Raw genomic sequence first — 119,087 nt, 5'->3', positions numbered from 1 at the left:
CCAGACAAGCTTTTTTCCGGATGCCCCAAACAATCGGAAAGGGGATTCATCAGAGAAAATGACTTTACCCCAATCCTCAGCAGTCCAATCCCTGTACCTTTTGCAGAATATCAGTCTGTCCCAGATGTTTTTCCTGGCTTCTTTGCTGCCCTTCTTGACACCAGACCATCCTCTAAAAGTCTTCACCTCACTGTGCGTGCAGATGCACTCACACCTGCCTGCTGCCATTCCTGAGCAAGCTCTGCACTGGTGGTGCCCCGATCCCGCAGCTGAATCAATTTTAGGAGACGGTCCTGCCGGTTGCTGGACTTTCTTGGGCGCCCTGAAGCCTTCTTCACAACAATTGAACCGCTCTCCTTGAAGCTCTTGATGGTCCGATAAATGGTTGATTTAGGTGCAATCTTACTGGCAGAAATATCCTTGCCTGTGAAGCCCTTTTTGTGCAACGCAATGATGACGGCACGTGTTTCTTGCAGGTAACCATAGTTGTCAAAGGAAGAACAATTATTCCAAGCGCCACCCTCCTTTTGAAGCTTCCAGTTTGTTATTCGAACTCAATCAGCATGACAGAGTGATCTCCAGCCTTGTCCTCGTCAACACTCAAACCTGTGTTAACGAGAGAATCACTGACATGATGTCAGCTGGTCCTTTTGTAGCAAGGCTGAAATGCAGTGGACATGTTTTTTGGGATTCAGTTCATTTGCATGGCAAAGAGGGACTTTGCAATTAATTGCAATTCATCTGATCTTTTTTCATAACATTCTGGAGTATATGCAAATTGTCATCATACAAACTGAGGCAGTAGACTTTGTGGAAATTAATATTTGTGTCATTATCAAAACTTTTGGCCACGACTGTAGAAGCGTTGATCTTTTTTTTTTTTTTACAGATTTTTCCAGATGGCTCCAAGCACCCATATAGTTGACGTACAGGAGCGAGCGTTTACATTCCTGAACTTGATGTGGAGATAGATAGGCCTATGTTGAAGACTAACAGATTAACTGTCTGTATACTCAGTTCAACTGTTGACAATAGTAGCTGCCCTCCAGTGAGTGGAGGACGCTCAACCTGTCAGAATAGTAGGATGCTCAGATTCCCTGTCTGTATTGAATAGAATCTAATAGGAGTGACCTACTATTGGAGGCATTCATTTTATTATGGAGAATTAGTATTATGGAGTATTAGTGAGATTCTGCTGGGTCCCAGCCCACTTGGGAGTGGGTGTAACAGATGTCCAGCGAAGACTGGTCTCGGCACCAGCGTAACAGATGTGATCGTACTTCACATGATCACGAAATAACTGAATGAGCAGGGAGTTAATGTGACCATTACAATAAGAGCATGCTAGCTAACTCCATCTTACAGCAATAACATGCAAAAGCACATCCAACAAAGCCCAATATCTAACAGCTATCATACACAACATACTGTATATATATCAAATCAATTCAAATTGTAGTTGCCACATGCACCGAATACAACAGGTGTAGACCTTACAGTGAAATGCTTAGTTACAAGCCTTTAACCAACAATGCGGTTTAAAGAAAAATACGTGTTAAGAAAGTATTTACAAAAATAAACTGAAGTAAAAAAGAAATAACAGAGCAACAGTAACATAACTGTTACGAGGCTATATACAGGGGGTGCCGGTACAGAGTTGATGTGTGGGTGCACAGGTTAGTCGAGGTAATTTATGTAATATGTACATGTAGGTAAAGTGACTATGCATAGCTAATAAACAGGGGGGTTGAATGCGCCTCTTCACTGCTGACGTTGAGACTGGTGTTTTGCGGGTACTATTTAATGAAGTTGCCAGTTGAGGAATTGCGAGGTGTCTGTTTCTCAAACTAGACACTCTAATGTACTTGTCCTCTTGTTCAGTTGTGCACTGGGGCCTCCCACTCGTCTTTCTATTCTGGTTAGAGCCAGTTTGCGCTGTTCTGTGAAGGGAGTAGTACACAGTGTTGTATGACTTCTTCAGTTTCTTGGCAATTTCTCACATGGAATAGCCTTCATTTCTCAGAACAAGAATAGACTAACGAGTTTCAGAAGAAAGTTCTTTGTTTCTAGTCATTTTGAGCCTTTAATCGAACTCACACCCACACGAGGTAAAATGGCACTGGAAGAAATGGCAGCAGTTTTACGGGCGCCCAACCAATTATGCTATTATGTGTTTTTTTTGCAACTTATTTTGTACATAATGTTTCTGCAAACGTATCTTACGGCAAAAAAGAGCTACTAGATATCAGGACAGCGATCACTCACCTCGGATTAGACTAGGATTTTCTTCTTCAACAAGCAAGACGCACAGAACATTCTCCAAACGTCCGACAGGGCCAACATCCCCGTTATTTGCAAGAGGAAGAAACGGGGGACACAGAGCGGGATGCCTCGTGAGGCCCCGCAGAAGGCGAGAGGGAAAGCTGTTGTTACCGTCAATATTACTCTCCAACGTGCAATCATTGGACAATAAATTAGACGAGGTACGATCACGAATATCCTACCAACGGGACATCAAAAACTGAAATATCCTATATTTCAAGGAATTGTGGCTGAATGACGACATGGATATTCAGCTAGCGGGATATACGCTGCACCGGCAAGATAGACGAGGTGGGGCGGACTGTGCATATTTGTAAACAGCTGGTGCACAAAATCTGAGGATGTCTCTAGATTTTTCCCATCAGAGGGAAAAAAATTCTAGATCACCTGTGCTCCATACACAGAGGCGCGTACAAAGCTCTCCCTCGCCCTCCATTTGGTAAGTCCAACCACAACTCTATCCTCCTGATTCCTGCTTACAAGCAAATATTAAAGCAGGAAGCACCAGTGACTCAGTCTATAAAAAAAGTGGTCAGATGAAGCAGATGCTAAACTACAGGACTGTTTTGCTATCACAGACTCGAATATGTTCCGGGATTCTTCCGATGGCATTGAGGAGTACACCACATCAGTCACTGGCTTTATCAATAAGTGCATCAAGGACATCGTCCCCACAGTGACTGTACGTACATACCCCAACCAGAAGCCATAGATTACAGGCAACATTCACACTGAGCTAATGGGCAGAGCTGCCGCTTTCAAGGTTCGGGACTCTAACCAGGAAGCTTACAAGAAATCCTGCTATGCCCTGCGACGAACCATCAAACAGGCAAAGCGTCAATACAGGGCTAAGATTGAATCATACTACTCCGGCTCCGACGCTCGTCTTATGTGGCAGGGCTTGCAAACAATTACAGACTACAAAGGGAAGCACAGTTCCGTACTGCATGGTGACACAAGACTACCAGACAAGCTACATCACTTCTATGCTCCCTTCGAGGCAAGCACACGGAGGCATGCATGAACATCAGTTTTTCCGGACGACTGTGTGATCACGATCTCCGTAGCCGACGTGAGTAAGACCTTTAAAAAGGTCAACATATACAAGGCTGCAGGGCCAGTTGGATTCCCGGGACTTGTGCTCCGGGCATGTGCTGACCAACTGGCATGTGTCTTCACTGACATTTTCAACATGTTCCTGATTGAGTCTGTAATACCAACATGTTTCAAGCAGACCACCATAGTCCCTGTGCCCAAGAACACAAAGGCAACCTGCCTAAATGACTTCAGACCCGTAGCACTCATGTCCGTAGCCATGAAGTGCTTTGAAAGGCTGGTAATGGCTCACATCAACACCATTATGCCAGAAACCCTGGACCCACTCCAATTTTCATACCGCCCTTACAGATCCATAGATGATGCAATCTCTATTGCACTCCACTCTACCCTTTCCCACCTGGACAAAAGGAACACTTATGTGAGAATGCTATTCATTGACTACAGCTCAGCGTTCAACACCATAGTACCCTCAAAGCTCATCACTAAGCTAAGGATCCTGGGACTAAACACCTCCCTCTGCAACTGGATCCTGGAATTTCTGACGGGCCGCCCCCAGGTGGTGAAGGTAGGTAGCAACACATCTGCCACACTGATCCTGAACACTGGAGCCCCCCCCCCAGGGGTGCGTGCTCAGGCCCCTCCTGTACTCCCTGTTCACCCACGACTGCATGGCCAGACACGACTCCAACACCATCATTACGTTTGCAGACAACACAACAGTGGTAGGTCTGATCACCGACAACGACGAGACAGCCTATAGGGAGGAGGTCAGAGACCTGGCCGGGTGGTGCCAGAATAACAACCTATCCCTCAACATAACCAAGACTAAGGAGATGATTGTGGACTACAGGGAAAGGAGGACCGAGTACGCCCCCATTCTCATCGACAGGGCTGTAGTGGAGCAGGTTGAGAGCTTCAAATTCCTTGGTGTCCACATCACCAACAAACTAGAATGGTCCAAACACACCAAGACAGTCGTGAAGAGGGCACGACAAAGCCTATTCCCCTTCAGGAAATGAAAAAGATTTGGCATGGGTCCTCAGATCCTCAAAAGGTTCTACAGCTGCAACATCGAGAGCATCCTGACTGGTTGCATCACTGCCTGGTACAGCAATTGTAAACGCAAGGCACTACAGAGGTTAGTGCGTACAGCCCAGTACATCACTGGGGCTAAGCTGCCAGCCATCCAGGACCTCTACACCAGGCGGTGTCATACCCTGATGAAGACAGCTTGGCTGTCAAAACGTTGGATATTACATTTTTGCATCTGAGCTCCTAGAGTGTGCGGCTGTATTTTATTTTCAAGGTGTCAGAGGAAGGCCCTAAAAATTGTCAAAGACCCCAGCCACCCCATTCATAGACTGTTCTCTCTACTAACGCATGGCAAATGGTACCAGAGTGCCAAGCCTCGGACAAAAAGGCTTCTCAACAGTTTTTTACCCCCAAGCCATAAGACTCCTGAACAGGTAATCAAATGGTGACCCAGCCTATTTGCATTTGATTAGCTAACACAACGTGCCATTGGAACACAGCAGTGACGGTTGCTGATAATGGGCCTCTGTACGCCTATGTAGATATTCAATTAATAATCAGCCGTTTCCAGCTACAATAGTCATTAACAATATGAACAACGTCTACACTGTATTTCTGATCAATTTGATGTGGTTTTAATGGACAAAAAACTTGCTTTTCTTTCAAAAACAAGGACATTTCTATATATATATATATATATATATATATACTGCTCAAAAAAATAAAGGGAACACTTAAACAACACAATGTAACTCCAAGTGTGTAATTGTGTGTGATTGACTTGTAGTTACATTGTGTTGTTTAAGTGTTCCCTTTATTTTTTTGACCAGTGTATAAAACGAAGCAAGATTCAAGACTTTTCAGCTAAAATGATTATATTGAATTCTTGCCATCAACAAAATGTTGAATATTTGGGCCATAAAATCATCGAAGCTCTGCAGATTTTGTTGTGAGGATGCATAATCAATAGACCATTTATTTTTGTATTGCTCTCAAGGTAGCCTGTTTCTGGTCTCAGGTTCAGGAAAGGCTGAAAATGCATAACATTGATCTAAAATTGACCCTAGAAATAGGGGGTCTGCGGTTTGGGTAATGGAATCATTTTAATCCTTTGGAGAGGGGGGGACTGTGGGAGGGGTTTCGGATGGTTGAGGGACAGCTCTTGGGGAACTGTTGGGGGATCTTGGAGGGTTCAAGTCTCCGTTTTTGGACTGGGAGATCTGTCGAAGTGCCCTTGAGCAGGGTGTGATTACAAAGTTATGTCCTGAATGTGACCAGTTTATTTTGGATGCAATGTTCAGACATTCACAGAAGTAGCGACAGCATACACAATCATCCAAACGGAAAAAGTAGGCTACATTAGTCCCAGCGTTAACTGAGGAAAGATAGACGTGACAGAAGCGGTCATATTTAGATAACTCTCGGCTGGCAGAAACCACAATATGAATTAGCTAATAGCAATTACTGTTTATAATTATTCACATCTCGGGTGAGCGCAACATTGATCTCAATAATTGAGTAAAACACTTTCTAGAAATCGAAAGTAATCCGACGAGGGGTACTTTCTACGCACCACCATGTTTGTTTTTTCGTATCAACCAAAGATAAGAGTAGACAAGATGAATCTGGTCTGTTCGCAGTATTAATGTTAAAAGGGGTGTGTCATCTACAATCATTCACTTCCCTTCATTCACTTCCGGAAGTTTACTCGAAATATGAGTGAACCAATCTTTCACCTTATTATACCATCCTTGGTCTGACAGCCGTTTACGTGACACCCAGAATGCGTTGTTTATTGTCAACAAACATGGCGCAACACATAGCTGGAAAATAGCTCGACATTAAAGGGAACACTTAAAGTACAACCTTCAAATAAGTATTTTACGCACATCATAGCTGTCCATTACAATCTATGCAGTAATCGGAATGAATTATTTGTCATCAGTACTTGAAAACATTAAAAAAAAAAAAAAAATGTGACAAATTAAATTTGATTTGACATCAGATTTCAAATAGCCTAATTACGCCAGCAAAATTGGTATTATTTCACTTACCAATTTTGCTGGCGTAATTAGGCTATTTGAAATCAAATCAAATGTAAGGCAAGTCAGTTACGAACAAAATCTTATTTACAATGACGCCCTAGGAACAGTGGGTTAACTGCCTTGTTCAGGAGGCAGAACAACAGATTTTTACATTGTCAGCTCGGGGATTCGATCAGGCAACCTTTACAGTTACTGGCCTAACGCTCTAACCACTAAGCTACCTGTCGCCCCACATGCATAGAATACAACAGGTGTACACCTTACCGTGAAATGCTTACATGCAAGCTTTTAACCAACAATGCAGTTCAAGAAATAGAGTTAATAAAATATTTACTAAATAAACTAAAGTAAAAACATGTAGTCAATCAATACGTAACACAAGAAATGTACATAACAATAACGAGGCTATATACAGGGGGTACCGGTACCGAGTCAATGTGCGGGGGTACAGGTTAATCAAGGTCATTTGTAAAGTGACTGTGCATAGATAATAAACAGCGAGTAGCAGCAGTGGGGGGGATTGAACCTGTTAAGGAGCCTTTTGGTACTAGACTTGGCGCTCCGGTACCGCTTGCCGTGTGGTAGCAGATTGAACAGTCCATGACTTGGATGACTGGAGTCTTTGACAATTTTTTGGGCCTTCTTCTGACACCTCCGAGTATATAGGTCCTGGATGTCAGGAAGCTTGGCCCCAGTGATGTGCTGGGCTGTACGCACTAACCTCTGCGCCTTCCGGTCAGATGCTGAGCAGTTGCCATACCAGGCGGTAATGCAACCGGTCATGATGCTCTCGATGGTGCAGCTGTAGAACTTTTGAAGTATCTGGGGACCCATCACAATTCTTTTCAGTCTCCTGAGGGGAAAAGGTGTTGTCGTGCCCTCTTCACATCTATCTTGGTGTGTTTGGACCATGATAGTTAGTTGGTGATGTGGACACCAAGGAACTTGAAACTCTCGACCCACTCCACTTCAGCCTTGTTGATGTTAATGGGGGTGTTACAGATACAGGTATCCTGTGTGTATTTCTTTACTCTCCTTCTCCCCTACTCACAGGTGGCAATCATCATTCCCTAATCGGTCGCCAATCAGTCGCTAATCAGAAGAGACACCTGCTCCTTTTCCCTTACCCAATCACATCCCCTTTCCCTTGGTTTAAAAGTATCCCAATCAGTTCTTTCTGGAGATCTCTCTTTTGTTTTTGCACCTACATGTCACATTGTCTGTGATCATTGTATTGTTATGGTGTATGGCTGTTTGTTGGTGGGAAAAGGGGATAACCAGACAAGTTGCCCATGGGCCTACATTACCCGTAGGAAAACAGTGTCTAAATACCCTAGATAGAACTGGGTGGACCACCCACTGTATTTTTGGTTAGTTAGCTGTTCTTAAAGCAGGCTAGACTAGCTTAGGGGTTTGTTTGGATATTTTATTATTTCTTTCCTTGGGTCCAGCTCGGCCCCTTTTTTTCCCACACCCCACTGTGTGTTTGAAATAAACCTGAAGTGTTTGACAGATTTATGTTGTCTGTGGCTTTTCGTTCTCACGGTTACTTTTTTACTGGTATGATTTGCATGAGATATGTTACGGGTCTTGTTTCCATCCCCCCTAGACTGCAGGGCAAAAGGTGTTCGTAACAGGGGGCCTGTTCGGCCCTCCTTTTCCTTTAGTCCACGATTAGCTTCTTTGTCTTGCTCACATTGAAGGAGATGTTGTCCTGGCACCACACTGCCAGGTCTCGGACCTCCTCTCTAAAGCTGTCTCATCATTGTCGGTGATCAGGCCTACCACTGTTGTCAACAAACTTAATGATGGTGTGAACAGGGAGTACAGGAGGGGGCTAAGCACTACCCCTGAGGGGTCCCAGTGTTGAGAATCAGTGTGGCAGATGTGTGGTTGCCTACCCTTACCACCTGGGGGCGGCCCATCAGGAAGTCCATTTATCCAGTTGCAGAGGGAGGTGTTTAGTCCCAGGGTCCTTAGCTTAGTGATGAGCTTTGTGGGCACTATGGTGTTTAACGCTGAGCTGTAGTCAATGAACAGCATTCTCACACAGGTGTTCCTTTTGTCCAGGTGGGAAAGGGAAGTGTGGAGTGCGATTGAAATGAGGTAAAACAGATTTAAGTTTGCCTTCATTAAAGTCCCCGACCACTAGGACCGCCGCTTCTGGATGAGCATTTTCTTGTTTGCTTATGGCCTTATACAGCTCGTTGAGTGTGGTCTTAGTGCCAGCATCGGTTTGTGGTGGTAAATTGATGACTACGAATAATATAGATGTGAACTCTCTTGGTAGATAGTGTGGTCTACAGCTTATGAGGTATTCTACCTTGGGCGAGCAATATCTCGAGACTTCTTTGATATTATACATCGCGCCCCAGCAGTTATTGACAAATAGACACACACCCTCGCCCCTCGTCTTACCAGACGTAGCTGCTTTGTCCTGCCGAAAAACGGAGATAGCCAGCCAACTCTGTCGTCGTTCAGCCAAGTCTCAGTGAAACACAAGATATTAGTTTCTAATGTCCCGTTGGTAGGATAGTCTTAATCGTAGATTGTCCAGTTTGTTTTCCAATGATTGCACGTTGGCCAATAATACAGAGGGTAGTGGTGGTTTACTCACTCACCGACTAATTCTCACAAGGCACCCAGACCTCCGCCCCCGGCATTTCCGTCTTTTCTTCACATGAATGACAGGGATTTGGGCCTTGTCTTGACAAAGCAGTATATCCTTTGCATCGGACTCATTAAAGAAAAAATCTTTGTCTAGTTTGAGGTGAGTAATCGCTGCTCTGATGTCCAGAAGCTCTTTTTGGTCATAAGAGAGACAAACAAAATAGCAGTTGGTTAGGAGCCTATAAAATTGTAGCCATCCCCTCCAGCGCCATTAGCGGTTCAATGTATCTTTGAAAATAAATTTCAAGTTCAATGAGGGCTATGCTTTACTGGACAGTGTTGAATATAGGCTAAGTCATAAAATGAGAATAGGTTATAATGAAATGCCCCTTGACAAAAACAATCAAATGTTGTCATGTTAGTATTGTGCTCACGCTGCTAGGCAAAAACAGTAGATCTTGCCTATGTAGATTAAGATGATGGAAAGGTTTTGTAAATCAGCTTCAACCACCTGAAGATTGATATTCATTATTATTTTTTTTAAATATGGGGTAATTTGTAGAATGGGAAATATAGATCAGAGATGGGCGGTTAACTACCTCTAGGCAGGTCCTATTTGTGACTGACCAGCTAAAATCGGTCTTATGTCGCAAATTTTGAAATAGTTTACATTTTTTTTTTTTTACATTGTATAAAAGCTGAGACTCAGAGCTACAAAATGGTATATCATACACTGCATTTTTTAGGAGCAATGGGAAAGTTGATAAACTCACTTTTGAGAAAAGGGCCTTTGAAAGTTGTTACATACTGGAGAGCTCCCATTCAGCATTGTTCACACCCTCTTAAACCAGCCCCACCCATCTCTTTAAGGATTCACATGTGAGGTCATGTGCTAAACAGTGTGTAGTAAAGATTAAGACTAAAAGTAGTAGTAGCCTACAATGAGGAACAATTCCATATAAACAGTGTCCAGATAAAAATGTTCTAAATATTAGATGATACGTTCCCAGACACACTTGTCTAAATTGATGGGTCATGTGAAATAAATGCTATAACCCCCAGCCACATCTAGTGGTGGAAAAAGTACTAAATTGTCATACTTGAGTAAAAGTATAAATAACTTTAAATGCCTCATAAAACCAGACGGCGCAATTGTATTTTTATATTGACGGATAGCCAGCGGCACACTCCAACAATTTACAAACTAAGCATTTGTGTTTAGTGAGTCTGCCAGATCAGATGCAGTAGGGATAATCTCTTGATAAGTGTATGAATTGGACAATTTTCTTTTCCTTCCTTTCCTTCATTTTGGGTGTCAAGGAAAATGTATGGAGTAAAAAGTACATTATTTTCTTTACGAATGTAGTGAAGTAAATTTGCCAAATATAAATGGTAATGTACAGATACTACTTAAGTAGTACTTTGAAGTATTTTTACACCACTGCCCAAATGCCTTCACACCAGTACATTAGCATACTTTATATACTGTTACACATATCACATAAGTTAAGGCCATGCAAACTGAGTTGAAACCTGCGTGAGGTGCACATGTACAGTACATAAACAGATTCATGCGCCATATTTGTGGTGGACACGTGATACGGTCACATATTTTTGTGGTATGTCAAGTCATGTTACGACCACACTTATCAATATTTTGCTAAGTCTTGCTAAGTGACTGGTCTCTACAGAAGGTGTACACGGTACAGCCAAATGGTTACTTGCAATATCAGAAATAGATATATTGTCAATATACATAAAATATACAGTATGTACAAGAACAATATCAATAACGATATCAGTGATAGACGAGAGTTAGCAGCAGGATAAAAAAAATTGTAGCAGCAATGTACGGCGTGTGTTGAGAGTCATTTGAATAGAGGTAGTGCTGATGACTGGTCCATCCGAACCACGCATGAACAAAGGAATCTATATTCAGAGAGCCTATTTCTGTCCTGCCCTTGACTTTGGTGCAGGGCATGTGATGTCCATAGCCTCTTCATCGCAAAACTCCCTGATCTTCTCAAAAAGATAAGTTTGTCTAGCTGTATCCAGTCCAGGTGGTGCTTGTACAGGCAGACCATCTATGGGAGGAAGAATGTCAGCGTTGGAAACCTGGTCCCAACTGAGCGCTCCAACCAAACGCTCCTTGGCGACAACACCAGACTCCAGAGCATCGAAGCTGTAAAACAGGAAATAAAAAATATTAGAAGACATTACAACCTTGCACAACATCAATGCACCTCCCAATTTTAGATAATAAGAATAACCTCATACAATGCAATGAAAATGATATTCACCTGAAGAGCTGGTACTGCTTGATCTGTGGCAGTGGCCTGAAGTATGGAGTCGTACGAAGTCAGGTGTTATTGCCAGCCATAGCTTTCCACCAGTACCATCCTCCAGTCCAATCAGCTGTGGGATGTTGACCCGTCACAGTGCTGGTGTTGTGAAGGACAGCAATCTTAGACAGTGTTCACTCTGGTCTTTCTGAAGCGCTGCTTGATGAGGTCGAAGCAACAGTCGGGGGCAAACTTGGTGTGGCCTGTGATCAGGAAGTGAAGGTCCAGACCGGGGTGGAGCTAGTGCATGGTCCACCAGGCACAATACCAGAGCACAAACTTGTTCTTGTTTTGGCCACTGCAGTTATCACAATTCAGGTCCACACGTGTTTCCTCAACTCTGTAGTTGGTGAAACAATGGTGCATGTAGTTGATGACTGTACTGCTGCCTTTGCTGGATGACATGCATTCATCAATCAAGTAGTTGACTTGTTGTGGTATTCCTTCACAGCAGACACCAAACAAGCCACACTTGCGAAGAGTTAAAAAGTAGATTGGACCTGGCTGCATAGGGTCAGAAGGATAGTGCACCTGCAAAAAACAAAAGAACATTAAGACAAATTGCAATGAATTGTCTCACCCCTGTCATTGTCTTTACACATTGAAATGTATTTGCCTGCCTCCCATATTATATATTTATTATCTGTTTTTTGGTGTATATCTATGTCCTTAATCAGTATAAAGGAGGACATGTTGCTTACTTGTTGAGCAAAATTAAAGATGCAATGCATCCTGATGTCTTTGCTTCCTGGTTCAGTAGGGGCCCACTGAGACAACTGCAGGTCTTGACAGCTGGTCTTGCAGTCAGCAACCACCTTCTGGTAGACAGGCCACTCACTCTGAACAAGCAGGAGATGTTGCTCTTGCTTCTTCAGCTTGGCTGACTTAACAGCTTCTGGCAGATTTGATAGTTGTTCCTCTGGCACTGCCAGCACAGGTCTGCCCTCGGTTTAGTGCTTGAGATGTGGGGCAGCAATTTTCTACACAGATTCCTGAAGGAAGACAGCCCGACTACACGTACCTCTGGAAAACAGACAAAATGTGAGATCAATAAAAGTAGTGCTAATCATGTTGGAGGTCAATTAAATAATCAAAATGTGTTTATGCTTTACATACCAAGTGTTGTCATCGATGATTGATGAAGTTCACCACTCGCAGCAAGTCCTCATGCTTCAGGTGTAACCAGCAAGCGTTACCTTGGAGTCTTTTGTTTAGACATGTAATATTAGCTAGCTAAAAAAAATGAACAAAAATCCCAATCCATAGAGTAACGTTAGCAAGCCAGCCATCTAACCTCCGCTAACGTTAGCTAGTTTACAGCATGCTTTAACTTGGACTCTTTTGTTATTAAGCCATGTAACGTTTTTACCTAAATCAGGGATTTCCTCATCGTCTGATTCATTTTCAAAGTCAGAGAGAGTTAGCATGGCACGATCGTCCTCCAGAAAGTAGTCCATCACAACTTTTTCCCACTGAAATGTGTTGATAGCGCCTGATAAATTCAGGGCAGAAATGTTATTGAGAGCAGTAGTAACATATTTGCAGTTCTCCATGGCTAATGTTATACAGTATCTTTCGAGAGACACAAGTGCAACACCGCAGACCAATCCAAACTCCTCTCTCCGCATGTCCAGCCCACTCATTATCTCAGCCAATCATGGCTAGCTGGAAGGTTCCTGCTTTCATTGTGGCTAAACCAACTAGGCTCGTAATTTAGCCATTTTATTTGTATTTACAGATTATATACAAAATTGATATTAAGGCACATGAAAGTTCACATGTTCGAGTAGGCATTTATGCTAAAAAACGCATATTGATAAAAACATATTGTTTATGTCCAAAAGGCTCTCCTGTGAAGTCGTGACTTGCGACATATGCCTAGTTTCCTGAATTGGGTCACATTTTAGAGGGATAGTTCAGCCAAATTAGTAATATGTTGGTTTCTTGTAGACAAGGAGAGACTGAAATCCATCCTATGGCTACAGTATCATTAATATTAGCATGTTCTAATGAAAGAACAATCTAATTCAATGTCCCCCAGTTAGCATACTATAAAGCACATGCCCAAATAATCTCAAGGTAACTTCAAACCAAGTCATCGGGTTTTGAGTGTGTATTCAATTTTAAAATAATCGTGACTACACCCCCCGGCTAAGGGTGGTGTCAATCACATTCCCAATAGAAAATATCACTCCAAACTACGGGATCTTCAAAAGTTAGCAGCACTGATGATTGATTTACACACTCCAGTACAGTAGGTGGCGACATGCACCCCCAACCAACCGCCATATTGAAGTAGAAGTAGAATTCCGCGCACGTGATCCGCGAATAACACAAGTCTGCCAGGACTAGCAGTCATGGCGCTATACTGCAGATAATGCCGACTTTTCTTGTTGACCAATGACGTAAGAAATCGCCACGGATTTGCTTATTGAAGGGGTGCAGTCAATTTAAACGCAATTTTCTTGGTTTGGTGAACATCTAAAGAAGTAATCAGGTAATTTGAATAATTGAAAAATATCGAAAAAGCATTGTCAGAGTCATAGCTAGCTAGATAATGTAACCAGCATCCATTGCTGACATGTGTTGACAGTAACTCCTTGATTAGCTGTTATACCAATGGCCTAACAAAGTGGCTGTAAAACTTGAAGAATTTGGTATCAAAGACAAACATTAAAGGCGCGCTCTGTATTAGCGCAATATACTTTATGTAGCCTAACTCTACCCTTACTCCTTAAGGTCCAAAGACCTTGTACGTTAGACGTGGACTGGCTCTGGCAGCCAAATACTTCATATAAACGTAAATCGATTCTTTCAATTGCGATACGGTTCTAGAAACAACGTCATAGGCGGTGCATGAGTCAAGTTTGGGGGAGTACATTTTCACCATAAAAATAAAGCATTCCATGTATCATCGCATTTGCTGACTTATGTAAAAGAGCCTACTATTCGTAATGTGATGAATAGATTGGATCGTCATGATTTAGGCTAATAATATAACTCAATCACTGTTAGCTCTGTTGGTTCCTACAAAAGCACAAAACATGTACATTCTAGCCATCTTTGAAAAGCAAGTCAGGTAAAGAGCTTTTTTGTCTTAAAGGGGCAGTGTTAAACATTTATGCCAATTTTGCTAGCTAGCTTGCAGTTGCTAGCTAATTTGTCCTGGGATATAAACGTTGAGTTATTTTACCTGAAATACACAAGGTCCTCTACTCCGACAATTAATCCACACATAAAACAGTCAACCAAATCGTTTCTAGTCATCTCTTCTCCTTCAGGCTCTTTCTTCTCTGGACTTTATATGGCGATTGGCGTCTAACTTTCATAAAGGGGTATTACCACGATCGACCGACCTCCGTTCATCTTCCAATCATGCACGTGCCATCTCCTCATTGGTTATCTGCTTCTATAAACCAATGAGGAGATGGGAGAGGCAGGACTTGCACCGCGTTCAGCGTCACAAATAGAACTGACTTCTATTTTAGCACTTGGAAACGCAGACGCTCGTTGGCGAGCGCGAGCAGTGTGGGTGCAATGATTGACTAACATGTATGTGTACATTTATTTTGCAACGCTCACTCACGCGACGTGAGCGGTGTGGTCAGGGTCCTCAGCTTCTAAACTTGGTTCTTTCCCATGCAAAGCTAACTTCGCTTACCTTGCTGTAATCACTACTGCCCTTGTGTGTATCTTTGCCATTCAATCACAAACATCAAACTACACCCCCAAGACAACTTGGGGCCTTTCTTAATGAACATGGATGAAAAATGAGGCCAAATCAGGGAGTGCAGTCGCCCTAACAAAACTTGCCTGGCCAGAAGAGATACTATGGTCTATAGGCGCTAAAGATAGTAGCGTCGATAAATGGGTTACATGCATATGGACTCTCCGTCATATTTATACTCCAACATTTTGGATGTCAGATACAATGTTTAATATGAGGGAACAGTATAGAACAGTGTTTCCCAACCCTGGTCCTTGAGTTGCCCCAACAGTACACATTTGTATTGTAACCCTGGACAAGCACACCTGATTCAACTTGTCAACTAATCGTCAAGCCCTCAATGAGTTGAAGTTCTTTTTTTTTTTTATAAGTATTTGGACAAATTCACTTCGTGTATTAAAAGTTTAGTATTTTGTCTCCTATTCTTAGCATGCAATGACGACATCAAGCTTGTGACTACAAACTTGTTGGATGCATTTACAGTTTGTTTTAATTGCTTCGGATTATGTTTTGCTCAATGAGAACTGAATGGTAAATAATGTATTATCATTTTGGAGTCACTTTTATTGTAAATAAGAATAGAAGATACTTCGGAACACTTCTACATTAATTTGGATGCTACCACAGTGGTAACCTTAGGATTTTCTTCAGCAGCAGTGTCAAAGTTGGCGTGGGGGGTGGTGGGCATAGCTAATGGCATAGTCTCCGACCAAAATTTGAGGCCCCCTCTTGGCCGCAGAGGCAAAATGTTGCTGTTTTAAAGTTAATTTCCTTCAATTCAACACATTTTGCATGCTTTTAAATTGTCAGAAAAAAAAAAAAAAAAAATATATATATATATATATATATATACACACACAGTGCATTTGTGAAGTATTCAGACCCCTTCACTTGTTCCACCTTTTATGTAACAGCCTTATTCTAAAATGGATTAAATTGTTTTTCCCCCCCCTCATCAATCTACACACATTTTTGCAAATGTATTAGAAATAAAAAAACATATCACATTTACATAAGTATTCAGACTAGGGATGAACTGTATATCGGTGAACATATCGGAAGCTTCCGATATTAGCTAAAAATGCCAACATTGTTATCGGCCTGATGTCTAGTTTAACGCCGACGTTAAAAACTGATGTCAAAGATAGCGTGCATACCTATATAACGTAGGTACATTACGTAATGACGGCACGTAAAATTTTGCATTACACACGTGCAACACAGCATTCCAAACCTAGCCCACACAATGTTGACTGCACGATCCACACAGCAGACAAGTCGAGCAGTCATTTGAAAGAGTAAGAATTTCAGCGAGACAACTCAAAGGCGAAATCCATTAAAGCCAAGATAATGGAATTCATTGGCCTTGACAATCAACCATTCTCTGTCGTGGGTGATGTTGACTTTCGCTGACTGGTCGAACACCGGTACACACTACCAAGTGAGCTATTTTTCAGATGTTTCCCTACCGGAGTTACACTGTAATAGCGTCACTGCTATTAGCTTTTTGACATACATACTATGGAACGCTGTTTGGGTCTTTGCGTGTCAAAATGGATATAGTAGCACTGTCGACAGCTGTACAAAAAGGTCTGCAAACACTGGCCACGAACGATGTGTTTACAATACGGCGTTGGTAATAAAGCATAATTTGTTTGACCGCAACTTCTGGGGTAGCTAGATTTAGCTCGGTACCTAGCTAGCACCATTACAACCAGCCTGAAAACGGTGACCAGTAGAAACTGCAGTCATTTTCATTATTCTTAGAAATGATTTAGGAGTCCTTGTAAGTATTAGCTAGGTTGCCACTTGTTGTTCGCCTATTGAAATGAAACTTCAGTTCCTGAAAATAAATAGCTAGCCAGCTACTTAACCCTGCTGCCCAAAACTAACATTATAAGCAGCCAGCTAGCTTGGTCTGGCTAGTTAGACTCGACCGGACAGGGTTATGTGTTGTGAATCTACCACAAAGATTAGGCATAATAGTGGAATTTGCGGTTTGCCTTCAAAATTAAAGTATGTCATTGACAGTGATGCAAATGAATACAAATAGTAGAATTATGCCATACTTTTATTTTGAAGGCTACCCCCAAAGTCCACTATTGTGGCTAATCCTTATTGTGGCTAGCTTCACACAGATGGGTCCGACCACCATTAATCAAATAAGAACTGTCTTATAAATTAGGGTTATTTTAATGACACCTAGCTATATAGCTACTGAAACAGATTATGTTGTGTATTTGACGCATGTCGTCAAACATACACAAAGACCCAAACGGCGTTCCATAGAAATCCTGGTTGAGAATGAAATGACTGAACAATGAAACAGTACAGCAAATAAGTGAAAGAAATTGGTTTTGATTTATGTTTTACTGGTAATGGGGACATATGTAAATGCCAACAAAATAACTTATTTACAATGACAGCCCGGACGACGCTGGGCCAATTGTGTGCCGCCGTAAGGGACTCCCAATCACGGCCAAATGTGATACAGCCTGGTTTCGAACCAGGGACTGTAGTGACACCTCTTCCAGACGCGTCCGTCTCTGTGTGTGTGTGTGTGTTAACTATTTAACTGTACTAGAATGCTTAAACGGCCGCAAAAAAATTTAATATCGGTGATCGGTATCGGGTTTTTTTTGCAAGGAAAATGTCATATTGGTGCATTACTAATTCAGACCCTTTACTCAGTACTTTGTTGAAGCACCTTTGGCAGTGATTACAACCTCGTCTTCTTTGGGTATGACGCTACAAGCTTGGCACACCTGTATTTGGGGAGTTTCTCTCATTCTTCTCTGCAGATCCTCTCAAGCTCTGTCAGGTTGATTGGGCAGCGTCACTGCACAGCTATTTTCAGGTCTCTCCAGAGATGTTCGATCGGGTTCAAATCCGGGCTCTGGCTGGGCCACTCAAGGACTTCTGAGATGTGTCCCGAAGCCAGTCCTGCGTTGTCTTTGCTGTATGCTAAGGGTCGTTGTCCTATTGGAAGGTGAACATTCGCCCCAGTCTGAGGTCCTGAGCGCTCTGGAGCAGGTTTTCATCAAGGATCTCTGTACTTTGCTCCGTTCATCTTTCTCTCGATCCTGACTAGTCTCTCAGTCCCTGCCGCTGAAAAACAACCCCACAGCATGATGCTGCCACCACTATGCTTCACTGTAGGGATGGTGCCAGGTTTCCTCCAGACGTGACACTTGGCATTCAGGCCAAAGAGTTGAATCTTGGTTTCATCAGACCACAGAATCTTGTTTCTCATGGTCTGAAAGTCCTTTTGGTGCCTTTTGGCAAACTCCAAGTGGGCTGTCAGGTGCCTTTTTTACTGAGGAGTGGCTTCTGTCTGGTCACTCTACCATAAAGGCCTGATTGGTGGAGTGTGCAGAGATGGTTGCCTTTCTGGTAGGTTCTTCCATCTCCACAGAGAAACTCTGGAGCTCTGTCAGAGTGACCATCAGTTTCTTGTTCACCTCCCTGACCAAGGCCTTTCTCTCCTGATTGCTCAGTTTGCCTGGGTGGTTCCAAACTTCTTCCACTTATAAATTATGGCGGCCACTGTGTTCTTGGTGACCTTCGATGCTGCAGATGTTTTTTTTATACCCTTCCCCTGATTTGTGCCTCGACAAAATCCTGTCTCGGAGCTCTACAGACAATTCCTTCGACCTCAGATGTTGTTCCACTTTTATTAAGGGGCCCAATGTGTGCCATGAAAATGCACCCCACACCACCACCACCAGCCTGCAACGTTGACACACAACATGATGGATGCATGTATTGTGGTTTCTGCCATACCCTTGTCATCCCATCAGTGTAAAACAGCAGGATCCAGGCTTCCTCAGTCCAGGCAATGTTTTGGTTTTCATTCCTTAGCCCACTACAACCGCAGTTTCAGCAAAAAAAAAGAAAGAAGTGGAACTCTTTGGCTGCCATACCCCATTTGTGTCAAGGTACGATGAGTTGTGCATTCTTTTATGGATCTTTGGGCACCAATGTTGTCCTGGACTGTCAGTTGACTAACTAGCCCATCTGTTGCTCTGCACAAGTCAGCCTCCTTTGTCCTTTTTCATCAGTGAACTGTTTTACGACCACTGGTCTTGATTGATTTTACAGGTGACATCAATAATGGATCATAGCTTTATCCTGATCAGTCAGTCACGGAAAGAGTTTTGTTTTGTACACTGTGTACATCATTGGTTTTGCCAAGGGCCGAGAAGATTCTTAGTTTGAGCTAGTTTCCTGCAATCCTACACATTTGCCATGAGGTTGAGAGAAAATTTGCAGTTTTTCTTTAGAGCCAAATTTCCTGAAATTCTATATCTGAGTGACTAAAATATAATAACAAAATCAATGAGGCCTCATGCCATGACATTTTGGGAATTTTAGATTCTCCCTGACATTCTCTAGTTTTTTTTATTTTGGTGATTGTAGGTTCTCAAAGATCTTATTGAAAAATAATTAGCTCCAATATATTTTCTACTTTATATTTGGTTTGAGTCGTTTAAGTTTACACTGAATGTGTTACCATCCGAGTGGCCTGCCACTGTTAAATGAATATAGGGGAAACAATGTACCATGATTATGGATAATTATGAATGAATCCAGAATAATGATGAATGACAAAGTAAGAGGAACAATGATCATACCCCCTAAAACATTGTGACCTCCACTCTTTTTGGCAATGGTGAGAGGATAGCAGTTTTGGAGGCGCATGATCTTCAGATAAAATCGCCTGATATGAAACATTTGATCTCAAATCCAAAATGCTGGAATATAGAGCCAAATCGACACATTTTTAGCTTAACTATCCACTTAAATGCAGAGGGGAGTATAGGTGTTCTTATGAAGACTTCTTGAATAAAGGTGTGTGGATAGTTGTCATCTGTTTTTAGCTTTTCAAATAAATTCTTTCTAATTGCGTTGTCCAGGATGGCTGAGCCAGGCTCAAGCAACCCCGGTGGCCCTTCTCACACTCCGGCAACGCCCGGAGGGAGTGGCAGGGGTTTGGTGATGGGACGCCGGCTACCAGCTACTATCTCCCCTGGCCGTCTCCCTTCCATGCGCTCCAGAGACCTCACCCTGGGAGGTGTGAAAAAGGTAGGCTCAGTGAATTGTATACCGTGTTTAATGGTCTCACCAGAACTTTTGTATTTGTTTAACGAAGTAAATCTTGACTCCCATGTTTTATCTTTCAGAAAACTTTCACCCCTAACATTATTGGCCGCAAAGCTAAAGAAGAGTAAGTTCAGTTGTTCAGTCTGTGACGATATATGAAGCTCTTTCATTGTCCTTGGTGGAACAAGAAATTGCCAAGAAACTGAAGATGTCGTACAACGCTGTGTACTACTCCCTTCACAAAACAGTGCAAACTGGCCCTAACCAGAATAGAAAGAGGAGTGGGAGGCCCCGGTGCACAACTGAGCAAGAGGACATGTACATTATGACTCTGGGATGCTGGCCTTCTAGGCAGAATTCCTTTGCGCAGTGTCTGTTCTTTTGCCCATCTGAATCTCTTCTTTTTATTGGCTAGTCAGAGATATGGCTTTTTCTTTGCAACTCTGCCTCGAAGGCCAGAATTCCGAAGTCGCCTCTTCACTGTTGACGTTGACTGGTGTTTTGCGGGTACTATTTAATGATGCTGCCAGTTGAGAACTTGAGGCGTCTTTCTCAAACTAAACACTAATGTACTTGTCCTCTATCTCAGTTGGGCACCGGGGCCTCCCACTCTTTCTATTCTGGTTAGAGACAGTTTGCGCTGTTCTGTGAAGGGAGTAGTACATCAAAATCCAGAAAATCACATTGTAGGATTTTTTAATGAATTGATTTGCAAATTATGGTGAACAATAAGTTTTTGGTCACCTACAAACAAGCAATATTTCTGGCTCTCACAGACCTGTAACTTCTTCTTTAAGAGTCTCCTCTGTCCTCCACTCGTTACCTGTATTAATGGCACTTGTTTGAATTTGTTATCCGTATAAAAGACACCTGTCCACAACCTCAAACAGTCACACTCCAAACTCCACTATGGCCAAGACCAAAGAGCTGTCAAAGGACACCAGAAACAAAATTGTAGACCTGCACCAGGCTGGGAAGACTGAGTCTGCAATAGGTAAGCAGCTTGGTTTGAAGAAATCAACTGTGGGAGCAATTATTAGGAAATGGAAGACATACAAGACCACTGATAATCTCCCTCGATCTGGGGCTCCACGCAAGATCTCACCCCGTGGGGTCAACATGATCACAAGAACGGTGAGCAAAAATCCCAGAACCACATGGGGGGGACCTAGTGAATGACCTGCTGGGACCAAAGTAACAAAGCCTACCATCAGTAACACGCTACGCCGCCAGGGACTCAAATCCTGCAGTGCCTGACGTGTCCCCCTGCTTAAGCAAGTACATGTCCAGGCCCGTCTGACGTTTGATAGAGAGCATTTGGATGATCCAGAAGAAGATTGGGAGAATGTCATATGGTCAGATGAAACCAAAATATAACTTTTTGGTAAAAACTCAACTCGTCGTGTTTGGAGGACAAAGAATGCTGAGTTGCATCCAAAGAACACCATACCTACTGTGAAGCATGGGGGTGGAAACATCATGCTTTGGAGCTGTTTTTCTGCAAAGGGACCAGGACGACTGATCCGTGTAAAGAAAAGAATGAATGGGGCCATGTATCGTGAGGTTTTGAGTGAAAACCTCCTTCCATCAGCAAGGGCATTGAAGATGAAACGTGGCTGGGTCTTTCAGCATGGCAATGATCCCAAACACACCGCCAGGGCAACAAAGGAGTGGCTTCGTAAGAACTATTTCAAGGTCCTGGAGTGGCCTAGCCATTCTCCAGATCTCAACCCCATAGAAAATCATTGGAGGGAGTTGAAAGTCCGTGTTGCCCAGCAACAGCCCCAAAACATCACTGCTCTAGAGGAGATCTGCATGGAGGAATGGGCCAAAATACCAACAAGTGTGTGAAAACCTTGTGAAGACTTACAGAAAACATTTGACCTCTGTCATTGCCAACAAAGGGTATATAACAAAGTATTGAGATAAACTTTTGTTATTGACCAAATACTTATTTTCCACCATAATTTGCAAATTAATTCATTGTAGGATTTTTAATGTGATTTTCTGGTTCTCATTTTGTCTGTCATAGTTGAAGTGTACTACCTATGATGAAAATTACAGGCCTCATCTTTTTAAGTGGGAGAACTTGCACAATTGGTGGCTGACTAAATACTTTTTTGCCCCACTGTAATTGCAAAAGGGTTTTCTAATGATCAATTAACCTTTTTTAAATTATAAACTTGGATTAGGTAACACAATGTGCCATTTGAACACAGGAGTGATGGTTGCTGATAATGGGCCTCTGTACACCTATGTAGATATTCCATGTAAAAATCTGGCATTTACAGCTGCAATAGTAATTTAAAATATGAACAATGTCTACACTGTATTTCTGTTACTTTAATGGAATTTGTAATAGCTTTTCTTTCAAAAACAAGGACTTTTCTAAGTTACCCCAAACTTTTGAACGGTAGTATGTGTGTGTGTATATATATACAGTTGAAGTCAGAAGTTTACATACACCTTAGCCAAATACATTTAAACTCAGTTTTTCACAATTCCTGACATTTAATCCTAGTAAAAATTCCCTGTCTTAGGTCAGTTAGGATCACCACTTTATTTTAATAATATGAAATATCAGAATAATAGTGTAGAGAATTATTTCTTTCAGCTTTTATTTCTTTCATCACATTCCCAGTCGGTCAGGAGTTTACATACACTCAATTAGTATTTGGTAGCATTGCGTTTAAATTGTGTAACTTATGTCAAATATTTTGGGTAGCCTTCCACAAGCTTCCCACAATAAGTTGGGTGAATTTTGGTTCATTCCTCCTGACAGAGCTGGTGTAACTGAGTCAGGTTTGTAGGCCTCCCTGCTTGCACACGCTTTTTCAGTTCTGCCCACAAATTTGCTATAGGATTGAGGTCAGGGCTTTTTGCTGGCCACTCCAATGCCTTGACTTTGTTGTCCTTAAGCCATTTTGCCACAACTTTGGAAGTATGCTTGGGGTCATTGTCCATTTGGAAGACCCATTTGCTTCAATATATCTACATAATTGTTCTTCTACATGATGTCATCTATTTTGTGAAGTGCACCAGTCCCTCCGGCAGCAAAGCACCCCAAAAACATGATGCTGCCACCACCGTGCTTCATGGTTGGAATGGTGTTCTTCGGCTTGCAAGCCTCCCCCTTTTTCCTCCAAACATAATGATGGTCATTATGGCCAAACAGTTCTATTTTTGTTTCATCAGACCAGAGGACATTTCTCCAAAAAGTACAATATTTGTCCCCATGTGTAGTTGCAAACCGCAGTCTGGCTTTTTTATGGCAGTTTTGGAGCAGTGGCTTCTTCCTTGCTGAGCGGCCTTTCAGGTTCTGTCAATATAGGACTCGTTTTACTGTAGATACTTTTGTACCCGTTTCCTCCAGCATCTTCACAAGGGCCTTTGCTGTTGTTCTGGGATTGATTTGTACTTTTCGCACCAAATTACCTTAATCTCTAGGAGACAGAACATGTCTCCATGCCTGAGCGGTATGACGGCTGCGTGGACCCATGGTGTTTATACTTGCGTACTATTGTTTGTACAGATGAACGTGCTACTTTCAGGTGTTTGGAAAATGCTCCCAACCATGAACCAGACTTGTGGAGGTCTACCATTTTTTTTTCTGAGGTCTTTGCTGATTTCTTTTGATTTTCCCATGATGTCAAGCAAAGAGGCACTGCATTTGAAGGTAGGCCTTGAAATACATCCACAGGTACACCTCCAATTGTCTCAAATGATGTCAATTAGCCTATCAGAAGCTTCTAAAGCAATGACATAATTTTCTGGAATTTTCCAAGCTGTTTAAAGACACACTAAGTTGAGTGCATGTAAACGTCTGACCCACTGGAACAGTGAATTATAAGTGAAATAATCTGTCTGTAAACAATTGTTGGAAAAATGACTTGTCATTCACAAAGTGGATGTCCTAACCAACTTGCCAAAACTATAGTTTGTTAACAAGAAATTTGTGGAGTGGTTGAAAAATGAGTTTTAATGACTCCAACCTAAGTGTATGTAAACTTCTGACTTCAAGTGTATGTATATACACACACATACAGACACAGATCTCAAGATGAATGCGCTAGCTGTAGGTCTGCTAAGTGACAAAAATTGAAATACAGTGCATGATTCTGAAATTTTTCCATCACATACTGGATTTTAGGAATATGTCATATGTTGAGAGTTTGACTTTCGTCTACAATAGGCAGAAGGTTGAGGGTGGACAAAGGAGGGAGAGGAGGGAGAACGATCGGGGTCGTGAGCGAGGTGGTAGGGGCGGTCGGGGCCGGGGACGTCCAGAGGTCATCCAGTCCCACTCTATCTTTGAGCAGGGGCCTGCAGAGATGATGATTAAGAAAAGAGGTATGACCGGGTCATTCATTCAGCTGGGATTCCATTACATGTTATATGGTGTAATATTTTGTGTAGACCATATTGATGTATTGTGATTTGTGTTTCAACCCATGAGTTTCTTCCTGTGCTCCAATCAGGTGGCTATGAAGGTGAGAGAGATGCACCAAGTGTGGGTCCCTCACCCATCATCAACATCAAGAAGGAGAAGAGGGAGACCGAGGAAGAGACCAAAGAAATTTTGCGCGCTCTGGAACGAGACAATGTGAGTCCTCCATGTACTTATGTCTCAACATGCTGTCTGCCTGTGCATTTATTCCTTGCCCACTTACTTAAAAATAATTGTCAACTAATTTCCACCAGTTCCTGGATGACCCTCACCTAAGGAGTGATGTAAGGAGCTGTCCTGTCCAGCTGCCCCTGGCTGTGTCAGGGTGGGGATTCAAGGAGGAAAGTGATGTGACAGCCTCCTCCAAACCAGACAAGACTGAAGAGGATAGTGAGGCCATGGATGGCACAAATGCAGTCAAAGGTAACAATAATACATGTCAGTTAAAATGAAACAATATGGCAAAACAATGGGCTCCAACTGTCTAGCCATGTGTCTCCCTCCCTCTTCAGTGAAACAGGAGCCAGAAGATGCGCTAGAGATAAAGAAGATGGAACCCACTTTCAGACCACCACCTCTCCCTGAGCCTGAAGTTTTATCTGAGCTGCTGGAGAGCTGGAGTCAGACCAAAGAAGAGGAGCTGTTCTTTATTCAGCTTCCTGACTCCCTACCAGGGCAGCCGCCCACCCAAGAGGTCAGGCCAGTGAAGACAGAGATGCAGTCAGAGGATGGACAGTCCATGCTTTTGAAAACGGAATCTCAAGTAGGTATTTAAATATGTGGTTCAGAGAGCAAGACTACTGTGTATACGATCAGTTTCCATGTCTGTCCTCTGTGGAATAGGAGGAGCAGCAGGAGGAAAACAGTTGTCATCTGAGGGACCTGCAGGAGGGTCTGGTTGGACGGCTGTTGGTGCGGAAGTCTGGTCGGGTTCAGCTCATACTGGGGCATGTCACACTAGATGTGGCTCTGGGAACCTCGTGTGCTTTCCTCCAGGTCAGAGAGAACAACCTTTTGGCTTCTCATAGTTGATTAAAATCATATGATGCACACCAGATGATCAGTATCAGGATGATGTCACTGGAAATACTTATCTTCCATCTTTTTTACTACAAAACATAGAAACCTGCCGTTTTCATGTTGATGTTGGGGGTGGTGCTGATGTTCTTTCAACATGATGTTGAAAGAAGTTGAATTTCCCTTTAAATCTTCACTTGTAGTTGTACAGTATGTAAACATATACATATTATTTTATGTTTGCCTTGTATGTCATTGTCTGACAAGCCCTATTTCTCCCCCCCCCCCTCTAATTACATTAGGAGCTGGTGTCAGTTGGAACAGGAGAGGGCCGGACTGGTGACTTGTCAGTGCTGGGACACATCAAACACAAATTGGTCTGCTCGCCAGACTTTGAAGCCCTGTTGGAGAACAGAGTGTGACGAACCATTAGGCAATTTCTACACTACAGTGGGGACCTAATCCAGAAAGACACACAGACCATGCAGTCCTGTATCAGGTCTATAAGGACAGTAGTACCACAAGCAGACAACACCCAGCTTTTTTCAGGTGTCCAATGTGGTTAATTGGTCCTGGAAAGTCGCAGAATGTGTAATAGAAAGTCAGAGCTCCTACCACTACTTTGTAAGAATAGACAGCTTGTTTACGGAACATTGTATTTATTTTTCTCTCTGCAGAAAGTGATAGGAGAATATATTTTGAGATGTGTTCTAAAAAATATGTGCTAAGTGACTCCAATAAATGGAAGGTACAGTATTCTCTTCATGAATGTGCCAAATGTCCTATTCCAGTGTTATAAGCAGATCATACTATCAGGTCTATGCTTGTGAGGGATAAGTGGGAAAAGTAATATTGCCCCTGTAGTATCCTGTAAACGCATACCTAAATTACTGGATGTAAGATGACATTTTACTTGGATGTAAGATGAATAAAAAGAACAAAGAAAAGTTCCTGTGTGCTTTATGTATTCTTCAGACCCCTTGACTTTTTCCATATTTTACATTACAGCCTTATACTAAAATGGATTAATCCAAAATGTTCATCAAATCTACACACCCCATAATAAAAATAGCAAATTTATTAAAAATAATTTAATTAAAAATAAACATACCTTATTTACATAAGTATTCAGACCCTTTGCTATGAGACTTGAAATTGAGCTCAGGTTCATCCTGTTTCCATTGATCATCCTTGATGTTTCTACAACTTGATTGGAGTCCACCTGTGGTAAATTCAATTGATTGGACATGATTTGGAAAGACACACACCTGTCCATAAGATCCCACAGTTGACAGTGCATGTCAGAACAAAAACCAAGCCATGAGGTCGAAGGAATTGTCTGTCGAGCTCAGAGACAGGATTGTGTCGAGGCACAAATCTGGGGAAGGGTACCTGCAGCATGGAAGGTCCCCAAGAACACAGTGGCATCTATCATTCTTGGGGACCTTCCATGCCATCATTCTTAAATGGAAGAAGCCACCAAGACTCTTCCTAGAGCTGGCCGCCCAGCCAAACTGAGCATTCAGGGGAGAAGGGCCTTGGTCAGGGAGGTGACCAAGAACCTGATGGTCACTCTGATAGAGCTCCGGAGTTCCTCTGTGGAGATGGGTGAACCTTCCAGAAGGACAACCATCTCTGCAGTACTCCACCAATCAGGCCTTTATGGTGGAGTGGCCAGACGGAAGCCACTACTCAGTAAAAGGCACATGACGGCCTGCTTGGAGTTTGCCAAAACGCACCTAAAAGACTCAGATGATGAGAAACAAGATTCTGTGGTCTGATGAAACCAAGATTGAACTCTTTGGCCTGAATGCCAAGCGTCACATCTGGAGGAAACCAGGCACTGCTCATCACCTGGCAATACCATACTTACAGTGAAGCAGGGTGGTGGCAGCATCATGCTGTGCGAATATTTTTCAGGGACTGGGAGACTAGTCAGGATCGAGGGAAAGATGAACGGAGCAAAGTACAGAGAGAGATCCTTGATGAAAACCTCCTCCAGAGGACTCAGGACCTCAGACTGGGGCTACACTCACATTAACATCTGCTAACCATGTGTATGTGACAAATACAATTTGATTTGAGGTTCACCTTCCAACAGGACAGCGGCCATAAGCACACAGCCAAGACAACGCAGTAGTGTCTTCGGGACAAACCTCAATGTCCTTGAGTGGCCCAGCTAGAGCCCGGACTTGAACCCGATCAAACATCTCTGGAGAGACCTGAAAATAGCTGTGCAGAAACGCTCCCCATCCAACCTGACAGAGCTTGAGAGGATCTGCAGAGAAGAATGGGAGACATTCCCCATATACAGGTGTGCCAAGCTTGTAGTGTCATACCCAAGAAGTCTCGAAGTTGTAATCACTGGCAAAGGTGCTTCAACAAAGTACTGAATAAAGGGTCTGAATACTTATGTAAATGTGATATATCAGTTTGATTTTTTTTATACTTTTGCAAAAATGTAAAAAAAAACGGGTTACTTTGGCATTATGGGGTATTGTGTGTAGATTGAGAGAGGGGGAAAAAACATTTAATCAATTTTAAAGTAAGGCTGTAATGTAACAAAGTGAAAAAAGTCAAGGGGTCTGAATACTTTCTGAATGCACTGTAGGTTGGTCATCTAGGTTTGTACCTGTAGACTTTCCATCACCATGGAGAAAAACGATGCACGATATAGTAATTGAGTACATTGAGACATCAAATCAATTTATATAGCCCTTCTTACATCAGCTGATATCTCAGAGTGCTGTCCCAGCCTAAAAGCCCAAACAGCAAGCAATGCAGGTGTAGAAGCACGGTGGCTAGGAAAAACTCCCTAGAAAGGCCAAAACCTAGGAATAAACCTAGAGAGGAACCAGGCTATGAGGGGTGGCCAGTCCTCTTCTGGCTGTGCCGGGTGGCACATAAATGACCAGCATGGTCAAATAATAATAATCACAGTAGTTGTTGAGGGTGCAGCAAGTCAGCACCTCAGGAGTAAATGTCAGTTGGCTTTTCATAGCCGATCATTAAGAGTATCTCTACCCCTCCTGCTGTCTCTAGAGAGTTGAAATCAGCAGGTCTGGGACAGGTAGCACGTCCGGTGAACAGGTCAGGGTTCCATAGCTGCAGGCAGAACAGTTGAAACTGGAGCAGCAGCACGGCCAGGTGGACTGGGGACAGCAAGGAGTCATCATGCCAGGTAGTCCTGAGGCATGGTCCTAGGGCTCAGGTCCTCCGAGAGAGAGAAAGAAAGAGAGAATTAGAGAGAGCATACTTAAATTCACGCAGGACACCGGATAAGACAGAAGTACTCCAGATATAACAGACTGACCCTAGCCCCCCGACACATAAACTACTGCAGCATAAATACTGGAAGCTGTGGCCCCATCCTATGATACCCACGGACAGGGCCAAACAGGCAGGATATAACCCCACCCATTTTGCCAAAGCACAGCCCCCACACCACTAGAGGGATATCTATCAAGTGCTTTGTGAAGTAGCTCAGTTAGTAGAGCATGGTGCTTGCGATACTAGGGTTGTGTTTTTCAATTCCCATGGGGGACCATTATGGAAAAATGTGTGCACTCAACGCTGTGAATAAGAGTGACTACTAAAATGAAACAGGAATGAATAGACAATTTCAGTTTCACATAGAAATAAGTTGCATTTGCAAAGTATTTCAAGAAACTGGAAAACATATCAATCAAGCAAGTATTTATATATTTCACAAGTATTATCAGACTCAAATGTCAAATCCTGGCAAACACTCAAATACATTTAGTTTAAAAAAAAATATTCAGAAAAGTTGTGCACTGGGCCCAGACCAATATAGGCATCATCGGCATTGCAAAGAAGTTGCAGCACTCCCACCCCCAAACTACTTCCCGCGGCTATTTGGTTAGCTCTTGTGCTATGTGGTAACCTCTCGTCTTCCATAAAAAGTCGCTGTAACATATGACCATGTGGGAACACTAACTGTATCAAGGCGTATATCAATTTAACCTTTTGTATTTTAGAAAATGATTTCTCTCTGATATGAAAGATCATTATGCTTCCAAAACCGTACCGTAATGTTAAATTTGAGAATCGAGGCTCTTAACAAATCTCCCCCATACTGAAGACGCCTTCGTCCAATGACTCTCCTGTGTAATGTAATGGAACTCAGTCATCATCAATGTTTGGATCACTTGTTATTCTTGATACATTTTTAGTGTAAACCATATATTTTCAACTGTAAATCATGATGTGAGATTATGATTTATATTGAGTCTAGCGTGGATTACTTTAACTAACTAAATCAGATGTATGATTGCCCTCAATATTGGACCTACTGTTACGCGTTGCAAATGTATCTTTTGTGGTCAGTACCCAGCCAAGCTTCAGTGTTTCCACGTCCCACCACCAGGTGTCAGTTTAGAGACACGGAGGGAGGGTGTTTTTGTTCTTGCTGATAAACACGAGACACCAAAACCAACGAGATTATCGCAGGAACATCTGATGCGCAGCATCATAGTTCGTCCAGAAATACTTTCATCACGTTGCATCCACGCAACTATCCGATAGCCACCGGGTGGAGACAACAATGTGAGAGGTCCGACACAAAGCCCGATACAAAGACGGCTAACATCGATGCTGATCGGACAACCTTGGGTACCAGTGAGTACATTCATGTAACTAAACACGTTTCAGTTAATTGTTAGTATCGTATCAACGTCGTCTTCCATGATAGAAAGCTAACGTTAGCTAGCTAGCACTCAAAACCCGACAGTTTAATATTAGCCTAGCTTGCCAGCTAGTAGTGTGATGTTGATATATGGGGATGGATGCATGAATCGTGACACATTACTGTAGCTAGCAACTCTGTAAAATCTTAAAGCCTATCTGTTACTAATGACATCACTTTTTTGTTAAATGTACCTGCATCATTTTATCGATTATCATACGGTACAATAGCAGCCCCCTCTATTTCTACACCCCAAATAATGTAATTATACTGTAAATAGCCAGCCAGCCTAGCTAGCTATATAGCTTTCATGGCTAGTTATAACACCAGAAACGGCTGGTTAGTTGTACGTTAGTCTAATTTGATCTGGCTGTGTAATACACAATTAATTGGTATGTAACTACACCCTGAAACGAATACCTGTAAAATCGTGTAAATATTCATACAAGCCATAATGTTAAATACAATTACATTTAAACGTACTATATCGGTTGTCTGTGCGGTCTGTCCGAAGGTTCAAACAATATCCAAAGGAAAGTAAACTTTTAGACAGCATATGTAAATAGGTATATGGTATATGGTTCGGTTAGGCACTGAGGTAAGAATTTGTTTTATATTTGGATATTCGGTAACGTAACTCTCTCTTCGACAGCTATTTGAACCAAGCATGACAATGAACATTTTATATTCGGAATCGGGGGAGGATGGAGAACAATCAACACATTTTTTTTATGTCCATAATTTAAAAAAAAACCGATTTCAAACTTTATTAAAGGTGCACTATGCAGAAATCGCTCCGCCATTACCTGGTCGCTAGAATTCTAATAGTTTGCCCAATTTCAGTTTGTGTCGAAACAAGCAAGTATAGTGTAGATTATCACTGTACCATTTAAACCACTGTGAAATATATTTTCCATAAACAAAAATATTTTATTTTCAGCTGTTTGAATCTAGTGTATAAAACTGGAAGTAGAAGAGCAAAAACAAAACTTAAGAACAGGAAGCATAGAACAGCGCACATAGAACAGATCTACCACTTATTATGCTTGCTTTCAATGATTGACTAATCTACAACACATTCCTATATGAATTTGGTCGTATTGCCCAAAGATGTACATATGGCAGTTTTCATTATTATAATTTTTTTTCCAAAAAGTGTAGATAGTTCTCCATCCTCCTCTGATTTAAAATATACTATTTTCATTGTTATGGAATGCTTGGTTCAATTGTCATTGACCAAATATACAATATAAAACACATTTTACCTAGGTGCAGAATCAAACTGTATAGATAGATAGAGTGCCTTCAGAAAGTATTCACACTTAGTTACTGTGTTTTGCATTTGTAGGGCATTACACACGATACCCCATAGTGTGGTGGAATTTTGTTTTTCGAAATTTGTACAAATTAAGATGAAATGTCTTGAGTCAATAACCTTTCGACCCCTTTGTTTATGGCAAGCCTAAATATAATCAGGATTAAAAATGTGCTTAACAATTCACATAATACACTATATATACAAAAGTATGTGGATTCGGCTATTTCAGCCACACCTGTTGCTGACAGGTGTATAAAATCGAGCACACAGCCATGCAATCTCCATAGACTAACATTGGCAGTAGAATGTCCTTACTGAAGAGCTCAGTGACTTTCAACGTGACACCGCAAGTGCTGTTATTGTGACGTGGAAACGTATAGGAGCAACAATGGCACAGCTGCGAAGTGGTAGGCCACACAAGCTCACAGAATGGGACCACCGAGTATTGAAGTGCATAGCATGTAAAAAATAGTCTGTCCTCGGTTGCAACACTCACTACTGAGTTCCAAACTGCCTTTGGAAGCAACATCAAGAACAGTTCGTCGGGAGCATCATGAAATGGGTTTCCATGGCCAAGCAGTCGCACACAAGCCTAAAATCACCATGTGCAATACCAAGCATAAGCCGGAGTGGTGTAAAGCTTTCCGCCATTGGACTCTGGAGCAGTGGAAACTTGTTCTCTGGAGCGATGAATCACGCTTCACCATCTAGCAGTCTGACAGACAAATCTGGGTTTGGTGGATTCCAGGAGAGCGCTTCCTGCTCCAATGCATAGTGGCAACTGTAAAGTTTGGCGGAGGAGAAATAATGGTCTGGGGCTGTTTTTCATTGTTCAGGCTAGGCCCTTTAGTTCCAGTGAAGGGAAATGTTAATGCTACAGCATACAATGGCATTCTAGACTATTCTGTGCTTCCAACTTTGTGGAAACAGTTTGAGGAAAGCCCTTTTCTGTTTCAGCATGACAATGCCCTAGTGCACAAAGTGAGTTCCATACAGAAATGATTTGTCGAGATCAGTGTGGAAGAACTTGACTGGCCTGCACAGAGCCCTGACCTCAACCCCATCAAACACCTTTGGGATGAATTGGGACGCCGACTGGGAGCCAGGCCTAATCGCCCAACATCAGTGCCCGACCTCATTAATGCTCTTGTGGCTGAATGGTAGCAAGTCCCTGCAGCAATGTTCCAACATCTAGTGGAAAGCCTTTCCCAGAAGAGTGGAGGCTGTTATAGCAGCAAAGGGGGACCAACTCCATATTAATGACCATGATTTTGGAATGAGATGTTCAATGACCAGGTTTCCACATACTTTTGGTCATGTAGTGTATGTTGGATGGACTCACTCTTTGTGCATTAATAGTGTTTAACATGATTTTTGAATGACTACCTCATCTCTGCAGCCCACACATACAATTATCTGTAAGGTCCCTCAGTCGAGCAGTGAATTTCAAACACAGATTCAACCACAAAGATCATGGAAGTTTTCCAAGGCCTCACAAATAAGAGCACCTGTTGGTAGATGGGTCAAAAACAAATACACATTGACTATCCTTTTGAGCATGGTGAAGTTATTAATTATAATTTGGATGGTGTATCAATACACCCAGTAATACAAAGAAACAGGGGACCTTCCTAACAGTTGCTGGAGAGGAAGGAAACCGCTCAGGGTTTTCACCACGAGGTCAATGGTGACTTTAAAACAGTTACAGAGTTGAATGGCTATGATAGGAGAAAACTGCAGATGGTTACCCCACAATACTGACCTAAATGACAGAATGAAAAGAAAAAAGCCTGTACAGCAGGGGTTCCCAAACGTTTTTGGCTCACGATCCAATTTTGACATCTGAAAATTCTTGAGACCCCAACTATGTGAAAAAAATTATGTAGCCTAGTTATCAGCCAATGTTAACTTTTTTTATTTGGGGCTATGGCAGTCAATTAAAAAACATTCTGACCATATTTCTGATTGCAAATTAGTCAGACATAAGATACATTATCTCACCAACACTAATGAGATGGGTGTGCTTGATGCATGTCGAGTCGGAGATTCTGAAAGTCAGGGGGCGTGGTCGACAGTGCGCACCTCACCCAACTTGGATCGATATTTGGTTTTAATGCAGCACTGAATCTAGCTTCCCACAGATATGAGCTGGCGAAGGGTACCAAGAGTTTTATGGTGCTTTCAAAACAAATGGCAACTTGGAAAAATACAAGGTGAAATCATGACGTCAGTGATCTTCAGGTCGGAAAGTCTGAGCTCTAAAGTCGTGTCCAAAAGTTTTGAGAATGACACAAATATTAATTTTCACAAAGTCTGCTGCTTCAGTGTCTAGATATATTTGTCAGATGTTACTATGGAATACTGAAGTATAATTACAAGCATTTCATAAGTGTTAAAGGCTTTTATGCAAAGAGTCAATATTTGCATTGTTGACCTCTGCAATCCGCCCTGGCATGAGGTCAATTAACTTCTGGGGCAACAATGCTTGGAGTTTGTCAGAATTTGTGGATTTTTGTTCACCCGCCTCTTGAGGATTGACCACAAGTTCTCAATGGGATTAAGGTCTGGGGAGTTTCCTGGCGATGGACCCAAAATATCAATGTTTTGTTCCCCGAGCCACTTAGTTATCACTTTTGCCTTATGGCAAGGTGCTCCATCATGCTGGAATGTTGTTGTCCATCATTGTTCTTCACCAAACTGTTCCTGGATGGTTGGGAGAAGTTGCTCTCGGAGGATGTGTGTTGGTACCATTGCTTATTCATTAGGCAAAATTGTGAGTGAGCCCACTCCCTTGGCTGAGAAGCAACCCCACACGTGAATGGTCTCAGGATGCTCTACTGTTGGCATGACACAGGACTGACGGTAGCGCTCACTAGAGGTTGACCGTTTATGATTTTTCAATGGCGATACCGATTATTGGAGGACCAAAAAAGCCAATACCGATTAATCAGCCAATTTTTTAATTTATTTATTTGTAATAATGACAATTACAACAATACTGAATGAACACTTGTTTTAACTTAATATAATACATCAATAAAATCAATTTAGCCTCAAAAATGTGAAACGTATTCAGTTTGGTTTAAATAATGCAAAAACAAAGTGTTGGAGAAGAAAGTAAAAGTGCAATATGTGCTGTGTAAAAAAGCTAACGTTTAATTTCCTTGCTCAGAACATGAGAACATATGAAAGCTGGTGGTTCCTTTTAACACAAGTCTTCAATATTCCCAGGTAAGACGTTTTAGGTTGTAGTTATTATAGGAATTAAAGGACTATTTCTCTCTATAAGATTTGTATTTCATATTCTCATAGGCACTTTACTATTGCCAGTGTAACGGTATAGCTTCCGTCCCTCTCCTCGCCCCTACCTGGGCTCGAACCAGGAACACATCGACAACAGCCACCCTCGAAGCAGCGTTACCCATGCAGAGCAAGGGGAACAACTACTCCAAGTCTCAGAACGTGTGACGTTTGAAACGCTATTAGCGCGCACCCCGCTAACTAGCTAGCCATTTCACATCAGTTACACCAACCTAATCTTCAGGAGTTCATAGGCTTGAAGTCATAAACAGCTCAATGCTTGAAGCACAGCAAAGAGCTGCTGGCAAAACGCACGAAAGTGCTGTTTGAATGAATGCTTACGAGACTGCTGGTGCCGAAATTACACAATTTCCCTAGTTATAAGAAATTCATTTTAGCAGGCAATATTAACTAAATATGCGGGTTTAAAAATATATACTTGTCTATTGATTTTAAAGAAAGGCATTGATGTTTATGGTTAGGTACATTGGTGCAACGACAGTGCTTTTTTTGCAAATGCGCTTGTTAAATCATCACCCGTTTGTCGAAGTAGGCTGTGATTCAATGAGAAATTAACAGGCACCGCATCAAATATATGCAACGCAGGATACGCTAGATAAACTAGTAATATCATCAACCATGTGTAGTTAACTAGGGATTATGTTAAGATTGATTGTTTTTTATAAGATAAGTTTAATGCTAGCTAGCAACTTACTTTGGCTTCTTGCTGCCCTCGCATAACAGGTAGTCAGCCTGCCACGCAGGCTCCTTGTGGAGTGCAATGTAAGGCAGGTGGTTAGAGCGTTGGACTAGTAACCGGAAGGTTGCAAAAACTAATCCCCGAGCTGACAAGGTAAAAATCTGTCGTTCTGCTCCTGAACAAGGCAGTTAACCCACCGTTCCTAGGCCGTCATTGAAAATAAGAATGTGTTCTTAACTGACTTGCCTCGTTAAATAAAGGCGTAAAAAATCGGCAAATCGGTGTCCAAAAATACAGATTACCGATTGTTATGAAAACCTGAAATCGGCCCTAATTAATCGGCCATTCCGATTAATCGGTCGACCTCTAGCGCTCACCTTGTCTTCTCCGGACAAGCTTTTTTCCGAATGCCCCAAACAATTGGAAAGGGGATTCATCAGAGAAAATGACTTTACCCCAGTCCTCAACAGTCCAATTCCTGTACCTTTTTGCAGAATATCAGTCTGTCCCTGATGTTTTTCCTGGAGAGAAGTGCCCTTCTTGACACCAGGCCATCCTCCAAACCATCCTCCTCATTGTGCGTGCTGATGCACTCACACCTGCCTGCTGCCATTCCTGAGCAAGCTCTGTACTGTTGGTACCCCGATCCCGCAGCTGAATCAACTTTAGGAAATGATCTTGGCGTTTGCTGGACTTTCTTGGGCGCCCTGAAGCCTTCTTCACAACAATTGAACCGCTCTCCTTGAAGCTCTTGATGATCCGATAAATGGTTGATTTAGGTGCAATCTTACTGGCAGCAATATCCTTGCCTGTGAAGCCCTTTTTGTGCAAAGCAATGATGACGGCATGTGTTTCCTTGCAGGTAACCATGGTTGACAGAGGAATAACAATGATTCCAAGCACCACCCTCCTTTTGAAGCTTCCAGTCTGTTATTCGAACTCAATCAGCATGACAGAGTGATCTCCAGCCTTGTCCTTGTCAACACTCACACCTGTGTTAACGAGAGACTCACTGACATGATGTCAGCTGGTCCTTTTGTGGCAGGGCTGAAATGCAGTGAAAATGTTTTTTGGGGATTCAGTTCATTTGCATGGCAAAGAGGGAGTTTGCAATTAATTGCAATTCATCTGTTCACTCTTCATAACATTCTGGAGTATATGCAATTTTCCATCATTCAAACTGAGGCAGCAGACTTTGTGGAAATTAATATTCTCAATATTCTCAAAACTTTTGGTCACGACTGTAGAATGAGTCCTGTGTTTCCGAGTTGGAATTCCGAGTTTGATGACTGTTCAAAAATAACCCATTACTTATGTCAATAAGTTTCTTCTGTTTTTTAAATTTTTAATACATTTTCAAAAATTTCTAAAATACTTTTTGCTTTGTCATTATGGGGTATTGTGTGTAGATTGATGAGGAAAACAAATAATTTAATACATTTTAGAATACGGCTGTATTGTAACAAAATGTGGAAAACGTCAAGAGGTCTGAATACTTTCCTTATGCACTGTTTTAAGATGCAGAAGAAATGAAAACAGCATCATTGTCATCAACATTGTTGCTTGTGCTGCATTGACCATGCAGACTGAATGCAAGTGTCTCATGGTCAAGCATCAACAAATGCGCTCCTTGAGTGATGAGGCGCGGCTAGGTCTGTGTGGAAAGCGGCATGAAGAGGGAGAGCGGAGAGAGATGACTCAGATAGCTGAGTAAACTATAAAAACAGACGTTACACACGGTGTATCACATTTAACAATCCAAACATTCAAATACCGTTATAGAAGGTAAAGTAAAAACCCCAACCGTTCTGTGCATCAATACTGGTTTACCGTAAAATACGGTATACCACCTAACCCTAGGCCAAGGTCCGGAGCCTGCTGGTTTTCTGTTCTACCTAATAATTAATTGCACACACCTGGTGTCCCAGGTCTAAATCAGTCACTGATTAGATGGGAACGATGGAATGGAACTGGCTTTGAAGTGCAGAGTTGAGTTGAAGGCCTAATACCTTTGGGACACCTGGGAGTTTTCAATGGTTGCAACCAGAGTCCTTTGCCTTTGTTAACAAACAGAGTAGACTAACCTTCCGTTTTTGTTTAAATTTCTTTCAGGTGCATGGGATGCTCAACTGAAGAGGCTTGCTACTTTTGGATCATTTCAACACAATATTCTCAATCCCTTTCAGGCTCCAAAAACAAAGACTTATGTTCTATTGTTGACACATTTGAAACATATTTAAAAAAAATATTTTTTTTAGAGTAGTGCAGGATGGAATTATTATTTTTTGTTGAGTTCTTCTCAGTTTTACATTGTCGACCAATGCACCACATTAAGTTTGAATGATAGGAAGCTAAAGAAAATAACTTGACTGGAAGGCCCAGTTGCTGTAACATATTTCTAAAGCTGGGTGAGGCAGTAGCAAGATGCTGTCCTCTACAGCCATGGATTCACTGGCTAGTTGGAGGAGGAGTCTGGTCCCTCAGACGTCTTAATGAAGGCCGTGTTCTGGCTGAGAACTGAGACCAAGGTCCTAAAAGGCTAACAAGTGAGGCACTGTCCTCTCCTGCTGTTGACTTGCCTTTATATTCTGTGTAGTAGGATCCCCACACTTCCCCCTAAAGCCTCAAGATGGGCCTGTTCTTAGACTTCAACCCCTTTGATAACCTGCTGTGCATTCTCCTGGGCATCTCCTTCACGGTGTGGTTCACCCTACTGCTGGTCTTCATCATCGTGCCTGCCATCTTTGGAGTGTCCTTTGGCATTCGACAGCTCTACATGAAAACACTACTGAAGATCTTTGAGGTGAGTGTGAACCACTTGAGTGTTTGCACGGGTTCATTGATGTTATCAGTTTCTGGTCAGAGAGGACATCACATCTGACATTTGCACATGTATGATTAATATGAATGATCACTAATGGATGCTAGGCATATACATTTCACACAACATTTATGACTGAATTAGACTTGAGTGGAGTGCATGGATTATGCTCACCGTGCAGTGATGTGGCAGTTCCCCGTGTGAACGTGCACTTGACCTAAACTGGGGCTTAGGAATGGGAATGCAGTTTTGTGTAGGTCATGCGCTTCCTCCCCATCTCCAATCCCTCACCTCCTACATCAAAGCTCCATTGTGTGAGTTCAGTTCAGGTCTGTATTTTCACTGTGCTCCATTTCCTTCCCATGAAGTCTTGCCAAACCCTTATGTTGTCACAGGGAGGCTGAGGCAGAACATGTGGTGTACACTTTATATAATGAGTGTGTAATAGCACACAAGAATAATCAATGACTCAACAATGTCATGCTTGTCAATATAATGGGCTACTGCCAAAAGAGTAAGGTTTTGATATCGATTCGTACGAAACCTTCCGTACATATTTCCCATTGTACAAGTGTTCAGAAAGTGACTTTTTGGACCTGAATGCCAAAACATTTGAGAGATAAAGATGCTCAAAGTCTACCATTAGACATGTCTAAATCACTGGAAAATATAAACTATTTATATTTATATTAGAGGTCGACCGATTAATCAGAATGGCCGATTAATTAGGGCCGATTTCAAGTTTTCATAACAATCGGAAATCGGTATTTTTGGGCACCGATTTGACGATTTAAATTTTTTATTTTATTTTTTATATACCTTTATTTAACTAGGCAAGTCAGTTAGAACACATTCTTATTTTCAATGACGGCCTAGGAACGGTGGGTTAACTGCCTTGTTCAGGGGCAGAACGACAGATTTTCACCGTGTCAGCTCGGGGGATCCAATCTTGCAACCTTACAGTTAACTAGTCCAACGCAATAACGACCTGGCTCTCTCGTTGCACTCCACAAGGAGACTGACTGCCTGTTACACAAATGCAGTAAGCCAAGATAAGTTGCTAGCTAGCATTAAACTTATCTTATAAAAAACAATCAATCATAATCACTAGTTAAAGGCATAGAGTCAAAAAGTGATTGAATTCAAATGGACTTACCCGTTTTAAATTCTTATGTCAATCTCAATGTGACTCATATTTAAAAAGAATAGTGCCGAGACTGGAGCACAAAATATGGTCATAGGAAACCTTCTCTAGCCCATGTTTACATAAATCCAATTATTTTTAACTTTAGCAGTACATCTAAGAAGAATCAAGTTAGCTACCTAGATAATGTTTAGCTAGTGATAGTGATCAAAGATGATCTATATGCTGACAATATACTGACCACTCTAACAATGGGAATAAATGTCCACAAAAGCGGAAGGCAGGCGGGATCAGGCGAGACATTCTAGATGTTCGATCGGGTTCAAGTCCGGGCTCTGGTGAGCAGTACACTTGTAAAAAAAGATTATAGAAAACACTTTTTTCATCACCTTCTGCTTCGAACTCTTGCAGATGATTTATTTGTACACGCATTAGCTAAATGTAGCTTGCAAGACAAGAACACAGCTAGCTAAACAGTCTAACATGTAACATTAGCATATCAAACAAGAACGTTTACACCTCATACAAATATAAAAGTATAGTTTCAGCTTATTAAAATGACCTTAAAACAAATTACTGTATGAATGTTGGGCTCAACGAAACAACTGTTTACACTGCCCTGCTTTGAGGCGGGCAACTGTCGGGTGATTGTTGTGTGCAACCTCCGGAGGTAGCGTTCAAGATGTGAGAAATACGCACGTTAAAATTGCAGTAATGTCTCTCGACAATCGATACCTCTCGAGAATCTCTAAAAAATGATCCTTAATTCTTGTCAATGAAAATAGACCCTTAGGCATGAAGTTTACTTTGTAGGATCTGTGCTTCTGACCCTACTTGATCAACCATTCTGGCCTTGTTTAGCCTACTGATGGGTTAAAAAGCGTCTCTCAATATGATGAATCTGAAGTTTCAATGGTTGGTGGGAGCCTAGCTGCCTGGTCACATCTCACTAGTGAGCCCTTGCTAAAACTGAACTAGAGCTGAAACCAGAGAAGGTTATCACCCTCTTTCTTCCTTTCCTTTCTTAAGTGTCGAAAGTAAGCCTGTCAGCAGTTTCCAGCGAACCCCTTTGAGAGTGAATTCTAGTGCCAAAAATAAATGGTCCGGAGGGAGATGGCAGGGGATTGATATATGAGAGCTTTTCAGCTCGCAGTAGTGCCTAGTCTAGTCAACCAGCATTTGTATGGTAGAAGTAAAGGGTTAAAATGACAGATTGTTGGAAACTAGGCTATTGTATGACAGGTTATACTTCACTTGGTTTCTGCAAATACAAGACCTTGGTATTGCTTCAATGATTAAAGTCTCCAACATGTGGAAATCACATCTTGTGCTGCTGGTAACTTGAGTCACGAATGTAACCTCATAACTGGTATATGTGCATGTAGCAGCCTATGTGTGAGCTGGGCTCTGGGAATCGTCTTGCTATCCAGGGAAGGATCTCCCAACTGGCAGCCAGCGGGTGGTTTTATTTGCCCCCCCCAAAAAAAAACATTTATTTTATTATTATAATTTTTGGGGGACATAAAAGACTTTTAAACACCAGGAAATCAGCTCCAAATGATTTTAATTTAAGAAATCTATTCCCAAGTATTCCCACACATAATAGAGAGACACATGATCGTATACAAATGTAAGCAAGGTTTGAAAATATTATTTATGTTTGGGCTTCTTGCGGTCAATTTGTAGTCTACAAATGATTTATAATTAAGTTCCGGCCCCTCGACCATCCTCTCCAGAAAAAATTGTCCCGTGGCTGAATCCAGTTGATGATCTCTGATCTAGGGTATGGACAGGAACATTCTCTCCATGCTTAGGATATCAGATCTCATGCAGAGAAGGGTAATATTGCAAAGATATACCTGACTCTCTTGTATACCAGACTGATGACATAGCACTTTCTGTTCAGCAAGATTACATCGACTGCATAGTAAAGAATGGACAAGGGAGCTTGGAACTCAATCTAGCCTATGCAGTGAGTATGTAGAGGTATCAAACACCAGCAATGTTTTTGCATAATCCTAATCATGTGCTACCACACGCCTCTGCCGTAATTGATGTGTTGGCCTTGCTTTTCCTTGTTCCAGTTTACTGACTCAACAGGATTGCTATGCTCCTCCTTTACTAGCCTACACCCAAACATACACATTGGTGTCCCTATAAGCTGCCCTTTAGTCTTATGATTCACATGTCATGGTATTTTGATGTCAGTAAGGATTTTGTTGTAAACAACTGTAAAATCTCCCGTCGGTGAACAGTGTTCTTTCAAAAGGCATAACGGTCAGTTTCAGTTTCTAAAGAGAACTGTGTCCGTCTGTAGCGCTGTTGACATTGGCCTTGCACCACGTAGTAGCAAAGATGCTTCGCCTCTACCTCTGTTGAAATGATCTTCTCCACAGGTGGTCAGTCTAGTAAATGTCCAGTCCTGTCAGAGGAATGTTGTGCAGCAGTTGATCAGATGAACCGCACCTACTGGCAAGGCCAGTTTCATGGTAAAGCCTTTTAGAATGTGAACACTTTCTTTTCTTAGCATTTTTGTTAGCTAGGTGCTCTAAGCTACTTCCATTAGCCATTTGGCTCTCAGAACTGTATTGGAGTATCGTGGATGTATAAGATGGATGCTTGGGCAGATTGGAATGTTCTGGCAGCAGAATTCTGCTCTGTTGTCTGTCTGTCTTTGTGAACATCAGGATCTTATAATGATGTAATAATGTGTTGTGTGAACTTGCTCAGTGCCTGGGGTTGAGTGAAGGTTGAGAACAGCAGATCCCCTCCCACTTCATCCTTCCTGTTCTGCCTGTTATTGCCAAGGCATGGGGAACACTCTGTTCTTTTCCAGCCTCTTACTAGATTAGTATTTGTCTAAGTGTGCACATACAGATACAATTTTCACATCTGCAGTGCGTTCATCTTAGGTGACTTCTTTGAGGCCTACATAAAACAAACAACTACTATGTGAATGCATTTAAAAATGGAAAATAAAATATTACAATCTAATCATTCTAATGATTTCTGTGGAGACAGACTTCCCTCACAATATCTGTCTGCCTTGGAATTGTAACACCGGCTAATATCAATAACTTATCATCATAGTAGCGTTAACAGATTTGATGTTCTACTGTTTCAGTTTCTGAAATATAGGCCAATTGAAAATGGCACTTGTTGAGATAATGTCTTTATGAACTCAAGTGTTGTGGATAAAAGACCATGGACATATCTATATAGACCTAGCTGTCATTTTATTATCTAATCTGACAAACCGACATCATTTCTGTAATAAGGCATGAAGCTGTTTGTCATTTTATGACATTTTATTTGGTCAGTCTATTGTTTAGAATTTGATTATTGTCTGAATGAGCCAGAAAGTTTTTTTCTCTGCAAAATGCAAGCTAACATCTGTCTACTTTAAATGACTCTGCTTGTAGTGGGCCACACATAGGATTGAAAGAGGAGCCAAGGACAACAACCATCTCTTGTACAAGCCTTACTCTAATGGTGAGTGACGGGCTCTGTGTATGAGTGTGTCGTTGTTGTTAATGAGAGTGTCTGATGGGTAAATTGGTAGTGGTTAACCATTTCCCATGTCTCCGCGGTGCATTTCAGCCATCATCGCCAAGGAGCCCACCTCCCTGGAGGAGGAGATAAAGGAGATCCGGCGCAGTGGCAGTAACCGGGACCTGGACCATGCCTCCGAGTTTGAGATGTCCGACATCTTCTACTTCTGCCGGCAAGGAGTTGAGAGCATCATGGACGACGAGGTGACCAAGAGGTTTTCTGCTGAGGAGCTGGAGTCATGGAACCTGCTGACCCGTAGCAACTACAACTTCCAGCACATCAGTCTGAGGCTGACGGTCCTGTGGGGGCTGGGGGTGGTGATCCGCTACGGCTTCCTTCTGCCTCTCAGGTAAGACCGGGTTAAGGTTAGGGGAAGGGATCAGATGTGGCGCTGGTTGGTACAGTAATAACACTCTGTTTTCTGACATGTGTAAACAAAGATGGACAGGCTGACCTCAGAAACCTCTCCTTGTTTCTCCTAGAGAACATATGACACACTCTTATTATATCATGGGAATTCATTGTGTTTTTTACATTGGATAAAAGTAGAGACTCGGAGCTAGAAAATGGTATGTCATACACTACAGTTGAGGAACAATGGGAAAGTAATTTTGCTTTGAAAGTTGGTAAACTTGTAACCTCACTTTTGAGAAAATGGCCCTTGAATGTTTTGGTACCTACAGGAGAGCTCCTCTTTGTCTACACCCATTCAGCATCGTTCACACCCTCTTAAACACTTTAGCCCCACCCATCTCTTTAAGGATTCACATATGAGGCTATGTACTAAACAACCAAAGACTTCAAGACACCTAGGTTGGTTTATACTACGGGTGTGTTCAAAAAATCTGGAGTGCCAGTGTGCTCTGGGCTTTGATGTCGGATTCGCCGTTTGTAAATTCTGAGCATTTCGCTCTTGGAGCGAACACTGGATGCTCTTGATGAAAAATAGGGTTGATCCGAGCGTTCTGACCTAACAGCAACAGTCAAGCATTCAAGCTAACTGGCTAACGTTGGCTAGCTTGCTAGATACTTCTAGACACAAATGAGAGAACAGCTCACTCTGACCATTTTACTCGCCCTAGCAGAGCTTTTTAGGCTGTTTTTATGTTATCCGTTATCCGTTGGTGACTGCAACTGTGCTGCTGGCAACAATTTAATTACGCTTGTTTAAAAAAGAAAGTACCCCTTTTTCTCCACAATTTCGTGGTATCGAGTTGGCAGTTAAAGTCTTGTCTCATCGACAATCGTACAGACTCGGGAGAGGCTTGAGAGCTGTGCTTTCCCTGAAACGCAACCCAACACATGAATGGCGCAAGCTACACTGCTACTTGACACAATGCCCACTTAACCCGGAAGCCAGCCGCACCAATGTGTCGGATGAAACAACGTACACATGGCGACCGTGTCAGAGTGCACTGCGCCCGGCCCGCCACAGAAGTTGCTCGTGCGCGATGGGACAAGGAAATCCATGCTGGCCAAACCCTCCCCCAACTCGGATGACACTGGGCCAAATTCACACCGCCTCATGGGTCTCCCAGTCGCGACACAGCCCGGGATTGAACCCGTAGACCGCTGCGCCACTCGGGAGGCTTGCCTGGTGGTTTTAATTAAAGTCATTGATTGGGGAGAGTCCTACCTGCCGCCCCATGGGTCTCCCAGTTGTGACAGAGCCTGGACTCGAACCCAGAATCTCTAGTGGCACAGCCTTAGACCACTGCGCCACTCGGGAGGCCCCCTAATTACGCTTTTTTTCCAAGGTTTACTGACACAGGCCATATTCAACCGGTATTGAGCATTTGTACATGTGTCAGATATTCTGCGCTCTGGCACACTCAGACTAGAGTGCTCTGAAATCTGAGTAGATAGCTAGAACGAATTTACCAGCTACGTCTATCGACAGTTGTCGCAGTGACATCATAAACATTCTATTGAAATAGTTACTTGCATAATGGAGTCTTTTTAGCTGACTAGCTAAACAATGAACCATAATTCCAACTCATAACGTTACTACCCTGCATGAATATGCAGGTAGCTAACCAACCAGATTCAATGTTAGCTAGCTAACATTAGACTAGAACTAGCAATGCAAATGGCTCTGCGATAAGAATAATATTACTAAACAGATCATACAAGTAACGTTAGCTAGCTAAACAGCCAGCTAACATTAGCTAGCTAGCTAACAGTACATTTTGACTTGAAATGAAAACGACTTTCTGACAAAATTAGAAACGTGTAATATCAGAAAATGGAGCTAGCTAGACTCTCTTACCCGTATACATGGATGGACGCTTCCCCCTCTGTCACGGATGCCATGGTTGCCCTTAGTTTGAAGATGTAATCCGGAGACAGGTGTTTTATACAACAGCCTTCTGGGTGTTCTCTTTTCGACTCTGTCTGCATATTTGCAATCAAACGCCAGAATTATGTCCATTTCCTTAGCTATCATACTCTAATTCCATTGATTTCCAAACTCGGTCTTCCAGAAAGTGGAGAGCAAAACGTATGCAGTTCTACTATCTTTCAAAAAAACCAGCTCATATTATAAACAGAAGCGTGCTACATGGGAGACCAATCCAAACTAATCTCTCGGCATGACCAGACCACTCATTATCTCAGCCAATCATGGCTAGCGGTAATGTTGCTGTCTTTTTCCATGGCTAAACAAGCTAGGCTCGTAATTTAACCATTTTATTATTATTTACAGATGGCATACAAGTTTGTTATTAAGGCACATGAAAGTTCACATGTTCCAGAAGGCATTTCTGCCATTCCGTTCAAATTGTGCTCCTGTGATGTAGTGACGCGCGACATGCCTAGTTTCCTGAAACTAGTCACATTTACCTAAATTTTCAGACCCTTTGCTATGAGATTCGAAATTGAGCTCACGTGCATCCTGTTGCCATTTATCATCCTTGAGATGTTTCTACAACTTGATTAGGGCCCACCTGTGGTAAATTCAATTGATTGGACATGATTTGGAAAGGCTGACACCTATCTATGTCAGGTCCCACAGTTGGCAGTGCATGTCAGAACAAAAACAAAGCCATGAGGTTGAAGGAATTGTATGTAGAGCTCCAAGACAGGATTGTGTTCGAGACACAAATCTGAGGAAGGGTACCAAAACATTTCTGCAGCATTGAACGTCCCCAAAAACACAGTGGCCTCCATCATTCTTAAATTGAAAAAGTTTGGAACCACCAAGACTCTTCCTAGAGCTGGCCGCTCGGCCAAACTGCGCAATCGGGGGAGAAGGGCCTTGGTCAGGGATTTGACCAAGAACCCGATGGTCACTCTGACAGAGCTCCAGAGTTCCTCTGTGGAGATGGGAGAGCCTTCCAGAAGAACAACCATCTCTGCAGCACTCCACAAATCAGGTGAGGGAAAGATGAATGGCGCAAAGTACAGAGAGATCCTTGATGAAAACCGTCTCCAGAGGACTCAGGACCTCAGACTGGGGGTGAAGGTTCACCTTCCAACAGGACCCTAAGCACACAGCCAAGACAATGCAGGAATGGCTTTGGGACAAGTCTCTGAATGTCCATGTGTGGCCCAGCCAGAGCCCGGACTTGAACTCGATCAGACATCTCTGGAGAGACCTGAAAATAGCTGTGCAGAGCTTGCGAGGATCTGCAGAAAAGAATGGGAGAAACACCCCAAATACAGGTATGCCAAGCTTGTAGCGTCAAGAAGACTCAAGGCGGTAGTCACTGCCAAAGGTGCTTCAACAAAGTACTGAGTAAAATGTCTGAATACTTATGTAAATGTGATCGTTCAGTTTTTTTTTATGTGTTAAATTGTCTAAACCAGTTATTGCTTTGTCATCATGGGATGTGTAGATTGATGAGGGGGAAAAAAACAATTTAATCTATTTCAGAATAAGGCTGTAACGTAACAAAATGTGCAAGAAGTCAAGGGGAATGAATACTTTCTGAATGCACTGTATGTACGTTTTCACTGCGTTCAGCTGAGAGGAAGCCATCACTTTCCATTAAGTATGGAGATATCTCCCCCAGGGCCAGGAGTGAGAGAGTTCGCTGGGCAGACAAAAGGGCAGTGACCCAGGACTAAACCAGTCTGGCCTGAGTCCAATCACCCATGAGCCAGCCAGGCCACCATTGTAGACCCAGACACACAGTCTCCCTCTCTATAGGCTACTAATAAGCCCCTGCTGCACACAGAGACTGAGCTGATGCACTTGGCCTCGCTGTCCCATGCTTGCAGTTGCAAGAAGTGAACATAGAGAGAAAAATCACTTTCCCATAAACAGCTGTTTTATATGAAAAACAATAAGCAACTTTCATTCTGATTGTATTTGTTTCAGATACAGCCACTTAGGGTTTGTTCTCATTGCTGAGAATTAAGAAGAATTTTGATTGGTAGCGATTCTCAAGAGACATGTAAACTTCGGTATTTCTCACATCTCTAACACTACTTCTAGAGGTCTCATCCAACAGTTGACCCGCTGTAAGCAGGGAAGTGTTAACAGAATTGTCTCGTTAAGACCAACATTTATACAGAACAAATACTAATAGCAGAGCAATGTTTTTGAAACAGCAGAAATGTATAGACATTTTCATTATATCTGAGACTTGTTTTATTGAGTTTTCACCTGAATCTGCACTAACAGCCTCTTACATTCTAAAAATGTTGCTGTATCTGTAAGAAATGGGAAGCACAACTGTGTTTTTCCCCACTTGGCTGCTCCAGGAAAGAAGTATGCAGCAAGATGCTGATCACCAGGGGTATTATCACTGTTTTCAAATCAAAATCAACGTTTATTTGTCGCGTACACAGATTTGCGGATTTTATCACAGGTGCAGCGAAATGCTTATGTTTCTAGCTCCAACAGTGCAGTAATATCTAGCAATACAATAGCAATACACACATTCTCCAAAAAGTAAACAAAAAAATAATGATTATGAAATATCAGAACAAGCAATGTCAGAGTCCGGAATATAAATGTATATATAAATGGTGTGTATAGACAGTATATGAATAGAAAAGGTGTGTACAGCAATAGTTATGTAAGATGAGACATGACACTAGAATAAAGTATATACATATAAAGTGGGCAAAACAGTAGGTAAACATTGCCAAAGTGATCCGTGTTCAATGTCTCTATATACGTACAGGGGGCAGCAGTCTCTTAAGGTGCAGGGCAGAGTACCGGGTGGTATCCGGCTAGTGATGCCTTTTCAACAGTCTGATTGCCTGGATATAGAAGCTGTTTTTCAGTCTCTGGCCCTTTTGTTGTACCTGCCCTGTCTCCATCTGGTAGATAGTAGCATGGTGAACAGGCCATTGCTCGGGTGGCTGAGGTCCTTGTTGATCTTCTTGGACGTCCTATGACACTGGGTGCTGTAGATGTCCTGGAGGCAGCGTGCCACCGATGATGTGTTGGGAGAGCCATGCGGTTGCGGGTGGTGGAGTTGCCCTGCAAGGCAGTGATGTAGCCCCTGGCACCACTCTGCCAAGGCACTAACCTCCTCCCTGTAGGCTGTCTCGTCATTGTTGGCTATTAGACCTACCACTGTTGTGTCGTCAGCAAACTTGATGATGGAGTTGGAGTCGTGCGTTGTCACCCAGTCATCAGTGAACAGGGAGTACAGGAGGGAGCTGAGCGCACACTCCTGGGGGGCACCCGTGTTGGTATTCCTCTTGTCAAGGGTGGGATAGGGCAATTTTGCATTTACCTTATGGAATTACTTCCATATTGATAGCATTAAGCCTTGTTTGTTTGAATGTAACTTTAATACACTGAAACTGTACTTTTATATTCATATGAGGGGGGTAGATGTTCAATATGCTAACGTTACTTGCTAGCATAGCTAGCTAGCAGTGTTATTGTCTTGCAAGCTACATTTAGCTAATGCGTGTATAAACGAGAAAATAAACCCTTTAATTGTCTGCATATGCTTGTGAATTGTTGCATTATTCAAGAGCGTAATATGGTTTGGTTGCATTATTCAAGAGTGTAGCTAATATGTTTTAGAGCAGTTGCTCACGTAGTTTAATAATTTGTAAGCTTAGTGGCTACTGTAATGCTGATAATTACGGTACATTTGGAGCTGCAGAGCAAGAATGTCACATTGCCAGACACAATGAAAAGTAAGGCAAAGATGTAATGTAAGATATAGATGTAAATGTACGTCAATGAGAATAGCCTCTAACTATAGCCTAGTAGGCTACAGTTTGTCCCATATGAAAAGTGTTCAGATTGCATTGCAAAGTATCTGATTATAGTATCAAGTATTTTATGGCTTGACCATTGCCATGGAATTCCTGGTGATATCTCATAGGTGCCTCTTGTTGTTCCCACGGTAGTTTGTAAGTTTAGTCATTTTCATCTCACTGTCGTCATTTTGTGGTGAATCTCTAGAAAAATGTAGCTTTAGGCTAAGTAGCTTTGTCTAATGACTAATTACATAGCTTTTCATTCAAGCCCCCTAAAAGCATGCCCAACAGCTGTCATCTGGCTGTGGAGTGGGAAGAGGTAAAGGTGTCCTTTTACTTCTTTAGGACATCAGGGGTGAGTTCAGATTGTAATCTGGTTTATGCGTGGGGGGCAGGTAGGACTCTCCCCAATCAGTGACTTTAATTAAAACCACCAGGCAAGCCTCCCGAGTGGCGCAACGGTCTAAAGCACTGCATCGCAGTGCTTGAGGCGTCAATACAGACCCGGGTTCGATCCTGGGCTGTGTCGCAGCTGGTCGCGACCAGGAGACCCATGAGGCGGTGCACAATTGTCCCAGTGTTGTCCGGGTTAGGGGAGGATTTGGCCGGCCGGGATGTCCTTGTCCCATCACGCTCTAGCGACTCCTGTGGCGGGCTGGGTGCATGCATGCTGACACAATGGCCAGTTGTATGGTGTTTCCTCCTACACATTGGTGGGTTAAGCGAGCTGTGTGTCAAGAAGCAGTGCGGCTTGGCAGGGTCGTGTTTCGGAGGACGCATGGCTCTCGATCATCTCCTCTCCCAAGTCTGTACAGGAGTTGCAGCGATGGGACAAGACTGTAGCTACCAATTGGGGAGAAAAAGGGGTAAAGAAAATAAATCAACACCAGGCAGTGAGCCCCTACAACCACTTTAGGTCAGTGTTCTGAGTCTGTTAACCTCGATCACCTCCTGCTTACACACCTTTCCTCACATGCGATATGGAGCTAATGAGCTCTGCTAAATCCATATCTGCACCTTCTCCTCCAGCCCAGCCGTGTGTAGTTGGGATTCACCTGGATTAGACTTGTTGCCTGCCTGCCAGCTTTACCACACATGGCCATATGGGCACAGGATAACATGGTTCTTATTAATGAGAGTAGGCTTCACTTGGGTAATCAATACATTTATGTGTATCCAGAGAGAAAATCCGTGTCCAATTGACAGCTACCGTTAGTAAGAGGGTAAATCCATTTGAATTCAAACACTTTTTGACAGCACCCTTTTTGATATGAACGAACCCTTCAATACATATTTTTACATTGTATTTACAAGTGCTCAGAAAAGTGACCTTTTGGACCTGAATGTCAGACTATTCAATAAATAAAGGTGCTCAAAGTTGACCTATTTTGCATTCCCCAAATAATATGCATATCTTATATTCTTGGCATGAGTAGCAGGAAGTTGAAATTGGGCACGCTATTTATCCAAAAGTGAAAATGCTGCCCCCTATCCTTAAGAAGTTTTAAACAACATGGTCATTACTAGGGATGCACGATATATCGGTGAACATATCGGAATCTGGTTTAACGGCGATGTTAAAAACTGATGTCAAAGCTACCGTGCATACCTATGTAACGTAGGTATGTGACGTAATGACGCCACGTAAAATTTTGCGCTGCACGTACAACACAGCATTCCTAACCTAGCCCACACAATGTCTGCTATGTGGATCGAGCAGTCAACAAGTCGAGCAGTCATTTGAAAGAGTAAGAAAATTTCAGCGAGACAACTCAAAGGAGAAATCCATTAAAGCCAAGATAATGGAATTCATTGCCCTTGATAATCAACCATCCTCTGTCGTGGGTGATGTTGGCTTTCGCCGACTGGTCGAACACCGGTACACACTACCAAGTGCGCTATTTTTCAGATGTTGCCCTACCGGAGTTGCACAGTAATACCGTCACTGCTATTAGCTTCACGACATACATACTATGGAACGCTGTTTGGGTCTTTGCGTGTCAAAAAAGATACAGTAGCACTGTCAAAGCTGTTCAAAAAAGTCTGCAAACACCAGCCATGAACGATGTGTTTACAATACGGCGTTGGTGATAAAGCATAATTTGTTTGACCGCAACTTCTGGGGTAGCTAGATTTAGCTCGGTACCTAGCTAGCACCATTACAACCAGCCTGAAAACAGTGACCAGTAGAAACTGCAGTCATTTTCATTATTCTTAGCAATGATTTAGGAATCTTTGTAAGTATTAGCTAGGTTGCCACTTGTTGTTCGCCTATTGAAATTGAACTTCAGTTCCTGAAAATAAATAGCTAGCCAGCTACTTAACCCTGTTGCCCAGAGCTAACATTATAAGCAGCCAGCTAGCTTCATCTGGCTTGTGAGGCTCGACCAGACCGGGTTATGTTCAGTAGCTATAGTTGACTTTGCGGTTAGCCTTCGAAATTAAAGTATGTCATTGACAGTGATGCAAATGAATACAAATAGTAGAATTATGCCATATTTTTATTTTGAAGGCTAACCTCAAAGTCAACTATTGTGGCTAATCCTTTTTGTGGCTAGCTTCACACAGATGGGTCCGACCACCATTAATCAAATAAGAGCTGTCTTATAAATTAGTGTTATTTTAGATGACACCTAGCTATATAGCTAGCTAGCTAACTATAGCTACTGAAACAGATTGTCGTTTTGCTATGTTTTTGCTGAAGAACATTGTTTGCATCCATGAGCTAGCTAGCTTTTTTTATGACCAGCACTGTAGGTGCGCGAGACAACTTTACCAGCATCATAGCATATGTATCGATGAATTGTTGTGACATATGAAATACGAGTGATAGTGTAATCAATGGCTGATCCATGCAGACTGGCAGCTCTGGCAGCTCCATGCAGACTGGCAGCTCTGGCTGCTCCATGCGGCAGCGCTGGAGAGGAGAAAGGCTCTGGCAGCGCTAAACAGGCGGGAGACTCCGGCAGCGCTGGAGAGGAGGAAGGCTCTGATAGCGCTAGACAGGCGGGAGACTCTGGCAGCGCTAAACAGGCGGGAGACTCCGACAGCGCTGGAGAGGAGAAAGGCTCTGGCAGCGCTGAACAGGCGAGGCGCACTGAAGGCCTGGTGCGTGGTGCTGGCACTGGTGGTACTGGGCCGAGGACACGCACAGGAAGCCTGGTGCGGGGAGCTGCCACCGGAGGACTGGTGTGTGAAGGTGGCACAGGATGGACCGGACCGTGAAGGTGTACTGGAGAGCCTGAGAGCAGGGCTGGCACAGGACGTGCAAGGCTAGGTAGGTACACAGGAGGCCTAGTGCGTGAGGCTGGCACAATCTTCACCAGCCGACTAACACGCACCTCAGGACGAGTATGGAGTGCTGACCCAGGTGCCATCAAATCCCCGACATGCTCCGTCGGGCGAATATCGTACCTAAAGCACCAACCTAGCAACTCCCTCATAACTCTCTCCTCCACTTTCCCCATTAACTCCTTCACAGTCTCTGCTTCACTCACCTCCAACACCAGCTCTGGTTCTGGTCTCCTCCTTGGCTCCTCACGATAAACAGGGGGAGTTGGCTCAGGTCTGAACCCTGACTCTGCCACACTCTCCCTGAGCCCCCCCCCCAATACATTTTTGGGGCTGACTCTCGGGCTTCCATCCGCGTCGCCGTGCTTGTCTCTTCGACTCCATTCTTCTATAACCCTCTTCGCACTGCTCCAGCGAATCCCAGGCGGGCTCCGGCACTCTCTCTGGGTCGACCGCCCACCTGTCTATTTCCTCCCAAGTCGTATATTCCAAACTTTGTTTCTCCTGCTGCCGCTGCCTGTCACCACGCTGCTTGGTCCTGTTGTGGTGGGTGATTCTGTTACGGTTTTCTTCCGTCGAAGGAGAGTCGGACCAAAATGCAGCGTGGTTAATAATATACATCTTTAATGAAGACGAACAATACAAAACAAGAAACGGAACGAAAAACCTATACAGCCTATCTGGTGAACATAAACACAGAGACAGAAACAATCACCCACGAAACACTCAAAGAATATGGCTGCCTAAATATGGTTCCCAATCAGAGACAACGAGAATCACCTGCCTCTGATTGAGAACCGCCTTAGGCAACCATAGACTTTGCTAGAACACCCCACTAAGCCACAATCCCAAAGCCTACGAAAAACCCCCATACAAAAACACAACACCAAATAAACCCATGTCACACCCTGGCCTGACCAAATAAATAAAGAAAACACAAAATACTAAGACCAGGGCGTGACACTCCCAATCATGGCCGGTTGTGATACAGCCTGAATTCGAACCAGGGACTGTTGTTACGCCAAAAAAAAAGTCACTTTCTGAACACTTCTTCCATGGGCAAACTTGTACGGAAAGTTTTGTTTAAATCAAAAGGGATGCAGTCAAAAAGTGATTGCATTCAAGAGTGAAAGCACTGCCAGCTGTCGGTTTAGAAACCTTGAATAGGCCTATACTCTGTATGTTCTCTGATATGCACAGACGTCTATGATTAGACTGGGTTGTAATGGGCTGTGTTTGACTGGAGCTCTGTGTGTGTTCTCTGACAGGGTAACTCTTGCCTTCACCGGGGTGGGTCTTCTGGTCGTACTCACCTCCATCATCGGGTTTCTTCCAAATGGGAGGTAAGACAGGATTTCTCATAATTGTAACACTTTCCTTATTACCTGAGTAGTAACATTGTAATTAGGGTAGGAACAACATAGTAAGTGTTGAGACTCAGGCCCTGTTTTCTGTGTTTTTCCTGAAGGATGAAGAACTTCCTCAGTGAGCAAGTGCATCTGATGTGTTACCGTATCTGTGTTAGAGCTCTCACTGCCATCATCACCTACCACGACAGGTAAGCAGCAGAAACGACACTCAACACACAGAATATTCATGCAAAACACATAGAAAGCATTATTAGGAACGACATGCACTATATACCTTTGTTGAAAGATGAACACTACTGGTCTGTGTACTATAGCCCACATCAATAAATCAGTTTGAATTCTTGAGCAATGAGTGGAGTAGTCTCTGAGAGCCAGTAGCAATCTACATTAATGTCCACTGTGCTGAGCAGAGTCCACTTAGGTGAAGTTCAAAAGCCTGTAGCCACGACCGCCCGGCGCCCACACACACAAAGCAAGGGCTGCTCCAACAAGGCCATATCATTCCATTTAGGTCTGGGGTAGAGTACCCTTAGAGGCATCCAGCACAAACTGCTGCCCTGGACATTACCAGGCTAGGTGTCACCAAAGGGACAGGGGCAGAGAAACATGCAAATCTATCATTCTTCAGGCATTAACACCCACAGTGTGATAGTCTGTGCTGTGGGAGAACAGTCCAGGCACAGCTAAGCAGGAAGTAGTACTGGAAGTTAATTGGACTAATTATATTTACCCAGACTACACTAACACCACTCTACCCTAGACAGTTTATGCTACAGTGGACATTTCCTTTGACATGATGCAGGCAGTTTTCTGTCAGGTTCAAATGTCATCTGATAATGAATTTGTATTGATCCTCAGTTGTTGTGGTGCGAGGCAATGCCATACACTGCCCCCTGACCTGTCTTGATGTGTTGATTTGAATAACTGCCGTAGAGCACCGCCTTTACAAAACCACTACTCACATGTTTGTTTGACAAAGCCCTTACTGGCCAATGCTGTTTCAAATGAGATAAGGTAAAGAAGAATATTTGAGGAAATGTTGCAAAAAGGGAAACGTCTCTATCGAATTAAAAAAATACAGTCCTTGTCATCCCCAGAGAGGGAACTTGTCATATGAACTTGTCAAGATACCCTTTGTTTTGCAGTTTAAAAAATGAAAAAAAGAATATGAGCCGTCATAGTCGGGAGTGTAATTAAACAATAGGCCTAGTCATTCAAATAACCCGTTAAGTCCAAGACCAGAAGGGTTAAGATAATCTCTGTCTGTGAAATTGTCCTTCAGAGCAAATGTTTTGAAAGACTTATCCATTAGGATGAAAATAACTGATCATAAACTAAAGACGTTTACTACTAATAATAATAGACGTTTCTTTATAGGAATGTGGTGTATTCAGTATGAATTATGTCCTGTAGTGCTGGGCCTGTTACACCATGTGCCTCTCTAGTCTGGGTGGGGCTAAAAATACAGAAGTGGTGTAAGATGGGCTCTCTCTTTTGGTAACACGATCAGCAACATTATCTCTTCGGAATTTGGGCTCCTACCAGAGTCCAGCATGCTCAGGGGGTCTGGCTTTGAACTCCAACATCATTAGCCTCCTCCCACTTTCATGTTAATTAGGGAGAGGTGAAGGAGAGGGCGCTGAGTTTCTCCCTCAAACCCATTAGGACTATATTTTCCATCATCTACTGAGTTGTTAGGCTCTAGCTTACACTGGAATAGTAATTTCCTGATACTCACTTGTCCCCTGACACTCATCCTGTCCCTCTCTGTCTCTCTCTCGATCCTCCCAGTGAAAACAAGCCCAAGAATGGAGGGATCTGTGTGGCCAACCACACCTCACCCATTGATGTCATCATCCTGGCAAGCGATGGCTGCTATGCAATGGTAAGGCCCAACACCCATGATAAATGGCACACCAGTCAAACACAAGGCTACCTACTACAGCACTGAATTACAGAATGATATGTGTCATATTTAGAAAGTTATTGGTGTGCTACTACCATAAAACAAACTTTTAGACAGCTGAAGCAAGCACTCCAATTCTGTGAGATCTGAGACCTGTATCATCAGATGTTTGTTAAACCACACCTGTATGTGTGTCTGTTTGTGTTCCAGGTTGGGCAAATCCATGGAGGTTTGATGGGCGTGATCCAGAAGTCTATGGTGAAAGCCTGCCCACATATTTGGTTTGAACGCTCTGAAGTCAAAGACCGACATCTAGTGGCCAAAAGGTAGTAATGCATATGTGCACTTTGTTTAATGCTTTTTAGCTGGAAGTCTCTCAGCTGTAGTCTGGCTGATACTAAACTCAAAGTCCTTTTGACTTCAGAGTCTGGGGAGGCTGTTTAAAGTTGACGGCACGATGCGTTGATAATGAAGCTGTGCTTTTACTGGTTGGTTCTCCTTTGTGTCTTTCTCACTTAAACACAAACATGTACAACCACACACAACTGTTGGATTTTCAAATCCAAATAACCCCCCAGGAAATAATTGTTTTGTTGAAAGAACCAATCAAAGCTTGCTTTTATTTCTAAGTGAATATTGCACCAACAAACCAATCTCCTGACCAGACAAGTGGGGCACAACACTCCCACTCCACATGGGTCGTGTCAGCCAGACTAACTCAGCTATACCTTAGCAGAGACATTTAAAGAACTTAAATGGATAATTGACAACTTTCAATTAAAGGTTACTGTGACCAAGATGTTTTGATTAGACTTCATATGGGGATTAGTGTTTGTGTATTGATAAAGCTAGTCAAACTGGATTGAATCAATGTACTGTAAACGTACAAAAATATATTGTTGCAGATTGAGTGATCATGTAGAAGACAAAACTAAACTGCCTATTCTCATTTTCCCTGAAGGTGAGTAGTTTTAGTTTTTTTCCTTAGTTACTGCTTTGAACATTACTACAGTAGTTTATATTACTGGGTTTTTACTGTTACTCTTACCTTAATATAATTTCCTATCCCCATTTGTAAACACTAACCTTTTCCCCATAGGCACCTGCATCAACAACACGTCAGTAATGATGTTCAAAAAGGGCAGCTTTGAGATTGGCTCCACAGTCTACCCTGTGGCCATCAAGGTGAGAGAGTGTGTGTGTGTGTGTGTGTGTGTGTGTGTGTGTGTGTGTGTGTGTGTGTGTGTGTGTGTGTGTGTGTGTGTGTGTGTGTGCGCGTGTCAGTAGGGCTGTGGCGGTCACAACATTTTGTCAGACGGTTATTGTCAAGCAAATAACTGTTGGTCGCACTGTAATTGATTGTTAATTAACATAAACACATTTAGCATCTCCTGGCTTCCACACAAGCCACTGATGCAGACCTTTGGAACGTCTTCATTTGAAAAAGTATTAAACCATGTAACATAGCCTACACCTTCACAATAAATCCATTATTTATTGTAGGCAGGTCTAAAGAAGCATGATATGAAGAACATGTCGTGTATTTCATAACAGAATAGCATACGCTGAGTTGTCCTTATGTTAGGTCCTGATCTGGCTATGTCAAATGGCTGTGGGTTACATTAGTTAATTTAGCAGACAAGATTTGTTTAGAATTCCGTGGCATTATTTTATAGTATGAAGAATACAATTTAACAAAGCTGAATAAAATAGAAAGGATATTTTCTACAAACAATTTGAGGGATTGCGCACGTGTTAAGCGGTTAACAAAGAAATACGTACTCCTATCTGCTTAATTTAGAGTTATAAATCTAACGTTAGTTGTTCTACAAACGTTGGCCTATATGTTTAGATTTTTAATACATTTTAAGGCTGCATGATGGATGACTCTAATGATGATTTGAAATAAATAGCTTGAAAAGAATGAGCTCTGCTTTGTTTTTTGCGCCGGCTGTACACACTACATAAATCACTCATTCCCAATTTGACAAGCACTTGATAATGCCCAGAATTTTAGGGTGGCATCCCCTTTGTGTGGCCGTAATGCATCCTAAAAACATCCATGCCTTTTGCGGCCAGCGGCCGTTGTGCGCTTCTCCCTGACTGCTGAGCTCTCTGAATCACCTCTAACTCACATGGCTCTCCATCACATGATCGGGTCTTTCTCACAGGCTACAAGTGAAGACAGACACATCGGGGATGCAACTGCGCCCGTCCTTATCCAATTCCAAGGTGCATATTGAAGATATTGGAAGAACTATCCACATTTACTTTTCGTCAGCCAACAAGATGAGTAGGCCTAACGAACAGCAAAAGCACTAGCCTATATCAATATACTATCCCCCATAGTACAAAAATCGATGCAACAGATCAGAATATTTAGCTTAAAATGTTGATAAACTATTAGGCTATTTCTTCACATTATAAGCGCAGCAATACGCACACAGCAGTAGGCTAAAAGCACAAATGTCCCATTAGCGGAAAACATTATCAAAGTGACCGCAAATGCAATTATTCATGTAATGCTTTTATTATAAAAGTAAATTTTTATGGTGAAAATTATCTTTCCCAAACTTGAAACTCATGTATGCCAGTTAGACTCTATGCCTGTTGTAAAGCAGATTAATGTGCTCAATTTTAAGAAGTTATTTGGCCACTTTATTTGTGATACAAACCTTATCAAAACATATAGGCCTATGGGCTAGGCTACATGAGGTGTGTGTCTGATTCGAAAAAGTCACGCAAAAAAAGGCATTATTTCTTATGCTGTGAATAATTCACGAGTGAGAATATATAATTCACAAGTGATAGGCTAATATTGTCACTCATCAGACTATTCTTGATTTAGTCTTGTCTTTACATATACTAAATAATATACAGTGGGGCAAAAAAGTATTTAGTCAGCCACCAATTGTGCAAGTTCTCCCACTTAAAAAGATGAGAGAGGCCTGTAATTTCCATCATAGGTACACTTCAACTATGACAGACAAAATGAGACAAAAAAGTCCAGAAATCACATTGTAGGATTTTTAATGAATTTATTTGCAAATTATGGTGGAAAATAAGTATTTGGTCAATAACAAAAGTTTCTCAATACTTTGTTATATACCCTTTGTTGGCAATGACAGAGGTCAAACGTTTTCTGTATGTCTTCACAAGGTTTTCACACACTGTTGCTGGTATTTTGGCCCATTCCTCCATGCAGATCTCCTCTAGAGCAGTGATGTTTTGGGGCTGTTGCTGGGCAACACGGACTTTCAACTCCCTCCAAAGATTTTCTATGGGGTTGAGATCTGGAGACTGGCTAGGCCACTCCAGGACCTTGAAATGCTTCTTACAAAGCCACTCCTTCGTTGCCCGGGCGGTGTGTTTGGGATCATTGTCATGCTGAAAGACCCAGCCACGTTTCATCTTCAATGCCCTTGCTGATGGAAGGAGGTTTTCACTCAAAATCTCACGATACATGGCCCCATTCATTCTTTCCTTTACACGGATCAGTCGTCCTGGTCCCTTTGCAGAAAAACAGCCCCAAAGCATGATGTTTCCACCCCCATGCTTCACAGTAGGTATGGTGTTCTTTGGATGCAACTCAGCATTCTTTGTCCTTCAAACACGACGAGTTGAGTTTTTACCAAAAAGTTATATTTTGGTTTCATCTGACCATATGACATTCTCCCAATCTTCTTCTGGATCATCCAAATGCTCTCTAGCAAACTTCAGACGGGCCTGAACATGTACTGGCTTAAGCAGGGGGACACATCTGGCACTGCAAGATTTGAGTCCCTGGCGGCGTAGTGTGTTACTGATGGTAGGCTTTGTTACTTTGGTCCCAGCTCTCTGCAGGTCATTCACTAGGTCCCCCCGTGTGGTTCTGGGATTTTTGCTCACCGTTCTTGTGATCATTTTGACCCCACGGGGTGAGATCTTGCATGGAGCCCCAGATCGAGGGAGATTATCAGTGGTCTTGTATGTCTTCCATTTCCTAATAATTGCTCCCACAGTTGATTTCTTCAAACCAAGCTGCTTACCTATTGCAGATTCAATCTTCCCAGCCTGGTGCAGGTCTACAATTTTGTTTCTGGTGTCCTTTGACAGCTCTTTGGCCTTGGCCATAGTGGAGTTTGGAGTGTGACTGTTTGAGGTTGTGGACAGGTGTCCTTTATACTGATAACAAGTTCAAACAGGTGCCATTAATACAGGTAACGAGTGGAGGACAGAGGAGCCTCTTAAAGAAGAAGTTACAGGTCTGTGAGAGCCAGATATATTGCTTGTTTGTAGGTGACCAAATACCTATTTTCCACCATAATTTGCAAATAAATTCATTAAAAATCCTACAATGTGATTTTCTGGATTTTTTTCTCTCATTTCGTCTGTCATAGTTGAAGTGTACCTATGATGAAAATTACAGGCCTCTCTCATCTTTTTAAGTTGGAGAACTTGCACAATTGGTGGCTGACTAAATACTTTTTTTGCCCCACTGTATGTGTGAAATTTGTTGTGATTTAGAATAGACCATTATCATATATCGCAACAGAGGCGGCGGGAAAAAAATACATGTCATCTATGCACTCAAATAGAGAATGGAGGACGCTTTTCCCTTGGTTCATTTTCATGCCAGCCAGGTAGGCTATACTCCTGTTGTAAATATAAGCAATGTGCTTAATATTAGGAAAGTTGAGAAATAGATATAGTAGGCCTAGCCTATACAAAGCTAATGAGTGCTGAGTACCAGGCAGTTAGCAAGTTTGGTAGGCTACTAATGACCAGCAGCAGCATCAGAGCTTGGAGAAGCCTAATTACCTTGGCTAAACGGTCACATGGAATTTGACTGCCTTAATGAGTCGTGACCGCCGGTGTGGCGGTAATACGGTCACCGCAACAGCCTTATGTATGTGTGTGCGCATGTGTGCGTGTACGTGTGCGGTGTGTTTCCCCTCTGTCTTCCAGTATTAATCAGTATTACGTTCCTGTCCCCAACAGTACGACCCCCGCTTTGGAGATGCCTTCTGGAACAGCAGCCAGTTTGGGATGGTCAACTACCTGCTAAGGATGATGAGCAGCTGGGCCATTGTGTGCAGCGTGTGGTACCTGCCACCCATGACCAGAGAGGTTAGTTTGGGAAAAAATGCACCTTTTTATTTTAAATTCTATTTTTCTCAGAAATATCACTGACAGGTTGGAGGATAGCTGTGACATTGATTAAACACCCTAACAGGCTGACCACACCACTCGCGTCGTAAATTTAGGAATCTATGTTTTTCAGTTATTGCACCCACACTGCTCGCGCGCATCAACGAGCATCTGCGTTGCCAAATCCTGCCTCTCCCATCTCCTCATTGGTTTATAGAAGCAGGTACCCACGTGCCATCTCCTCATTGGTTATACCCACGTGGGTGATTGAATGACGAACTGTGTTGCCGGTCAGTGTAGTAATACTATGAAAGTTTAGATGCCAATCACCAGATAAGTTCAAAGATGAAAAAGCCTGGAAGGAGGAGAGATGACTAGAAACGATTTGGTTGACTGTTTTATGTGTGGATTAACTGTCGGGGTAGAGGACCTTGTGCATTTCAGGTAAAATAACAACTCAATGTTTATATCCCAGAACAAATTAGCTAGCAACAGCAAGCTAGCTAAATAGGACAAATTAGCTAGCAAGTGCAATTTAACTACCTAAATTGCCATAAATGTTTAATGCTTTTCGACCTGTCCCCAAATTAATGTAATTGGTTCAGAGTTCGTTTTGATATTTTAACCTGCGTGTTGTGATCGCGTTTGGTGTAGGGGGACAAAATAAATTGATGCACGATGGCGCAACGCGCAGCCGGTTTGGGTTCCGTGTAAGAGCTTATGTTTTTTCCTGGCCATTGTGCATTGTTTGATGGCAGTTAAATGACATTTTATTAGCACGCTCTAGCCCCGGTGAAGTTAAAACCGTCAATATTTTAGAAGGTGTAGTCAAGCTAACCTCCCTGAAGTTACCTGTTTTGTGTGGTTAATATTAGTACCATTGCACAGCCTCTCATTTCAATCCACCAGTGTTACTAATATTGAATGGATGCATATGATGCACTCCTTTATTTGACCTCATCTTGGCATGATTTACCTAGGACATGCTCAAGTCACCCAGAGTTTGCATTTCTGATGCAAATAAATCCTGGTTTGAGTCGGTTTTCAAATCAGCATTCACCTCCTTTAATATTTAAGGTTGAGATGGCCTCTCCCAGCTCCCACCCCTGATTTGTGATTCAAATGTGATTCAAAGCAGTATTTCGAGAGGCTCGTATGGCTGCCTCCTTTAGACATGCAGGCTTATACACTTGCTGGTTTGTCTCATGTTGGGTTGCCTTTCAATGTTATTTGTCACATACACCTAATACAACAGGTTTAGACCTTACCTTGAAATGCTAACTTACAAGCCCTTAACCAATAATGCAGTTCAGGAAATAGAGTTAAGATAATAATGTAAATATTACAGGTGGCCATTTGATTAATTGTTCAGCAGTCTTATGGTTTGGGGGTAGAAGCTAATAAGGAGCCTTTTGGACCTAGACTTGGCGCTCCGGTACCACTTGCCGTGCGGTAGCAGAGAGAGCACTCTGACTTAGGTGACTGTCTTTTGGGGCCTTCCTCTGACACCGCCTAGTATATAGGTCCTGGGTGGCAGGAAGCTTGGCCCCAGTGATGTACTGGGCCGTACGCACTATCCTCTGCAGTACCTTACGGTCAGATGCCGAGCAGTTGCCAGACCAGGAAGTGATGCAAACAGTCAGGATACTCTTGATGGTGCAGCTGTAGAACATTTTGAGGATCTGGGGACCCATCTTTTCAGTCTCCTGAGGGGGAAAAAGTGTTGTTGTGCCCTCTTCAGGACTGTCTTGGTGTGTTTGGACCATGATAGTTTGTTAGTGATGTGGACACCAAAGAACTTGAAACTCTCGACCCGCTCCACTACAGCCCTGTCAATGTGAATGGGTGCGTGTTCGGTCCTCCTTTTCCTGTAGTCCACGATCAGCTCCTTTGTCTTGTTCACTTTGAGGGAAAGGTTGTACATTAAGGCTGATTGCACAACCAGAGCTTGACAAAGCCATTTGTGCCAGGATTGTGGATGTGCACTTAATGTATGTGACTTGGTGTAAGGAATTTAGATAATGATTTTAGAGTCTTTTGAGCCGGGTGTGGATGTGAACTTGGTCAGGCCTCGCTCATGAAAAACAGGAAAGGGTTGTGTACAACCACCCACTTCTAAAACATGGTGTTCAGAGGCAGGGGTTGGCCAGCTTTGGGGCTCTGGCCATTGACTGATCGACCATACCATCTTGATATAGAAAGCAGGAGGGAAGTTTGGGAAGTTTTCCTTTCTCTAAATGTCAGAGTGAAAGGAACTCAGTGGGCTAGGATCCAACTGGTCCTCAGAGGTGTCATGCCCTTTGATCAAATGTTCCACCTGCTGTTTGAACTAGTACTTAGAGCAGGCTTTTGGAGCAGCCTCCAGTCTCTCTGTCACCAGGGGATCCTAGTTACACAGCATCACACAGAATCAGATCAATCCATATTTAGAGATTATTCTCTTTCCTCTGATGCATGGCCCATGAAATGCATTGTGCTTTATTCAATATCCCAGTTTATCAAACTGTACTTGATACTGCACTACATGCCAATTTACCCCATTAGTGGCTGTAGCCAATAGAAAGGATTTATACAATATGTGCAATAAGACCCTTTCCAGGACATGTCTGATGCTCTGATGGGCAAGCCCCCTTTGTGTGTCGAACTGGTCTTCATCTATGATCTTTGTTTTCCTTTCTGAACAGGAAGGAGAGGATGCAGTCCAGTTTGCCAATCGGGTTAAAGCAGCTATCGCCAGGCAAGGAGGGCTGGTGGACTTGCTATGGTGAGTAACCCATAGCAAACATCTGAGAACGTATGTTCACATGGGTTATACAGTGCCTTTGCGAAGGTATTCACCCCCTTGGCATTTTTCCTATTTTGTTGCCTTACAACCTGGAATTAAAATAGATTTTTGGGGGGGGGTTGTATCATTTGATTTACATAACATGCCTACCACTTTGAAAATGCAAAATATGTTTTTTTGTGAAACAAAAAAACTGAAAACTTGACCTCGCTTAACTATTCACCCCCCCAAAGTCAATACTTTGTAGAGACACCTTTTGCAGCAATTACAGCTGCAAGTCTCTTGGGGGTATGTCTCTATAAGCTTGGCACATCTAGCCACTGGGATTTTTGCCCATTCTTCAAGGCAAAACTGCTCAAGCTCCTTCAAGTTGGATGGGTTCCTACTGGTGTACAGCAATCTTTAAGTCATACCACAGCTTCTCAGTTGGATTGAGGTCTGGGCTTTGACTAGGCCATTCGAAGACATTTAAATGCTTAAACCACTCAAGTGTTTCTTTAGCAGTATGCTTAGGGTCATTGTCCTGCTGGAAGGTGAACCTCCATCCCAGTCTCAAATCTCTGGAAGACTGAGACAGGTTTCCCTCAAGAATTTCTCTATTTAGCGCCATCCATCATTCCTTAAATTCTGACCAGTTTTCCAGTCCCTGACGAGGAATAACATCCCCACAGAATGATGCTGCCACCACCATGCTTCACTGTGGGGATGGTGTTCTCAGGGTATTGAGAGGGTGTTGGGGTTTGTGCCAGACATAGTGTTGTGACACTTAGATTGCACACAGGTGGACTTTATTTAATTAATTATGTGACTTCTGAAGGTAATTGGTTGCACCAGATCTTATTTAGGGGCTTCATAGCAAAGGGGTTGAATACATATGCACGCACCACTTTTCCATTTAAAAAATATATATTTTTAAACAAGTTTTGCTTTTCATTTCACTTCACCAATTTGGACTATTTTGTGTATGTCCATAACATGAAATCCAAATAAAAATCAATTTAAATTACAGGCTGTATTGCAACAAAATAGGAAAAACGCCAAGGGCGGTGAATACTTTTGCAAGGCACTGTACATATCAGGTCTGTATCATTGTTAAACCCAGCTCAGTTTTGCTCTAATGTATCACCCTGTGGGCATCACAGAATACTGTGTAATGCAGGGTTTCCCAAAATAACACTGTAAAAACACCAGCAAATCACCCCAGCGATTTGAATTTTGGAAATCTTTTCCAAATTATTCCCACATATAATGGAGAGATTTGAAATGAAATTATTATGTTTTTGTCAAATATTATATCTGTTTTGGCTTCTTGTGGTCAATTTGCAGTCTACAAATTATTTGTAATTATGTTCCGGATCCCCTTACCCCTTACTCAAGAAACAATCGTCCTTGGCTAAATCTAGTGGATGATCCCTGGTGTAATGGATTTGTGAATTATGTTGTTGTTTCTTTGTAGGGATGGAGGTTTAAAGCGAGGGAAGGTAAAAGACACCTTCAAAGAGGAGCAACAAAAGTTATACAGCAAAATGCTAGTGGGAACCCAAGAGGACCGCAGTCGTTCTTGAAGACAAATGCAAGGAGTTTAAGATGATCAAGACCCACTTGGGGACCACCGAATGGACAGTAAAGGAGTTTTTGACTTGGAATACTCCCACCCTCATGTCAGGAATATTTCACTTGGCTTTCTCAGTCACTGCCTCAGCTTGGCATTTCAAGTTCTCATTGCTGTTACAGCCCATTCTGGGCCTTGTCTCTGTTTCTAATGAACTGGCCTCTACTGTACCAGTGTGTCATGAAACTGCTCACTAAGATGGTTTGTTGTCTTCCCTGATGGTGACAAAACTGTCTTTTGAGTGACTATTGTATGTATGTCCTTCATTGAGTTAATGTATATGTCTTGTTCTTATCATTTCTCTTTTTTTGTTTTATTATTGTTAATAGTAATAATGACAGTTATTATCATAATTGTTCTTTAAGTTACAAGAGATATGTGTGGAGATGTACTGTAGCAATGCAACATAGAGAAGTACTGTCAAGTTTGTACTGAAGGGGAAAACTGTGACCATGTTGGGAAATGCATGAATGGCTTGTTCCCAACTCGACCAAGATGGTGAGGTGCCACGTAAATATGTTTCTAATACTTTTTTATTGTTTGTTTTTTTTAGATGAAAAAAGACTTTTGTTTTAAAGGTCCAATGCAGCTGTTTTAATCTCAATATCAAATCATTTCTGGGTAGCAATTAAGTACCTTACTGTGATTGTTTTCAATTAAAATGGTCAAAAAGAAACCAGGAAAGCTTCTTAGCAAAGAGCAATTTCTCAAGCAAGAATTTTGCTAGGACTGCCTGGGAGTGGTGAGTGAAAAACAGAAAACTGCCTGTTATTGGCAGAGAGGGCTAGAACTATGATTTATTGGTTTATTAACTGATTTACCTCCTAGTGATGTCACCAGGCAGGCCAAGACTCCATCCTACCAAAACTTCAGGCGGTCTTTTGAAACAGCTTACACTAAAAGGGCATTATTATCATTGTCACAATTTCACAGTATTATTCCCACATAATGTGGAAATATATATAGAACACAGGAAAATCACATTTGACTGCACTGGGCCTTTAAGCATTGTATTCATGTGTAAAATATGGGAGTTGTGTTAAAGTGGAGCTTGTTTTTGTTTTCTTTGTTTCTGTTGTGAAGAATATACATTCTCAGTGACTGGTGGGGGTTGTTGAAATGTACTCAACTTTTGTCACATCTAAACTAGCCTACTTTATCTCAATTAACACTTACTTCTGCCTCCCACCCTTATCTACCGTGAAGCTACTTTCTGAGCTATGTAAAGACTGAGGCCTCTGCCATCGACACCTCACAATAGCTGTGGTTTAAGCAGCATTGTGTGCTTTTAATTTGTTTACTTACTAATTATTTGTTATAACATGGTTAAAACGTGATATCATAGTGGGCCATGGATGTGAAAAGTATGCCTTGTTCCCTAGCTGCTCTATTAATACTTCCATGAAGGCTTCTCATCATCTACTGTGGGAATTCTCATGCCAAATGCACTCCAGAAAGTGAGGGGGCCTGAAGGAGAAAATGAAAGTACAGCTGCAGAGTTAGACTGATTCCCTGTGCGGCTGCAGTGCAAGCCTAGTGGAAATCCCTGGCCATCGCCTTCCTCAAACTCCTGTTTGGTTCTCTCATCCCTTTATACATTGCTGTACCAAGGGTATAGACGTTTAGATCAAAATCTGTCCAATGTTGACCAATAAAAATCCAAGGATGAAGATATCAAAGTTGTGCAAGTTTCATTGATGTAAAATGAGATGCTAAGAGTTCTGTCGATGCTAAGAGCTCTGTCAATGCTAAGAGCTCTGTCAATGCTAAGAGCTCTGTCAATGCTAAGAGCTCTGTCAATGCTAGCCATTCTTTTCAGTACTCCTCATTAGTATACAAAACACACTTGGCTTGTTGAAAAGAGTGGCCTTAGTGACCTCTGGAACTCATAAGAAGAAGGATTCCATCAGCATTCAAAGCATGAAGCTTGCATTCAGGTAAGGAAGATTGCCAGTTGTTGCTTAGTTGACCTTACTGTTTATCCTGTACCAGGTTCCTTTCAATATTTTGTTGGCTACTTGACCACTTTTGCTTGGTGTGTTATTGATGGGATATTTGGTGTTCCTTCATATAGTATGTTCAACGAGACCCTTTCCAGAACATGTCTAATACTCCGGGAGCCAAGTCCCCTTTTGTGTGTGGTCTTCATCTATGATCCGTGTCTTCCTTTCTAAGCAGGAAGGAGATGATGCAGTCCAGTTTGGCAATCATGTGTTACATGAAAACACACTTGGATAGGCATGTTGAAAAGAGTAGCCTTTGTGACATCTGGAACCCCTAAGAATCAGCATTCCATCAGCATTCAAACCATGAAGTTGGCATTCCATTATGAAACTTTGCCAGCATTGGGCCTGCTGGCCGGGTGAGGCTGTGCTGCTTTAATGATGGTTGATTGGGTTGAATAAATACTTTTTTTGTGGGAATCTGAATGGTTGATAGGGTTGTGCTAATCCTTGGCTTACTGAGCAATATTCTGTGCCCAGTTGTCCACTGCGGGAAGAATGCCTACCTACTGTTAATTAACCTTCCTTTTGAGGGTGATATATTCTATATCAATCCAATATCTGACCATGCACTCAGGGACGTGTTGTCCAGCCAGGACTCCTTTTTGCCAGGGTAAATTATTGCCTGTGATTTTACTGAGTACCCAGCCTGCATCCCAACAGTGAGGAACTGCCTCAGTAGCCTTTCAGGGGGAATTTCCCTTTTAGGTGGCTTTGTTTACACTGCTGATGGACAGGGCAACATAATGCTCTGCCAGGCTTCAATTGGATTTATTGACACGGCTGGACAAAGCACACAATATGCAGAGGAGCAATAGGAAGCAGTGTGCAAACCTCAACGGTTGGTTGTGTAAACCATGACATGTTTTAGCAAATCGCCACAAGCACTATTAAGGGTCCTGGGCCTCTGCCCCCTTTCTGTGCTCTGCTCGGAGCTATCTTTACTCTTTCTATGCAGATTCAGACCGAGGCTAGTTCAAGACCAAAATAATGCAACCCCCCTTGGAAGCACATTACATGGTAAGGACAGTGGGGGGCATATCATTAGGCAGAAGAGGCAATTGTCTCAGACCTTGCATCATCATGGGAACTGGGCATAATAAAAATATAATAAAAATATATTTTTTCCTAATATCTCAGCAGCAGCTAAATATGCAAGAAGCTTCAAAGTTGCAAAGGAAATGGGGAGGGAGGGGGGTTTTGCCTGGCCGCTGTACCCAGGTTAATGAGGCCACATTGTTGACACAAAAGGCCCCCAAAAAGTCAATGAATCCATACAGCCGAATAGTAATTCATAATAGACCAATTATTTATTTATTTCATATTAATATTAATATAATCCAAGTTTTTCTCATAACAGTAGAAACAAGTAATAATAAATGTATATTTCATTTTAACAGAAAAATGACCTAATGCATTTAGTAAAAAGAACGGTGCTGCTGATAATACTGCCATCGTCATCGGGGCAGAGGACATGTACAGTGGGTATAGAAAGTCACCACCCCCTTTCAAAATGTTCACCTTTTGATGACTGAAATGAAGGAGCTTCAGGCCTTTATGGCAAAGTCTGGTCAATGTGTTCATGTGACAACAATATCACATGCTCTCCACAAATCTGGCCTCTATGTGAGGGTGGTAAGAAAAAAAACACTCCTCAAAAAAAGCCACTTCAGGTCTCATTTGAGCTTTGCCAAAAAGCACATTGTAAATTCTGAGGCTAAGTGGCAAAAAGGTGCTGTGATCAGATGAGAACAAAATGTAACTTTTTGGCGTGAACGCAAAACGATATGTCTGGCAAAAACCCAATACATCTTTCCAGTCAAAGAACACAATTCCTACAGTAAAGCACGGCGGTGGGAGCATCCTGTTGTGGGGGTGTTTCTCTTCAGCAGGGACTGGAGCACTTGTCAGGATAGAAGGGAAAATGGACAGTGAAAAATACTGACATATTCTTAAGGAGAACCTGCAGACCTCTACAAGGAATTTGAAAATGGTTCTCGTTTCAACATGACAAGGACCCAAAGCACACCGCCAAAGCAACCATACAGTGGCTGACGGACAAGAAGGTGAATGTCCTTGAGTGGCCTAGTTCGAGCCTCGACCTAAATCTCATCGAGAATCTGGGGAATGACTTGAAGAGTGCAGTCCATGAGCTGTCAACATGCAATTTGACTGAGCTTGAACAATTCTGCAAGGAAGAATGGGCCAATATTGCATGTCTGTAATTCAAGCAAAAGGTGGTTCCAACAAGTATTAACTCAGGGGGGTGTTCACTTATCCAAATAGGGTATTTTACTGTTTTAATATGAAGTTTTTAAAAACTAGGATATTGTGGGTTACTGTGTGTAAATAAAGCTGAGAAAAGTCTGATTTGATGTGTTTTCATTTCTGGCTGTAAGGCAACAGAAGGTGAACATTTTGAAAGGGGGTGGAGACTTTCTATACCCACTGTACATGTAGCCCATGTTTCCGATGCTGTCTGGCACAGCAACCGATACATTGGCTACATATATGTAGTGAGACAGAGGTTTGCTGTTTCGCTCGCTCGGATGCTTTCTCTGGTGAGATAGTTGGCTGTTGGGATGCTGGAATTATTTTGGATGAATGTGTGAAGATAACCTACTGTTTGAAGTAATTTGTTTGACACAAGTGAAAACATCATGACTGTGTCATTGAAAGGTATTACATTTTTACAGTTAAATTGCATCTTTACTATAAAATAAGGTCTGACCTGATTGTTCAACAGCTCACCATAATAAGTGGTCTGTAGTTTGTCCTGTTATCAAGTAACAGAGTAGGCTGTGAGGTCAGTGAAAAGCTGAATGTGGAGTCAGAATTATGATCTTCACAATATCAGTGTATCTCTAAAAATGTGGATGTTCTAGTGCAGCACTGTCAATGTAGTGTCTGCTCAAAGATCATAGCATAAGTGTAAAAAAAATATATTTATATCTTGTCAAGCATGGTGACAGACAGTGGGTGCAGGTTACGAATAAAGGATGGTGAGATGTTACGAATAAAGGATGGTGAGATGGGGTCAATCCAATTAAATCACACAGCTCTGCTCTTTTGTTTCCAAATGAGTCAACCAGTTATGTTTTACAACAGCAGTGTCAGAGCTTGATGGAGTAGTTAATCAGAACTGTGCTTGGTCTTTTATCTTGTGGTCTTTGAACATTTTGCGTAGAGCAAACTGTTGCCAGCCCACTGACAATAACAGATTGAACATGATACACAATCTCTATAAATGAATAGGCTACGTGTTTTTTTTAATGTAGTTTGTTTTATTATTTGTGAAGTAGCCTACTATCTGGTATTTGACAGGCTAACAGCTTTCAGGTCCAACCATTCATAATCATTCCCCCCAGTCTCAGACGAGTCACAGACGTGGGCTATAATTAGAAGGTATAACCTCTAGTTGGCTACACTAGCCATAGATTGTATATAAATGCTACTAGCCTATATATTTCGGTGTTTGGATGTTTTTAGGTCTGGATTAGGCGTCTGTGGTTTTTCATAGTAAAAGGTAGGCTTATTTGTCAAATAGAAATACCGGTATAAAAGAAACTGAGCGCGGTGGGAGGAGCTCCGGAGTTCATGACACAACATTGACAACAATATCTGGTCGCGCGGGGCAGGACGAACTGTTCTGGCTCAAGCAGCACATGCACCGTTCCAGGTTTAAATCGGTTAAGAACCTAGTTACCATGAAGAGATATACAAATCCTTTCCTGCCTGCTCTGCCATTTCTTAGCAGATATGGGAGATAACTCCTTCCCAAGGATACAGAATCAAGACAGCGAACGACACCAGCCATCAACAAAAAGCGGGCAACAGAAGAGCAGAAATAAATTATCAGGATTAATTAATTATACGACCGACTCTTTAAAGGCAGATTATAGCGACCTATACAATACACCACCATAATCAGTAAACTGTTTGTAGCTAACACACGTACAACATTTTACCATCGCGTGTACAAGAGTTCTTCCTGCAGACTATTTCTGGAATTCGATCGTAATCATGGAAACGTACACTGACGTTCTACTTGTCACCGCAAATGTTGGGTCATTATTCGACAATGTAAGTATTAACACCATTTCACCTAACGATATCCTATTTTAAGTCACGTTGAATGGTGATTCAAAACGTCCAAGTGGAACAGCGAGATTCCTATGTAAGCAGTTACTACACCTGCCAGAGAACACCAGAACCGTTGCAAGACCAAACTCTACTACCTGTAACATTGTAGTTAACTACATTCGAATAGAGACCAGTTCAACTCCCACAGGCTGGCATCGGGCACGCAATCCAATATTTAATTTGATTATTATAGACCCTATAAAATAATATATATATTTTTTACATTAAGCTACTTCTTTAGACTATTAAATGTAATCATGACAACCATGATTTCTGTAGCCTAAATGCTTTCTTCTCAAACTTTGAAGTAAATTGTTTAATGTTATTGTGGCTTCTGACGACACATTGTTTTCACTCCGATGGGCCTATACAACTGAAAGTCCTCTGTCTATAGTTATACTCACCCCGTATTTATCGTGAGCTGTTGCGGCATGATTTTTGATGCGCGTTCGTGTTCTCACATCATATTGACAGATTCGCGGAGAGAATCTACCTATCAAGCAACAACGGGTCCCAGTTCAAATCAAACAGGAAATTGATGGCGTGCATCAACGACACGTTTGAAGTTATTGCCGCGAAAGTGCAGTGCGCAACTTTTTATCATTCACTGAGCTCCCGCTCGGCTACTGCAGAAACAAGTGATTTGACATCATTTGTAGCCTAGGCTACATTGTTGGCAATTTGATGTGTATGCCTATATTGTTTCAATACTGTGGGCCTAACACCTGTTATTAGTTACTACGGGTTAACAACATATATCAATACAATGCTGGTACCACAGTAGGCCTTACTACATAAGTATTTTACACATGATGACTGAAATAGGCCATGCTCATGGTCAGCATGGAATTGTCCATATTTGGGTGTAATTTTAAATAGGCTACACAATAAAAACTCACATTATGCACAGTAGCCTAAAGCAGGGTTTCCCAAACTTGGTCCTGGGGCTGGCCCGCTTGTTTACATGGTCGGACAGCGTTCCTGTGTAGATTAAATTACAGCAGAGCCAGCACAAGATATGACTTGGAAAATGTACCTCAATCCATGGATCAGAAATGCGTTGTACTCAGAATTATCCCATGATTCCAGTTGAAGATTAAACAACTGGTAGTTTTTCCAGGAAACTGGCCTTTTGGTCCTCATGCTAGGTAGCAGAAGCCTTTAAAAAAAAAAAGTTTTTATATTTTTTTTAAATTTCAAATCAATACATAAAGCACATGAGGGAACACAAGCATACATAGATTACAAACAATAGACAATCGAGCTAGGGGGTACAATATCACATTACAATTACACAAGGACCTTAAGGGACATGCATAAACTTACAATTCTAACAGCTTTTTTGTTAGTAGAGCATTTAACCGTCTTAAAATACAGTTCAATTTCTTTTTGTTAGGGTACGAAAATGTGGTTTTCTGTTTGTAAATTTACATTAGTGTATATGAAATTTGGCCAAAAGAATAATTAAATTAATTACATAAAATTTATTCCGCTTATTTCTATTGTATGTAAAGAATCCAAACAGTACATCTCTCCACAATAGTGTAAAATCTTCATAAATGTGTTCAATTATAAACCTACTGATGTCTTGCCACAGTTTTCTTACATGCATACAATGCCAAAAAAGATGCACAACTTTTTCTGGGTGGTCATTACAAAAGGAGCAATTTGAGTTGATGTTTTCCTTAAACTTCTTCATATAGTGGTTGGCAGGATAATATTTATGAATAATTTTAAAGGAAACTTCCTTAATTTTGTTAACAAGTAGGTACAGTGACTTGCGAAAGTATTCAGCCCCCTTGAACTTTGCGACCTTTTGCCACATTTCAGGCTTCAAACATAAAGATATAAAACTGTATTTTTTTGTGAAGAATCAACAACAAGTGGGACACAATCATGAAGTGGAACGACATTTATTGGATATTTCAAACTTTTTTAACAAATCAAAAACGGAAAAATTGGGCGTGCAAAATTATTCAGCCCCCTTAAGTTAATACTTTGTAGCACCACCTTTTGCTGCGATTACAGCTGTAAGTCGCTTGGGGTATGTCTCTATCAGTTTTGCACATCGAGAGACTGACATTTTTTCCCCATTCCTCCTTGCAAAACAGCTCGAGCTCAGTGAGGTTGGATGGAGAGCATTTGTGAACAGCAGTTTTCAGTTCTTTCCACAGATTCTCGATTGGATTCAGGTCTGGACTTTGACTTGGCCATTCTAACACCTGGATATGTTTATTTTTGAACCATTCCATTGTAGATTTTGCTTTATGTTTTGGATCATTGTCTTGTTGGAAGACAAATCTCCGTCCCAGTCTCAGGTCTTTTGCAGACTCCATCAGGTTTTCTTCCAGAATGGTCCTGTATTTGGCTCCATCCATCTTCCCATCAATTTTAACCATCTTCCCTGTCCATGCTGAAGAAAAGCAGGCCCAAACCATGATGCTGCCACCACCATGTTTGACAGTGGGGATGGTGTGTTCAGCGTGATGAGCTGTGTTGCTTTTATGCTAAACATAACGTTTTGCATTGTTGCCAAAAAGTCCAATTTTGGTTTCATCTGACCAGAGCACCTTCTTCCACATGTTTGGTGTGTCTCCCAGGTGGCTTGTGGCAAACTTTAAACAACACTTTTTATGGATATCTTTAAGAAATGGCTTTCTTCTTGCCACTCTTCCATAAAGGCCAGATTTGTGCAATATACGACTGATTGTTGTCCTATGGGCAGAGTCTCCCACCTCAGCTGTAGATCTCTGCAGTTCATCCAGAGTGATCATGGGCCTCTTGGCTGCATCTCTGATCAGTCTTCTCCTTGTATGAGCTGAAAGTTTAGAGGGACGGCCAGGTCTTTGCAGTGGTCTGATACTCCTTCCATTTCAATATTATCGCTTGCACAGTGCTCCTTGGGATGTTTAAAGCTTGGGAAATCTTTTTGTATCCAAATCCGGCTTTAAACTTCTTCACAACAGTATCTCGGACCTGCCTGGTGTGTTCCTTGTTCTTCATGATGCTCTCTGCGCTTTTAACGGACTTCTGAGACTATCACAGTGCAGGTGCATTTATACGGAGACTTGATTACACACAGGTGGATTGTATTTATCATCATTAGTCATTTAGGTCAACATTGGATCATTCAGAGATCCTCACTGAACTTCTGGAGAGAGTTTGCTGCACTGAAAGTAAAGGAGCTGAATAATTTTGCACGCCCAATTTTTCAGTTTTTATTTTGTTAAAAAAGTTTGAAATATCCAATAAATGTCGTTCCACTTCATGATTGTGTCCCACTTGTTGTTGATTCTTCACAAAAAAATACAGTTTTATATCTTTATGTTTGAAGCCTGAAATGAGGCAAAAGGTCGCAAAGTTCAAGGGGGCCGAATACTTTCGCAAGGCACTGTATGTGTGTGGCAACATCCAAACTTTTTCCCAACAGATATTATCAATAAATCCATTCCAATAAGGCATGACATAAGGTATAGATACAACATCCTGCTGAAACAAGGATCGTATCGCTCTGTTGTTGAATGGACCAAAAGAGAAACAAATCTTTCCTACTGATGAGTCAACAGGGTCTACAGAAGGTAGGCTCTGAGGGTCAGCTCTTGACATGTTCCTGAATAACATAGCAACACCTGAGGGAATGGCATCTAAAACAATTGCAAAATCTTTAGGTGTTACAGGGACCTTGTAAAGTGATAAGAATTCTTTATAACTGAGTAAAAGACCCTCTGCATTTACCAGTTGGCTCACCAATAGGATATTATTTCGGAACCAATATTCTAAAAACAGAGAGGTATTTTTATACAATATATCCCGATTATTCCATATATCATATCTGTGTGGAGAAAAATTGTGTTTATAAATTAAGGACCATGACAAGAAAACCTGCCAATGAAAAGCAGAAAGTTTCACTGGAACTTTGTCAATATTATAATTGCAAAACAACATGAAGTTAAGGCCACCAAAAGTAGAGAAGACATGATGAGGAATAAAATTCCAGATAGAAGTGGGTCTTCTTAGGAATTGTTTTATGCAATTGATCTTAAAATTATTATTTAAAGTATAGTAAGCCTCTAATTTAGTAAGCCTCTAGACTTCTGATCCTTTGTAACAGTTATGCCTAAATATGTAAGTTCTTCTTTTACTGGGATACCATAATATGAAGGTGTCACACAATCTTTGACAGCTATGAGTTCACATTTCTTAATGTTAAGATATAGACCAGACGCTTTGGAAAAGGATTGTATCACATTGATCGATATGGGAATTTGGTTAGCGTCTTTCAGAAAAAGTGTAGTATCGTCAGCCTAGATCTAATAAAGGCTCCTTCTGCTTTTAATTTATATATATTATCCAGTTTATTTTGTAACTCAATTAGTTCCATCTTCTCCTCCCCCAAGAGGTCAGCTGGGGACCTCTGAGAAAGGGAAGTTATCTTAATGATCACCTTTTCCTCCTCAGCTCTTCAGGTCTCAGCAAGATTACTACCATATTTTCTAAGATATTTGGACACCTCAAATTTAAAGAGCTCCCAGTTCTTGCAATAAGATTTTTCTTCACAAGCCTTTTCCCAAAAGTGTGAGAGCAGATCTTTAACCTCAAATGTAACTATATCATTATTTAATAATGAGCTATTTAGCTTCCAGTAGGATGCTCTACCAAGGTTCGTATCAGGGGTAAATATTTTGATATCAATGTAATATGGTCTGTGAGGGGAGTAGTACAAATATTTGTAGTAACACACTCACTATCAATACATTTGGATATAAGCCAAAAATCTATTCTGGATTGTCTGGAGCCTGTTTTGTTACTCCAAGTGAATGATCTGTCGGCCGGAAACCTCTCTCTCTCCATATATCAGTAAGATCAAACTTTTCCATAAAAAGTATTAAACCCAAATTCTGATTGGTTGGCCTACCTGGGGGCCATCTATCAGTTGAATTATCTATTGTAATGTTAAAGTCCCCTCCTATCAATAATAATGAATTGGGAAATTTAGATGACCAATGAAGTATATGTTTCTCTATAGATTCAAGCAACTCATCATTCTCATGTTTGGTGTTGTACCCGTAGAAGTTTACAGTAATGAGTGTAATGTCATTGTAACTGATCACAAGACAAATAAAGTGACCAAAGGGGTCACATTCCGAGTGTAGAATATTACCACCAAAGGTATTTTTCATTGAAGTGACACCAGCAGAGCGTTCAGATCCATGGGAAAGCCAAATATCGTTGCCCCACTGTGACCTCCAGAAGTTGGCATCAGCCAAAATTGAGTGAGACTTGAAAAAAGCAAAAATCTGTTCGAAATTGTTTAGCAAATAAAAATAAGGCTTTACGCTTCACACTGTTTCGTTACCCCCTAGCATTAAGAGATAATATAGACAAAGACAAAACAGCAAAGATTATATAAAAGTATAAACTGTAGTAGGATGAGTCAAAGACGTAGGAGCAGTGAACGTAAACGATAAGGAACCGAGATCTGCACCAATTAAGTCAATTTAAAGTGAAAATAGCTTATTCCATAACCTTTGAAATTCAACTCAACTGGAAATTATGTTCAAGACCAAACCAAGGGTTCTTGTAGTAAGAGAGACTAAAAACCCTCTTTAGTGTAATCAGGAACTATTCTGAGAAATAAAACAACAAATAATAATTTAAATAAAAGGGTACCTACTATTTTAAGTACATATGAAAACTCATCATAAAATAATTGAATAACAAAATGTTTTACATATAAACGTTCCTAAGACCTTTTTTGGAAATAGGTATTAATAACTAAATAGAACAATAACCGTGTAAAGTCAGAGCAGACCTGTATGCCATTTAAAACAGTATCTTGGTTACTGTATACATAAAACATAAATTCAGCAGAAGCCACAGCAGGCATTTTGGAATGCATTTGTCATCCCTGGATTGAGATACGTTTTCCGAGCTACATCTGGCGCCTGCTCCATGGTGTGTTAATCTACACAGGAATGCTTGTTGGATCTGCTGGCTACCTAAAGCAATTACCTCATAGCCCTAGACAACATTGTGCATTTACTTATTTCATTTCATTCCGAGGAAGTCCTTGTCTGGCTGTGAGGCTGAAACCTTTTGCACAAAATACAAGTCAGCTTGTTTTCTTTGAACTAATTGTCATTTTTCCATGAAATCTGCTCAAATATTTGAAGAGGCAAAGTATTGTGAGTTGAGATCATGGAGACGGTTGCCTTGATATAGTCATGTGTGTATGTGGTAATAACAGGACGAAATCAATAACATATGAGTAGACCTACTTTAAGTGGTTGTGATGTGATGAGAAATGCAAACACCAGTGCATTAGTTTTGTATTGTGGTGTCTGGGAAATCGGGGCTTAGCTGTCATTGTGACTGAGGGGGAGGAGGGTTACACTAATGGAAATTTGGCTCAGGACTATGTTTCCGGTTTCCCTATCTGGCCCAGTTGAAAACATGTCAGATCCCATTGTGGGTTCAAGAGATCTGTAAACAGATGATTATCTTCCCAGGGGTTTCTTCATGCTTTTCTTATATGGCCGCCTAATACGTTTAAACGAACCCTTCCAAACATGGAGAAAAGGTTATGCCTCACATTTCATGGCCTTTAGTCTCACCAGAGACTAGTAATCTTGTAGGCATATTTACACAAGAAAGATGGAAATCCAGGTTTTTTTATTAAAAGGCTATACTTCTAGATAAAATCAAATCAAATTTTATTGGTCAGATGTTATTGTGGGTGTAGCGAAATGCTTGTGCTTCTAGTTATGACGGTGCAGCAATATCTAACAAGTTATGTCTAACAACTTCACAACATATGCCCAATACACACACATCTAAGTAAGGAATTGAATTAAGAATATATAAATATATAGACCAGCAATGTCAGTGACATAGACCAATATACAGTAGAATAGTATAGAATACAGTATATACAGTTTAAGTCTGAAGTTTACATACACTTAGGTTGGAGTCATTAAAACTAGTTTTTCAATCACTCCACAAATTTCTTGTTAACAAACTATAGTTTTGGCAAGTCGGTTAGGACATCTACTTTGTGCATGACACAAGTCATTTTTCCAACAATTGTTTTCAGACAGATTATTTCACTTATAATTCACTGTATCACAATTCCAGTGGGTCAGAAGTTTACATACACTAAGTTGACTGTGCCTTTTAAACAGCTTGGGAAATTTCAGAAAATTGTCATGGCTTTAGAAGCTTCTGATAGGCTAATTGATATAATTTGAGTCAATTGGAGGTGTACCTGTGGATGTATTTCAAGGCCTGCCTTCAAACTCAGTGCCTCTTTGCTTGACATCATGGGAAAATCAAAAGAAATCAGCCAAGATCTCAGAAAACAAATCGTAGACCTCCACAAGTCTGGTTCATCCTTGGGAGCAATTTCCAAATGCCATGTTCATCTGTACAAACAATAGTACAAAAGGATAAACACCATGAGACCACGCAGCCGCCATACCGCTCAGGAAGGAGACGTGGTGTGTCTCCTAGAGATGAACGTGCTTTGGTGCGAAAAGCGCAAATCAATCCCAGAACAACAGCAAAGGACATTGTGAAGATGCTGGAGGAAACGGGTACAAACGTATCTATATCCACAGTAAAACGAGTCCAATATCGACATAACCTGAAAGGCCGCTCAGCAAGGAAGAAGCCACTGCTCCAAAACCGCCATAAAAAAGCCAGACTACGGTTTGCAACTGCACATGGGGGACAAAGATCGTACTTTTTGGAGAAATGTCCTCTGGTCTGATGAAACAAAAATAGAACTGTTTGGCCATAATGACCATCGTTATGTTTGGAGGAAAAAGGGGGAGTCTTGCAAGCCGAAGAACACCATCCCAACTGTGAAGCACGGGGGTGGCAGCATTATGTTATGGGGTGGCAGCATCATGTTATGGGGGTGCTTTGCTGCAGGAGGGTGGTGCACTTCACAAAATAGATGGCATCATGAGGCAGGAAAATTATGTGGATATATTGAAGCAACATCTCAAGACGTCAGCCAGGAAATTAAAGCTTGGTCGCAAATGGGTCTTCCAAATGGACAATGACCCAAAGCATTCAGCCAAAGTTGTGGCAAAATGGCTTGAGGCAGCCTACAAACCTGACTCAGTTACACCAGCTCTGTCAGGAGGAAGGGGCCAAGATTCACCCAACTTATTGTGGGAAGCTTTTGGAAGGCTACCACAACGTTTGACCCAAGTTAATCCATTTAAAGGCAATGCTACCACATGCTAATTGAGTGTAAGTAAACTTCTGACCCACTAGGAATGTGATGAAAGAAATTAAATCTGAAATATATCATTCTCTCTGCTATTATTCTGACATTTGACATTCTTAAAATAAAGTGGGGATCCTAACTGACCTAAGACAGGGAATTTCTACTAGGATTAAATATCAGGAACTGTAAAAACATGTATTTGGCTAAGGTGTATGTAAACTTCAGACTTCAATTGTACATATGTGATGAGTAATGCAAGATATGTAAACATTATTGAAGTGACTGGTGTTCCATTTATTAAAGTGGCCAATGATTTCAAGTCCGTGCATATAGGCTGCAGCCTCTCTGTGCTAGTGATGGCTATTTAACAGTCTAATGGCCTTGAGATAGAAGCTGTTTTTCAGTCTCTCTGTCCCAGCTTTGATGCACCTGAACTGACCTCTCCTTCTGGATGATAGCGGGGTGAACAGGCAGTGGCTCGAGTGGTTGTTGTCCCTGATGATCTTTTTGGCCTTCCTGTGACATCGGGTGGTTTAGGAGTCCTGGAAGGCAGGTAGTTTGCGTTGTGCAGACCGCACCACCTTCTTGTGGGCGGTGAAGTTGCGTACCAGGCAGTGGTACAGCCCAACAGAATGCTCTCAATTGTGTATCTGTAAAAGTTAGTGAGGGTTTTAGATGACAATCCAAATTTCTTCAGCTTTCTTCACCACACTGTCTGTGTTGGTGGACCATTTCAGTTTGTCAGTGATGTGTACGCCAAGGAACTTAAAACTTTCCACCTACTCCACTGCTGTCTTGTGGACGGGGGTGCTCCCTCTGCTGTTTCCTGAAGTCCACAATCATCTCCTTTGTTTTGTTGACGTTGAGTGAGCGGTTATTTTTCTGGCACCACACTCCCAGAGCCCTCACCTCCTTCCTGTAAGCTGTCTCATCATTGTTGGTAATCAAGCCTACTACTGTTGTGTCGTCTGCAAACTTGATGATTGAGTTGGAGGTGTCCTTGGCCACGCAGTCATGGGTGAACGGGGAGTACAGGAGGGGTCTGAGTACGCACCCTTGTGGGGCCCAAGTGTTGAGGATCAGCGAACTGAAGGTGTTGTTTCCTAACTTTACCACCTGGGGGATGGCCCGTCAGGAAGTCCAGAACCCAATTGCACAGGGCAGGGTTCAGACCCAGGGCCTCCAGCTTAATGATGAGCTTGGAGGGTACTATGGTGTTGAATGCTGAGGTCACAAAAAGGTCACCAGGCCATTAAATTAAAGGAACTTTACTTGTCAAGGAGAGAACAGTGCAAATCACCTCTAGGTTTAGAAATGTTAGGCCTACTTTTCTTTAGAGGTTATGATGGAACAGAGAGTGATGGTGCTACAGGACATGTACAGTGCATTCGGAAAGTACTCAGACCCCTTGACTTGTTCCACATTTTGTTACATTACAACCTTATTCTAAAATTGATGAAATTCAAGGTTTACTCATCAATCTACACACAATACCCCATAATGACAAAGTGAAAATAGTTTTTTTGAAATTTTATCAAATGTATTAAAAAATAAAAAGCAGATACCTTATTTACATAACTATTCAGACACTTTGCTTTGAGACTCGAAATTGAGCTCAGGTGGATCCTGTTTCTGTTGTTCATCCTTGAGATGTTTCTACAACTTGATTGGAGTCCATCTTTGGTAAATTCAATTGATTGGACATGATTTGGAAAGTCACACACCTGTCTATATAAGGTCCCACAATTGACAGTGCAAAGCCATGAGGACGAAGGAATTGTGAGTAGAGCTCCGAGACAGGATTGTGTGGAGGCACTAAGCAATCAGGGGAGAAGGGCCTGGGTCAGGGAGGTGATTCTCTGGTCTGATGAAACCAAGATTGAACTCTTTGGCTTGAATGCCAAGTCACATCTGGAGGAATCCTGGGATCATCCCTACGGTGATGAATGGTGGTGGCAGCATCATGCTGTGGGGATGTTTTTTAGTGGCAGGGACTGGGAGACCAGTCAGTCGAGGGAAAGATTAATGGAGAAAACTACAGAGATCCTTGATGAAACCCTGCTCCAGAGCGCTCAGGACCTCAGACTGGGGTGAAGGTTCACCTTCCTACAGGACAATGACCCTAAGCACACAGTCAAGACAACGCTGGAGTGGCTTCGGGACACGTCTCTGGTGTTTCAACAAAGTACTGAGAAAAGGGTCTGAATACTTATGTAAATGTAATATTTAAGTTTTTTATTTTGAAGAAATCAAATGTTTTTGCTCTGTCATTGTGGGGTATTGTGTGTAATTTGATGAGGGAATAAGGCTGTAACATAACAAATTGTGGAAAAGTCAAGGGTTCTGAATACTTTCTGAATGCACTGTATGAAATGTTTCAGTCTCAGTTCCAGACTTCTGCTATTAAACATGCCCGCATTACCCCTGGCAACAAACATCACCTGTGGTGCAGTATAAAGTTAAGGTCAAAATTGTTCCAGGCTTTGGTTTTTCCTTTTATTTTTTGAGGTTGGACTTTGGCACATACTGATTGTTGTCACCTCTTTAGTACACATGTGTTATACCTGTGCCATGTCGTTAGTGGGAAGGTGATTCACCTGTGCTGGACCAGGTGCTATTTAAGAGTGGCTGGCCGGTGCTCCGGTTGTCTTGAGAGATGTGGAGGGTCAACAAACACTTTCTCTTACTTGGAAAGGACTTCAGATGGACTTACAAGGGTGCCTTAGGCTGGAGTTACCCAAAGCAACTTTCACGCAACTTTGTCTGCTTGCACCCTAAGAAACGGAAAGGAATGGACACAAGGCACTGTAATGAAATATTTCAGACAAGCCCTTCAATAAAAACCTTTGCAAATAAAATGGCATCTCAGCATCTGTTTTAGGCCTAATCATGCTTTTTTATGGATAAGATTAATTGGGAAAAGACGGTACAGGACACATGCAGTTGGGTTTCCTCAGTCAGACACCTGTATCATGGATGAGCTGCTCTCCCGTCAGGCCATGGTGCCTGGGCAGCTGGGCATGGTGGGCAGCAGCAGTCATTTGGCCATGCAAATGCACTATGCAAAGTCACTGCTGTGCTGCTACAGCTCTGGCAGATTGGCCTGCATCCGGCTGGCCCTGGAGAATACAGCACAGTCTGTATTCTGGCCGGGCACTGAGGGAAACACAAACACACACTGTACTCTGGATACTTAGTAGCTCACAGAGGTTCCCTGGAAATATTTAGTTGAAGAACAGACATTAAACAAAATGGAAGGATACATGTTAATTCAATCTCACATTGTTACAGTGTATATATCAACAGGCAGGCTTGCTAATGTTACAGTTTAGAGTCTGATTCTTTATGCCACTTATGTAATAAACATATTACAACCGTTCCAGAGGGACATTTGTTTTTTAATTGCATAGGTTAAGCGTTTAACATATAATTGTACCTGTTGGTGTGTGGGTGTTTATCTGTGTAAATCTTACTGTATGTCCCAACAAAATATTTGACAAGACTGTCATGTTGTGCTTATCCGCCTGCCTACCTCATGCATGTTTTATATCTTCCACTGTCAAGTGCTAATATATAATTAAACATGGCCTTTGGTCAGTGTATAGGAAAGGTGCCTGGCAGGGATGATTGGTAAACCTGGGTTGACAAGATAGCACCCTAGGATCTCATTTAAACCATTCTGTTTATGCCCTTTGTTTTCAATATCTCAACTGTTCGGTTATTATTTTTGGTAGAAACCACGTGTGAACTGAATTATTATTATTTTTCTTCAACCCACAGGTGGGTGAGATTGAGAGTGACTGGCTTCGAGAATTATTTGGGGTGAGTTTGGGATCCCTCTCAGGTGTCCACTATGGATTCTCACATTTTTACTGTTGACATGCAAACACCTTAAGCCATCCTCTCATGTTGAGACTGAACCATGAACCCTCCTGGATGGCGGACTTATAAATCGATTAGATACTGTCTCCATTCCCAAAGAGGTGAAGAAGACACATTCCACTATTTAGCCAACACATTACGCATAGTCAAATTCCAAAGTTGTATGTCATCTTAAGAAATAACATTTACTTGACATAAGAATTCAGTAGGATGCCCCACATTTGACCACCATTATGGCACATGGTTGTGGTAGTTTAATGGTTTGCCTGATGTCTATGTCTTGTCACAGACTGTCCAGAGTCACAAACCACGCTTCATCGCCCTGCACTTCCAGGAGGTTGGAGGCAAGGACTACATGGTCAATATGGGCCATGCGGAGAACTTCTTCTGGTAAGACAGCACTGTGCCAAACTCTCAATGGGACACTTTCAAAAGTATCCACAAATGCTGCCCAGACTCCTTACAGTTTTATGACCAACAGATACAGTATAACTTCATGATTCATCTGGCAGGTAATGTGGTAGAAGGGTTTTTAGCTGTGGTCATGAAATCTGTGTCAAAGACTATAATGTTATCATAACCTCAGGACATCAACTGTCATTATCTATATAAGAGAGGGTCCAAATACAAGTGTACAGTGTTAGAGACAGTTACTTCAGTGTTTCAGATTTTGAGTTGTTCAGTTTATCCTCTTCTGGGCTTTAGGAACATTGAGTCCAGTGAGGAGATGAGGGACTTTGACAGGGTCTGCATCTATGTGGACAACCACTTTAAGAACGTGGACAGCTTCACGGTGAGTACTACAGGACTGCACTGATCAACTGACAGAAGTTGAATTGAAAGACTCTGTAACCACCATGTCTGGTTACACAAGCTCAGTCAATAACATCGATATAGTGGAGCTTGATGTACAGGAGGCTTAGGTAAAGCAATAACATGTTGTGAAAGCCCTTACCAGGGTTACCATTGGTGTCTTTGCCTTTAGAATACCTAGTGTATCGCCTAAAGCAGGGATTCACAAACGTTTTTGGATAGGCGACCCCTTTTATGATAGCAAATTCATCAGGGACACCCTCATAATATCAGAACACAACTCCTACTTTAGAGTGTGATTAAAAATATAATTTCTTGCTGTTTTACTATGATTTCCGCAGTGCATGGTTGAACTAATCAAGTTTCGGCCTTAGGAAATATTAAAGCTCCCGCACTTGGCACCAGAGAGAACATTTATAAGTGCATTAATATTTTGAGATCTGTCCATGGACCCTGCAGTACCTCCGCAGACCCCACTTTTTTTTAGACAGCAATATATCTCTGTGACCACAAGGTGGGGCCCTGCTCCACACTAGAGCTCTAATGAGGGCCAGGGCTTCTCATCAATGCTATGTTGGGTATTTTTAGACTGAGAAACAGTGATTCTTTGGTAAATATAGCATAATAGAACATTACAAATACATGGTACTGTACATACACATGATACATTTACATGTTCTGCTTTCCAATGCAAAACGCTATATTCAGGAGGACATCCATTCTGTACAAGTTATGGTCTAATGCTTTTTGGTTTTATTGAAATAATGACATTTAAGTATACCCAATACAATGTGTTTAACATGACCATAGGGTGAGGCTTTAAATGATTGTTTCATCACAAAGACAGGGTAGCAAACAATTTGGCCTGAAAAAGTGCAGGTATCCATGTTGTGACATGCTTTTCTCAATAGTACAGTACAAAGGAGGACCAAACTCCTACAAGGTAAACATGAACAACATGAATGAAGTGCATGGTGGACCCTAACCCACTGGACAGCTCAGATTTATCATTGACTTAGGAGATCATAGTATATTTGACCGTTGGAACTAGGGTGATATTAGTTTGACCTCAGTGTGAATGTCACAGGGCAAGACTTTAGGTTACGTGCTGAGTTTGTTTCACCTGTGAAAGGACACTTGTATCCTCCCATGTAGTTAATTACAACATGACAATGTATCTCAGAGAGTATAATGTACAGTACACTCTGAAAGTTATAAAGTGTGAGTACGGACAGAGGTGATGTGTTTAAAGGCTGGTTTATACACTTGCTCTTGGCTCTCCACTAGTCTTATATCCTCATCTATCCTCTGGCCCCCCAACTCTCTCTTTATGTGACTACAATATATACGGCTGTGTGTCTGTTCAGCGCTAAACTATCATTATAGAGTTGTCAGGAGGCTGTCTGGGTCCTGGACAGTGTCTCAATCTCCACACCTGTCCAGACCAGCTCCATCTTCAGCCTCCCCTCTGTACCTGGAATAAAGACTGTTTCCGGTGTTGCTTGTTCTGAGCCACCTTAGTTCTAAATGAGCCATGTCATATCGAGCCTGGTTCATAAATGGGCTGGTCAACACAACACACAGGTCTAGTTGTTGCTTAAATCCAATCTTGGGAGGGTCCATCCCCATCATGTGCAGAGTTTCACAGGATTAAACCCACCCAAGCTAGACCCCAACACTGGAGCCATGACAGTGGGGTCAATGGATCTGTCTACACTCGGAGGTGTGTGAAGTGGAGGGGAAAGTCAATGTCCAGGTGTGGGGAGACAGGCCAAAGTCAATAAATGTAACTCTAGATTAAAACTATTGATCCCAGTCCATTTGTAAACGATAAATAAGGGCTGAGGGGAGTGGCGGACATCTGGGACTATGTTTCCCCTGTGCTTGGTTGTCTGTGCCCCCCCCACCTGCCCTAAGACGGCTGTAGCCCCCAATGCCACATTCTCATTTCGCCTGTGCCACCAGCATTGATTTTCAATTTGTTTCCCCTCGGCTGTGGATCAGCAGCTCCCTGGTCAGAGGGAGGGTCTATGTTCAGAGGGGCTGTGAGGAGGGGGGCAGTCATGCATGCATTGCCTGTATAAATGGTGTTTTGATAAAAAATCACTTGTAAGTCAATCGTTTTTATTAAACTGTGCACAAACCTGATTGATGAAGATGGGTCCTTGGCAGAGTATGTGGAGGAGAACCTTTCTGTGTGTGTTTAAATTTTTAAAAAGGCACAGCAGACTTCTACAGTCATAAAATTGTTTTACAGTTTTAAGAATATCCTCCCAAAAGGTAATTGCTATTGATAACATCACTATATAGACATTAGACAATGTTTATTAGTTGGTAAACACACAAACCTGCCTACCATGTTTTCTTTCAAACTAATGCATTCGATTTGATTTAATAACTGCTGTAACTCATGTTAGTGATTCAGCTGAAGTCAGCCGATGTTAGATTTAACTTGCAAAACCGTCACTTTAGTCCGAACCTCCTCTAACCCCCGTCCCCTCCTTCTCCAACTTGGACAGGTCTGTCCCTAATCGCTGGTCACCCTGACTGGTCGTAATAGGGACAGCTCCGTCCCATTAAATGAGGATCGCTCTGGCAGTGAAGATGAATGGTATCTTCAGGGAGCGATCTCTCATGCCGGAGGGGAATAGAGCGGCCCGTCACACCAAGGGTTGCACGTTTTGGGGAATATTTAGAGGTGGAAACTTTCTGTGGGAATATATGGGAAATATATGCAAATTAATATTAATACGATTTAAATATAGATGTTTTTTGCATTGGATATATTTACCATATTATATGGAGACAGAAACATAAACCTTTTACCTTATCATAAGTAGACATAATTGCAAATGATTGAATCCTTCCAATATAAATAAAACAAAACAATTTAGTTACGAATTGGACTTTAATTAAATGGGTTGACTATTCACACGGGATGATTTCCCTGAACAAAACAAAAAGGGAATATTGAATGATCTCCAATGATCCATCGCATCTCCCAAAAATGTTTTCAAAATACATCTGTAAAATGATAGTCTAGAAACTAAAGCTTTGGTTGTCTTCCTCTCAGGCTTCCATGTCTTCTCCCTGGACTTCCTCAATGTCCACCTCTTGAACATCAGACTCTGAGGCCTCATCTTCACTGTCACTTTCCAACCTTGTTGAGGATGGCTCGTTGTCAGGCTCAAAAAGCCTCAAATTTGCACAGAGGGCCACCAATTTTTCAAGCCTTGCATTGGTCAGCCTGTTGCTTGCTTTGTTGTGTGTGTGTTCCCAAACAAGGACCAGTTGAGCTCTGAGGCGGCTGATGTTAGTTGGATTTGGAGGATGATGGAGGAATCAGGGAAAAGAGCCTCAGAACCACAAAGTCCCTTCCACCAGGTGGCTGATGAGATATGTTGGCACGACTGCCATATTGTATCTCAATCCCAAAGCCCTTGCTTGGAAGTGTACTTCGCCAGACTGCCAAGAACCTTGCCCTCATCCAGGCCAAGGAGGCGAGACACGGTAGTGATGACACCATAGGCCATGTTGATCTCTGCACCAGACAGGATGCTCTTGCCAGCATACTTGGGGTCCAACATGTACGCTGCAGCATTTATGGGCTTCAGGCAGAAGTCTTCATGCTTTTTGATGTTTCAGAACTGCAGTTCTCTGCTTGGAGTAACAGTGAAGTGGGCAGGGCAGTATGGATTTCTTTTCTTACATCTGCAAGAGGAGTCTGAACATCAGACAGGATGGCATTGTCTCCCTCAATCCGTGCAATGGCTACTGCTATAGGTTTCAGGGTGCTTGCCACCCTCTCCCAAAATACATCATCCAGGAGGATCCTCTTTTTTATTTTACCTTTATTTAACCAGGCAAGTCAGTTAAGAACGAATTCTTATTTTCAATGACTGCCTAGGAACAGTGGGTTAACTGCCTGTTCAGGGGCAGAACGACAGATTTGTACCTTGTCAGCTCGGGGGTTTGAACTTGCAACCTTCCGGTTACTAGTCCAACGCTCTAACCACTAGACTATCCTGCCGCCCTCTTGATGAGGCTGTCCATATCGGGAGACTGGCCACTTCTTGGAGATACTCCTTCCCCTCCAGGAGACTGTCAAACATGATGACAACACCACCCCAACGGGTGTTGCTGGGCAGCTTCAATGTGGTGCTCTTATTCTTCTCACATTGCTTGGTGAGGTAGATTGCTGCTATAACTTAATGACCCTTTGCATACCTAACAATTTCCTTGGCTCTCTTGTAGAGTGTGTCCATTGTTTTCAGTGCTATGATGTCCTTGAGGAGCAGATTCAATGCATGAGCAGCACAGCCAATGGGTGTGATGTGAGGGTAGGACTCCTCCACTTTAGACCAAGCAGCCTTCATGTTCGCTGCATTGTCTGTCACCAGTGCAAATACTTTCTGTGGTTCAAGGTCATTCATGACTGCCTTCAGCTCATCTGCAATGTAGAGACCGGTGTGTCTGTTGTCCCTTGTGTCTGTGCTCTTGTAGAATACTGGTTGAGGGGTGCAGATGATTTAGTTAATTATTCCTTGCCCACGAACATTCGACCACCAATCAGAGATGATTGCCATACAGTCTGCTTTCTCTATGGTTTGCTTGACCTTCACTTGAACTTTGTTGAACTCTGCATCCAGCAAATAAGTATAAGTATGTCTGGTTGGAAGGGGTGTATGCTGGGCATTCAGAAAGAACATTCAGAAATCTCTTCCAATACACATTTCCTGTGAGCATCAGAGGTGAACCAGTTGCATACACAGCTCGAGCAAGACATTCATCAGCATTTTGTCACACCCTGACCATAGTTTGCTTTGTATGTTTCTATGTTTTGTTTGGTCAGGGTGTGATCTGAGTGGGCATTCTATGTTGTGTGTCTAGTTTGTCTGTTTCTGTGTTTGGCCTGATATGGTTCTCAATCAGAGGAAGGTGTTAGTCATTGTCTCTGATTGGGAACCATATTTAGGTAGCCTGTTTGGTGTTGGGTTTTGTGGGTGATTGTTCCTGTCTCTGTGTTTGCACCAGATAGGGCTGTTTAGGTTTTCTCACGTTTATTGTTTTGTTAGTCTATTCATGTATAGTTTTCTTTATTAAAGAACCATGAATAGAAACCACGCTGCATTTTGGTCCGCCTCTCCTTCAACTCAAGAAAACCGTTACACATTTATCTGACTATGTTCCTCCATTGAGCCAAAAAACAGGAGGATCATGAGCTGTTGCTATCGATAAGGTGTCTGATTCATAATTTTCACCTCGAATACAAGTAAAGGGACTTTTGTCAGAGGTTGCTTGTTGTGAACACTGAGGGAACTTTATGCACTTGGCTAGATAATTCTGCATCTTTGTTGCATTCTTCACATATGATTTGGCACAGTATTTGCAAATGTACACAGCTTTTCCTTCTACATTAGCTGCAGTGAAATGTTTCCACACATCAGATAGTGCCCGTGGCATTTTCCTGTAAAGATTAGGGGAAAACATTGTAAAAAAAAAAAACTAACTCCAAATACAATTCCATGTGCAGATATATAGTTAAGCAGCTAGATTAAACAACTCCTTTGTAATGTAAGTGTTTTAAAATGAAACATGGCAACAGTTGAACTAACACTCCTCAGTTAGCAGGCTCAATCAAGCTAAAATACACATGGTAGCAAAAACTAACTAGCTAAACTTAACTAATTGTTAACAAGTTAGAAATGATTTAAACACACTTTGCTGTAGGCTACTATTTACTAGTTGACCAAATATATTCACCCCACCCAATATTGTAATCAAAACTTAACAGAAAGCATGTAGTCCTTGGCTCACAGTGTAGTAGTGTGCAAGATCTTGAGAATCATCTGCACATGTGATGATTCAATTCCATTGAATTGGGGATAGTTTAACCAAAATATGCCAAAATATGCCACAAGACCTAGAATTGCCTTATGTGTATCCCACAAAAAAACATTTACTGTTATAAGCTAACTTTTTTTGTTAAATTTAAGCAAACTTCCCCAAATTCCAAGGCTTAACTTCCCATGGAAAATTTCCTGAAAAATTCCTGAAATTTACCGGAAAGTTTCCGACACTTAGCAACCCTAATCACGCCCGAGACCCTCTGGGTGCCGCCAAATTTTTCTTCGGCCCGCAGCCGGCACTGCAGCCCTACTGTTTAATACATTTTCAATTGTTTTAATTTTCTGTCTTTATTGAACTCAAGGCATGATTATTCAGAGCAGGCAGTTAGTACATTAAAAATGGTCACATCGGGATGATTGGGTGCTAAAGTGTGTGTGTGTGTGTGGTGGGTGCACGTTTGATTGTGTACTGTATACATGTTATTGCAGTAAAGCTATGTGTTTCTGTGGACGAGTGAGTTGAGCATAATATAATTGCTTGAAAGAGGGAAGGTTTGAAATACTGGGTGGGTGTGTGGCTGTGTGTGAAAGGAGATTAGAACTACTGAAGATGATAATGATGTAAATATTATGGAATCAGATCATGTTGCATGATACTCCTTGATGAATCAGAAATTAAGTTGTTTCTTTAAGTCATTATGACCGAAGGTTTCCAGTAAAGCCTAAATGTGCTATATCGGACCAGCATGCCCAATAATGTCGCGTGAGCATGTTGCAGTTAGTCAAGCTGTTTCGCAAGAATTGATGACGTTGATATTTTAAACCGAAACAAACTTTGAGGGAAGTCTGTGCAAGGTACAGTTGAAGTTGGAAGTTTACATACACTTAGGTTGGAGTCATTAAAACTTGTTTTTCAACCACCACAAATTTCTTGTTAACAAACTATAGTTTTGGTAAGTCATTAGGACATTACTTTGTGCATGACACAAGTAATTTTTCCAACAATTGTTTACAGACAGATTATTTCACTTATATTTCACTATATCACAATTCCAGTGGGTCAGAAGTTTACATACACCAAGTTGACTGTGCCTTTAAACAGCTTGGAAAATTCCAGAAAATGATGTCATGTCTTTAGAAGCTTCTGATAGGCTAACTGACATCATTTGAGTCAATTGGAGGTGTACCTGTGGATGTATTTCAAGGCCTACCTTCAAACTCAGTGCATCTTTGCTTGACATCATGGGAAAATCAAAAGAAATCAGCCAAGACCTCAGAAAAAAATGTGTAGACCTCCACAAGTCTGGTTCATCCTTGGGAGCAATTTCCAAATACCATGTTCATCTGTACAAACAATAGTACAAAAGGATAAACACAATGAGACCATGCAGCCGCCATACCGCTCAGGAAGGAGACACGTTGTGTCTAGAGATGACTTCAACTGTATTTCTGGAAGAATGCAATATTGGAGCATGAGAGAACTTGATAATGTCTCTATACTTTATCATCACTGCAGCAAACTGACATTCTCAGCAATTGTTTAAAGGAGCTTGTATTGTATTCCTTGTCCTTACAGGCCCTGGGAAGCATGTACTTCATCCACAAGTCATTGAAAAACATCTACCAATATGATTTTAATGGTAAGAACATTACAATCATATCTATATCAAGTCACTATTGACTTTGAATAACAAAAGATGAATGACATTTTGTTATCACTTTATGATGGATCACTTCCATTCAGGCCCTGCACGTGCCGATAATTTCAGAACATCTGTATCAGTCCTGGTGTGCAAACGTGGCCCTTTGTAATGTATCATTATTATAATATAGAGTTTGGCACAAAACAGTTTAGGAGGTAAGAGCAATTTGGTATGTCAGTCTGGAGATTCCCATCTGTGTATTTTGATAACAAGTCGGAACATCTTTTAAACACTGCAGTGTGATGGCCACCTCTTCTGGCTAAACATATCAGGGAATCTGAATTGAAAATGGGATGTGTTATTTTCTTGTTGCATAGTCCAGTCACGTTAGGCATGACAAATATCTTAAGAAAAGGCTTATGGAAAAGTCATAAAAATCCCAGGCCTGCCATGTTCTGTGTCGCCAGTCAGATTGGTGCACAGCGACCAAACAATGCCTAATGGCCTTATTATAGATCCTCTGGTCACGTATGCTGCTGTGATCAGCTTAACATCACTTTATTGATTGGTGTTTGCATGTTTTCTCACTCTTACCCTTCCTACCTCTCTCCCCCTCACAGTTAAAGATTTTAAAGCAGTGTCTGGACAAAACAAGTATGTGGGATCCCTGGATGGGGTAACCACAATGGAGAAAGAAAAATTCCCGAAGAATTTCTGGCCTGATGTGAGTGTGTGTGTAGGGTGGGGTGGGGTGGGTGTTCAGGGTGACCCAGGAGGTGTTGGAACAAATATGTGAGTGAGGGCTAAAGGGGGAGTCTATCTGACAGGGATATGAGACAAATTGTATGGAATAATCAATAATTACCAGCATGGCCCTCCAATTAGTTAGCAAAATGGTGGTACAGTATTTGGTGAACATTTAACATGCAAAACATTCATCTGTATACATTTTTGTTTTTGATGTGTTTTGCAGTTCAAATGGTCTAGGAAGGGCTTCATGAGGACCCGGTGGATCATTCACAACCAGTACGTACTCTAGTCTAGTGGTTCCCAAACGGTGGGTCGGGTTGACATTTTTTTGTGCGTAGAATTTATATATATTACATTTTTTACATAATGTTCAGAATGGAAAAACACTTTCCGTGTGAACTTAAATGACTTAAACCAAATAGAAAGTATGTAGAAAAGATAAAGGACCTATATACAGTGCATTCACAAAATATTCAGACCCCTTGACTTTTTCCACATTTTGTTACATTACAGCATTATTCTGAAATGGATTAAATAAAATCATCCTCATCAGTCTACACACAATACCCAATAATGACAAAGAGAAAACAGGTTTTTAGACATTTTAGCTAATTTATTACAAATAAAAAACTGAAAAAACAAATGTACATAAGTATTCAGACCCTTTGCTATGAGACTTGAAATTGAGCTCAGGTGCATCCTGTTTACATTGATCATCCTTGAGATGTTTCTACAACTTGATTGGAGTCCACCTGTGGTAAATTGAATTGATTGGACATGATTTGTCCCACATTTTACAATGCATGTCAGAGAAAAAACTAAGCAAAGAGGTCGATGGAATTGTCAATAGAGACAGGATTGTGTCGAGCCACAGATCTGGGGAAGGGTACCAAAAAATGTCTGCAGCTTTGAAGGTCCCCAAGAACACAGTGGCCTCCATCATTCTTAAATGGGAGAAGTATAGAATCACCAAGACTCTTCCTATAGTTAGCTTTCTGGACAAATGGAGCAATCGGGGGAGAAGGGCCTTGGTCAGGGATTTCCTCTCTGGAGATGGGAGAACCTTACAGAAGGACAATGATCTCTGCAGCACTCTACCAATTAGGCGTTTGTGGTAGAGTGGCCAGACCGAAGCCACTCCTCAGTAAAAGGCATATGACAGTGTGCTTGGAGTTTGCCAAAGGGCACCTAAAGGCTCTCAGACCATGAGAAACAAGATTCTCTAGTCTGATGAATGCCAAGTGTCACGTCCAGAGGAAACCTGTGAAGCATGGTGCCTTTTTCAGCAGCAGGAACTGGGAGACTAGTCAGGATTGAGGGAAAGATGAACGGAGTAAAGTACAGAGAGATCCTTAATGAAAACCTTCTCCAGAGCACTCAAGACCTCAGACTGGGGTGAAGGTTCACCTTCCAACAAGACAACGACCCTAAGTACACAGCCAAGACAACACAGGAGTGGCTTCGGGACAGGGTTCTGAATGTCCTTATGTGGCCCATCCAGAGCCTGGTCTTGAACCTGATCAAACATCTCTGGAGAGACCTGAAAATAGCTATGCAGCAACGCTCCCCATCCAACCTGACAGAACTTGAGAGGATCTGCAACAAAGAATTTGAGAAATTCCCCAAATACGGGTGTGCCAAGCTTGTAGCGTCATACCCAAGAAGACTCGAGGCTGCAATTGTTGCCAAATGTTCTTCAACGAAGTACTGAGTAAAGGGTCTGAATACTTATTTAAATGTGATATTTCCATTTTTTTAATGGGGTATTGTGTGTAAATGATGAGGGGAACCAACTATTTCATCAATTTTAAAATAAGGCTGTAACGTAACAAAATATGGAAAAAGTCCAGGGGTTTGAATACTTTCCGAATGCAGTGTATTTAAAAATAATAGCCTATAATCTTTGAGAATTTACATCAACAAAATAAAAGCTAGACAATCAGGCCCCCATTGATTTTGTTTTAATGCTTAAGCATAAGAACACAGCATTAGCCATGGCAAAATGTGTAGAATCTCAGGAAAGTAGTTGTAAAACTGCACAATTTTCTCCTCAAACAAGATGATATTCTTTTATTTTTTTGTCTGTGTATGTTTTTTCACCGCTCAACCCTCACAGTGGGTCACGACTCAAAAGACACCTCAATTGATGGGTCACGAAGCGAAAAGTTTGGAAACCCCTGCTCTAGTCTACTGACCTACTGCTCTACTCTTCTCGATTCTACGTACTCTACTGTCTACTGTCACAGCTCATTAATAGACAAAGAGCGGGCTGTCATCCCGTTACTCAATGAATGCAGTGGTTAAAGCTGAAGCTCAGCAAACACCCTCTGTTTCCTCTGCACAATAGTTACTGCTTGCTCTCCTGTGTCACTACCACCAGTTCTTAGACAAAAGCAGTCTATGGGCAGAGTGCTACAAGGTCACCCTGTGAGTCAACATAGCCCGCCTGTTGGATGCACATTCATTGTTTTCAGGTGGCAGCAGCAGAAAAGGAGTGAATGCTCAGCACAGAAGACTAATGTGTTTGTTTGTGGACTAGCATTACCTCAAGTGCCCTCACTAATAACTAAACTCTTCATCACTGAACAGCACACACACAGACACGTTTCTAAATCGAATAGGAGGACAAATATCTTCCCAATGCTCCCTTTTTTCATAGATATGTCTGCCAATTCTCATTTTGTGTGTGTGCTCTCTGCAGGGGTCTGGACCTAGTCAACGTACACCTTTTCCATGATGCCTCCAACCTCATTGCCTGTAATGCCAGTCCCTCCATCTACTCAGCCAACCGCCAGAAGGCCCTCAGATATGTCATCAATAGGTTAGCCTGCCCATTCTCAGCTTTGAAGAACAACTCAAGTGCACCTACTTGAGAGATATACTGTAAGCCCACTTGGGAATCTAGATAAAGAAAATAGTTGGTTTGCAAGTGTATGTAGATCTGTGTTTACAATCATTTTAAAATAGAGGACTCAATTTATAGGCTAAAACATTTGACTCATACCCGTGTCATTTCCTTCCAGGATATCAGAGAGCAGCTACACTCCACTCCCCTTCTTCCTGTTTGGGGATTTCAACTTCCGCCTGGACACCCTTAGCCTGGTCCAGGTATTATATGACATACTTCCTCAAGAATTTAAGTAGAATCAGAAAATCAGGAAACCTTACTAATGGTCAGCTGACTGTTGACTTAAAAAAAAAAAACCTAACTGTGTGTGGTGTGTTTGTGTGTTCTAGAACTTGTCCACTTCAGCAGAGGTGCAGACAGTGAAGAAGGACAGCAGTAACGAGGTGGAGAAAATAATCTGTGAGGAAAAGGACAATGACCACAAGGTGAGCCTCCCCATCCATCCACGTCTTCCATCCTACTGCCTCCTTGTTGTTATTCAGATTCAGACGTTTACTGTATCCCCAATTCCTTCATCTCAAGATTCTTCTCCATATTGAGACCAAGTTGTTTGCCTACCTGCACCAGGCAGTGTTCAGAGAGGACAACGGCAGAGCGGTGAGAGCACTGTTTCTACTGTACACATCAACTCATTTACACCCCACCCATATTAATATCATGATCTACTGCTCACTGCCTTGACAACAATCATAACTAAGCGAAGGAGCCAGGGACTGAACACCTCCGTCTGCAATTGGATGCTGGACTTCCTGACGGGACGCCCCCAGGTAGTGAGGGTAGGCAACAACGCAGCCGCCATACTGACCCTCAACACAGGGGCCCCTCAGTGGTGTGTGCTTAGTCACCTCCTGTAATCCCCGTTCACCCTCGACTGTGTGGCCGTGCACAACACCAACACCATCAAGTTTACAGACAACATGACAGTAGTAGGCCTGACCACCAACGACAATGAGACAGCCTATTTGGAGGAGGTCAGAGACCTTGTCAAAGACTCCAGCCACCCAAGTTATAGACGGTTCTCTCTGCTACCGCATGGCAAGTGGATACACCTTCTGGAACCAACAGGACCCTGAACAGCTTCTACCCCCAAGCCATAAGACTGCTAAATATTTAGTTAAATAGTTAACCAAATAGCTTCCCGGACTATCTGCATTGACCATTTTTTGCACTAACTTTTTTTGACTCATCGCATAGCTGCTACTACTGTTTACTGTCTGCCACTTTATTCCTATTTGCTGTATATGCACATATCTACCTCAATTACCTCGTACCCCTGCACATCAACTCGGTACTGGTACCGCGTGTATCATTGTGTATCTATTATTATGTGTTTTATTACGTGTTCTGTTATTTCTCTATTTTCTTTCTCTCTGCATTGTTGGGAAGGGCCCGTAAGTAAGCATCTCACTGTTAGTCTACACCTGTTTACGACGCATGTGACGTGGTGTAACATTTGATTTGATTACTGCCTTGGCTACCAGTTCCTAAACAGAAAACAACCACAGAAGATGCTTCATTAAATTCATTAATTCAATTACATCCTACCACAGAGGTAGTTATGAAATTGAATTTTCACATTATGCATATGTTTATGGTTTGCAGATTACTACATGTTTTGGGTCCTCCAGTAATTGTTAATCGTTCTATATCACTCAGATTTTGAAGTATGACAAGGAGATTGCAGCCTTTCAAGATGTCATTGCCGAGGAAGAAATCCTGTTTCCACCCAGGTAAGCCTCATCCCTGACAGCCCTGTTACTATTACTGTCACTATTACTACTGCCTGAAGATGCCATGTTGTCGGTCGGTCTGTCTCTGTCAGTTACCCCTACAGTGAAGACTACACTAAACCCACCCAGTACATGAACACTCGCTGCCCCTCCTGGTGCGACCGTATCCTCATGTCTCACACTGCCCAAGATATCATCCACAGGGTGAGTAAGCTGGCAACGCTCATCCACACTTACTGACTAGTTGATTCATTTATTTATTTACCATGGAGGCACTTTCTGTAGGCCTATTAAAAGAAAATTGTGTTTCATTTCAGAGGGATGAGGGAGAGAGCAGTGTGGTTTACAACATACTGGGCCCTAATGTCTGCATGGGCGACCACAAAGTAACCTTTTATTTATACATACATACATACATACATACATACATACATACATACATACATACATACATACATACATACATACATACATACATACATACATACATACATACATACATACATACATACATACATACATACATACAAATGTAACATGTCTGCTCTTGAAAATGGCCCTTGATAAACAGGACTTAACTGATGAACCATTGTGTATTCTTCCTTTTTCCCCAGCCTGTTTTCTTGTCCTTTGCACTGAAGACAAATGGCCATTGACAAGGGTCCCTCTGTGGTAAGAGTATATGTGCTAGTGAGTGTGTAGTGTATGTTCTGTAGGTTTACAGGATTATATCCAGGGGGTCTCTGAAATAGCGATCACAGGCCGTAATCTTGTCCAGCTCCCGGGCCTTATTCTCCAGAGAGCCATAGACCAGGCTGGCCCAGTGGAGTGCTGTTGGGATATGAACTAAAATGAAGTGCCTCTGTGGACAAACTGCATCCTTTGTCCATAATGTAGCTGGGCCATCTATGTCTATAGAATCCTCTCCACTGTCGCTGTGTGTGGCTACACGAAGCCCAATGTGGGCCCTCTTTTCATTCATTACCAGACAGATTGCCGCCCAGAGAGACATTCATTGTGCAGGGCAGTGTATTGGCATTTTTACGGCTATGATTTTGTTTTGCTGCCATTTCTATGACTTTTTCATATGATGGTTTTCTCCTTAAAGAGGATTCCTCTTCAGAAGGTTCTAACAGTGATAAAAGCCATGGTTCAGAAGGACTTACAGCTGTCAATTAGCTTTTAAATGAGGGGACAGCATACCAAAGCATATAATATGTGATTCTCTGGTCTGCCATGGCTATCCTGGTCCCATGTATGAATCCAGCAGGATTTCACCCAATTTGGACTTGTATCTTCTTTTGTTTTTTAGGAACTCCTTTAGCAATCCTATATCATTAATTTACACATTGAAACAATTTATAGATGATTTCTAGATGTTACTGTATGTTTTCCTTGTGGATGGTAAATAGAGTTAACTTTTCTCCCATTATCTAAGCCAGTGTCTATCCAACATTGGTCATCACCATCACACACTCCCACTCCGCTATCTGTACCAGAGGATAAACAGAGCAGCTCCTACCCAGTCACGGCACCCATCCTCTCACCGAAGTGCATGCAATTCAGTCAGTTTTCACCCAACCAAGTCTCTCATTCTATTCTCCTCTCACTCCAAGTTATTGATTGCCATGACTTGGGCGACATCATCACAGATTTGATCATCAGCATTATGGATTTTTTTGACAGACAATTTGCTCTGTCCTGTGCTTGGCCATACGTCTCGCCATCCATACCCCAAAATGTACACCGGGGCAGGGTATTTTCTGGGAGTCCTCTCTTCAGTGATGGATTGTTGGAATAGGATTGCTGGATGGAATAGGACCAACGTAAAGACAATCGACTATGTGACCATGGGACTGCTGATGTTTAGGCCATGGTCTTGTCAGGGAGGGACCAGCTCTCACCCAATGGGAGGAAGGCGACATGTGAGGACACACACATATACACACTCTGGCACTCTGCCAAGTAAATACCCTGACTTTAGCTGGTCAAACGGTTTTAAAGTGTCAAGGGATTACAATTAAGTATTGACCTTCATTCCTTCTGACATTCCTGAATGGAATATGCATGCTTTTAATTTGTATGTTAGTAGTCTTTTATTTTACTTATTTATTTTCTGACTGTTTTAACTGTTTACCATCAACACAAGCATGCTAAAAGCAAACACTCACAAACACATTAAACAAAAGCTGCTACAGTATTTCAATGCACCGTCAGCATGTTTGTCGGAACAGAGCAGTAGTGTAATACACATTTCTCTGTGCATTATTATGTTGTGCAGTCTTTTGTTGGAAACATACATTTTACCAGTACGTACATACTATCCCAGCTCATCCTTGGAACAGTGAACTCCAACAAAACGCTCCATTTGCCTCCTAATGCCACGCTGAGGTCATTTTTCCTAACCTACTATCTCAATGGTGTTATAAACTCAGCTTAAATCAATAAAATGATGTAAAAGACCAGTGGGACAGATTCAGGCTGGGAGCCCATAAGGTCAGTATGAAATGCGCCTTCCTTTCCCATCAGACCTCTGCCTTGGATTCCCTCAGCCTCTAAAGTGTAGCATCTACATGCTGCTGATTACTGATGATCACAGCTCTGCCTGCCTGCTACCACACTCTGCTGGGTATACTCTCTGGTGGCTTGTACGTTGACATATTATGGGGTGGGCCTATGTAATGTACAACCATATGGTTCAACTGTAAGGTTAGTCTACTCTATCGGACATCAGAGCAGACATGGGTGGCTAAATGTTGTCAGCTTCTGAGAATATTCAATTAAATGGAAATGTTCCACATTCAGACAATATCAGCACAAAAAGACACCAAGTTTGCTAGATCAGTCACTGATAGGAGTTGATTTTGCTGCTCCCTTATAAGGACATCACAATTTATGTAGTCTATTTTCATTAATGATGCGTATTGCTGGTGGTACAGTAGGTAGCTACTTTCTTGTTACCATGAAGTGCTTTATTCCACAAACTATGACTGGGTCCTTTAAAGTAGCTCCTAAGAGATTCATAAATATGTTTTCATTTGTTTTTAGAGAATTGAAGAGTGTGCTAATAGAGATTTCTCTTGTTCAGGGGAGCTGACACAATGTTATTCTGTTTTTAATAATGCATCCATTGATTTACAAGGCAGCATCTTCTGGACTGTTTCAGTTACTGTGATCAGTTTGACTGTTTTACCAAACAATAACTTGTTTACCATCCCACTCTTTAATTTGAATGTGGATGTGTCTGGAATGGATGTTAGATACTACCTTCACACATACGCACATCCATGCACACATTCACGCAGGCGAAGTTTGAACAATTTGAAGCTTGACACCTACGTATTATTTTGGTTAGTTATTTTATTGAGTATATCTCTTTTTCTATGTTTTATGTTTATTTGTGCTGTAGCAACCTCTTCAGATCTTTGTTCATTGTCCATGTTCTGTTTTGTATGAAATGGATGGCTAGTTTGCATCATTTTGCTTTGATGAGGACTATTTCAAAGACTTTTAAAATATAATCATGGATTTCTTATTGATTAATAGTTGTATCAAATATTCAGAATGCACTTAAACGTTCAATGCCTATTAATGAAGTTATTCAAATGTTGTACTCTTTTTTTAAGGTAGAAAATGCATAATTTGTCCTCAATCTTCCTCTGTAGTATGTGTTGATTGACTGACACTCAATCTGCTGTGAAGTAATTATAGACTGATATGACAAGGATTCATTAGTTCAAATGTATAGATAGATTATCCTTGTAATCTGGACCCTGTCAAATGTCCTTAATTAGTTTACAATCAATAATGTATGGGTCTGCGTGGAAAGTGCAAGGCCCACTCAATAATATACTTATTCTAGTTGATTCATGGTATTGTCAACATATTGTAATGCCCTCCAGAGATTGCTCTTGGTTTAGAGTTCAACATGAGGCCAGTAGTATTGTTAGATGGAGTGGACTAATGCCGTTTGTCGAATTTTCTGGTTGAACACAAAAAAAAACACTACATTCGTGTAATGCTTCCTGTTTTGTAAATAAATGTTGACCACTGCAATTACATTACCGTATTATTCTCCCTTAATGAGATTCTACTCACTGGACCCACACTGGTTGAATCAACTCTGTTTCTACGTCGTTTCAATGAAATTCTGCTAAACCAACGTGTAATATATGTTGATTTGACTTCTGCGCCCAGTGGGTACCTTGTAAAACCAATGTCATTGTTATTGCTGCTAGCTTGATTCTTCCCAGCTGGCATTCTACTTGCACCTCTCGAAGGGTCATTCATGTAAGTGTTTTTCTTTGGGTAGGTAACTATGATCGCTATTTGTCTTTCTAGTTCTGCTACACCAGTAATGGCATGCCCCGCATGACACAAACATTTCCATGTGATTTCAGATTAAGTTCTTAAGGAACTGCTTCACTCCAATGTTTACAGCCAGAACTGGATGCACCTGAAATGTAACATACAATACCATAGTCGACACATAACACAAGTTCACCTTTTAATGTAGAAAACAAATTGGTCTGCATATTTATAGGACTTTGTGTGAAATATATGGGATATCAAAGCGTCCTCTCAAGGTGGAATGGGCTGGCTACTTTGGACCGTCAAAACTGGCCAAGTTTTTCGATTGATACCCTTTAAGGCTCCAGAAAGAAGAAGTCAACTGAAATTGTGAGTTGCATTAAAGAATACAAATGTTGATCCAATACCATTGTCTTAGATTTATCTTCAATGCAAAGGCAAAAGCATCAGCAGAAACAGTACAGTCTGCAGTGAGCAACTGGAATCTATAATGCTCACCAAAAACAATGGAAATGGCCTTTCCTTGCTTGGATGATAAAAATGTCTATGAATATGCATGTCTCATTTCTGAACCGCTTCTGCATTTATCACAGAACTGGGCTACTCTTAAATAGACTGCATGTAAGTAAAGTGTGAATCCAATTGGTGCAATATCCACTGATGTGATCAGCTGATGCCACCACTCTCGGGTTTCTCTTGAACTGCTTTCGCTTGATATAAAAGTCCAAGTGAAAAAGTAGATTTCAAAGTTGACCAGTTCTACACATGCTTCCATGATGCACACATGCACTGGTGTCTCTTGCTGCCATTGCCATTACTGGTGTAACTAGCTGTTACTATTTCTGCTGGCTGTTTTCTGATATCCAATTACCACTCCAGCCTTCAACTCTCTGGGTTCTGTTTCTTCCTTCAGGGGATTTGGTATAGCATATTGTACTGGCCTGTAGTTGTTTTATCATCTGTGTATGATGCTTTGCTCTGGCAGTGAGCTACCCTGAAGGAGCAGAGCCTAATGCCTAGACTATCCACTGTAATTCTATCTAATGGTCAAACGTGGCATTTCCTTTCTGAAATGAAGTTGCACCAGAACGGCCTACGGTGTTCTGAGACTTTCCTAGATTCAGTGACAGTTAAAGTACCAGCATTCTGTTTAACCCTTTTTTGGTTACTACATGGTTCCGTATGTGTTATTTCATAGTTTTGATGTCTTCACTATTATTTTACAATCTAAAAATAAAATACCCTTGAATGAGTAGGTGTGTCCAAACTTTTGACGGGTACTGTATATAATGTAACATGTCTTGTCTTGAAAATGGCCCTTGATAAACAGGCCTAAACTTATGTACCATTGTGTATTCCTCCTTTTTCCCCAGCCCGTTTTCCTGTCCTTTGCACTGAAGGCAAATGGCCATTGACAAGGATCCCTCTGTGGTAAGAGTATACAGTGCTAGTGAGTGTGTAGTGTATGTTCTGTAGGTTTACAGGATTATATCCAGGGGGTCTCTGAAATAGCGATCACAGGCTGTAATTTTGTCCAGCTCCCGGGCCTTATTCTCCAGAGAGCCATAGACCAGGCTGGCCCAGTGGAGTGCTGTTGGGATATGAACTAAGATGAAGTGCCTCTGTGGACAAACTGCATCATTTGTACATAATGTAGCTGGGCCATCTATGTCTATAGAATCCTCTCCACTGTCGCTGTGTGTGGCTACACTAAGCCCGATGTGGGTCATTTTTTCATTCATTACCAGACAGATTGCCGCCCAGAGAGACATTCATTGTGCAGGGCAGTGTATTGGCATTTTTACGGCTGTGATTTTGTTTTGCTGCCATTTCTATGACTTTTTCATATGATGGTTTTCTCCTTAAAGAGGATTCCTCTTCAGAAGGTTCTAACAGTGATAAAAGCCATGGTTCAGAAGGACTTACGGCTGTCAATTAGCTTTTCAATGAGGGGACAGCATACCAAAGCATATAATATGTGATTCTCTGGTCTGCCATGGCTATCCTGGTCCCATCTATGAATCCAGCAGGATTTCACCCAATTTGGACTTGTATCTTCTTTTGTTTTTTTAGGAACTCCTTTTGCAATCCTATATCATTAATTTACACATTTAAACAATTTATAGTTGATTTCTAGATGTTGCTGTATGTTTTCCCTGTGTTTATGGTAAAGAGAGTATTATATTTTCTCCCATTATCTAAGCCAGTGTCTATCCAACATTGGTCATCACCATCACACACTCCCACTCCGCTATCCGTAACAGAGGATCAACAAGCAGCTCCTACCCAGTCACGGCACCCAGCCTCTCACTGAATTGTATGCAGTCAGTTAGTTTTCACCCAACCAAGTCTCTCACATTCTATTCTCCTCTCACTCCAAGTTATTGATTGCCATGACTTGGGTTACTTCATCACAGCTTTGATCATCAGCCTTTTTCACAGACAATTTGCTCTATCCTGTGCTTGGCCATATGTCTTGCCAAGCAGACCCCAAAATGTACACCGAGATGGTATTTTCTGGGAGTCCTCTCCTCAGTGATGGATCATTGGAATAGGACCAACGTAAAGACAAACTGTGGGACTGATATGGAATTTTGTTATCAATGTTCATAAATTTCAATGAATCTAACCGGTCTGCAACCCAGAGTTTGTAAAGTTCTGGTTTAAATGAAACAGACAGAATTCCCAGCTTATAAAAGTAAAATCAATGTTTATTCTTGAGAGCTCTCCAGTTCATATACAAAGACATTCATTTTATACCGTGCTCCTTACTTACGCACACACATGCACACTAACATGAGGAGAGCTATCTTCTTCTCCAGAATTCTCACTACGGTTTATCACTACCCAGGCGACAGTTCCATTCCCCCGAGATTAAGGGAACCTGGAAGGGTACTCCCTGTCCTATCGTATATTTCTCAGAGTTCTAGCCGGGTCGGTTCAAACACAGTCTAATTGTTCTCTGTGTTTTCTTTAGGCACACACACACATTCCTCTCTTCCCCAGTCCAACCCAGTTGGATTTATGTTTAATATTTTAATTATTCCTTATATATGCTACAGAACCTATAATTCCTAATGGTTAAATTTCCTGGTAGAATTATTTAATCATCTTTAACGTTGTAAATTATTTGATCATTCTACCCTTAATGACTAAATAACACACACTGATATATCAAACACTATATGGAGACATAAATGTTATACAAGAATAAACCAAACAAATACATGTATTTACATTCGATTACTCATCAATGACTGTTCTAAGCCTATATCCAATTATAACTCTTCCGGTTTAGGATTTTCATCATAATCTTCATGAAAGGAACAGCCTCTACCTAAACACTGAAAACAGTCTCATCTAACATTGGCTCCTCGTAGTTAAAAGAAACTGAGCCCTCTCCTAGGCCTGGAAGTCTGTATTCGTCATCCCACTGGTCAGAGCTCAGAATCGGTCAATATCTCACCATCTGTTGCGTCATTGACCTCTACAGAGTCCTGGTGATCAAACCTCTCACACATGGGACCAAACAGCATCCACACAGAACCAAACCACTCATGCAGGTGAAAGTTGCCCACAACACAGTGATTATGACATTTTTCCATTTCCCAAACATACTGTCAAACCATTTTGTTAGAGAATTATCCACCCTTGAGTTCTCTGCTAATTCGTGAGCTAATGTGGTTAAACCAGCCAGGGCCTTGGTCACTGATCCGTCTGGAGCTGTGTTATCGGGGTTGAAGGTACAAAATTCCACTCCAAATATCACACATACCCCCCCCCCTTCTCAGCCAGTAGCATATCCAATGCTATTCTATTCTGCCATACCATCAAACTAGTTGCAGCTGTTTGTTCTGCTAACCCTTTTATCACATCTCTAGTATAGTTGATGAAACACTGTTGGTTAAAGTAGATATAATTAATCCAATCTACATTTTTATTGAGAGTTGACCACCAGAAAATGCTTGATTCCAATCCAGCCCATATCTGATTCCTTGCTTTGAACTCATCAGGCACCCCCTTGGAACCCCAATGCTATCAATGTAAACTCTATTATCAAAGGACCCTGACAGAGCACTCCTTCTTTCTCTTCTACCTGGCCCTAGGTCTTTGTGTTGGATAAGGGTGAAGGGCATGCCCAAGGGTACTAATGCACAAATACCGTTCCAATTGGTAGGCAGGTTAGGCCACAGCTGCATATCTCCACATAACCACCAGACATCCGCTCTAGGCCTTTTTATCTTACTAAAGTCCTCGGAACTCAACCACCCAGTCAGGTCCCTCATTGTCTCGTCAGTTGTAACATTTTCTGTCCTATTGCATGTCCTTACTTCCCCTACGTCCCATCCGTGTGTGTTGTATCGAGCCATACAATAATAGTTTCCTGGATGTAATAGGCACATGGGGATACAGATAATGCAGATCAGAGTGACTGTCATTGTCTGGCTTCCCTGCCTTCATGAACAGCTTTACCATACAGGCCATTCCCCTGGGTGAATCAATTCCATCTAGTGGAAAGGGGATGGTTGTCAACTGAGGTTTGGCTGTGGCGCAGGCATAACATTCAATCACTTCCTTAAGATCTTTCGCCTGAACTATCCGCAACGGTCCTTGGCTCTGGATGACACGGGTAATGTCCAGGGGTACTGCTTGTATTCTGGCTGGCTGTAGAACTATCACTGGCTCTAACCTCTGTTACCCGGAATGGTACCGTAGCGTCGACTGAAACCTGGTCAAAACCAACATACCATAACCCGAGATCCTCTTTCTTTACGTCTTTAATGGTAATTCTTACCTTGATCCAATACTTCCCTTGCTCCGAATTATAGTCAAAAACCCTCACCTTTACTATACTCCATCTTCTTCCATACGGGGTATGTGGATTTATATAGCCCTCTCTCTTTGTGTGAGCTATGACCTGATTCCATGAACTACACAGGGACCTGCACAGATATCTTCCATAAAGGCTCATATTTCTAGACTGCCATGGGGTCAGAGACCCCATTTGGTCTACATAGAACTCAACTGAGACATCCTTCCCTTGCTCTACTCTCACTTCCGTTTTACCCAGATTAAGTGACCTTTTGTACTTTAGTAATATAAAATCTTCATCCTCTATACTATGGGTCAAGTTACCCCCTTCTGCCTTCTTGGGTGGGTCATGGTGTATTAGGAATATGGCTCCCCCAATCAGACAGCTCAGACTGAACAGCACTCCTGTAAAGCCCCACCCCTTCCCGGAGAACATATCATCAGCTAGAGGCCAATCCATACTTTCACTTCTATGAACGCGCACAGGGAGGATAGGGCGGGTTAGGGAATCTTCGTTAGAGAGGTAACCTCCGAACCTTATTGGTATTCGGTTCTTCTCCTAACTCTGTGATTGTTCGACAGTGTCAGTGTGTCTTACCCTCTCGCAATGTGTCATGAATTCTGTAGGTTCTACTTAAAACCTTCTCAAACGGAGACAGTCCCTCCTTATCAGGGGTTATTCTAATCGTCATTAACACTATGGGCAAGCATTATACCCAATTCATTCCGGTACTTAAATGTGTTTTCCTTAATAGATTCTTTATCGTGGCATTCATGCATTCAATCAAACCTGCAATCTGCAGATGATAGGAACAGTGTTTTCTTAATGTTTATGTTTAATCTCTGACCTATATTATCTATTACCTGATTGAAAAAATGGGAACCGTTGTCGCTATAAATAGTCTCAGGCAGTCCAAATCGTGGGATGATCTCCTGACATAATGCCCTAGCCACTGTCTCTGCATCTGCGAAGGATGTAGGGAACACCTCTATCCATTTCATATATTTATCAATGATTGTCAAACACCACTTCTTGCCTTTGCTTTTAGTTAATTCAATAAAGTCCATTTCCAACTGTTGGAATGGATACTTAGCAGAAGGGTATTCACCCTGTGGTGACCTCACTTTGCCTTGGTGATTACTCTGTGCGCATATAACACAACGTGAACAATTTTTTTTTAAAGAAATAGTTATTCCGTATGCTACAAAGTGTCGTCTAATTACCTCTACCATCCCTCCAGTTGATACATGGCTCTGCCCTCTCTGCCCATGTATCAAAACAGCAGCGTATCTGAACAGTGACTTAGGTCAAATGGGCAACTTATCCTTGTACCAAATCTCTTCTGAATCCCTCTATTCCTGCCTTAGGATATGCGACTCCTTCTAATGCCCTTGCTACATCCCTCTGTGTCATTGCCCTATAGACTTATATTTTGTCTGGTTATGCTCCGTCCCCAGCTCTGGGGTTGGGTAAGGTTATGAGTGGGAATTGGGGTATCTTCTCATCGTCATATAACTATTCGGTGTCACTTCTATCTTCTCTCAATCCTAGCTTATTATGAGATTCTAACCTTCGTAATGCTCCAGGTCTCCTGCTCTCTCTCTATCTTGCTCACTTCCTGGTCCCCCCCCCCTCCTAATACTCCCAAACCATCAAGGTCACCTTAGGGCCCAGCATAGGGCGGGGGAGTCTGCCTTTTCTACTATCTGTCTGTCGCTCTTTCTTATAACTGTCAGTATCAAATATAGGTTGTTTCCAAATATTGACTAAATGTCTCACTGTCTCCCTGTCTGCACTCATGGATTTTATTGAAAAATCAACATGTCTATGGTAGTAATCTCTAAGATTATTACATAGTTTGATTAAGGTTATCTCGATACTCTCAATGATCCTGGATCACCACAGATGTCATATGTCCCTGTCCTGTTGGCTCACAATATGCCCTAAATACTTAACATAAGTCTACCATTATTAACTTTATTCTTGCTAACTTTATAACCTTGTTCAACAACAACATATAATAATACTATTATATCAATTTCACAGCCTTGTTGTGTTAAATTTCTTACACTGCAGACAACAACAGCTGATTACCTAAGGGAACATAAAACTTTGCTAGATTAATAAACATTACTTAAGGCAAAATAGTGGTAGTTTAAATGTGTTTTCCTTAATCGATTCTTTATCGTGGCGTTCATGCGTTCAATCAAACCTGCAATCTGCAGATGATATGACATATTTTTATAAACCCACCTTCGCCCCATTTCTAACCCACAATTCTCCATGAGTATTGTATAAAAAATACTACTAGTGGTCAAAAGATAAAACAGAGTTTCAAATGACATATTCAGCTCAAAATCACTACTCTTAAACCCTCCACAAAGAATTATTGTACCCTTACGGCCATAGGAAGAGAGACTTAAGGAAGTCTACCCTTAGTCAAAGGTTATGCTCTATCTTTCTTCTCATTGGTTCAAATTACAAATATGTCAAATAACTATAAACTCCATCATAATTACCATTTACACAAATTACCTTAAAATCAGTTTTACAAATGACCTTAAATTCACTATCCAAATGGCCATCCCATGAAGCTGATCAGACCACAAAGGAAAGCGATGATAGAGGTCAAAAGTCATACCACCCTTTCAAAGAAGTGTTTCTTACTATATTAGACAAATTAAAGAAAAACCGTCAAAACATTTTCTACATGTTGTATCCCAGGTTCCCAGGACATTCCTTTATCAAATGAATTCACGTGTGTAATTAAACCTCAGAAAATAAAACTGTGTGTGTGGACCCCTTTAAGATATCGTGGCTCTAGGAAAAAATGGAAATCTCCTCAAACCCAAAGGCAACCCCTAGGTTAAAAACAAACAAAATATTTCCAGGCATTTTCAATTTGGTAGAAATATGCCTCTATCTTACTCGCTTCCTTCAAGATTACAGCCCCAGAAAACATTCCAAAGAGAGACAATGAAGCACTCCTTTTCCCAGAAAAAAACACTACCACTTGGTCAGCATTTCATTATACTACACCGATTCAGAAACCCAAACGTTGACTACAAACTAAACCTAATAATAATGATAATTACATTGTACCCCCTCCAATCATTAGTTTTGTTGAACAGAAAACCCAAACCTTATGGCAACAGATCCACAAGGTCCGCCATGAGAGGTGACTGTATAGTTCCCTTAAGGAAAAGCACCTTCAGTCAATCTGCTTTTGTTCTACTTAATGGAAACAGATTATAATGTTAGAATACACTAACTTCCTGCTCAAATTCACTGGTATTACCTAAACAAAAAAACAATAATCAGAACTATCACGAATTGTAAAAGTTTTAACTATTCAGACCTGAATCCCTTACAGCCAAATATAAACCAACTCAACTATTCTTCCCAGTAGGCGAAAACTTAAAAGTACCATGTTCCCTAAATTTATAACATACATCAGTCAATCCATAAGAATAAAAAATATTTTGGTGGGCACCACTCTCTTGCCATTATCTTTCCGCTATTATTTAGAATTCATTAGATTTAGGTAACTGTCTTTTCTATGATTCAGTAATTTAAATACGACTCCATTCTCAATACATTATTCCAGTAGATAATTTAGGCAACAGACAACGTATTGCATCGAAATCGCCTCGCTATTATTTTGAATGAAATAGTCTTTCAATTTAACCTAAACAATCTATTAAAAAGTTACATTTATCCCTTAAACTGACACCAACAACCGTATCTTTCCAGTCAAAACATACCAATAGTTGAATTACAATCAGAAACCCAGATTTTAGTCAGTGCATTGGCCGGGAAACAAACCCGGGTCTCCCGCGTGATAGGTGAGAATTATACCTCTTAACCACCAAAGCTATTGAAATGACGAAGACTCCTCACAAATAACCCTATTTATAATTGTCTTTGAGAGACTAGTCAAGGACCATATCACCTCCACCCTACCTGACACCCTTGACCCACTCCAATTTGCTTACCGCCCAAATAGGTCCACAGACGATGCAATCTCAACCACACTGCACACTGCCCTAACCCATCTGGACAAGAGGACCTATGTGAGAATGCTGTTCATCGACTACAGCTCGGCATTCAACACCATAGTACCCTCCAAGCTCGTCATCAAGCTCGAGACCCTGGGTCTCGACCCCGCCCTGTGCAACTGGGTACTGGACTTCCTGACGGGCCGCCCCCAGGTGGTGAGGGTAGGCAACAACATCTCCTCCCCGCTGATCCTCAACACTGGGGCCCCACAAGGGTGCATTCTGAGCCCTCTCCTGTACTCCCTGTTCACCCACGACTGCGTGGCCACGCACGCCTCCAACTCAATCATCAAGTTTGCGGACGACACAACAGTGGTAGGCTTGATTACCAACAACGAAGAGACGGCCTACAGGGAGGAGGTGAGGGCCCTCGGAGTGTGGTGTCAGGAAAATAACCTCACACTCAACGTCAACAAAACTAAGGAGATGATTGTGGCCTTCAGGAAACAGCAGAGGGAACACCCCCCTATCCACATCGATGGATCAGTAGTGGAGAGGGTAGCAAGTTTTAAGTTCCTCGGCATACACATCACAGACAAACTGAATTGTTCCACTCACACAGACAGCATCGTGAAGAAGGCGCAGGAGGCTGAAGAAATTCGGCTTGTCACCAAAAGCACTCACAAACTTCTACAGATGCACAATCGAGAGCATCCTGGCGGGCTGTATCACCGCCTGGTACGGCAACTGCTCCACCCTCAAATGTAAGGCTCTCCAGAGGGTAGTGAGGTCTGCACAACGCATCACCGGGGGCAAACTACCTGCCCTCCAGGACACCTACACCACCCGATGTTACAGGAAGTCCATAAAGATCATCAAGGACATCAACCACCCGAGCCACTGCCTGTTCACCCCGCTATCATCCAGAAGGTGAGGTCAGTACAGGTGCATCAAAGCTGGGACCGAGAGACTGAAAAACAGCTTCTATCTCAAGGCCATCAGACTGTTAAACAGCCACCACTAACATTGAGTGGCTGCTGCCAACACACTGACACAGACACTGACTCAACTCCAGCCACTTTAATAATGGGAATTGATGGGAAATGATGTAAATATATCACTAGCCACTTTAAACAATGCTACCTTATATAATGTTACTTACCCTACATTATTCATCTCATATGCATACGTATATACTGTACTCTATATCATCGACTGCATCCTTATGTAATGCATGTATCACTAGCCACTTTAACTATGCCACTTTGTTTACATACTCATCTCATATGTATATACTGTACTCGATACCATCTACTGTATCTTGCCTATGCTGCTCTGTACCATCACTCATTCATATATCCTTATGTACATATTCTTTATCCCCTTACACTGTGTATAAGACAGTAGTTTTGGAATTGTTAGTTAGATTACTTGTTGGTTATTACTGCATTGTCGGAACTAGAAGCACAAGCATTTCGCTACACTCGCATTAACATCTGCTAACCATGTGTATGTGACAAATAAAATTTGATTGATTTAGTCGTAAAATCAGGCACTTACTACCGAGACAATTCCAAGAAAATAGCCGTAATTTAAAAGTCCAGGCATTTCTTTGGCGATAATTCTCATTACTCTCTCTCATTTCCTTTCCTCTCTTGACTTTTGTCATACTTTCTCAAACTTGCCTTCTTACCTTCTTTTCCGGGCTACAGACAGCCAGGTACCTAACCCTCGACCTGATGTTTCCCTTGACTATCTACACATGTCTTGTGTATCTTCTTTATCATTAATTCAAATTTTTCTACATCTAGACATCTCTCAAATTTGTACTACTTTCTCCATTTTGGGCATTAGAATTACCTCTCATTCCCGGTTAATTCCGGGACCTCCTTTGAGGATTTACCTTTCCTTGTTATTCTGCTTCTTCTCACGATCTATGTGTATGTGCTATTAATCTATGTGTGTGCTTTCTACCGTTATCCAATTACTATATCCTCACAATCTACGTATATACCTCCTTTCCGTTAGTTTACATAGGTAGTGGCCACAGATAGTATTGGTAGTGGCCAGAGATACCTCGTGTAATTACGGACCCACTAATATACTCTTGATCAGGTTACGCTTAGATCTCAATATTAGCTAGTTGACATTGGTACTGCAGATACCCCGTTTCATTTCAGATGAGTCACTAGGGACTTCTTCCTTCCTTCCTAGGTGGCTCTACATCCAATTCCTGTCTTCCAATTGCATAGAATACTACCTATATCAGGGTTCTATACACAAAATTCTAAAGACAGGTCACCAGATTAGAATGCCCATCGGATTCTAAAGATCAATGTCCAAACCACACAAGAATCATTAAAAATATTTCTCTAAATGTAGCCCGAACGTCAATTCCCCAAATTCGTGAAGAAAGATTTACTGACCTCTGTCTTGTAGGCTGGGAAAAGCAATTTTAGTTAGATTCCGTCACAGTCTCTGTCGACCTTAGCCTTTTGTGACTAGGGGGCAGTATTTTCATTTTTGGAAAAAATAACGTTCCCGTAGTAAACAGGATATTTTGTCAGGACAAGATACTAGAATATGCATATAATTGACAGCTTAGGATAGAAAACACTCTAACGTTTCCAAAACTGTAAAAATATTGTCTGTGAGTATAACAGAACTGATATTGCAGTTGAAAGCCTGAGAAAAATCCAATCCGGAAGTGACTCATCTTTTGAAAGCTCTGCGTTCCAATGCATCACTATTACTTTTTACAGATGACTTTTTGTCCGTATTCCCCAAGGTGTGTTGTGATTGTGATGTGTCAGCATTGTGATGTAGTTTTACGCATTTATGTTGAAGAATACCCGTAAGCGGCTACATTGCGCAACTGGTCTCCTGATGGCTCCCAGAGTGATTCTTGCGTAAAATACAGAGGTAGCCATTATTCCATTCGGTCCTACTGAAAAACCAATTGTCCCGGTGGATATATTATCGAATAGATATTAGAAAAACACCTTGAGGATTGATTATAAACAATGTTTGCCATGTTTCTGTCGATATTGTGGAGTTAATTTGGAATATTGTTCAGCGTTTTCGTGACTGCAATTTCCGGGAGCTATTTTGCCTACAAACGGAGCTATTTTGCCTACAAAAATAATATTTTTGGAAAAAAGGAACATTGGCTATCTAACTGGGAGTCTCGTGAGTGAAAACATCCGAAGCTCATCAAAGGTAAACGATTTAATTTGATTGCTTTTCTGATTTCCGTGACCAAGTTACCTGCTGCTAGCTGGACAAAATGTTATGCTAGGCTATCGATAAACTTACACAAATGCTTGTCTAGCTTTGGCTGTAAAGCATGTTTTGAAAATCTGAGATGACAGGGTGATTAACAAAACGCTAAGCTGTGTCTCAATATATTTCACTTGTGATTTTCATGAATAGGAATATTTTCTAGGAATATTTATGTCCGTTGCGTTATGCTAATTAGTGTCAGTCGATTACGCTTCCACATGAGGGATGGGGAGTCACTAGAGGTTAAATATGTACGGGCCTGTTATTGAACCCCAAATTCAGGGGACAGGTCTTTAATTTACAGGTCAACGACCTGTCCGTGCACGGTTTTCGGCGTGCTACCTTGGGACAGATATTGGAATCCGGCTCGAAGGACCAAATTGATGTGGAATTTTGTTATCAATGTTCATAAATTTCAATTAATCTAATCGGTCTGCAACCCAGAGTTTGTAAAGTTCTGGTTTAAATGAAACAGACAGAATTCCCAGCTTACAAAAGTCAAATCAATGTTTATTCACGAGAGCTCTCCAGTTCATATACAAAGACATTAATTTTATACCATGCTCCTTACTTACACACACACATGCACACTAACATGATGAGAGCCCCAAAAATCATTGGGCCCCTCCACCACAGGCCACACCAACCCTGCACAATTGCTTTAACCACACACCTCCAGAACCCAATCGACACATTCAAAGCTTTAAATAACTACCTTTGCAGGCTTGCAACTCTCTTGTAGTCCAATATTTACTGTATGATATTTACTGACAGTGAGCTGTGAAAATATAACCACATTCTGCCATTCTCTATAAGAAATGTGCCAAAGTGTCACGAGTCCGACCGGGGGTGTTTCCCCTTCCCGGGCGGGTGGCGCTCGGCGGTCGTCGTCACTGGCCTATTAGCTGCCACTGATTGTTTTTCCTCCCCCTCCTTGTATGTTTAGTGGTAGCACCTGTTCATGTTTAATTAGTTTGTCTTTATTAGACAGCCGGCCCGCCTGGTTGGTGTGCGGGATTATTTCAATGTAACCTTCGGCTCTGTTGTAGAGGTACGTGTATGTGCCTGGTCGTGATTTTTTCCATTGTACATTTTGATTCCCTGTTGTTGGGAACGTAACTTTTGTGAGCACCCTGTGGTGCGTTGGTGCAATTAAAAGATGCACAGCATTGAACTCTGTCTCCTGCATTTGACTCCACACCCACGACACCCGGAGCATTACACAAAGGCCATCTTTTACAGTCAAAAAGTTATTTTAATGGTAAAATTCTTGAATGAAAAATTCTCTTAACATTAATGAATAACTTAAAATAAATATATCTTAAATATACATTAACCTCTTCAATTAAAATAAATTTACATTATCATCTATAGAATGCATATAATTCTAATAATAATATAACAAACAAAATAATAAAATCAGCAGCAGATTTTTAAACTAAGTATACATACCAACTAGAAAATAAGCAGCTGTAAAAGTGGAAATGGAAAATGGAAAACAAAATGGAAATGAAAAGGCCTGATGGTGGCACTAGAGGAAAGGTTAAGTGTTCACTAAATCAATAGGTTTCTTGCACTTGGGGTCTTGATTGTGCACAACAAATGTTATGGTAATCCAGCCATTAATCCAGCCGTTATTGAGATATATCTTGTTCACAGCCTGTTCTCAGCCTTCTCTCAGTCTTGTTCTCAGCCTGTGGGCATCATGTGTAGTGATCCAATATCCATAGCTATACCATTTAGCAGTTATCAATGGCCCTTGCTCAGCCTTACTCACCAAGAGCCCAGCTCTGAGATTTCTTGCTAGCAAAGTCACTGATCAAGTTTTTGAAGTCCAGCTTTCTAGCTAACTGACTTTCAATGGACAGCATGGCAAGACTGCAAAGCCTGTCCCTGAGCTGACAAGGTAAAAATCTGTCGTTCTGCCCCTGTTCCTTGGCCGTCATTGTAAATAAGAATTTGTTCTGACTTGCCTAGTTAAATTAATGTTAAAAAACAAACATAGTGGACCTTAAACAGTTTTTTATAAATCAGTTTTAGCTTACTGAAAGCTTTCTCGCCACCAGCAAAGTCATAGGCAGTGTGCAAAATATACGTAAAGCAATGAACACTTCTCCAAAAATTCTTTGCAGTTACATCTTACAAATTGCATTCAGGAGACCAAGAGGGGACAAGTTAGGGGGGAAAGTGGCAGCATATACAGTGTTCAGGTGTCTTACTTCATTTTGAAATTCAGGTGTAAGATCTCTGGAATACTTCATGATCAGTGGTTGGCACACAGAAGGGACTTTATCCTCACTAATCTGCCCAACTTTCAGAACAGCAGCGGTGTGGAACCTATTGGCCAAGTTACTTATGATGTTGTCCATAGCAGTAAAACACACTGTGGTCCGAAATAGCAAAGCTGCACTGTCCTGAGCTGTCTCCTCTTGAGAGGTCTCATCATGGAATATCTTCCTTTTCCTCTGGCGGCTTTGTTCCTTGCTAAATCGAGGTGCAACAGATATTTGCGTAGCAATCAGTGTTGCCTCAGACAGGAGAGACTCTCATCCAACTCTAAGAGCCTGCATCTCTTCCTTTAAGGCTCTGAAATTGGCAGCCTCTGTGTCAAGTGAAAATAAATTCTGACTGGAGAATCACATTCCTGGCCTCAATGCATTGCAATTATGTCAACTAACATGTCATTAAAACACAATGCTGCTCAACCCCTTCAGACCTGCCAACCCGGTCCAACTGTTTAGAGTACCAGACACGTGTGTCAAATTGGAGATTCAACTCTCACGCATAGCACACACCGAATTGGGGTTTTCTTTCCCCCGCATGCTCGACCGAGCGCTGTTTGTGAGTCTGATCGCAATTATAGAATTGTACCAAATCAATTCCATTACATGTACAGTGTAGAATGGAGATAATTATCTATAATGTTTTTCTTAGGACATGTTCCCAAGTTTAGCCTATAGTGTAGGAATGCTTGTCACCTCCCAGACAGGGCCAATCTGTAACGGTTTTCTTGCGTTGAAGGAGAGGCGGACCAAAACGCAGCGTGGTTATATTGATTCATGTTTAATAAAAAAAGATAAACACGAACACAACAAAACAATAAACGTGGAAAACCAAAAACAGCCCTATCTGGTGCAAAACACAGAGACAGGAACAATCACCCACAAAAACCCAACACCAAACAGGCTACCTAAATATGGTTCCCAATCAGAGACAATGACTAACACCTTCCTCTGATTGAGAACCATATCAGGCCAGACATAGAAATAGACAAACAAAACATCAAACATAGAATGCCCACTCAGATCACACCCTGACCAAACAAAACATAGAAACATACAAAGCAAACTATGGTCAGGGTGTGACAGTACCCCCCCCCCCCCAAGGTGCGGACTCCGGCCGCAAAACCTGAACCTATTGGGGAGGGTCTGGGTGGGCATCTGTCCGCGGTGGCGGCTCTGGTGCTGGACGTGGCCCCCACTTCACCATAGTCTTAGTCCGCCCCATTGTCCGTTTCTGTGGCCTCCTAACCACGGCGACCCTACTAAATGACCCCACTAGACAGAGGGGCGGCAGCTCGGGACAGAGGGGCGGCAGCTCGGGACAGAGGGGCGGCAGCTCGGGACAGAGGGCGGCAGCTCGGGACAGAGGGGCGGCAGCTCGGGACAGAGGGGCGGCAGCTCGGGACAGAGGGGCGGAAGCTCTGGACAGAGGGGCGGAAGCTCTGGACAGAGGGGCAGCTCGGGACAGAGGTGCAGGGGCTCTGGCGCCTCTGGGCTGAGGGGCTCTGGCGCCTCTGGGCTGAGGGGCTCTGGCGGCCCCTGGCTGACTGGCGGCCCCTGGCTGACTGGCGGCACTGGCGGCCCCTGGCTGACTGGCGGCACTGGCGGCCCCTGGCTGACTGGCGGCACTGGCGGCCCCTGGCTGACTGGCGGCACTGGCGGCCCCTGGCTGACTGGCGGCACTGGTGGCCCCTTGCTGACTGGCGGCCCCTGGCAGACTGACGGCTCAGGCGGCGCTGGGCAGACGGGTGGCTCAGGCGGCGCTGGGCAGACTGGCGACTCTGATGGCGCTGGGCAGATGGGTGGCTCAGGCGGCGCTGGGCAGACTGGCGACTCTGATGGCGCTGGGCAGACTGGCGGCACTGGCCTGAGTAGCTCTGGCGCCTCTGGAATGAGGGGCTCTAGTGCCTCTGGAATGAGGGGCGGGAGCTCTGGCAGCGCCAAACCGGCGGGAGACTCCGGCTGCGCTGGAGAGGAGGAAGGCTCTAGCAGCGCCGGATAGGCGGGAGACTCCGGTAGCGCTGGAGAGGAGGAAGGCTCCGGCAGCGCTGGACAGGCGAGGAGCACTGTAGGCCTGATGCGTGGTGCTGGCACTGGTGGTACTGGGCCGAGGACACGCACAGGAAGACTGGTGCGGAGAGCTGCCACCGGAGGGCTGGTGTGTGGAGGTGGTACTGGATAGACCGGACCGTGCAGGCGCACTGGAGCTCTTGAGCACCGAGCCTGCCCATCCTTACCCGGTTGAATGCTCCCGGTCGCCCTGCCAGTGTGGCGAGGTGGAATAGCCTGCACTGGGCTATGCAGGCGAACCGGGGACACCGTGCGTAAGGCTGGTGACATGTAAGCCGGCCCAAGGAGACGCACTGGGGACCAGATGCGTAGAGCCGGCTTCATGGCACTTGGCTCGATGCTCACTCTAGCCCGGCCGATACGTGGAGCTGCTATGTACCGCACCGGGCTATGCACCCGCACTGGGGACACCGTGCGCTCCACCGCATAACACGGTGCCTGCCCGGTCTCTCTCGCCCCCCGGTAAGCACAGGAAGTTGGCATAGGTCTCCTACCTGGCTTCGCCACACTTCCTGTGTGCCTCCCCCCAAGAAACATTTGGGGCTGACTCTCGGGATTCCATCCACGCCGCCGTGCTGCCTCCTCATACCAGCGCCTCTCCGCCTTCGCCGCCTCCAGCTCTTCTTTGGGGCAGCGATATTCTCCTGGCCCAGGGTCCTTTTCCGTCCAATTCGTCCTCCCATGTCCATTCCTCTTTGCGCCGCTGTTGCTGTTGCCCGTTACCACGCCGCTTGGTCCTGTTGTGGTGGGTGATTCTGTATGTTGATTGCTTGTTTCAGCACAGTTCGCATTAGCTTCACGGTTGTTATTTTGTTTGTTTTTGTATAGTGTTTCAGTGTTCAGTGTTTTCTTTATTAAAATT

The 119,087-nt window shown here is 42.1% G+C and overlaps 3 protein-coding genes and 1 long non-coding RNA gene across 8 annotated transcripts; 3 read left to right on the top strand and 1 right to left on the bottom strand.

Moving 5' to 3' along the window:
• Positions 1-10,375: 10,375 nt before the first annotated feature.
• On the bottom strand, positions 10,376-12,571 carry LOC112249685. Its single transcript, XR_002953383.2, has 4 exons — positions 12,527-12,571; positions 12,112-12,433; positions 11,369-11,941; positions 10,376-11,250 (listed from the first exon to the last, which is right to left on the bottom strand). It is a non-coding gene; the product is annotated as an uncharacterized LOC112249685 (long non-coding RNA).
• Positions 12,572-13,726: 1,155 nt separating this feature from the next.
• On the top strand, positions 13,727-26,657 carry LOC112248489 (DNA-directed RNA polymerase III subunit RPC4). The gene is made up of 9 exons (XM_024417556.2): positions 13,727-13,907; positions 20,054-20,222; positions 20,321-20,364; positions 24,433-24,590; positions 24,719-24,843; positions 24,942-25,110; positions 25,200-25,450; positions 25,531-25,683; positions 26,007-26,657. The coding sequence occupies exons 2-9, from the start codon at positions 20,055-20,057 to the stop codon at positions 26,124-26,126; spliced, it is 1,188 nt and encodes a 395-aa protein (XP_024273324.1). The 5' UTR covers positions 13,727-13,907; position 20,054; the 3' UTR covers positions 26,127-26,657.
• A 3,487-nt stretch (positions 26,658-30,144) lies between these two features.
• On the top strand, positions 30,145-67,191 carry LOC112248488 (glycerol-3-phosphate acyltransferase 4). Of its 2 annotated transcripts, none has more exons than XM_024417554.1 (13): positions 30,145-30,342; positions 37,840-38,530; positions 43,115-43,184; positions 43,293-43,593; positions 53,978-54,052; positions 54,178-54,267; positions 55,871-55,964; positions 56,196-56,311; positions 56,891-56,946; positions 57,085-57,170; positions 60,966-61,094; positions 63,800-63,879; positions 65,357-67,191. In XM_024417554.1, exons 2-13 carry the CDS (start codon positions 38,357-38,359, stop codon positions 65,463-65,465), a joined length of 1,380 nt encoding a protein of 459 aa, XP_024273322.1. In that variant the 5' UTR covers positions 30,145-30,342; positions 37,840-38,356; the 3' UTR covers positions 65,466-67,191. The 2 variants fall into 2 exon arrangements, with proteins under 2 accessions (XP_024273322.1, XP_024273323.1); XM_024417555.2 differs by lacking the exon at positions 30,145-30,342 and adding an exon at positions 42,089-42,181 and having other exon boundaries at positions 38,401-38,530.
• Positions 67,192-71,079: 3,888 nt separating this feature from the next.
• LOC112248486 (inositol polyphosphate-5-phosphatase A) lies at positions 71,080-101,530 on the top strand. 4 transcript variants are annotated; one of them, XM_024417552.2, is made up of 16 exons: positions 71,085-71,598; positions 83,675-83,716; positions 84,066-84,166; positions 84,482-84,569; positions 92,015-92,078; positions 92,702-92,805; positions 93,055-93,107; positions 95,533-95,652; positions 95,855-95,939; positions 96,069-96,164; positions 96,262-96,336; positions 97,396-97,469; positions 97,562-97,673; positions 97,787-97,855; positions 98,084-98,141; positions 98,912-101,530. In XM_024417552.2, exons 1-15 carry the CDS (start codon positions 71,539-71,541, stop codon positions 98,123-98,125), a joined length of 1,185 nt encoding a protein of 394 aa, XP_024273320.1. In that variant the 5' UTR covers positions 71,085-71,538; the 3' UTR covers positions 98,126-98,141; positions 98,912-101,530. The 4 variants fall into 4 exon arrangements, with proteins under 4 accessions (XP_024273321.1, XP_024273320.1, XP_024273319.1 ...); XM_024417551.2 differs by having other exon boundaries at positions 98,908-101,530; XM_042320583.1 differs by having other exon boundaries at positions 98,084-101,530.
• The last annotated feature ends 17,557 nt before the right edge of the window (positions 101,531-119,087 follow it).

Source organism: Oncorhynchus tshawytscha, linkage group LG04 (genome assembly GCF_018296145.1).
Source record: "Oncorhynchus tshawytscha isolate Ot180627B linkage group LG04, Otsh_v2.0, whole genome shotgun sequence".
NCBI lineage: Eukaryota > Metazoa > Chordata > Actinopteri > Salmoniformes > Salmonidae > Oncorhynchus > Oncorhynchus tshawytscha.
This window is presented reverse-complemented; position numbering and strand designations above follow the sequence as displayed.

What these genes read in the sequence shown, in the direction of transcription:
- LOC112248489 (XM_024417556.2), top strand. Translation starts at nt 20,055, where the DNA reads ATGGCTGAGCCAGGCTCAAGCAACCCCGGTGGCCCTTCTCACACTCCG. An exon ending in CCCTGGGAGGTGTGAAAAAG is followed by an intron (nt 20,223 to 20,320) that starts GTAGGCTCAGTG and finishes TTTATCTTTCAG; the next exon opens with AAAACTTTCACCCCTAACAT. An exon ending in GATGATGATTAAGAAAAGAG is followed by an intron (nt 24,591 to 24,718) that starts GTATGACCGGGT and finishes TGCTCCAATCAG; the next exon opens with GTGGCTATGAAGGTGAGAGA.
- LOC112248488 (XM_024417554.1), top strand. Translation starts at nt 38,357, where the DNA reads ATGGGCCTGTTCTTAGACTTCAACCCCTTTGATAACCTGCTGTGCATT. An exon ending in CGACATCTAGTGGCCAAAAG is followed by an intron (nt 56,312 to 56,890) that starts GTAGTAATGCAT and finishes ATATTGTTGCAG; the next exon opens with ATTGAGTGATCATGTAGAAG. An exon ending in TATTCTCATTTTCCCTGAAG is followed by an intron (nt 56,947 to 57,084) that starts GTGAGTAGTTTT and finishes TTTTCCCCATAG; the next exon opens with GCACCTGCATCAACAACACG.
- LOC112248486 (XM_024417552.2), top strand. Translation starts at nt 71,539, where the DNA reads ATGGAAACGTACACTGACGTTCTACTTGTCACCGCAAATGTTGGGTCA. An exon ending in CGAAGAATTTCTGGCCTGAT is followed by an intron (nt 92,806 to 93,054) that starts GTGAGTGTGTGT and finishes TGTGTTTTGCAG; the next exon opens with TTCAAATGGTCTAGGAAGGG. An exon ending in AAAAGGACAATGACCACAAG is followed by an intron (nt 96,165 to 96,261) that starts GTGAGCCTCCCC and finishes CTTCATCTCAAG; the next exon opens with ATTCTTCTCCATATTGAGAC.